Here is a 144,179-nt window from a genome sequence, read left to right as displayed (position 1 = left end):
GCAGACAAGGAAACCTCAAAGTCTCGAATTGTCCAAAAACGGAGCTCTTCGTTATTCTCTGACGAATCCCAATACAATCTGAAGGAATCGACCAACGAAAAAGAATTTTATTGCCTTTGTTTGTTTGATCTGCGGTTGATTGTTGTAGCAGCACAAACATTCGCCATGCATGCACGACGAATGCTGCTGAAGTGACAGTCCCCGACCGGATATAAATCCCGGTAGTTCCTGCTCTTATTTAGCCTACTCTTAATCTTATTGAGAAGAGAAATATTATATATATATATTTTTTTTGTTTTAAATATTTTTTGGTGACAAGGATTTCAAAAATTATTCACATATTCAATTTTTTGTTTGTTTTGTTTTTGATAATTTTTTGAGCTACAAGTATTTCCAAAGTTATTATCTCATAAAGTAGCAGAAATTTCTGTTTTTATTAAATTTTTTGGTTTTAGAATTGTCATCCCTAAAGTAGCGAAGAAAAAAAGATCAGTTTGGTGTTAAATGTTATTTTAAGCGACAGGAAATTCTGCTTTTGAAATTTTGTGTAAATCTCTTTTCTTTTGCTATATTTTTCAGCAGCAAAGACTTCAAGAACTCTCGTACTGCTAAAGTGGCAAAGAAAAAAGCTTTTTTTTGTTTTGAATATTGTTTTAAGAATTTCAAAAGTTGTTACCTCCTAAAGCGGCAGAGAAACTCTGCTTTTAAATTTGTTTCTTTGAATTGTTAAATTTTTCAACGACAAAGATTTCAAGAATTGTATATCTCTAAAGTGGCAAAGAAAAACACAATTTTTTCTTTTCGCTTTGACAGGAATCTGAAAAGTTGTTACCTTCTAAAGCAGAGGAGAAATTCTATTTTCAATTTTTTTTATTTTATTTTTTTTATATTTTTTTAGAGAAAAGGATTTGAAAGAAACAAACCTTTTTTTCTTTTATTTTAAACACATTTTTGAGCGACAAAAATTTTAAAAATTGGTTACTTTCTCAAGTAGCAAATAAAATAATGCTTTTTTTAATTTTTTTTTTTTTTTTTTTTTTTGCAAAGGCAAAGATGTCGAGAATTGTGTGCCCCTAAAGTGGTGAAGAGTTTTTTTGTGTTTTGAATATTTTTTTAAACGACCGGAATTCCTAAAGTTGTTACTACAGAAATTCTATTTTTATTTATTTTTTATTTCTTTTTTTATTATATTTTTCAGCGACAAAGACTTTAAAAATTATCTATACCTGAAAGCAAAGAATGACATTTTTTTACTTTCGAATATTTTTTTAAAGCGAAGAAGACCTACCGGGTCTCTCTGGTTTTTATATTAGTTTTTTTTTATTATTATAATTTTCAGCGACAAAGATCTGAAAAATTTGATACTCCTCCTCAAGAAACAAACACATTTTTTTTAAATACAATATATTTGAGCGACCAAAATGTAAAAAATTGGTTGCTTTCGAAAGTAGCAAAGAGAATTTTTTTTTATTCATTTTTTTTTATTTTTTTTGTTGTTTTTTTCATATTTTTCAGCAACAAAGATTTCTAGAATTGTCTGCCCCTTAAGTGGCAAAGATTTTTTTTTTTAGAAATTTTTTTGTGCAACAGAATTTTTACAAATGCTCTACCTCATGAAGAAGCAGAGAAATAATTCTCTTTTAAACGGCACTAATTCGAAAAATAATTTACCCTAGAGTAGCAAACAAATTTGTGTTTTAATTTTTACATTTATTTTTGAGTTGAGAGAAAAGTGGTTTATCTTCTAAAGTAGCAGAGATTTTTTTTATTTATTTTGTTGCAAGGCGAATCTATTAAAGGTGGAGTTGGTAAATCAGCTGAGTTGTTTTTTTTTTTCTTTCGCCGTGTCCATGTGGCTGTCAGCTCAGAATGAAACAAGGCGAATTCATTACTTGTTTTCTAGTTTCTCAATACGTTGCTTTGACAATCAAACGTACAGAACAGTGTTGTTGGTCTAGTGCCACCCCCTTTAATGAATGGGTCTTAAATGGCACTAATTCCAGAATAGTAAAGAAATTTGTATTCTCATTTTTATATTTATTTTTGCTTTGAGAGAAAAGTTGTCTATCTTCTAAAGCAGCAGAGAAATTTTTTTTTATTTTTATTTTGTGTTGTAAAATATTTTTCAGTAATATATATTTTAAGAATTGTCTACACCTAAAGTGCCTAAGAAAATATTTTATTTTTATTTTTTTCCCCCCAGATTTTTTTCAAAGATTTCAGTACTGCTCGAACCCCGATATGGCAAAAGATTTTGTGATTGCTTTGAATTATTATACTTAATATTTTAGAATATAAAAAAAAAAACGAAATAGAAATTTAAAAAATGCAATGAAAATTACCTCCCTGTATTTTGCATGGCACACATTTTAAACTTTTGCTTCTGTATATGATATATACAGTTTGAAAAATATACTACAGTCGCGCGAAACATATGAAAATTTTTTTTTTTTTTTTTTTTTTTTTTTTTTTTTTTTTTTTTTTTTTTTTTTTTTTTTTTTTTTTTTATTCCTACATTAATCATACACATCTAGTAAATTTTTTAACAATTAGTTAGGAAAATTATTAAATATATTTCATCATGCCCAGTGCCAAGATGAATACAGCGATTACATTTTAGGAAAACAATTACATTTTATATAGAACAGTTATTTTAGCGTACGAGAATTAATATTTAATTTAATAGGTCAATTGGTCGGTTTCTCTTTAGACGTCGTAAAGTTCTTCTTTCAAGTTGTGAGAGTGTATTGACTTCTCTATTTTTGTGCTGGATTGTTGTCGCTGTACTTTGTTCCCCACACTTGAAGTCCGTAGGTCCAGATTGGTTTAATGACCGCCTTGTATACTAAAAGTTTGTTGGAAATATTGAGCTTAGAATTTCTGCCTATTAGCCAATGCAATTGGCGAAATTTTTCCTTTACTTGTTTTATTTTCTTTTTGATATGATCTTTCCAAGTTAGTTTTGTGTCCAAATGGATTGTTTCAATTTGTATATTTTTATTGTTGAGCTTAATCGGCATAGCAGCAATCTCTGTTCTTGTCGTAAATATTACTTGTACAGATTTGTCCTCGTTTACTTTTAAACTCCATTTGTCAAACCACTTCTTTACATTGTTGGTGTACATCTGTAATTTTGTTATTGCGGTTGAGAGGTTTTTGTCAGGCGACAATAAAATTGTGTCGTATGCGAATGTTGCTATAGTAGATTTAGTTTCGCCTGGGAGTGGTATGTCAGAGGTAAATAAGACATATAGCAGTGGTCCTAGAACGCTGCCTTGAGGAACTCCTGCTGTTATTGGATGTATATGTGAGTATTTGTCCTTGTATTTAATGTAGAAGCATCGGTCAGTAAGGTAGCTCTTGATAATTAAATAATAGTCCAGTGGTAATATTGTCCTAATTTTATGCAAGAGGCCTTTGTGCCAAACTTTGTCAAAAGCTTTTGCGACGTCCGTCCAAAAATACAGCAACGCAGTATCGTTTATTTTTTCGAAAACCGAATTGATGATTTGGAATGATGTTTTTCGTGTCAAGTATTGGGGTAATTCTGTCATGTAAAAGTTTTTCTGCAATTTTAGATATAGTCGGAAGTAGGCTTATAGGTCGATATGAAGTTAAGGCTGTTGGGTTTTTACCCGGCTTTGGTAGCGCAATGATTTCTGCGACTTTCCATACTTTTGGGAAGTATTGTAAGCGAAACATTGCATTAAATACGTTTCTAAGAAATAGGTAAGCCTCAATTGGTAGTTCCGTAAGTGCTTTGCCTGTCAGCATATCATATGCGGGTGCTTTTTTATGTTTAATTCGAGTTTTGATGCATACTATCACTTCTTGTGTGCTTGTTTTTCTTATTTTTGTGATGGTATCAGGATTAACATTACTAATCGTGTCAATTTGTTTATATTCATCGTTCGATAGGACATTTTCAAAATAATTTCCCAATGTCGCTGCTTTTTCATCATTTGTAAAAGCCCATGTGTTGTCATCTTTTCTTAGTGGGGGTTGATGCTTTATCTGGTTTTTAAGTTTTTTTGTACATTTCCACAAGGAATAATTTGTATCATGTGTAGGAGTTAAATTTTTTAGATATTTTTCAATTTCCTTATTTTTTATGTCACATAAACAAGCCTTCAAATTTTTTGTAGCTAAGTTTAACCTCTGTTTGACTGCAGGAGATCTGGTTGTTTGCCGTCTTTTTCTCAATTTTCTTTTTTCCTTGATTTGCTTCTTAATAGAAATGTCATTTGAAGTGTTTTGTGCGCTATATTTTTGCTGCGGTGTGAATCTGAATCCTGCGTCAATAACTATGTCATTAAAATGTATGATGCTACGCTCTATGTCAAGTTGTGTTTTCAAAGGTGTACTTAGAATGAGTTGTTGAGAGATGTGTTTTCGATACTCATCCCAGTCAGTCCTCTTTGTAAATATTTGGGGTGTTATCTCTATAATCAATTTTTGATGTATAGTTAAGTATTATCGGCGAGTGCTCAGAAGATAGTTCATAGCTTGGTTTAAGCTTCAGTTGGTTATGGTTAATATTTTTTGTTATACAGAAGTCGATTAAATCTGGAATTTTTTTAACATGAAAATGTTTGGCACAAACTTGAAGCTTTGCAGCAGAAAAATTTATTTTTTTTATTTGTCGAAACCATTTCAAAACCCAAATTACAACTTAGAAGAAAAATCGTATTAGGTGGGTGCTTAACTTTAGATCAATACTGTACATAGCTATTCCCATACATATATTAGTATACTCATCTTTGTGATATGCCATATGTCCTTAAGTTCTTCCACGTTTCGTGTTTGTCTTGTTTTGCTGCGCTTTACTTTTTTCCCTTCGATTCACATTTCGTATTTCATTTTCCTACTCAATTAATAAGTAATTTCCCGTCCATATTCATTTCCTTCCTGTTTTTGCTGGCTAGCGATTTTTCAATATTTAAATCCTGATTCCAATAATGAAAGCAGATGGAAAAAAAGAAGAAAAACAACGATAATGTCGAGACTGTCCCAGCTGAATGCAGGAAACGTGGTCGTTAACACATGCAACATAACACAACATAAGTGTACATACATACATACAAACATATATATACACGGCTGTGCCCATACGTAAATACATATGAAGAATCAGAAATACATTCATATGGCGAGGGAAATTATTTCGCTGCTGTGACAGTTTTTCCATTTGTACTGTAAAACACACATTCACAATTTCCATGTGCTTCGGTGTATGTATGCGCGTGTGTGCTGGCTTTTCTTTTGCATACTTTCAGGTTCATTTTTACAACGATAATGGTTTTTCCATGTCACAAGCGCCGCTGAAATGAAACGTATTGCCTTGCCATGCCATGCCATGCCTGCTGCTGAATATTCTCAGCGTACGTATACGCAATAATCCTGCATACATTTTACATATATGTACATACAAACGCACATTCATACATACACACGAGCATGTCTCTTACACTTAACTTGCCCGCATACAAAGGCTTTAAATATGGTTTTTGTGCGCTTGCCGGTATATTCGCAATGTATTTAAGTACGTGCACACATACATACACACACATACATGCGTGTGAAAGTATTTGCATGTCAGTAGCGCTCCCGACATCGGTTAATGCGCTTGCGATAATGATAGTTAACTCACGCATTGTCGTTGACTTTGGCGTAGGCAATGCGCCTCAAAGAAAATGTCAAATGGGAAATTTACGTATGGCAAGATTCATTGATTATGAGGGCTGCCGCCGGCATCCCAAGCGGTTGTGGCAGCAAAGTCAGCTGCCCCAAAATCGTTTTCTTTTCTCAATCCGTGTTTTGTTCTTTTCATACATGAAAGTAGACATACATACGAGTACATTTGTACGCATAAGTACATACATTTGTACATCAATAAGTGGATTTCCGTTCATTATATGAGAATAAAAATGCGAACTTCATATGGAAAAAATATTTTTAGAACACAGCTGTAAGTTTGTATATGGACTTTTGAAATAACAGGCAGATTTTAAACAGGTTTTACCTATACATAACCCAATAAATTATGATCCTTCACAAAAATATTTAATGCTTCTTTGAAGATTTAGTAGGTTGTTCAATAAGTTTAGCATTTCGATAAAAAAAAACACAATTTTATGGTTTCAAATAAACTTTAGTATTCAGTACAGTGTCGCTGAATATCAATCCACTTCCAATTTATGAATTCCATCCCTGAACTGAGAATGTGAAGGGCTGCAAAATCGCTTCCACAGCTGTTATAAAATCTTCATTTGCGGAAAATCGCTTTCCACGCATGCATTTTTTAACCTCTTGTTCTGATTTAAGATCATGGCGATGGACGCAAGTCGCGTCCATAGTGATGAATCGGCGCACAAAATCCATTTTATCCTTTCGAAAACGCTCTAAATGTGCACTCGTCTGCGGCACCCATTGTGCACACAGCTTTCTGAAACCCAATATTTCAGTCAGAATATTGCTTACCATGCCCAATGAGATGCCTAGGCCGGCCTTATATTAAGTCTCTTTCAGTCACTCGACGATTTTACAATACGATATCCTGTAGTTTTTTTTTCGATTTCTGGTGTTGCTGCTGTTTTTGGATGTACTTGACGTGGTTCGTCTTACGTTCATTAACGTTTAAAATCAGCAAAAAGACCACTTTCACATAAATCAACATTATGCGAGGTAAAAGAGCTCGTCGATAATTTAAACTTGAAGATATCTCCAATGAGAATACCTCAAACCAAGCTACCACCCTGGGCTCTAAACTCTGAAAGCTTTATCGAAGACTTATGCTATTTACGCAAACAGTGCACGAACAACACAACATATCAGCAAATTTTCTGGAGCATGGTGCACCCTCTGAAACGAAGTGGTTGGAATCTCCTTTTCACTGATGGCACCAAGCAAGTCAATGGCATCGCATTTGCTGTTACAAATGAAGCTGGGCAAACCCTTTCTCACGGACTACTACCGCAGGACGCCAATATCTTTGAAGCTGAATTACAGGGCATAATTTCAGCATTAAATCTTGTAAAGATTAGACAAAAGGTTTTAATATGCACTGATAGCCAATCAGTGTTCAATGCTGCAAGAAACATTCGAATGGATGTAGGCCCAATATATCACATGCAACAATTGTTAATTAAGAAAGCGTCAAACACAAAACTAATGTGGATACCTGGACATTCGGGCATACTCGGCAATCATAATTCTGACTATGCCGCAAATCTTGCCTTAAAATCATGTTTGCACTTTTATAACCCATTTAGTACAACATCAATTAAAACCATATACTCCAGAGCTTTAAAGTCTCAGCTGGGTGCCAATTAGTATATCTACCAGCATGAATACAAAGAAGTAAATCCACACGGTTCCGCTACCATACTGCCAACTTCGACTACTACTTGGATGAACCGACGCTTTGTACGTTTAAGGCTAGGACATACTCTTTTAACACACCAATACCATTTAACAAAGAGTCCACCGCCAATGTGTAACTGTTGCAACGCGAACCGCTTAACCGTACGCCACATTCTCCTACATTGTCCATCTATCTCCGCCTTACGCACCACAACACTGGATAACGCAGATCCAATCAACATTCTCTCCATCTCTTCTGAAGCAAATATAATAAAAATGTCAAATTTTCTTAAAGCTATAAACATATTTCAACTTATTTAGTCTTATAATCTTTATTTAACAGTAGAAATTTAGAAATAAAACTAAAAATTCATAAGATAATCAAATTTTAAAGCAAAAGAAACATATTTTATTCATTTATTGTATATAGTTCCATTAGCAATTTCAGTTTGCTGACCTTCACTCTCATCGGAATAGGACGGAAATCTTACACTTTTTCTTTTACATACCTTGAGTATGTTCTCCTCTTCACTATCACTGGATACATAGACTTTCTCTTTATCAAACTGGACCGCTGAAATATTTGTTGATTTGCAGACAACTTCGGGTATATCTTCGCATATATTTGTTATATCTTCAAGAAATTTTGTTTTTTTCGAATGTGACGCCATTTTCAGGGTAATAACTTCTAACTGAAAACTATAATTTTATTTCCCTTTCTAATAATGAAAAAAATATTCAATCAGAAACCACTTACAATGTATGCAAGAATAATGTGAGATTATAAAGAAATATAAAAAATATTCAATTTATTGTCATTTGCAACTATACACGGTAAGTAAGAATACTAAATTGAAATGTTTATATGCTACGATTTATGATAACTTATCAGTATAGGGGTTACAGACTGACTGTAGAAATTGTATTCATATTACAGATTTAGTATAACTGTATATACCATATTACAGTTATACAAATTTTCGCATAATATATGGAAAACGCAAAATCTTTGAATTCCGGGAATTTTCCATATGCAAAAAGAATATTTCAAGAATATACAAAAAGTATTCATGATATTTTTATGACCGATCAAAATGACCGGTTCGTATATTTAGGTATAACACATAGTTAACTCTGAAAATTGGAAGCGTAAGAACAAAATAATCTATAATATTATTCTAAACACAAATTTAATAAAAATCATGACATTATCGAAAAAAATGTAATTGGAATATTTAAGAGGAAATGGGAAATAAATGTTCCAACCGGTCATTTTGACCGGTTCGTAGTTCTAGTGTTAATTACATTTACTATCACTTGACTATCCGATAGCCCTGGTAGCTAGAGCTTTTATCTTAGATTAATCTATAATTTTAATTATATTTTAATAAATAATAATAATAATATTAATAAATTCAGCAACCCATCTTTTTACTGTACTCATTGATGGCGAATGTCCTTATTGACTGTAAACATTCGTTCATAAATCTCCTTTGCTTTCAAACCTTCTAAACATAAAAATTTTATCACTGCTCGTTGCTTGAATTTTTCCATTGTAGAAAATACTTTCTCACGTCGATACTAAATGGTTTGTAAACAAAGAACGAATTGATAGCTTAAAATGTAACTTCAACAACAGCAACGTCCTCTCTTATCGAACCGCAAAACTTATTGAACAACCTAGTATTCAGACGAATTATCAAACCAAGGCTATGATTAATTAATTGTTAAAGTATTACAGATGCAGAGAATAATCCTCCTGTTTTCTTACCATGCCTTTCCCTAAATTTACCTACAGACCAAAGTCAACCTGGTGGAAGCTTCGTCTGCGAAACATTCCATTCAAGCATCTTGATTACGTCAAGTGGTTTACTTAGAGTAAAGCGGTTTATATCCCTCCACTCATGCCCGCTATCTACTCCACTCCACATTATCCTAGAAGATTGCTACAGGATTAAAACACTGCAAGGGTTCTCGGGGTCATGCAAGCTAAAAGTTTAAGTGGTGATTCTTCCAGAATCCAACCAGCGCTTCCGCACCATTTTGTTGCCACATCCTCGTTACCAACTTGTTTATCAGTTATTTACAGCATGATTGTATTCAGTCTGTGCGGTTCAGGAACTTTATCAGGTTGTTGACATCTAAGCCAGACAGCTGTTCCAGAATCTCGAACAGAGTTTTACCCAGGGTTAACATTCTGTCCTTCCATAGGGCAGGGTATTTGCAGAGGAAATGGAAGATTGTTTCCTTTTTCTCCGGTTGTTTACAACTGTGACAGTATGTGTTGTGAGGGATACCCATTTGGGCTGCTTGTTCTCCCACAGACCAAACGCCAGTTATGACTGCCGTTAGTCTCCAGGCGTCCCATCGTTTCATGTTTAACAATATTGAGGATTGTTTGGGGTTGTAGGTGGGCCACAACGTTCTGCTAATTTTGCATTTCGTCTGGTCTCTCCATCTACAATCCGCGAATCGAAGGTATTTTAGGGAAATTGCACTCTTGACTGTACCTAGTGGTGTGAATACCGATTCTGCAAGAGCGTTATTCATGGCAGATCCCCTCCTTGCCAGTTCATCCGCTTTTTCATTACCTTCGATGCTCCGATGTCCCGAGACCCAGATTAAGGTAACTTTATGGTTTTCGCTCAAGGTGGTGAGGCTATTCCTGCTTTCCTCCACCACTTTAGAGGTTGTTGTAGCTGAACCCAGTGCCTGGATTGCAGCTTGGCTATCCGAAAGAATAGAGATATTACCCTTAAAAGGGAAATCTGCGATTAGTAGCCTACAAGCTTCTCCAATTGCCAGTACTTCCGCTTGAAAGACACTGCAAGCATTAGGGAGACGCACAGATCTTTCAATTTTAAGTATATGAGAATATATACCAGCTCCAACACCACAATCCATTTTACTGCCATCTGTATAGACTGTAGTGTCGATGGAAAGAGATTGACAAAATTTCTGCTGAATGTCACCGTCGGCACGATGTAGTCAGTCCTCTTCGAGGTATACTGGGTTTGTCGCAGTAATAGACTAGCATGGCCATGAGCTTTTTCCTTCCAGCGACCCGCTTCATTTAACCTAAATGCACTCATTGTGGCCATCTTCTTGATATGTAGATCTACCGGAATAACGTGTGTCAGAGCGTTCAGGGCCTGCCTAGGACATGGTCTGATCGCACCGACTGTTATTGCACAGGCTGATCTTTGTTTTCTGCTAAGTAATTTTATGTTGTATTCTCTCTCTAGAGCTTTCCACCAAACTACAGAGCCATACGTTAAAATTGGTCGTATAACCGCCTTATACAACCATAATGTATACTTGGGTTGAAGACCCCATCTTCTTCCCAGCATACGTCTACAGGCATATAAAGCGATTTCTGCTTTCTTTACCCGTTCTTCGACGTTTAATTTCCATCTAAGTTTGGAGTCCAATATTAGCCCTAAGTACTTTGCACTGGGTGAAAGTGAGAGGGTTTGCCCGTTAATGCTTGGTAGAGTAAAAATTGGTACCTTATATCTGCTCGTAAATAGCATGAGTTCTATTTTACGCGCTTTTAAACTTGGGCCACAGCCTGTAGCCCAAGAGTTAAGCTCGCTTGGCGTCCTTTGAATTATCCCACTGATCGTATTGGGACACAGTCCTCATGCCATTAACACCAGATCATCAGCGTACGCGACCACTATTACCCCTCCTCTATTAAGTTTTGTTAAGATTTTACTAATAACACATAACCAGAGGAGTGGAGATAATACTCCCCCCTGTGGAGTGCCCCTGTGGACTCTTTTTGTTATGTTGATATTGCCCATGTTAGCTCTAATTATTCTGGTTTCTAGCATAGAGATGATCCAATTGCTGATACAATTTTCCACCCCTAAGTCTATTAACGCCCTATTAAATGCGCCTTCTATGTCAAGAAAAGCTGCCATAGTGTACTGTTTGCTCGCTAGAGACCCCTCTATTGTTCGGATTACCTCGTGAAGCGCTGTCTCCGTCGATTTGCCTTTGAGGTAAGCATGTTGTGCAATTAATATACTGGAGCTCTCCAGCGAGCTTTTAATGTGTATGTCTAAAAGCCGTTCAAATGTTTTTAGAACGAAGGACGGCAGACTAATTGGTCTAAAGTTCTTCGCTGTTTCATGTCCCCTTCTGCCCAACTTTTTTATGAAGATGACTCTAACAGGTTTCCAGCTATTTGGAATATAACCTTGGTTTAGACACGCTTTGAAAATTTCCATTAGCCATGGCAGAATATTATCAAGAGTTTCCTGTAACATCTTGGGAAAAATCCCGTCAGGACCTGGAGATTTAAAAGGTGAAAACGATTTGATTGGCCATGGAACCTTCTCTTTTGTGACTATTACATCCGCAAGTTGATGTGGGCCATAGCGGCTCCGCCGGATATAGGATGAGTCAAGCTCGTTTTTTTGCTATTCAATAAACAAATTAAGTAGTCTCATTTTTTGTCAGAATTTCTCAGAAGCACGTGCTTCCTTACTTAGCCTACTTTAAAATAAATTAGCTGATGTTATCTGCCAAGACATCTTTTCCATATCCGTAAGCCGAATACCAGAGAAGGGGGAGGCGGGCAAACAAAACAATTCCGCCGTTTCATCCCCAAACTAGACAAAGGAAGTGGCCTTTCAGTAATTGTATAATGCTCTGGGTTGTCGTTGTCAATGACTTGCTGGAAGAGTTAGTGAGAAAGAGCTGCATGGTGATTGCTTGCGTAGACTATGTCACACTTATTGTTAGAGGAAGTTTTTATATATTCTATGTAAGTTAATGAAGGGTTACTTAAACGCACTTGTCAATTAAGAACGGCCTATCGGAGAAACTCTGTCAAAACTGAACTCGTCCTATTCACGAGAAAACATAAAGTACTCAGAGTTACACTCCCCTCAATGGGTGGCGCTTTGTTGATTCTTTCTGACAAGGGGATCTTAATGGACGGCTCACATAGAAGGTCAATATTTTGTGGAAGATAAGATAAGAAATGTCTTCTATGGGTGGACGGCTAACATAGAAGGTCAATATTGTGTGGAAGATAAGATAAGAAATGTCTTCTATGTATGTAGAGGAGCTATAGTCAAAAGATGGGACTCTCGCGTAGTATTGTATTATGTCGCATGAAGTCATTGCCTAATAGGATTCGCTGGAGGGAAGGACTTCGATGAAAAGGCTAGAGTGAGCCCAATAATCAACTCTTATTGGAATCAGTGAGACACCTCGAGCCACTTCTATTCAAATCTAAATATGGCACCTATGCGCATCGCGTACAAAATTGACGCTGCATGTGCCGCAATCAGACTGAGAAGCTCCAGTTATAGGCTTGGCCTCACTTACAGATATTCAGGCATTCTCCGAAACTTTGAATTCATCTCCCTGGTGACTGATCAATGTGCAACCCCGCTGGGTCCGAGCAGCACATTCTCCACTCAAATTGCATCGAGGGAAGAGTGGGCGGAGTGCAGCATATGTGACAGGGTCCAGTAAACCTCTTCAGTAATGGCGCGAAGTTGGAGGCAAAGGTTGGATAAGAAATATTCTGCCAGGAGGGCCACTCCAGCAAAATTCATGTTTAAGCTAACGGACCACTGCAGTGTGTTCCAAGCCGAGATAGCCGCAATCAAAGAAGCACCTAATTGGCTGCTTACTTCTGTAATAACTGTGAAGGAAGATAATATCTACTCCGACAGTCAAACAGCAATTAGAGCCCTGGACTCGATGATAGTGCGCTCGAAACTGGTCGGGGAAAGCTTGGTTTCTCTTTTGATCGCTTCCGAATTCCTTAGGTACATTACAAAAAACTTCTGGGCGGATGAGCTAGCTACAGAGAGAACCACTGAGAGAAATGGCATCCCCTTGACTACCTGTGATCTGCTACTCGAAAGGTGGGTCTCGCTTCAACTCAATGAACCCTGAGCAAATACACAAATTAGTCTAGTCACGTGTGGATTGCGAGCGGTCGAGGGAGCTTTTATGGTTAATAAAGCCGCAACTCTCTTATCGGACATTGTACGCCAGGTATGCATGGTGTGAGACTCCGCATTTTACTTCGAGCCTTTTCTCCAATTGTCTGAAGGATAAGGTTAAATCATCGCAACACCTTCTTCCTAACTGTTCTCTTCTCGCAGGGCTAAGATTTAGGCAGCCAGGCCAATGCCATTCAAAGCATCAGCGTCAGCAGTCTATAGCAAATTGAGTAACAGTACTGAAAGTAACAGTACCAAAAGCAAATTCATACTTACAGCAGGAGTTTTCAGCTTCCGACCAAATTAAATCAGTTCTGTCAACTGACGAGTTCAAGATAATTAAAAGTTTATTACATCCGTCACTGACTAGCAGTGGAAACTAGAAACGGCCCTACAAAAATCTTTAAATGATATTTTATAATTGAGTTACCTAAATCCTGCCTAACTCAAAGAAATTTCTGTCATCTACCAACGCGAGCTTCTTCCCATCCTCTGGAGATGCGAAGAAGAAAACACCACTTTCTAGATTAGATTTACACCTTTAGCTCAGATGATAAATAGCGTAGACGTAGATTTGTTACCCGAAATCTCAAGGTTTTCTGTTCTCGCCGTCGCCGGTTTAAATGAAGTGTTCCCTCTTCGTCCTTCAAACAAATCTGTGGATTTTTGACAAAACAACTCATGTGACTTTAAGGCATTTTGCTTGAGACTAATATATTCTGATTTGTGATAGAAAAATGTATTATTTTATTGAACTTTTATTATGATGGTCACTTAAGCTACGGGTTTGAATTACTAAATATTTAAAGAAAAGCAAGTGCCTGACAGAAAAAAATGGTAACTCGTAAGCATAAGCAAATATATGTTTGCTAAAAGCTAATACTTATTAGTGATTTATTTGACATTAATCAATACGTACAATAACTATTATATTTATAATTTGTGTTTGCATACTTTAACGTAGTATTGTGAGCAGTTTCTATGAAAACTATCCCAATTGTTTTCATAAAAAACACGTTTACAAAAGTATAATAGGTTTTAAACTACCCTAATACGTAGGTATGTAAATCTTAATATAAATGCATTTTTGTGCCTATTGTAGAGCTGCAGCTCTGAACCGCTTTTTTTTTGTTTTTTTTTTTTTTTGTTTTTTGCTAATACATTTCTTATTTCAGTCTTTCGTTACTAATTATATTCAATCATATCAAAATATCATTTGTTGTATTTATAGCAATAGGCGGCAAGTAGATGGCTCTTATTTGGCTACGTAGTCTTGCAATTTCCACATCCTCGCGTTCCATCTCCCGCACCAGCTGAGAGAATTGTACGAGCCCTTCACGGTTTCCTGGGAATCCATAGGTTTTAATTACATCCGTTTGCAATTGCATAACAAGCGGAAAGACATGCTGCATCATTAACAGCATTTCCTTGCCAGCAGAAGCCTTTGCTTCCGATAGCTTCTTAGAGTTCTCTGGCTGATTCACTGTTCGTATGATTTCAATAAGGATTTGCTTGGCAGTGTCGTTAGTGAAATTGACCAAGTACGACATTTTAATCCTGCTGATGTTTAACAATGATTAATACTGTTTGACTTTGAAATTATTTAAAGCAAGGCAGTGTGAAATTATTGTGTATTTTGACAAATTTATGGAAAGCAACTTTTGTTTACAACACTTAAATATGATGAATAGAAATGTCATGGAATGCAAGGCGAATCTATGAATTCGCCTTTATTAAATGTAAACAAACTGCTGTCGCGTTGCCAATCGTATAAAAAGAATGTGGCAAAGTGGACAGCAATAAGACACTGCCAATCCAGCACGAACCGTCAAACAAAAAATAGTTTTAATAAGCTATGTTAAATTGCTTTCATTTACGTATTATTATTTTTTGTGAGTAATAAATCAAATGAATCAATAAAAACATTATAAAAGTTTAAAATATAATAAACATAGTTTTTAATGTAGCAGCAAGAGCCACCTACAAAATACTCACGACTCCTCATAGTAAATAAATTGTGTATATGTTGGAAATGTCATGTTAGAATAACCAAATCTATAAACAAAGGCTACATATTTAAAATAAAAATAAAATCAGCTGCGCTACTCCGACTACCGCTTAAATTTGCTTTGATATATGATAAAAAAACACTGTGTTTGTTGTTGTAGCAGCATGAAATTCCCCAAAAATATACGGGGAATGCTGCTGAAGAGACCGAATCAGGGTTGTTCCGGTTACGTAGAATCGACTGTCGTGGGAACGCAACCACCGTATGCGAATGGCATTGCGTGAATGCAAATCGGAAGTACACAGATTCCAAACCCCGGCAGGAAACAAGACGAATTGAGTACCTTAGGTGGCGCCTAAGCAAAACAGTTACTTTATTTTCGCGATTTTGACAAGTCTGACGACAGCTACCTTCGCAATACAAAACAATCAAGAGTAGGAGAAATTACATATTTGTGAAAATTCGGTGAATGGCTTGATAATTTTGTGATTTGTGACATTTAAACTAATCAAACGATTGAAAACGAAGTGCCGTGTGTAAAATTTTGAAAGCACAAATTAATATAAAACCTCCAAATGCAGTTTGCTTGCGATTTTATGCGGAAAACGCCGTGAAAAGAAAGTATGTGTGTTTGTGCATAATTTCTTATGTTTGGTTGTTTCCATTACTTTCGTCTGTTCTTTTTTATTCTTCACAAACAAGTAATTTCACTTCCTGTTGCTTGTTTATTTATCAGGTAATACGACACGGCGAATTCGGAAGATGCCATACTCGCTTGCGACGAATCTTACTCGTTAACTTTGCTGTTGCTTTCCCATACAATTTTTTCGTCAAGTTAATCGAGCATAGAATTAGCGAGCGGGGAAATGCCGAATAGAAACCTTATTTTAAAAATTGTAAGCCTATGTAAATGCAACTCTGCGTGGCATGTCTTATAAAATTGTATAAAATACCGTGGCAACTTCCCTCAGCTGTCATTCAAGAAAAGTCAGATAAAAAGGAGAATTCATCGTGAGACAGGTCTGCCTTCAGCATTTTTGTTTTATTTTTCTAAAGTTACACAGGCTTTTTTGAAAAACGGATCACGGCGTCAACGTGTGATTTTCCGAAAACCTTTGCCCGAATCCAAACAACGGGTGAAAAGAAGGCGGGTGGGTGTATAATATTGGGAATGCAAATACTGCAACGCTTCATATCGGCGAGGGAACACGACTTTTTCACGGCAACTAAAACGACAACGACGGCAAGGTCTACGTTCTTTGAACCGTCCATTCGATTACACCAACAACAACTTACGAATAATCTCCTTTGATTTGTTGTCTTTCTGTGCTACAAAAGAAACTTACACAGTCATGGAGGACGGACTTACAAATGAGCAAACCGAAAAGATTCTACAATTCCAAGAAATCACAGGGATTGAAGATATGAACGTATGTCGAGACGTCTTAATAAGACATCAGTGGGACCTTGAGGTATGTAATCAAAACAAGTATTCAATATTAGGAATCACACTCAAAATTGTTCATCTTTGCAGGTGGCGTTCCAAGAACAATTAAATATACGCGAAGGCATTCCAACCACCTATGCTGCCTCGAGAGATGTACGCGCACCCGCTGTAATCGATGATCGTTTTTTGCAGCAAGTGTTCTCTGCAAATATGCCCGGTGGGCGCTTGGCGCGTGTTGGTTCAGGTCCAATCCCGCGCAGCTTTTCCGGCATCATCGGCTATGTGATCAACATTGTATTTCAGTACTGCTACTCAACATTCGCGGGTGTTCTAAATGCTTTACTAAGTCTTGGACGGAATGACGAAAGAAGTATGTGTTTGAGTTTGCAAAATTAATATTTGAATCGGCTTAATTGATATACATATATTTATTTATTTATTATAGTTGTCACTGATCCACTCGGGGATGTTATGAGCTTTATACGCTCCTACAATGAGCGTTATCCATCGCACCCGGTCTTCTATCAAGGCACATATGCGCAAGCGCTAAATGATGCTAAACAGGAGCTGCGTTTCCTGCTCATATACCTGCACAAAGATGCCACAAAAAATCCAGATGTGGATTCATTGTGCCGCACCACACTATCAAATCAATCGGTGATTGATTATATTAATCGTAATATGCTTTTCTGGGGCTGTGACGTATGTTCTCCGGAAGGTTATAGAGTAGCACACACTTTAAATGTGCACATCTATCCGACGATGGTGTTAATTACACTACGAAACAACCGCATGGTTGTTGTGGGTCGCTTCGAAGGCGATTGCACTCCTGAAGAATTGATACGGCGTATGCATACTGTGATCTCAGCAAATGAAATATGGTTAAGTCAAGCGCGTGCTGATCGCTTGGAGCGCAATCTCACACAGACTCTGCGTCAGCAACAAGACGAAGCATATCAACTTAGTTTGCGTGCAGACGAAGAGAAGGAACGGCTGCGTCAGTTGGAACGAGATGCAGAGCGCAAAGCACAAGAGGCTATCGAACGGGAGCGCGCGGAAGAAGCACGTAGAATAGAAGTGAGTAACTTAAAGCAGATATAAAGTATTTCATTAATTCATTTTCAAAATTTCAGGAAATTGCTCGACTCAAAATAGAGTTAGCTGAAAGGGTACCAAACGAGCCACCGGCCGGTACAATGGATGCCATCAGTGTCGTATTTAAACTGCCGAACGGCGCACGACTTGAACGACGCTTTCTGAATTCCAATTCATTAATTGTAAGTCAAAATAGTTAGTGTAATTTGTAAATTAAACTGTTATATATTCTAATGTTCCTTGCTTTACCATTATCAACAGGATGTTTACAATTATCTTTTTTGTCACCCGTCGTCTCCTGATGAATTCGAGATAACAACGAATTTTCCTAAACGTGTCCTTTATGCTAGTTCAAACTCTCATAACGCCAACGTCAATGGCAATGGAAATGACACCACATTGGCTGAAGCCGGCTTGAAGCACCGAGAAGTGCTTTTTGTGAATGACTTGGAGGCGTAATGTCCATAGCAATATTTTATACAACATACAACAGCAACAAACAAAACAATCATTGGTCAACGTTTGATCAGATTTCATAGAGTAGTACAATGAATGCAAGTTTGTTTTGCCATTGAGCACGAAAAAACTACGCTACTACGACTAAATCAACACTACCGAACGGGATGTTTTCAGAAGCTGAAAACAAAACAAAACAAAACGTATATAAGATTTGTGACAAGAGCAAATGAAGCGCTTGTTACTGGACATATGAATCGTGTGTCGTCGTGTTGAAGCTCATATATACATTTATAACAACATGCATTGTTATTTAATTTATGTGTTTCAAATTTTTTTATTAATTTAAGTAATTGTACTGTTTCCCTTGCTTTTTAACGTACTTATCATTTGTATAGTATGTATGTAGCAAAAATACTTGGACTAATCTAACTTATCTCTTCAAACCGAACACACTGCATTATTTCTCTCTCTTCCCTTCTCTCTTTACTTATGACAGTCGTAAATAACATTTTATCACAAAAAAAAAATCAGAAAGATTTGTAGAATTATTTACATTTCTATATAAAATTTAAATAAAACAGTATGCTGAAGCATAATTATCCAGCGTATTAAATTTTATTTGCGTTTTGGGCCGAGGTCAAGATTAGGCATAGTGGGAAAAAGGTATAGATTTTCTAATGCCTGACTTTCCGTCAAAGGATATAGATAATATACCTGTATATGTCAATGCAACGACCTTCAACAAATAATTAGATGGCTTTGTGATGCAGGTACCTACTGTAAGACACCCTAGTAATCCACTACGAAGAAACCAGTTCGAAATTTATTGAAGAATATCCCAAGTTTAAGTTAATGGCAAAGAAGTATATATTTTTCCTGGCTTTCCGTCAAAGGGTATATGTATGTAAATATATACCTAAATATGTCATGGCAATGACCTCCAACGTATAATTACATGGCTTTGCGATTCAGGTACCTGCTGTAAGAACAGCTGCAAAAGCCCTCGTAATCTACTACGAAGAAAGCAGTTCTTCGAAAGTTATTGAATAGTCTCTCGCAACAATTCACTCGCCACCATCCTAATTTATCAGCGCGCACTGTACAACCGAAACTACTACTTCTCCCATGCATTCACATCGTCTGGTGCAGTGTGTATGTATGCACAAACCAACGCACCGCCATTGGCTAGGCTGAAATTCCCAGCAATTCCAAACGAAACAATCGAACAAAGAAATGTTATGCGCCGCGTGTTGGAAATGCTGGGCGCTTGTTACCATGTGGAACAATAGACGTGCTCGACGGTTGAAATGCGGCTTGGCTTCGCCGAGTGTTGCCGCCGTCGTCAGACAAGCGTCGTCGGTCATCTCGCCACTATGCGCCCGACATGAAAGCATTTTGAATGGCAAAAACAGAAGAGGATATGCGATACTTATAATTCACCGCAAGCCATAAATAACAAAGCCAAACCAAATTCGAACGACTTAATAAAATAGCGTGCGCCGGCAGGTGACGGAAATAAAACGCTGCATTGGAACGCGGCGGCGGCGAAACCGATAAAACGTGTCGGTTGCTGCCAAGCACGTGCTAGTCAACAGCAAGCGGCAGGTAAGCCACCAACCAACCACAAGCAACCAGAGAAGCTATCCGCCGCCGCGCATCGCTATGGAAAATAAATGAAATGAAAATCAGGCAAGCAGGCAAGAAAGATACTTTTCGCTCGAAGCGAGCGCATGTAGCCGCTTGGAACGCCACGGCGTTCGATGTAAAAGCGAATGCATCGCATCTTGTCTTTTTGAAGAGCGCACCCAACACGCCATAGCGGACGCAACAAGCCGGGTGCGATGAGCGCATACGCGGACCGCCGGCGCAACCAAAAAGTCCGAATTCTGTGCGAAATATGACACTGTACACCAGGCGCGCAAAGCATACAGCAACTGTCGACGAAATGCCGGGCGACACAATCGAACATTTTACTACGTAGCTGGGTAAACATGGGAGGCGCGCGCATATGCGTGTGGTTGTGAGCATTCGTGTAAACAACGACTAGTGGGCGTTGCCCAATGGTAGCCCACACATCAGCATATACGTAAGCAGTAGTTGTCCCTGTTTGGCCAGCGATAGAATTTTTGTCCGCCAGGCCATAGTTGCCAACTTCCCCTTTAAAGTATTACATGTAGTGCTTTTTGAGAATTGAAACGCCAAAAAAAATTCGGTAGTGCCTAGTGCCAATGGACTTAATTTATTCTAAATGCATGGATCTAAGACAGCATTAACAAATTCAAATATTTATTGCGGCCAAATGAGGCTTGACAAGAATTTACATATTAAATGCACTAAAATGGATACAAATTAAGACGTACAATGACTCAGCTGGCCTGTATACATTTGAAAATGTGGACAAGTTGGCAATTCAACTTTTGACATTACCATACTCAAGTGCAGGAGAATCATAATCATGTTTTATTTTAAGTATATGAATATACAGAAAATAGCAGGAAAAAGAACAGAAGAAGTGCGCGTTTGTGATCCACTTGCACATTTTAAAGTTTTTCTACAGAAACGTTATGAGCGAATAAATTTAGCATTTTTTGAATTATATGCTGCATTATATGTTTTTTGTTTCTATGTATTACTATTTCACGTTTTACATTCATTACATTGCAAAAAAATGTATACCTCGATTTAAAAAATTGTTTTTTTTTAGTGTGGTATAATGCCTTTTTGCAAGTTTTGGTTCCTTTTAAAATTCAATAGTTGGCAACACTGCGGTCCTGTATCGGTAACTTGCTTCCTGCGCATTTCTGCTCTTCTGTTCATTTGTTCAGCAGTTGCGGACTTGTTTTATCCGCGTGTCGTCGACATCCGCCGCATGCAATTGAAAACGTGAAACAACAAACACCGCGTGACGGAAACAATGCTATTGTAGTCGTCGCATACACGCCAACGCCACGGTATGGCACATGGCACTGCGGCCACGTTGCAGTGTGTGCGCGGTGTCGTGTCGTTCGTGTGTACTCGAGACAAATCAACCTGTTTCTTTCAAACACTATCTCGGCAACAGGCGCACAGCAATAGGGGAAAGAGTCGCGAGTGCAGCTAGCCATCTCAGTTGTTCGCAGGGCAATAGCCCGCATTTTCGTACACAGTAGGTTCGAAATGGCAAAAAATGTCTTGTGACCTTGGCGAAAAAGGCGTTTCTCGATATTATAAATACACGAATTCACACAACAGCAGAATACTATTTGGAGTGACATACAAAATTGATTAACATTATCTTTTGTTCCACAGCCGTAAAGTATACAGCATCTATGGGTTTTTTTATTTAGTTTATATTTAAGTAAATAGGTGTTACAAAATAAAATAACTTAAAAAACAACAAATCAGTATTCACTTATACTCGTAGTTTTGAAATCAATCCAATTTTTTATATTTTCCAAATGCAATCCTGTGTTAAACCGAACTGATTTCTACATTGAAACAAAGAATTAATACCCAAATAATTAATTAAAATTAAAACAACATTTGTGAATTTTTTTAATTGTAAATTTTATTTTGTATGGTGCAAAACAAAGAACTTAAAAAAATAGTTTGATTTATAATCTATATGTATATAATTATAGTATATTCATAATTTTTTAAATTCCCCAAATAAAGTTCAGTGCTAAATCAAACCGATTTGCATATATAGTGGGATCAGTAGTTATTTTTGAATTAAAATACAGTAGATTTTGTTTTTATGCGGTATATACGTTCCGCAAGAAACAGTATAAAAAAAAACAGCATAAGAAAAGCTACCAGTTCTATAGTAAAACTATAGATACGTTTCAAAAGTGCTAAGAACCGCATAAATCTGAAATAATGTAATAAAATCGCATAAAAAAGGGTACTAGTCCCATATTATAACTATAGATATGTTCCATAGACCGCATGAATCTGAAATAATTAAATAAAGTCGCATAAACAAAAAATTGTATTTTTGAAAATTGTATCTTAATTTAAGAAACGTCAGAATCGAAAAATAAATTTACATCGTCAGAAATAGAATCAGACAATACCCGCATGTTGCGCATTCGTTTAAGATTTGGCGTAAAATCACTTTCGTCACTTGAGGAAATGTACACGTCTGATCTAGATGGTGATGCAGGCGGTTCCATACTTGTAGGGTTAGCATTTCTGATGTAATCTGTGATGAGTTTTTGCTTAGCTGGTTTAGAATCTTGTTTATACAATTCCCGATAGGTCGACATGCATTTTTTAATTAAAACAAAAAAAACCGCACTATTTCAAAACCGCATAAAAACAGAATCTACTGTATTAGTTTGGGGAAAAAGAAATTCATTGTTTTCTCGGTAAATGGCTGTGGTCATCGATATCTCGTAAAGTATTCATCAAACAATTTAAAGCTTATGCTCGTTGTCAAGGTTACATCTCACATTAAAAAATTCTTTTTTCGTTATTTGTTTGTTCCATTCTGTTGTAAGTTACAGGGTGGTAACAATGGAAGTCAACAAAGAGAAAAAATTGTACATTTTGCAATTTTTCCTTGATAAAGGCGAGAATGCAAGCCAGACTTTAGGAAAAAGTGCTTTCTCGGAAGCAATGAATACGAAAAAAAAGTTAAGCTTATTTTACTCTTATTAATCTACCATTTCCAATTATAGTAAAAGCTCAATATAACAAAGTTAAAGAGGTTGGAAAAATACTTCGCTGTGTCTTTAGTTTCCTTATATTTATAAAATATCACAGCGAAAAATTTAAAGTTTTTGAAAACATTCGTAATAAATATAGGTTAAATTGATCCAGATCAAACAATAAAGAAAAACCTACACTGCTTTTGACCAATCCGGCCAATTCGTTGAGAAATCATGAATTTTTTATGAAGCTACTGCACGGTGCATGTTTCATACCATTTGTTTATGATAAATATTATTGAAATAAAAAATTTTGAAAAAATCTCTACGGATATGTTTAGTTAATGCTTATTTTCTGTTGGCGTTATATAGTCGAAATAAGCGCCGGACGCGAACGACTCATCGACGTTTCCACGACAGTCGGTTCTACGTTACCGAAACGACCCGGATTTATATCCGGCCAAGGACTGTCACTCCAACAACATGCTGATGCTACAACAACAACAACGACTCATCGACATGGGATTAGGGTTAATGAATACAGCAACTAATCTTTCTACAGACGTCAAATCCTCAAATACATATAACACGGTGTAGAATGTTTCCCTTCGAAAAATGGCTACAGCTTTTTGATTGCAGTTTTGTTGCGAAAGTCAATTGCGCTCCATTGGGTAACTCATTTTGGCAACAATTACTCAAAACTGGCTATCTGCACTCGACAAACTACACAATTCGTTATGTAGAAAAATAATAAAAATGCAGAGATACATTGAAAAGTTTCCATGCTCAAGATTTTTTCGTTTATCTATGGAGCATTTTTGTATGGAACATTTCGCACCAACGAGCGAGGGGACTGAGCAAAAATTTCGTTATACTGAGTTTTTCGTTTTATCACGGTTTGTTATATCGAGGTTTCACTGTACCATGATGAGTTTGATGTTAAACCATATAATTAATAAATTGACACCCTTAGAAATGAAACCGAACTTTTTTTATTATCAAATGAAAATTGAAATTAATTACATCTGAGAAGATCGGATCAAGAAATAAAATTGGGTTAAAAATTAAAATTGTTTCAAAACTAACATAACAACACGTTCCCGCAAATTTCATTTCTTCTCCAGTATACATATTCTAAAACGAATTTATTATTGTATTCGGCCGAGCTTTCCTATTTATGGGGTGCGTTTTGATGTTTTGGATAAATGGAGGGACCTGCAGCCAGCTCCGGACGGCAGATGCTTTTTATTCAGGACTTTTTCATGGCAAAAATACATTCGGAGGTTTGCCATTATCTGTCGAGACGCGGCTGCCATTAGAAAAAGCTGTGGCCGAGGTTTTGAACCCGCGCACATCTGAATAGTAGTTACACACCAGCCCTTATTCGGTTACGACGACCGCTCTCGCATGTAATCACTATATACTACAATATTTGTATAAATATATGTATCTGGGCGCTTATATTAAATTTTCCGACCTTCCGGAATCTCATTATATTCTCGCATGAACGCTAGAAGATATTAAACGTTTCCCGAGGCTCTTGAAGAATTAGAAAAGAGAAACAAGCATAGAAGGGACCAAATTTTATATCAATTGCGCTTTTTAAAAATATTAGTTTTTTCTGTTTTATTCCATTGTATTTCTGCCATTCTTATTATTTATGCAAGCTATATTTCTGTATATGGAATATACTTTACTTGAACTTTGTACTTTACTTGAGAATTTTTGGCGCCAAAGCAATTTTTTATTTAATATATATATTTTTTTTTTCTTTCGTTAGATTATTAATTTGTGTCCCAAATTCGAACGAACAAAGTAACTAAAATATTATATTTCTTTTCTCTTTGAGGGGTATTTATTTGGCGATTTTGTCCATATTAAATACATATTAACCTACTATCTCTCCACAAAATATAATACTATACAGAATACTCAAATGCTTTAGCAACTTTTCACTAATTTTTTAGCGAAAAATGCGCATCAAAATTAAATTTTATATCAATAAAACATAAAGCTATATCGAACACCTTCTCAATAGGTGCATAATTGGAAATTTCTCAATTTCTCAATTCATATATAGAAATTGCTCATTGTTTAACTGCCTACTTATACGCAAAATTCGATTTGATATTTCTTTATAAATTTCCGAAAAAACAGTTACGTCCCTGACACTGCACCACGATGTAGAGAATGCGGAAGGTGGCGCCTAACGAAAGGCACTACTTTATTTTTCTTCAATTTGACGATTGAGTGACGCCATTACAGAAAATAGAGAAGCCTTTGAGTACAAATGTATGCACGTGCACTTGTATGTATATACATATATACGTTTTCTTCTAAATTCTTGGCTTTCGGTTTTACTTATTCTTCCTCTTTTTCAGTTTGTTTATTTTTTCTACTCCCATCACGACCCTTGGAAAGGCGCAAACTTGTGTTATACTATTCTTGACACTGCATTTGTAATTGGCAAACATTTTATATTTTTAGTTTTGTTGTGATACTCGAAGTGCGTTGTTCGCAACCATTTATTGAAAATTTATAAAAGATCAAGAGATCAAAGAGATCAAGAGATCTAATATCGAGTTCTTCCTCTTACCTTTTCTTTTTAAATTTGTTTTTCACTTTGCAACCTTGAATATCACCAAACACGTCGTAACTTCTTATATTTCAATAAGAAATGCATACGAATTTTATCAAAAAATTATAATTTAAAAACTCAGTTTTTTATTATATGATTTTTTAAAGACATTTTCTCCCAATAAACAAAATAAAGTATTTTATAAGGTCAAACACGGTTTTGAGCGCTTTCTGAAAAGTGACAAATTTTAAGTTGTCCAATTTTTGAAGAGGGTGCGATAAGTTGCTGAAATGCTTGAGAATAGATTTAAAAAACCACTGTGAAATTGCGTGGCAATTATAATGAAAAACACTCGGAAATGAACTATGTACATAGCCTGCCCGAATATATTATTAACGCTTTGATATAAACTAGAGTTTCATTGAGCTTTTGTGTGTGGTATATTGAAGATATTTCTCTGCCGCACACCACAGTACATCAACGCCTTAAGGTTTGTGCTTAAGCATTTTCAACTAGTCAACAACAATGTCCATGGCACAACAAAACCATTAATTTTTTCACCATCCACAACTTTGTTTCGCGGAGGCATTTCGACAGCAACCTTTTACGTGCTGTGGCCGCTGTTTGCCGGGTTAGTTCGGCGCTGTCATTTCACAATGACCCACCTTTACGACACAAAAACGACGACAGATACGACGACGACACAACGACAGCGTTGATGGTGTGCAGTGATGGTGGTCACGGCTTTGTGCGTTTTATATTTTCCTCAATGCCGCTGACAGAAAGCGTCAGCAACAAAGCAGCTAAAAAGTTCTTGTTACATACTGAAGAAGCGACAAAGTTGCTGACGAAAACCTACAAACTATTCTGCGCAACACAAGAGTCCCTCTTTTCTTTATGGTAGGTAGCATACATGGCCTGAAAAAATCGGTAGTAGTTAGTACCCACATCACACGTAGCAGAAGATTGTTAAAATGTCGTTCGTTGAATTTCCTCTTAAACAAAATGGTGGCTTTGAAATCAAGTTTGGTCTGCGTCACCAACGATGATTTCCGCCTTCACGGCAACACAACGCGCACGCTAGCAGCCAGCTATCATCCATATGGCAGTGCAAGGCAAAGAAGCTTGCTTGTAAGCAAGCGTCATTTTGCCAGCAATGTCTGTTGTCTGTCAACAACAAAAAACCAAACAACAGCAACATTTCGATTAGGCCAGCAGAATGGCACAAGAAGAGACTAGCGACAAAGCGCCAATCGCTTAAATAAATAAGCTGAAATTGAATACACAATAAAGAAAGACAGAAAGAAATATTCATATATGTATATATGCATACATACATATGTGTGCACAATTGAACTCACATCCCCATACAAACATAAATAAAGTTCCAACAGCATAAACAAATAGAAAAATGAGACAACTTGCCAAACAGCACCTCCTCCCCAATTTCGTTTTGTTTGTTCAGATAAAGACGAAAGGTTTATGAGTACATACATATGGATGTGTGAAGGGAGCAGAAGCCACAAACAAAGCACACATTTGCGCCAGGCGAGTAATGCGCATATTCATAAGTGTAGTTGTTTTTTTTTTATTTCTGTGTGCCCCTTTAAACAAGAGTAAAAAGTTGTCATTGAGCACAAAATAGATTAAATAGAGGTATGTTGTTCAGAAAATGGGGGTGTGGGGAGCCAAAAAGTCTCAGTATTGCCAATAGTACACGATTGATGCTTAATAACTACAGTTTGGGGAGAAGAAAAATTATCGCATTTAAATCTATTTTGACAATTAGTTATAGCAATTTTTTTTAATGAGTTTATGAAACTAATTAAACGTTTTATGTTGCATATTTCATTAAAAAAATCGTTTCTACTCTCATTGTTACATTGCATACGGTATTAAAAAAAAGCTAACAGGAAGTAATGATATGACACTACCCAGTAAATGGCAACTCTACAGAAATTATTAACGTTATTGCTGTTTGAAGATCACTTTTATCTTTAGATGTGTTGGTATTATGACTATATATGTACGTATGTATGTATGCATATAGTATATTGTAGGTATGTATAAGCTCATTCCGGTACACGTGCGCCTAATAGCAGTGTTGATAAGTGTAATACTTATTGTATACACGTTTGAATATTATTTTTGAAAAGTTGGCCCTCTTAAAACATCTACTACCTACATTTACCTAGAGCGACGTGAGACCAAAAGAAGGTCGGACGAAAATTATACCAAATCACACGCTTTTCACTTTCTGAATCTTTTTATTTGTACTTGTTTTGGGTGCTCTTGGGGTAAAATTCCTGTGCTATTTAAACTTTTTTTAGAAAATATTTATATTTATTTAGATTTTTTTTAGATAAACAAAAATATATATTACATTATATTGCTTTCTAAAATAAATCTGCAGGCATAAAATTACCATATTTACACTATTTAAATAATTTTCTAAAAACGTTTCAAAGATATTTGGTTTTTGCATCTGCACTTCCCAACACTGTAAAAGCTAATCGCCACACGAAACGCGGGGATATGAAGTCAATTACCGAACATGAGAAGCGCTGTTCTCAACTGCGACGATGTCAACGACTCACAAATAAGTGAAATCGAGGTTGTTGCTAGCGTCTGGGTTTGCCTTGACCGCGAAACGAGAAGCTAAACGACCGCGTTCATTGCCAAACTGCAAATTGAAGGACGCTACCTTGAGTTTCAAGGATTTTTGGTTTGCGAAAATATATCGGCCTAGCTTTTGGAGGTCACTAAAAATTTGCGAATGCTAAAATATTGCTTTCAAGGGCAATCAGACACGCTTACGACGCGGGATAGTCAGGGTGTGAGTAAACGCTCGTGTGGGGAAACGGGTGTGTTGGGGTATGAAGTGTTGCTGAGCAAGGCAAGTCTGTACGAGTATTTTATATGATACGTACATATGTATGTAGATGTGATCAGATCATTACAACAGTTGAAAATGAGCATTGAATGGGCGAATACAAAAGCAAAATTTATTTATTGATAGAGGAAAAAGATAAGTACATGACTGGTGATGGTTATACGAGTTCAAGAATTTAATCACTTTTGTTAATTATTAATTTTTTACATAATTTGTTTTTAATCATTTTTATACACTGCTGGTCTTAGGTTAGACGCACGTTTAGTTGCATACAACTTTGCTTCATATTTATTTATTAAAGGACGATAGAAAAGAAGTTGATATGCAAAAACATTTCTTATTTAATGATACTTTAAATATAATATTCATATTTAACAAAATTGTGTTTTTCAAACATTTTCTTAAAGCTACTCAAAATAAGGAGAATTTTTCTTGGTCATTAGAATAGACGCACTTTGGCTTTTTAATTTTTATAAGAAAAGTATTTGGATCTTAACTTAAATTACTATTTGATTTATTTGAAATAAAAAAATAAATAATTTCAGTAACGAGTACTGCCTCCTTTGTTAGCAATAACTTCATAAATCCGGTCCTTCATAGAATGATACAAGGAATTTATGTAGTTCAAGGAAATCTCGCTCCAAGCACGTTTAATATCTGCAGCTAATGTTTCCTTATCTTAGTATTGCTTTCCTCCTTCGTATACCTTCCGTGTTCGCCAGCCCCAAACATTTTCAATTACGTTAAGATCTGGAGAATATGGTGGCCAGGTCATGATATTAACGTTTTTACTCGAAATAAAAGATTTTACTAGTCGAGAGTTATGAATAGGAGCATTGTCTCGTTGAAAAATCCAAGGAATTGGTCCAAAGAGATCTTTTAATTTTGGAAATACGGACTCCAACAATGTTTTGAAGCGATCGCCGTTCATCTTTTGATCGATAAAAATCAAGTCAATTGTTCCATAAAACGTGATAGCACCCCACACCATTATTCCCCCTTCTCGGCTATGGTGGCGACCTAAATATAGCTCATCTTTCCGCAAATCGTGATAATAATATTGAATTCCATCAGGGCCATCTAAATTAAAACGTTTTTCATCAGTAAATACACCTGAACGCCAATCATTTAGTTGAGTGTAAGACAGTGGACAGTCCACGTCAAGTATTCTTTCGCGAATTGAAGCCGGTTTTCTTTGCGTATTGCAATCAAAGGGGTTTTTTTCTTGATTTTTAGACGCTTCAGGTGTTCTGCATTTCTGATCGTACGCTGAACAGTTGATAGGCTTCCTTTTACTCCGGCCAATTCCTTGATCTTAGCAGCAGATTTAGTCGAATTCGAAGCAATTCTAACAATTTGGCGTACTGCTTGTTTTGATAGTGCCTTTTTCCCCCTTTGAAGTTATTTCCATGTGCCTCTGGATCCTTCAAATATCTGTCAACAGTTCTGGAGCTGCGATTTATTTGTTTGGCAATGTTCCGATTGGACAGTCCCTGCGAGTGAAGAAAGTCTACTTTTTGACGTTCCAATAAGCTCATAACAGCAGCTTTTCCCATTTTTTTCTTCAAATGTAGCTCGAAAACACTTTATTTGTTTATTTTTGATATTTTTTCAATACGAAAGTTTACACTTGTCCACGCAATGCGAAGAAATTTAAGCTGCATCTAATTCAATGACCAATTTCTATAATCTCCGAATGTACAGTTATTTTTTCGCAAATCAACCAGCTGTCAGCATTTTTTTCGAACAAGATTCGCACTTTGATAAGAAAAGCATTTTGGACAATTAGAACAAGCATGATAATAGATAATTGATTTTGTTTAAAAAAAAAAACGATGGTGCGTCTAACCTAAGACCAGCAGTGTACAGCTTATGTATATTACTTAATTATAACAAATATTTGAGAAAAATTAAATTAAATTAAATTAACTAAAAAATCGAATGATTGAAATAAATTGAAATTGAAATTGAAAAATTGAAATGATAAATAGTGTTGAATATCAAATTAATTAAGATTTTCTCAAAGGTTTGGGAATTTATTTTTAAAACAAATAAGTAAATCGGGACACTTTTCCATTGATGTAAAAACAAATTATTTTTATCCTCTATTTTTGGCGCCTTATTTCTGGCAATCCATCATTTCGTCTATCAGCTGTTCATCTGCCCAGGGATTGACAGCGTTGCTAAGTATTTAAAGGAGTTCCTGGGCGCGCTCTCACATTAACTGAGGGAGTTTAGCATCTTGACAACGAAGTAATATGAATAGTGGCTGCGTTAATTGTTTTTCTTATACCACATGTCACAAACCAACAGCTGTAACATCCCTTGCTACGTCAGCAAATCAACTGATTCCTTCAAAATCGCTAAGAGCCGGTTAACGGTCTGATGCTGGCCACACCTTCTGAATTATTTTCATAGTGAATTGATTGCAAAGTTTAATCACACATTTTAAAGTTTGCTGAACTGATGTAAAAAATAGCCCCTAAATATGTAACTATATAAAGTATGGAAATCTTTTCTCTACCTAAAATATCGATAATTTATATTATTATCCAAAAAAAAAATTACGCTGATTATATCGTTAATATCGATGCATTGATGCAATATCAACAAACCTACTTAACACGAGTCGGCGGCAGCAAACGGGCCACAACATTGAACATCAAGTGAGCGAGCAATGACAACCCACCAGTCAGTTAGTAAGCCAACTAAACCATCAACCGCACCAACGTAGGTCATTGATCCCTCTGATGCGCACAAGTTTTTGGGGATTGTTTTCATTTCCATGAATATTTCTTCCTCTTCTTTTTGCCTTTTGTGAAATTCCACTTTATTGTTGTGCTCCGCGTTGAACATTGTTTGCTGATGTTTCCTCATCAACTGCTGGTGCTGTCGACTGGCTTGTTTTTATTGCTGCTCGATGACGGAAATTTTGACTGCTGAATCTGAGGTGGTTGATTGTGAATTTTGCCGCTCTAGTCATACACCAACTGTTTTTCTTGGGCGCCTTATAGCACAGGTTGAAGTTTAAGCTTTTTTGGAAGCTAAGGTTAAGGTTACTCAATTTACGTCTATCCGCTCGAGTTAAAAAACCAACGACCCACCACCGCTTGGCAGTATTGCCAGGCCGCGCGACCTTTAACGCGTACAATGCACTCTAGCTTTAACTTTGTTGCGTCAAGAAAACGCGCCGCAACTGACCTACGACAACATGTTGGCATCGGCGAATTGTGGGGCCGCACCAAGCATATGTATGTACATACATACATATATACATACATATACAAGCGCGTGCAAGAAGGTGTGAATGTTCCACTGTGGTGTGATTTGCAGTGCTTTGCATTTCGTTGGGTTCGAGTGTACTCCCCACAAACGAGCGCCAATGTCGAACGCAACAACAGAAAATTCACTACTGTTATGTTGTACGATAGACAACATTGGCAGTGCCAGTGCTAGCCTGGTCATTAAGTGGTCAAGCTTATTCATGCTAACTCTTGCGCTTTTTATTGTTGTTTAGTTGCTAAACACACAAATGCAAGTATTGAAGCTATTTATTTCTTCCTCTTTGATTTGCATTTGATCCGATTTCTGTTATTTGTTGGTGTACAAGTAACGTGTTCGTGCGGTCAGTCGGGCCCACAATCCAGTTTTACTAACAGGCGAACAAAACTCTCGGCAAGTGTTCTATGCTCGAGGGGCATACAATTAATCGTTGGAATTTACAACAAAATTAGCAACAACAAGAACAATAATAAAAATGAAGAAAGCAAAGCAACAAACAGCACTGGCCCCAACTTAAAACAACAAAAACAACAAACAGCACGAAGCCCTTTAATAATTGGGGAGCTGCCAAATACATACTCGTTGCTCTTATTTGTTATTTTGCATTGGTCACTCCCCATGATTTTCGATTTCGCTGAGAACAGCACCACATCAGCAGCGGCACCAGCAACAACTATCCCAGTTTCATTGCTCCGGGGCGCACAGTTAAAGCAGAAACGAGTTGCTTAAGCAAAAGTTGGGCGCATGCCAACCACAAATAACTCAACAGAATGTGGGCACAGTGGCGGCCACTGCGTATGGCAAATGACCAGCATACACACAAGGCGGCTAGCATTTATGATAGGATGATTAAACCAGTTTGTTGGGCAGCGTCTACCCTTTGGTGGAAATCCAATAAATTTTGGTGTTGCTACTTCGTAAGAGATTAACCGGTTATGTTGCTTTTTTATATATTTCATGGAAATGAATGACATACCTGACAGTCACAACTGACAGTGACTGAGTGACTGTGTGTACTAGTTAGTTATGTAAGTAAAGACCATTAAAACTCTTAAAATTGAAAGCTATGTAATATTTAATAAGTCTTGAAGATTATTGAAGAAAAAGTACTATTTTCGAAATAACTTCACCACGCAAAATTTGACCGATTTGAACTCAAATGGCTTCAAATGATTTTTGTTCACAATTAGACCATCTTCAATCACGCCATCCAGGGTACGTATACATGAAATTATTTATAAACACTAAAGGCAGCCGCCGTAGCCGAATGGTTTGGTGCGTAGGTTCGAAACACCACTCGGTGAAACACAAAACACAAAAAAAATTTTCCTCGGCAGGCAATAGCAAACCACCGTGTGTATTTCTGCCATAAAAAAGCTCCTCATAAAAAAAAAATATCTGACGTTCGGAGCCGGCTTAAAACTGTAGGTTCCTCCATTTGTGGAACAACATCGAGACGCACATCACAAATAGTAGGAGGAGCACCCAAAAGGCGCCAATTATATATAGGCACATAAACCTAACAAAGTATTTATTTATAAGTTCAATGATTTTTCTGATGTTTTATTTGAAGAAGCAGCTCTGTAACTCATTACTTTTTGTACAGCAAATACTGGATAACCGCTTAACATGAATGCGATTAACCGGTTATTGAGAATCGGAAACAGCGCGCTACTGGCACTGTTTTTCACATTATCAACATACATCAATGCATATGTGTGCATGTGTATATGTGCGTTCATGTGATTTTGAGTAAAGAGCGCTGACCAAGGGACAAAGCACGCGGTCAACGCCACTTTCGCCGTAATACACAAACTTTCGTATGCTTACGAGTGTATACATAGGCGTGTAGTTGTGTGAAGATGTGTGTGCCTCTCGTATATACCTGTAGAGCATTGCACTTGTCCCCTTGACTGTACAGTTATTCTCCTTAACCACTTGTTCTTTGACGATTTTTTCTTAATTGTTTTTTTTTCTTTTTCGTTTTTATAATTTGTTCACAATATTTCTTTACCACGGCTGTTGGGCCGATTAATCATACACTTTTTGCTGTGTGCCTGTTAATTTGATTGTGAAAAAGTGTTAAACGCCCACAATATAATTCGTGCTGGTTCATTATATTAACCGCCTCGCTCACGTTGGTTGGTTGGTAAATAATAATTATAGGTTATTTCATTGTTATGCCGCACACTCCACCCATTTTGGCACACACACACACTAATCGTTTGGCTGTTAACCCTCAAACAAGCTTCACAAATCTGTATCTATTTCTACAGTGCACCATCGTGTGCTTACTGGGAAGAGTTTAGGTTATAGGTACTCAGTCAGCAGTTAAGCAGTATGGCAGACAATCGAAGCAAGTAAATGAATAATAAAAGCGACCAGGAAATTTTTTAAGCATCGCACAATCCGCACACGGCGCGCTTAATTTTGTTGCCATAAAATCTGAATTTCGCTATGCAATACCTATACTTTTTGCGCGCATGTATCTCAGTCAGCCATCGCCTAGTAGGTCCATTTGCTTTGGCGCTTGCTGATTTGGCGCTTGCTGCTTTGGCGCTTGCTACTTCGCGCTGTGTGCCTAGTCGTATTTTATGTTATAAGCAAAATGACGGGCACGAAACAAAATGTCGAATCGAATAGTTCCGCTATGGGGCCAAATTGTGTGGTAGCGGAGCAATGATTTTTGCAACTGGCCATGCCGTCATGCAGACGCCATTTGCCTAGTGCCACTTTTTCACTAATGGAGGCGATTTCCGTCAATGGCGGATTTAAATTGAATTAAACCAGAAATTTCGGGTGCTTTGTTGCTTAAAACTGTTCCAAGTGTTTATTGTGGCATACTAATCTTGTTTGTCACCACTTGAAGATAACACTTACCTATCAGTTAATTATTTAATTTAATCTCTCTTTCTCAACTAAACAGCTGTTTTTGCCGTTTGTTCGCATTAATAAAGCCCACAACCTCTACGCATACCAACTGATTTGCCATGCATTGCGTTGGCGGGAATTAGAGCTGCGCCAATATACTCGTACGCGCACACTATGCTTACCTACTACCCTACACATTTGGAATTCGAGCTTTATTCTAAACTTTTCGTACATATGCGAGCAAGTGTGCAGGTAATTCATTCTGCTCGCCTGTGAAACGGACAAACAAAATGACTACTCGTCGTTGCAATAAACCGTCGAATTTGCTGCTCTGGTACCACACATATGAAGCGAATGTGTCGCCTCAGCCAACAGCGGACAAACATGCTGCCAGGAAATCGGTGTTCCAGCCTCCAACAAATATTTGTTTAACGAGATTTGTTTGCCTGCAACAAATACGCAGAGGAAGGGGCGGGCGCACTCATGCGTGAGTATAGAAGAGGAGAAAAAGTTTCGGTTCATTTGGTTTTCAATACTGAATATGTAAAACGTACATATCATTGCGCAAAATGTGTATATCATAGGTGTATGTAATATATGTACATGCGTTATGGATGCTAAGCCCAACGATGAAATGGTGCAATCGGAAGTAGAAATAAAAAAATAAAAAAAATTATGCTACTTAGAAAAAGTTACGAATAAAATAAATGAATGGCATGGAATTGGCATCTATTAATTAATTAAATATTTATATACATACATATATTTATTAATCTAACTTATTATTATCAGCATTTATAGGGGATATATACAATATAACCCTAACTTAATTATCACAAAATAAAAATAAATATAAAAATAAATATAAAAATAAATATTTTATTGCGACAAAAAATTTTTAAAATTAAAAAATAAATGAAATTAACAAATATAATTGTTTTCGCTGTTATCTACAAAATAATAAAATAAATTAAATTGGATTGAAACATTAAAAATGAGTTTACGATAAAAATGGCATATATGTATATACACCTAATTTATAGTATTTTTTTTCAATAATTTATTATTTATTTTTATATGAAATAATTTAATTCAATCGCCGTGTTTATATGTAGGCAAGTGGGTTTAATGTAAAGTTCCCGGTTAAGAAACATTTTTGAACGTTCCTCCTATTTCTGAAATATTCAGATAATGGGGTTAGTAATCAAATTCATACCTAATCAGCTGGTCGAGTGATGGGAACTAAGCATACACAGCTACGACTTTATATATATAATTGGCGCGTACACCCTTTTTGAGTGTTTGGCCGAGCTCCTCCTCCTATTTGTGGTGTGCGTCTTGATGTTGTTCCACAAATGGAGGGACATACAGTTTCAAGCCGACTCAGAACAGCAGATATTTTTTTATGAGGAGCTTTTTCATGGCACAAATACACTCGGAGGTTGGTCATTGCCTGCCGAGGGGCGACCGCTATTATATTCTTAAAGGAATGCGTAAGTTTTTCAGTTAACGAATTTCTTATAGAATTTGCCGAAACCGCGTGAAGAGCTGTATTTTTTTCAAAATTTCGATTACTACCCGAGACTACGAAATCCAAAATCTCACTTACAAACTAAAGAAATTCAAAACAATAGTAAATAGATAAGGAGACACCATAGTACTCGCCGTTGTTAAGGTATGAGCATAAACATAAGCTTCAGAAATAAAAAAAAAAACCTATCCAAAAACTTAAAATAACTACTATATTTACTAAAACTAAATAAATAATAACGAATATCTGAATTTTTAATATAAAAAACTGGTTCACTCCACATTAACATCAAATTCTATCACGACCGTCTGTCTATATATTTTCTCATCCACCACTCGGCAAAATAATACATCGTCTCAGCAACAGTTGGTTTTCATATGGCCCATTCATTCTCCTTCACACATTTCAAACATCAATTTTGAGGGCTATACAACAAAGCTAGAAAGCGCACATTTTCCCCGCTTCAAAATCTAATACTCGCACACTCTTCTCCAACACGTCTTATGTAGCTACTTTCGGCGACCCCAGCCGTTAGAGACATATAAAACCAAACCCCTTACACTACGTATACTGCTCTGTGCCGCTCCTTACGTCTCCTCTTTGACAATAACAACTCAGCTGATGCGCTTCGGTATCATAGTACTGCCCCACATGTCATCTCATTCACTCTGTGCTTTTGCCAACGCCTTTTCCGCCTCTGCAACACTCTCACTCTTGCACATGGCGTGAAAGACCAAGCCAAAAAGTTAGCTCGTAATGCCAGATATATTTGATTAAAATATATTACAATTACTAAATTACCAATAATTACCCCATCACACTATTTTTGTATATATTTAGTTAGATAAGCAAAAATATGTAATAAGTAAGCAAATATGTAATAAGGAAATTAGAGTTTAGAATATTTGTTTTCAATTATGCAGTAGAATGCCGTGCTTATACTCAATTCTCATTTTTGGAATTTTAACCACCATTTCTTTCGCATAGTCTGGCCACTCGTGCATATGCACACGAACAACTTGCAGTCATTTTCTCCGTTTATTGCCGACCAAGCCATGTGTTCATTTTCTGTTCGCCTAGTAGAAAAGAGGGAAGCGAAACTCTTTTGGCGGGGTCTCGTTCGCTGTTCGCTATTGGGTTCGGCCGCTAGAAGGCACGGCAAACGTAGCCCAAAATCCAACCGGCGTCCGTTGGTGGTGTGTCTTCCATGCGCACAATGTTTTTTGTTGTTGCATAACAAGCGGTAATTTGTTCTTTTGTGCTGTGCCAAACCCCAATTGAGACATGGCAATGAATATGATGTTCGTTCGGACGGTCGTCATACCTACGTGAATGCGAATGAACGTGCTATGGATGTTTCCCACCCGCTTTAGAGAATCAAAGACGTTATTGAATGGCTACTGCTCTACCCACCCCTCTGCTTATGGGCATGGAAAATTTACGCAAATGGTTGTTAGTGTTGACGAGAACAATTCTATTATATGTATGTATGTATATTCTCAGCACAAATTGGCTTGTTGTTTGGCCAAGTGTTGATATTCGCTTTCATTTGTACCCCTCTAAACGTTTCTCACAACCTCTCTAATCCACGAGTATCACTTAAAGGGGAGTAATTATGGCTGACAAGTTTGTGTGGAAGCAACTGAGCAGAAAATTTATGTGGTTCGTTGGGGGCGTGGTTCTTGATGCATGAAATGGCAAATAATAGTGAAATTTGATATGATTATGAAATATGATATACACATTTATGTATGCGTATGTATGTATGAAGTTGAGAACTTTGAGAATTAATTTTTCTAATTAAATATAAAAAATTTAATTAAGTGTATTATTTTATAAAAATATGTGTGTAGGTATAAAATGTCAATATGTATGTCAAATAAAAAATCAAACTGCGGATTTTATTAGCATCATCATTGAAAACGTTGCCCTTTTTATGAAAGTACTGATGTTTAAGAAGATTTTAACACAATTTTAAAATTGCTTGTTTATTAATGGATGCGAGAGGAGAGATAATTTGTTATTTTATTATTGTCACGTAAGTGAAACTGAAGGAATGCTAAGAAACACAGCAATTAATTAAATTTCGAAATCAATAAAATATCAATGGACAAAAGTTTAATCGCTTTGGTGATGTTAATTTTTCTTTTAAATTGCTTTTAACGTTTCCCTTAGGGAAGTGGTAGTTATAGCTAATTTAATGCCACATCTACACCGTCCAGTTACATGCGTTTGCGTGGTTCTGTAAATTCACACGCGTTGTCGAGCATAATTCTAAAAGTGGCGTAAATCACATTATACAATTTATTTTTTCACTCATTATCAAAAATAATTCAAAGTGTTTGATTACTTGTATCAGAAGAGTGTTAGACATGTTTTCTTCTTGACATTTCCTAAAGGAAATATAACTAAATTTTTAACCTATTCTGAGATATTTTCCTTAAAGAAAAAAAATTATAAGTTACTTATGCCACTTTTAGAATATATGAACGGAATTTTAGTGGCTTCTGCAATTTTAGATTTTCGTATTTTTGGAATTTTGGCTGGTGGACATAATTATGCAGACGAAAGAGATCAAATTTATGTTCTGGCACTTATGCACTAAAAAAATAAAATCAGAATGTAAACAAGCAAATGATAAAAAAAGCACAGCTCATTTTCACGGGAGAATGTTAATGAAAATGAGCGTTTCTTGTTTCCAAAGGCATTTGCTAATTGATAAAAATTACTTTCAATTGTAGCTTTTTGACAGCTGTGAGCTGAACAAAAATTGCCAAGCTAGCCTAGTGAAAAAACATAATCAAGAAGAAGACCGAAAAACGTTTGAATACCCATAAATTAAAAGACAACTAAAGCGAGTGGACATGACGAGAAAAATTAAAAAATGATTTTGACATGTTTTTTGTTCTAATATTATTGCTAAAATGTCTAATAAATGCATGAATTTTAGTGTCAGAATAATCGATATCAGCAAAGGCAAATAAGGCTCACGTAGATTCACCACGCTAGCAAAGCATTCGCTACCGTAGACAAGAGCTGAATACAGTAGAATAGAGGATTCACTTTATTTGTTGAAAAATTAATGTAAGAGAATTTCTTTGTTTTTCGATATTGTAAAAGCGTCAAAATCAAACAAATTGTGAAACAGTAAAGACTTTTCTGTTTGTATGAATTCGTCCAAGGTGAATGAGGTGTTACCGATTCTACAAATACAAAAATTCAGAGGTTTATTGTCAAATTTCACTGATGAAAGAAGAGGAATCAATCAGGATCCATTTAACTGACGAAAACGCCACCTTGCATATAAGCGGCTTGCTTGCAGAGTTGCTCGTTTTCTTTTCATTTGTCAATGCAGCAGCGCCCTCTTGCTGTGAGTTAACGCAAAACAGCGAGTTTTATTCACAATGCAGTATAAATGATATATGTAAATTATAATAAAACTCATACTTGTAAAGAATTATAAATTTGTCTATATTTATTTGAGAAGTTTTACATATTCTATAATGAAATTCTGTACAAAACAAGCGTTTTTACTCAATATAACGTTATTTATTTTCATTCCTCAGCAAAGACTCAAACCAATACGAAACAATTCACACTCTTCTTCTTCGATTTGACACTTGCGTTCTCTGTCTATGTCAGGTAGTATAGAAATTACATTTTGACAAACCAAAACGCTTAATTTGTGGTAAATGATTGGGAAAAATTACGCTAATTTTTTTATATTATACGGGAAAAGTGTAGAAAAACGTGTAGCGTACATTAACGCTGTGATCTAAATAAAAGTTTCGCGATATCTGTAGCAATTACTGTATGAGGCGACTGCGGACCTCTACGAAGGCGCAGACGGCTGGGACAGCGACAACCACAACGAAAACTGGAAACGGTGGTGTTGGTGGCAGTATCAGTATATCAACAGCATCGTTACTAGTAGCACCGCATGCGGGCAGTAAAAATACATATAACAGCAGTTTTAGTGGAAGTGGTGTTGGTGTCTTGACAACCAGCAGTAGTACGGGTGATCCAGGAGCCGTCTCAACCATTGCAACAATAGCAGGCACTTCAACAGCTGCGGGACGCCAAAAGCACAGCATGGACGTAAAGTTGAATGCGGATGTATTTAAGAACTTTGAAAAGTCGGGGAAGAGTGAATTGTATGTGACCGGAAATAATGAACGGAGTGAAATGCGTTTACTATAACATTGCTTAAACGAAAAAATTTTCATTTTAGTTTGAAGTTCTTAAAACAACAAGTGAAGGAGAATGATAATCCCATTTTTGGCAAAAATGATGAATTTAAATTCGGAATCTCCAGGGCCATCTACGATCTACTATGGCAAGGACTACGCTGCACGTTGAAAAAAGACTCAGTGCTGAATACTTTGGCGGATATTGTGGTAAGTAAACGAATACTCGCTTATGTACGTATGCATGCATTTCTGTATATGTTGCGGTACAAAGCATGGAATAATCAACTGGAAGGCAGGTACTAATGTTCAATGCAATTATTCCTTTTCATTTACTACCGCAGACAATGCATACTGATTTCCCCTCAGTCATACTAGACATTGTGAATATACTGGATGCGGAGACTTCTTTAATGACCGATGGCATACAGGAGGAGCGTCTTATGTTCACTCAGATTGTAAAAGATCTGGACAAAGTGATTTCGGATAAGCTGATAAAGGAGCGTTTAGAAATAGATACTTTACAGGATGTAGGGGTTGTAAAGAATAAGGTCTTTTACACCAAATTTATCAAGATAAAAACTAAGCTTTAGTGAGTAGTGAGCAATTACATAGAAGTTTCATTTGGAAAACATAACCTTTGTAATATATTTAGTTACAAGCAGCGCCGCTTCAATCTCTTTCGCGAGGAGAGCGAAGGTTACGCCAAGCTAATCACTGAATTGAATCAGGATTTCGAGGAAGGTGTGACGGCGACAAGTATAATGGATATCATTAAATCGCTTATAGGTGCGAGAATAAATATATTTCCATGGTTTTTTGTAAATTTCTGTATACATTTCTTGCCACACCTACAGGCTGCTTCAATTTGGATCCAAATCGTGTGCTTGATATAATAATTGAATCATTCGAAACACGTCCAGAGCGACGCCACCTGTTCATACCACTGCTGCGTGCGTACATGCCAAATGGTTCGATTATATGTGAAGTACTCGGCTACAAGTTTCGCTACTTCGCCGATACAAGAACGCCACGTTCACTCTTTCACGTTTGCTCACTGCTTTTGAAATATGGTGTCATTGAGCTACAAGATATTTACCAATGGGTGAGTACAGTGCTGCTTTGTTGGAGCAAATAATAAAATTACATGGATTTTTTTTTAAAGCTCACACCCATCGATAAAACCATAATAAACGAATGGGAGAACGATCTAACGGAGGCGAAAGAATTTGTGCGCAAATTAAATATTATTGTAACGAATAAAGATAAGGAACATGTTGAACCAGAAATGGAGAAGCCATACAATGAGGTGACTTCTTTTTTTTAATATAATGTGAATTAATTTTTCTAACGCGAAATTATATGTAGGAGAAGTACTACGCCAACCAGAAGTTCGGTTTGTGTGAAGGTCTCTTAAAAGTGGGAGATTGGGAAAACGCGCTTAATATTATCAAAAAATTACCCGAACAATCGGTTATAGTGCATGAACCAATCGCTCGCGCGCTCGCTGAGCTCATACACATCTCCATTGATTATGTGTACACGGAAAAGTGCTTTAATGCTAATACGCGTCGTTCCAAATTGGCTGAGGATAAAAAATTGCTGCAAAAATTGCAAGTTCGTGAGTTTTCCCAGTTGCGCAACTACACCATACCAATGGTGATTGCACTTGGTCCTGCCTTGCATTTCGACACGGTGCTCATGTATAAACTAATACGAATTTTGCGCACAATAATGACCGACATGGGTGTGGATAGCCTGAACGCACCCACCCCCAATACTGAATCGGAAACGCTTTACTTCGAGGTGATGACTATTATGGACGCAGCTATATTGCCAGCACTTTCCTACCTAGACTGCAACTGCCCAATGGCCGAAGAGATTTGGACTGTACTGAAGTTCTTCCCATACCATTTTCGGTAAATAAAATTTAAATTTTTTTGATTTGCAATATAGTTTAATATATACCCTTTGAATTCTGCAAAACAGCTACAGTTTGTATGCACGTTGGAAGAACGACACATATCAGGTGCATCCGGTGCTAATACGCCGCCGTGGCTTAGCGCATAAAAATATAAAAGCGTTAATGAAGCGTGTCAGCAAGGAGAATGTGAAGCCAGTTGGCCGCCTTATTGGCAAGTTGAGTCATTGTGCGCCCGGCTTTCTCTTTGATTATGTAGGTTTTCAATAAATATAACTGAAGTCATGCGATAACAATTAAACTACTTCTTCTTATAGATTCTGCTACAAATTCAAATCTATGACAATTTAATAGGCCCAGTAGTGGATTCGTTGAAATATCTCACATCTCTATCGTTTGACTGTTTGGGCTATTGCCTCATTGAGGCACTAGCCATGGCTGATAGAGATCGTTTCAAGCATGATGGCACCTCAATTTCCTTGTGGCTGCAAAGTTTAGCCTCCTTCTGTGGGGCGATTTTTAAAAAGTACAACATCGAACTGAGTGGTCTGTTGCAATATGTAGCTAATCAATTGAAGTCACAAAAGAGGTTTGTTATATTAACAGCTGATGACTGCATAAGCAAATGTTGAACTAATTTTTCTTGCTCTTAAAAAAGCTTGGATCTGTTAATCCTAAAGGAGATTGTGCAAAAAATGGCCGGCGTGGAATCGGCTGAAGAAATGACTAACGAGCAGTTAAATGCTATGTGCGGTGGGGAATTACTACGTGGCGAGGTGAGTCTGCTAATGTTTGTGCACGGCCGCAAACTATTTATAAATAACGAAATTTTTGCACTTCTAGGCCGGTTACTTTAGCCAAGTGCGTAATACGAAGAAATCGTCGCAGCGTCTGAAAGATGCGCTAGCCAATAACGATTTGGCTGTTGCTATTTGCTTGCTTATGGCCCAACAAAAGCACTGCGTGATCTATCGCGAGACTGCCCAAAGCCATCTAAAGCTGGTTGGCAAGCTTTACGATCAATGTCAGGATACTCTGGTACAATTCGGCACATTCCTTGGCTCCACCTACTCGGTAGATGAATATGTCGAACGTTTGCCATCGATCATTGCCATGTTGCAGGAGTATCACATCAATGCAGATGTGGCCTTCTTCTTGGCGCGTCCAATGTTCACACATCAAATCAATGTAAATGTCATAAAACCCACTTTTTTCAACTTAAATTGATTTACTTTTTCATTAAAAGCAAAAGTACGATCAGCTGCGCAAGGCCGATCCTAATGCCAAAAAATTGACTACTAATCAAAAATTACAAAAATATCTGGAAGCCACCAATTTAATTATGAATCCTATTGTGGAATCAGTGCGTCCACTGCACGGACCGAAGGTTTGGGAGGATATTAGTCCGCAGTTTTTGGTGACCTTCTGGTCGCTTAGTATGTATGACTTGCAAGTACCCGCCGACAGTTATCAGAAGGAAATTTCCAAATTAAAGCAACTTTCGCTGCAAGCAGCCGAATCAAAGGATTCGGTAATAATGAAAAAAAAAAATTATAATTTTATGCATTGAAATTGAATAAAATTGTCTTTCAGAATGCCTCTAAGAATAAGAAGGAACAGGAACGTTACATTGCGCTGATGGATAAGCTGCAGGATGAGCGTAAGAAACAGCAGGAGCATGTCGATAAGATTTTGCAACGTTTACAACAGCAAAAGGACAATTGGTTCCTTTCGCGCTCTGCCAAGTCCGCGAAAAATGAAACCATTACACAATTCCTGCAGTTGTGCCTATTTCCAAGGTAAATTTGTTTGGCATAAAAATGTGTGCGCGGTTGATAAATAGCCAATGACAATGTGTTTCTCTCCATAGGTGCACCTTTACTGCCCTCGATGCGCTCTATTGCGCGAAATTCGTACACACCATACACAATTTAAAGGCTGCCAATTTTTCCACACTGCTTTGCTATGATCGGGTGAGTCAGCGATTTTCGAACACTTATTCCCAATATTTGTGTTATTTATATTTCCGTTTTTCTTAGATATTTTGCGACATCACTTACTCGGTCACATCCTGCACTGAAAACGAGGCCACACGTTATGGCCGCTTCCTGTGTGCCATGCTGGAAACGGTAATGCGTTGGCATGCCGACCAGGCTGTCTTCAATAAGGAATGCGCAAATTATCCTGGCTTTGTTACAAAGTTCCGTGTTAGCAATCAATTTTCCGAGGCAAACGATCACGTCGGCTATGAAAACTATCGGCATGTCTGCCATAAATGGCATTATAAAATCACTAAAGCTATTGTCTTCTGTTTGGACTCTAAAGACTATATGCAAATACGTAACGCACTTATTATTCTCATGCGCATATTACCGCACTATCCGGTACTCGCCAAACTTGCGCAGATCATTGAAAGAAAAGTGGAGAAAGTGCGAGAAGAGGAGAAGAATAAGCGCCCAGATTTATTTGTTATCGCCTCCAGTTACATTGGGCAACTCAAAACAAGGGCTGCGCAGATGATAAAGGAAAGTGATTTTCATCAGGTTACCGAGAGGCAGTTGCGCGTAGAATCCGCTACGGCAGCAGCAACTGCTGCTGCAGGTGCCGCAGCTATTGCCCCATTAGCTGGCGCAGGCACGCAGACTAGTGTGATTCCTGCAGCGACAACTAACAATGCAACCGGCAGTGCGAATATAATTAATTTGGGCGATGCTACTGCCAAACCTGCGCCAGTGGTGCAACAAATACCAACCGTACAACATGAAGCTGCGCCCATTTTGGCAAAGCAAGTGAACAACGGCGATGTGAGGAGTGGTGAGTTTGTGCTGCTTTAGAAAATGTTTCAAATAAATATTAAATTTTGCAATACAGCAGAAAAACGCGAGAAGGAAAAGGTGGTGAAACAGATCATTAAAATGGACCGCGAGCCTATATCAAGCATCACATCAAACAATCCGATTAATGAGCTGGAAACGAGATCCACTTCAATTGTGATCAATGATCGCAGCGAACACAGTGATCGACGTAGCAGCAGTCGTTCGTTGAAGGATGTCAAGAAGGAGGAACGCACACGTGAGCGGGAGCGCGAACGTGAACGTGAGCGAGAACGTGAAAAGGAACGCGAACAACGCGAAAGGGAACGAGAAAAAGAACGTGAACGTGAGCGTGAGCGGGAACGTGAGCTGCGCGAACTGCGTGAACGAGAGCGAGAGCGTGAACATCGTAGCCATAATGATGAATTGGATTTGTCTGGTGGCAGCGCCGGTGGCGGGATTGGCAGCAGTGTGATCAGTGGCAGTAATACTATAATCTCCACACGTTCCAAGCGCGAAAAACGACGGGGCGAAGAACGTTACCGACTGGAGTCGCCAACACTGGAGTCCATCGAATTATTGGAAAACAAGCATGAACACCATGAATATGAACGCGAACGTGAGAGGGAGCGAGAGCGTGAACGGGAACGTGCACGAGATTTGAGTTCCGTGTCGAATGAGAGCAACGGTTCATCGATGCATCGACGCAGTCAGGATGTTATTGAATACGACAAAGGTAAGCGATGGCAAATTAGTTGAGTAAATATCGTACATACATATATGTCTTCTGGATTAGAGATTTATAGAACTTATTTAGTAAAAACGTTGTAATCTGGCGAACAGATAACAGACAATCAGAAAGCTGGATAGAAGATGCAAATTGCGTTTGGCAAACCACAACCAAGCGAGGGTGAATGTGCAGATACAAAATGGCTTAAGTATTAGCAGGATATATAAAGATACGACTGGTAAGGTGCGGTGCATTGGACAGTGCTAGTTTACTGGGGCGGTAGCGCTTGCTCGGGAAATACCCTAGTCATTACAGGAACGCAGAACCGGCTGCCATGTGAATGCAGTTGTTGTGGTAGCAGCTTACTAAACTCGGTCAGTGCAATGTAGTTATCGGTGGTCTTCGTCCTGCGTATCTAACGGTAGGCCCAGGAAACTTGATGTTTCGACAGGTTGGGTCCAAAGGGAAAGGGCTATTAGGTGAGTGAAGGGCATGTGAAAAGGTAGTTAGTATCGTGCGGGGTACCTTCACATGCTGGACATTTGTTTGGTATGTCGGGGTCAATTCTTAATAGGTAGGAATTTAGTCTACTACAGTAGCCAGAACGTAAAAGTTGCGCGGGTCTCTTGGGGTAGCTGAGGCTCTTCATCTGCTGTGGGTGGTCGTTGGTGTGGTCTTGGTAAGTATCTCCCGATGAATGTCGTTAAGTGTCTGCCTAAACACTGTCCGGACCAGTAGTTGTCGGCTCGTTTTGACCTGGACGTCGTCGGAATAGTTGAAGAGACGCCTCCTGACGTGAATGGCAGGTGACTCAGGTTCTAGCAGGTGTCTACAGGGGTGAAACCTACGGTAGCACCCTAGTAGAAACTGTTTACTGAGCGGTTTATTGTACTCCGTGACAGGTAGCATCTGCGCCTCATTATGTAGGTGTTGTAGGGGGGACATCATGCGGCATCCTGTGGCGGTCCTGATTGAACGGTTTTGGCATGTTTGTAGCTTTGTTCACTGCGAATCATTAGTTCCAGGCGACCAGACAGGCGCAATTGCTTTAAATGTCGCCAGCAACATTTCTTTGTTGTTGTTGTTGTTGTAGCAGCATAATCATTCCCCATACATATACGAGGAACGCTGCTGAAGAGACACTCCTTGGCCGGATATAAATCCGGATCGTTCCAGTAACGTAGAACCGACTGTCGTGAGAACGAACATTTCTTTGTCTTTGCCCCAAGTACTGCCAGCTAGCGATTTGAGGACCTTGTTGCGGTTTTAGACTTCAGTAGCAATTGCCGTTGTGTGCGCAGAGAAGAAGATCAAAATATCGAAGTAATTCCCAACATTTTGGGATTGTTTATTGTTGTCGACTTGGTGGGGTGTCGTCGACTTTAACCTTGAGTTGTAGTTTGACCTCCTTTGTTCAGGTGGTAAAGAGGGTTGGCGTGGACTTAGTCTTTTAGATTTTTCGGAAAAATTACATTAAATGATTCACAACTGATTGCGATTCTCAATGGGGAAAATGATCATTGAGATAAACTTTTGCGTTTCATTAAATCTGCCTTCAGATGCAGAGATAACTTAATAAAAGAGCTTAACTGGTTTTAAAAACCGGGTTTTTTTTTTCTTAACACTAGAATAAGTAATTATCAAAATTTTTTATATTTTACTTTTATTTGCAATAAATACTACTACTACTATCAGTGGATTTATCTAATCGCCTTAAACTATTACAGATGCGAAACGCCGCAAAGTGGAATCTTCGACGACCTCTTCGTCAAACTCAAAGGTTAGTATTTTGGTGCAAACGTAGTTGCTAAGACAGAGAGACGACCTTTGCGTGGAGGTGCAGCCGAAGGGTCACAGCCAAACAATTTGACACTACAGTGGTGTAAATAACAAATGCAATACACAACAGCAACAAAGAGCCACCACTACAACTAAGTGATACTCGCACAACTACAACAGCGACAGCAACAGTAATTTGTAGTGACGTCAGTGAACGAATAAAAGTAGCATACAAAACCAACAAAATGTTAAAAAAAAAAAACAAAAACAAAAAAACGAATCGGCAATTTAAACAAAACAGAAAAAAAGTGTAATCAAATTACGTCAATAAATCGAGCAGCGGATCTATAAGACAGCACAGCCAATGAAACCAATACATACATACATCTTTATACGAGATTGCGCGAAGAAATGAACATTTGCATGTGATAATCTTGCATATTTTCAAATGCTATGGATAATTTGTACAAGTACCACCGCGAGCACACATGCACACGAACACACGCGACGTGCTATCCACTGATTTATTTTTATGAAAGAAAAAAAATGATATTTATTATGTATGTAAACTTAAAAAAAGGAATGTTGATTTTTTGAATGAATATAGACATTTTGAGGTTAAAAAAGTAGGAAGAATTTAGTGAACATTTAAAAATTTGTAAAAAAAAGTATTGTATAATTTTAATGAAGAAAAGAATTAAGTTTAATGTAGGTTTGAATATTAAAAAAAAAATTTAAAAGAAAAAAAATCAGTGTAATTTCTACAAGTGCAGAAAAGTATTATGTATAATAATTTTTTTTTTTTTTTTTTTTATAAAAAATGCCAATCATACACATCCGAATGTGATATATTAACAAACATTTATTGTTCAAATTAAGTGAAGGGAGAAGCGTAGGATTTTCTTAACTGTAACAAAACTCTTGTACTTAAGCTTACATACTAGATAATAAGTATTAATTAAATTTTAATCAAAAATGTCTGTTTGTGATATAAATGCCGGCCAACTCTGCAATTGGTATTAAGTATGATACACCTGCCATAGCAGCAACAGTGGACTAACTGCCTGAGCAACGGACGATTGAAACAGCCGGCCATCGAGGAGCTGCTGCTACTAACAGAAAGAAACAAAAAACAAGCGAAATGATCGATTTACTTCTACGCTTAACCAGTTATTACATAAATATAATTGTTTACTAGTACGATTTGGCGTCTACCTCGCGCATGTAGTAGCGGCGCGCAACTTAAATCTTCAAAGGAAACAGCAGCATTAGCTGACATAACCTAAAAATCTTACTCCGGCAAAGATTTTTTGTTAAATACGCCAGGCTATGAATTCCGGGGCAAAATCAACTAGCACTACAAGAACTTCAGTGTTAAATACAATACAACATTAATTTCTACCATAAACAACGAACGAGGAAGGGTCTTCTATTATAGCAGCGCATAGAAATAAGTGGTTTAACAACAAAGTTTCCGATAGATGAACAATAGATGGTAATTGGACAATAGAACTTCAATCAGCAGGAGACATCAGGATAGCGAACAAATAAAGGACAATAAAGCAACTTGAAATAGTCACAAACCACGACAGTCGGTTCTACGTAACCGGAACGACCCGGATTTATATACGACCAAGGGCTGTCACTTCAGCAGCATTCCCCGTATAATTATGGGGAATATTTATACTGCTACAACAACATCGAGAGAAATATGGATCAGCATACGTCTATCTATCAACAGAGCTCTGCTTTCCAACACTTCCCAAATCAATTCCTCTTTTTTAACGCGACTAGATTTTCAACACATCGCTCATTGCAAGAGACGGAGGACAGGCAATACTTTGGAGACACTGGGGAAACTTTGACGACTTGTATGAGAACGGGATCAGGAAGTAAAATCCAAAGACGGCCTAATTTCCATTCAAAATAAAACTGGTAGTAAACCTTCTGGAACCCTCTCCACTAGCTTGGAATCTATCAAAACTGCGCTGTTCCTAGATCTTTCTTCAGATAATATGCAGATGATAACAGCGAATAGTCTGGTTTATTCCCACCATATTTGCATAAGAGAAGAGAACAGAAGAGAAGCGCGTATACTTTTATTAACCCAATTTCTATGAAACGTCTTTTGGAGCACTTATGGAGCAATGCTTGATCATATCAACTGGAAAATATCAACTTCACAGAGCCAATTAACACGCATAACATGCACGAGGAGCAGCACAGCTAATCGCTTCAGGATTGGGCAGCATTTCCGCACAACTGTAGGCTTAAGAGATCTGGAAAATCATGAGAGATGACACACGCAATGGGAATGGGTACGACAATAAGTGAAGAAGCACAGCGATGACTTGGATTTAACGTAAGAGGACCCATGCGATGTTAACGGGGATATGGTCACACCACTTTCGCAAGTCACATTCTACGAGGAACTTTACGCAAGGCTGGGGAGCTGTTCATGTACATACAATACATACCCACAATCTATACACCGCAGATATGAACTTGCTCATGGGTTATCTCGTTACTGTTTTGGTTTGGGAAATTTTAAAATGCCGCAATTCTTTTGATCAATGAAAAATTCTTGCGACAATATTTTTGACGAAATTACGCATGAACACTCGCAGTTGGAACAATCAAACTTTTGGAAGATGTGAACTGTTGGCCATCTTACGTGTGGTTCATCCTTAAAAAATATGCAGTAATCGAATTTTTGGGGCAACTGAAGCAGACAATCTTAAACAACACTAAATTTTATGCAGCTCCTGGGCAATATTTTTTGTAAACAACACCCAAAAAGTGACATACGTGGAATCTCCAATTTAAATCATAACAAATACTTAATTTTGCGATTGTAAGAGCCTAAACTAGAAGCTGAAATCCAATAAGCAACTTGCACCTTTAACTAGTATGGACCTGTAAGCAGAAGACGGAATCTTACAATTCAGTCGCTCTGCCTATCGCGCGTTAACCTATCATCAGCATTTCTTTTCTAAGCATTTTGAGGTGTCTTTCTTTTCGCTGCCTGCATTCTTAATTCTTCTATCGCTGTTTTGTTGTTTGTCGTTGGTCGTAAGCGAGCTGAGGTGAACGAGCGGTCGGTAAGTGGGTAGCGGGTGGGTGGAAGTTAAAACTAAACGAAACACCATTTGAATTTATAACAAAAGGGAAATAGCCAAATGCAATAGTTGTTGTATTCATTACAAAAAGTAAAGCAAAAATCGATTAACAAATAAATTAACTTAGCTACGCTTAGGTTTTTATTACTAACAAATCAGCCTAAAAGCAAAAATCATAAAGCAGAAAAACAACACCCCGAACAACAACGTGATTTGCGGAATTTTATAAAAATATGATATAATTTAATTTTGTCTAATTGCAGAAACAGGTTATAGATGATTTGGTGGAGAGTACAAAGAAAGAACGCGGCATCAAGAATAAGGAGCGCAAGGAAAAGCTAACCGAAGAGGAAAAGGATGCACGCAAAGAACGCAAATTGGGACGTAAACGCGAACGACTCGAGGAGAGTTCCAGCTCGGAGCACAAGCGGCGAAGAGACGGTAGGTCATTACTTGTGAAGCATACCTATAATTTCGGCGTGTTTCTTATTGCTTGTTTTCTCGTACTTTCTTTAGTGCAAAATGGCGATGATGATTTGCGCGAGCGCGACAAATACCATACAAGGGTAACTAAAGTTTTTATGTGGTCAAAGAACATACCCGCATGTGAAAAGTTTTTGATTTTACTAAATTTAACTGATTTTACAGGAAAAATCGCCACACATGCGCAGCGAGACGCGCGAACGGTCGCATGAGAAATTCGAACGTGACCGCAGCACACGCGAGGAGCGTTTATATGGCACCTCGAAGTCCACACGTTCGCGCATAGGCTACTAAATGACCGAGGAAGCCTGTGTTCCACAAGTTTTTGTTTTTAAACTTAAATTGACCGTTTGAATAACTAAACAATCAGCTACCATAGATCATTCAACACAACCACTTCAAATAAAATACTTATCCATACATTTTAAGTATATAAGAAAACCAAAAGAAACAGAGAAAAACAAAAACAAAAAAACAAAAAGAACTACAACTACAAATTAACTACAGCCAACATTTCATAAAATTATAAATTAATTATTTTACTACATTTGTTTTTAATTTTTAAGTAAACTTTATATGTATGTATGCAGTTTGAAATTCAAGCTCACAGCAGTTTCAACGAAAAATAATAAATGCCACCAATTCAGTTACTCAATAAATAGTCCACTGTTGTAAGATTTTTGTTTTTAAAGTCGATAAAAACAAAACAAAAAAATGATTGTACAAAAAATATATAGTAAAAATAACTAGAGACGAGTGTTTACACTCAAAAATAAAGTTAAATTTTCGCAAGAAAATAATTTACATATAAAATTAAAATGACGTGTTTTTATGTGAATTCCTATTTTAAAATGCAATTGCGCTAAAAGAAATGCAGACGTAGGTGAAATGGTTGAAGTAGCAGACTGGCACTCGCCAAGTAGCAATAAAGCGCAGACGATAATGCAGACGTAGAAATGGAGAATCCACAGGAGGCTGTAAAAATAGTATGCCGGCATAGTGGGAGCTACTACGCCTTTTCTATTCGCCATTTCCCCGCTCGCTGTCTCTATACTCGATTAACTTGACGAAAAATTTGCATGCGAAAGCAACAACAAAGTTATCGAGTAAGATTCACCGCTAGCGGCTGATTAGGCCGCACTGCCTTACCAACACCATGTAATTTAAGGGGGGAGCCTGCATTAGAGGCTTCAAAAAATCGATTTTTTCGTGGATTTTTTTGGGAAGGAAAGAAATATTCGATTGAAACGAAACTTTCTGATTTTATTGTTATATATTTCAACAGTCTTCTCAAACTTTTTCATTGAAATATTATGTCATATTATGCCTGGTACAAGCATTTTGCCGAGGCGCCTCGGGTGTGCATGTGTCGTGCGGCGGGAAAGATGCAGGTCGCAATTTTCATCTGAAACTATTTTAGTATAGTATAGCTTCTAGTTAAACCAAGAAAATTAAACAAAAAGTTAGAAATTCAACAATTTTTCGCTAATTAAAAAAAACATATTTTTTTGGAAAAACAAATTCACTTTTGATTGTTTAAAAAGTGGGTTAATCATAACTTTCTTAAGGTTTTTTAGGTTCAACTATACCTTTTCAACTTCAAATTGGGACTAAACAATTTCAAATTGGGAATAAACAATTTCAACTTTAGTAATAAGAATTTTAAGTTGGAATTTAGCATTTTAAGTAGAAATTAAGCATTTTTAAATTGATGCAAATTTGAAGTTATTTATTGTAACATACTAAACATTATAAATCATCATAACAAATAACACAACTAATAATTGAAAAGGTATATATATATAATAACACAACAAATTAAATTGATTAATACAAATAATTATTACATATGATTAAAAAGACATGTCATTCATATTTAACGCATCTGGTATAAATCTTTGGACATGGGCGACATATTTGGCACAAGTAGCTACATTTAATTTGGCGATGTTCGGTTGTATTACATTTTCTAGCCGTTGCAGGCGATACTCAGTTTGAGTCATATCTACTCTATTTTCGCCAGCCAAAATATGTGGCAGTTCAATTGCCAGCTCACGTTTTACACCAGCTTTCAGGGTTGACCAGGCAAGCTCAATTGGGTTGAGCATTGGGCTGTATGGACTTAATCTCAGCAGGCGGTGATCAACAAATTCGTTTTCTGCAAAGACATCCTCAATGGAAGTATGGCAAGGTGCATTATCTATTACCAATATTACTGGTGATTGGTAAATATTTCGAGCATTACGAAGACAACGACGAATTAGCTTCTGCTTTTTTAAATGCACCTCTTCTTACTTCATGATGAATTAAACCCAGATTTCCTATACATCCAATTAGGTGAATATTAGCTCCACGACTTCCAGCTGAAATAAACGTACAACGGCTTCCTTTTTTGGACCGGCCTCGTTTTCTGGATATAAATAAGTTAAAATTGGTTTCATCCATATAAATAATAGGTTTATTCTCCGATTGATATTCTAAAAGTTTCTGAAGTTTTTCTTTTATTTTCTTCATTATTTGCTCTTTCAGGTTCGTTTCGAATCTCTTTCAATGTATAGATTAAATTATCTAAATGTTTGCGGAAACATTCTGTAGAGGCATTAACGTGATGATGGTGCTGGAATTTTTCTTTAAGTTGTTTTAGTGTTATTTTTGGATTTTCTTCAATATATTATATATATATCCATTAAAAAATGATGTTCATTTGTTATTTTATTTTTCCTTTTTCCTCCACGTTGTTTTTCACTTTGTGGGTTTTCCTTAACCCACCTATATGCAGTAGACTTTTTTACTCCTAATGTGTTTGATAGTGCTCTCCAATCTTCATTCTTGTTGTACATTGCTTGAATTTGTTTTTTAATATTATCAGCTTCAATTTTTTTAATGTAAGCCATTTCACGGTGTTATATTAATTAATAAAATATGAATAAAATAAGAAAAACAAAATTCAATAAAAATATCGGTTTTATGCACAGCATTCTTTATTTATTTAATTACAATCCTTATGACTAAAGTTTAAAAGACATTCAAATTGTTTATTCCCAATTTGAATGTGTTTATTCCCAATTTGAAATTGTTTAGTCCCAATTTGAATGTGTTTAGTCCCAATTTGAAGTTGAAAAGGTATAGAAGAGAATTTAATTTCCCTATCATTTTGGCGGGAATGATAGAAAGAAAGAAGGCAAAATCGCAAAAATAAAAAAACCGAGACATCGCACTTCGAGCGATCCGGCCGCACGTATACCTGCTCGACGCTTGCTCACAATTTCTTCTGTAACTCCGAAAATATTTTGAATTTGCTTCTGAAATTTTGAGGACACATTCTTGAATAGTTTGGGAAGACATTAATGCAAAAAAAACTCGATTTTTTGAAGCTTCTCTTTCTCTTCCCGCGTTGCCGACATATGTTCATTTGTATCAGTTGCTTCATCTATTCGCCACTTGCTAAGTCTTGGCGAAAAAAGAGACCTACTACTATTCATGAATTTGTGCCGTTTCTGTTTATGACTAGAACCCGGATTTCTATGCATTTACATGCAGTTATAGGAACATAGCTTTATTTTGAGCTTTACGTATACTGGAGCTGCCTAATTCTCAAGTGTCAAACATAATATTATTGACGTACGGCACAAGTTGCACAAGTTAGAAATCTTCTGATGGAGTGTTTAATTTTGCGCTACCTTGTACAGGGTGAGCTAAATAAGACATACTAATGTTAAGCACAAATAACTTTATTTTTCTCTTTTTGTAGGTTATAATTGAATTGATGGAAATTTATTATGGAACCACCACCTCGCCCAGATAAATCGCGGGCTTAACCAAAACCGCCCCTGCGAGAGGACTGTCCTAGTAGCGTTGGACCTGAAGAAGGCTTTCGACACAGTCAGCCATTCCACGCTACTAGATGATATTTATCAGTCGGCACTCCCGCTAGGGCTGAAGAGGTGGTCCGCAAACTATCTGAGCGGTCGTCACTCGTCAGTGACTTTTCGAGATCAAACATCAAAGCAGAGGAAGATAAAGCAAGGTGTACCGCAGGGTGGTGTCCTTTCTCCCTTGCTGTTCAACTTCTATATCTCGAAGCTCCCCCAACCACCAGCGGGAGTTTCCCTGGTCTCATACGCTGACGACTGTACGATAATGACGTCGGGCAATGACATCGATGGCCTGTGTTCCAAAGTGAACAACTACCTCACCGACCTTTCTCGCTTTTTCACTGCGAGGAATCTCCAACTTTCCCCCACTAAATCCACGGCGACCCTCTTCACCACCTGGACAAAGGAGGTCAAACTGTCCCTTAAGGTAAAAGTCGATGACACCCCAAAATTTTGGGTGTAACCTTTGACAGTTTGCTCTCCTTCTCAGCGCACACAACCGCAATTGCCACTAAAGTCCAAAACCGCAACAAGGTCCACAAATCGCTTGCCGCCAGCACTTGTGGCAAAGGCAAAGAATTGTTGCTATCGACATTTAAGGCAATTGGTCGGCCGGTTCTAAACTATGCAGCGCCTGTCTGGTCGCCTGGAACTAGTGACACGCAGTGGACAAAGCTTCAGACATGTCAAAATACTGCCATTCGGACAGCGACCGGTTGCCTCCTGATGTCCCCGATTCAACACCTACACAACGAGGCACAAATGCTCCCAGTCATGGAGCATAACAAACTGCTCAGCAAGCAGTTCCTGCTGGGATGCTACCGCAGGTTTCACCCCTGCAGACATCTGATTGAGCCTGAGCCGTCTCCCAGGCACGTCAGGAGACATCTCTTAGACTACGCTGACGAAATCGAGGACAAAACGGACCGCAATCTACAGGACCTGACAGTATTTAGACAGTCAATAAACGACATTCACCGGGAGACCGTCACCACCTTCTTAAGGCTCCTGTCCTGTAAATGCCGTAATCGGAGTCCAACCACCACCTACAGCAGATGAAGAGCTCCAGCTTTGTCGTGAGACACGTGTAACACTGGCACAAATACGTTCTGGATATTACAGCAGGTTAAACTCCTACCTATCCAGAATCGACCCCGACATACCAAACATATGTCCGGCATGTGAAGGCAGCCCCACCTTTTCACATGCCCCTTAAACCGACTCATCGAACACCCCTCTCCCTCTGGACCCATCCCGTCGAAACAGCATGTTTCCTGGGCCTACCCCTAGATAAGCTAGACGAAGATGGCAGGTGATATACCCGATACTGGCGGGGCTACTATTACCGTTAACAAACAAACAAACCACCAACAGCTACTACAATACGCTATTCGTTTTACACAATTAGCCACACAAATTGATTTTTTAAATAATGTTTTGATGTCGGATGAAGCGCATTTCTATTTAAATGGTTACGTCAACAAACAACACTGTAGATTGTGGGGCTCTGAAAATCCAAGGCCAACATACCAACATCAGTTGCACCCATCTAAATGTACTGTTTGGTGCGGTGTTATGGCCACTAGAGTTATCGGTCCATATTTCTTCGAAAATGAGGATGAAACGCCGGAATCGATTTCAGAAGCTTCTTACAGAACATTGATTGAAAACTTTTTGCGGCCAATGGCGGAGTAGTATCTTAATTTGTGGTTTTAACAAGATGGAGCGACTGCTAGGTCTTATTTGGCCCACCCTGTATTAATGCTCACTTGGAAGTATTGCTTGAAAATATTCTAAATAATTAGAACGACAAAAATCCTTGTCTGTAATAAGTGTTACAACTATTCTAGGAGTGCAGGGTGAACTTGGGAAAAATATCAAGAAAAAAATTGTTAAAACTCTGCAAAGAGGTTTAAGGAACTTATGGAAATATTTGGTATGTATTGCATACAAGTGCTGGAGTGACAGTATAGATAATTATAAGTAATTATGTAATACTGAAAAATAGCATCATTGAAATGTCCACCATGGCACAGGTGATCTACAGGTAAGATCCGCCAAAGAGTCGATTAATGCCCAATTCTTGTGAACGTCGATACATCCATGTTAAAGGTTGTTCAGCAACACTTTGCGCAACAGCAGCAATATTATCAATAGAACGCCCAGTTTTTGTTCTGCCAGTGCTTTTTCTATCCTTGACTGAACCAGTTTCCTGAAATTTTTTCACCAAGCTTGGAATTGTCCACTCATTCGGACGATTATTTCCACCAAAAAAATCACGAATTTGGCGACATGTTGTTCTTAAAGATCGCCCATTTTCATAATAAGTTTCAATATTTTTAACGCGTGTTCAATTGTGTAAAATTGTGCATCTGTTTATTTGAGAAATGTCAAAGGTGACATAAAAAGAAGGCACCGTCAAGGAATTGTTCACTACTGACATCTAGGCGTCACTTTTGAAAGATTCTTTATTTTTGCATCTGTAAGAGGTAAGATATTTTAGCTACAGGGTCCGGCACTCGAAGTGTAACCAAATAAAAAGGCCATACATTTAGTTTGGGAAATAACTTTTATTCAATTCAAAGTAAAAAATGTGTGAAAATAATACAAAAATAAGAATTAATTTACTTTTGCTCGATATGACCACCTTTTGCCTTGACTATGATCTTGAGACGGACCAGAAATGAATCGCAAGCTAACCGAGTGTGACTTACAAGTATTTTGGCCCACTCGCGGAAAATGACTTTTTTTAGCGCATCGAGACTGGTGAACCTTTTAGTTCGGACCTTGCTGAATTTGAGAGCCATTGTATGGACGTTATGAAGTTTGGAACGTGGTTTTTTAGCCATTCTTAGCTCACTCGAGCTTTGTGAGTTGGTGCCGAGTCCTGTTGAAACGTCCATGGTCTGCCACCAAAATGTTTGCCTGTACACGACTTCAAAGCAACCTCCAGAATATATATATATATATAATTGGCGCGAACACCGTTTTTGGGTGTTTGGCCGAGCTCCTCCTCCTATTTGTGGTGCGCCTTGATGTTGTTCCACAAATCGGCGGACCTACAGTTTCAAGCCGACTCCGAACGGCAGATATTTTTATGAGGCGCTTTTTCATGGCAGAAATACCCTCGGAGGTTTGCCATTGCCTGCCGAGGGGCGACCGTTAATAGAAAAATGTTTTTCTAAATTTTGGTGTTTCACCGAGATTCGAACCTGCATTCTCTCTGTGAATTCCTAATGGTAGTCACGCACCAACCCATTCGGCTACGGCGCACAAACTCATTCGGTGGCTCCTAAAACACTCAGGCTAAAAAGCCCATTTTATTTAGAACTCTGGAAAGAGGGTAGATAGTCAAGGAGGAAAGGAGAAAAATATCAGAGAAAGAGATAGGAAAGTATAGAGACAGAGATAGTTAGTACTGTGAGAATTTTCCAGATTCTTTGGTACATCTGTAAATATCCTCCAGTTTTAGAGAACGAATATTACTCATTCTCACGACATCGGAACCCAAAACTCGTAGCTGTGCTCTAGCAAAGGCAGGACACTCACAGAGAAAGTGTTCAGTGCTATCCGCCGCCTCCAAGCAATACAGGCACTGACCCCATGGGTTGTGTCCTGTAATAATACCGACCATCAACCGAATGTCTTTCCTTCCAAGTTTTAGTAGACAGTTGTGACAGTTTTCTGTTCGGACTTGTCACAAAACTCTTTGCAGTTCTACAGCGTTCTACACCGGACCATCGCTCTTTATGCAAATTGTATACATAATCGCTGATCCAATTTATGATTCCTGCGGAACTGATTCCGATTATTGGCTCTGGCCCTTGTGGGGGAACCGCTGATCCCCGGCTCCTTGAACACCGGAGTGGCCTGGAATCCATATAAGTACAAGCCGGTTCAGTCTTGCGACAGAATTAAGCTTCTTCTTACATTCTTGAACAATCTTCGAGGTTTGCTTCGCGCTCTCCAGGGCCTTCAGCGCAGCCAAAACTTTAAGTTTACTTACCGCTCTTTTAGCATTTTCTGCTTACATTTTTTATTTTATCAATCAATTTTTAATGCTTAACACTTTTAATATTAATTTTTAGTTAGTTTTTGTGCCAATCGGCTTGAATTAACTAAACAAAATATTTTCAAAGAAAACGCATGTCAATGAACTCATTTTGATTATTGAAGTTTCGGCTTTTGATTTCTATTTTATTTATTTGTATTGTGTGCAAATAACAATTTTTGTCATACAGTTATTATTATTATTATTTTTTATATTCATTTCTAATTTACCATTTGTGCTTTTTCGGCTTGCTACATTAGTAATATACGAACATTAGTATAGTTTTTTGTTTGTGGGCTATTTCCTATGGCGTTCTCGTTTCTACGAAAAAATGTTGCCCTTTCACGGTGTGGAAATTGCGCAATGTTGCACTCAACCTTGTAAAAAATCATATTTTCGCCTACTCAGAAAGGGGCACAAAACACTGCGAATATGTTTCTAACTTTGTCTGCACACGCATTTCTTAAAATTAACGTTTTAAATAGTCATCTGATTTTCAGGGCGACCTACTCTCTTGACAAAGCTTCTGAAGGCATACAATTTGCCTCCTTTACCTTCGTAGAGGGTACCATTTTTAGAATCGAACACAAATTTTTCTCGCCGTATTACAGTTATTTTAAAATCGAACCCGAAAAAAGCAGCAATGAAAAGGCAACATCTTTTTGGCAGAAACGAAATCGCTATTAGTGTCATTGTTTGTGTCATTTTTTAGCTACAATTGTTAGGTATTTTGTTCTTGGCTTCGTCCAAATCAACGTTTCCTACGATTTTTAAAATAAAGACAAATTCATACGAGTAGGAATGAAGGGCAAAAAATATGGCACGAGCATTCGAGTTGTGATTTCGATGAACGATAATTACGTAGTACATTTATAATGGAGTTAAAAGTGGACTTGATAGCTGGTGAGTACGAGTGAAAAGTTTTGCTTTTATCATGCACAGTTTACATAATACGGATTTAACTATGTACAAAACCCTTACCGGCGAATTTTAGCGACTCCGAAGGTTGCTGACTGCGCACAAATTTCAAACATGGAGTGACAAATTTATAGAAACATTGTTGGTCCAATAAGAAAAGATGACGGTACCTATAGAGTCCGGTAGAACTCGGAACTAAACGATCTTACTCAGAACGAGGCTGTGCGTTTTGTTAAGGCACAGCGCATAATATGGCTAGGTCAAGTTACTCGTATGCCTGCTGACTGTACCGTAAAGAAAGCCATGACAGGGAGGCTAATATGCGTGAAGGCCAAAGGCAGTCTGAGGAACCGATGGATAGACCCAGACGCAGTGAAAAACGATCTCAAAGATTTAGGAATTCGTAACTACAAAGCAAAAGCTCAAGATCGGCGGTTTTGGAGGAGCCTTCTGAAGGAAGCTTTAACGCACTCCGCGTTGTAAAGCTATGAAAGATGATGATGATGATGATATAATAAATTGCCATTTCCTCCTACAAGAATGCTTTTTCGAATTGATATACGCGCGAAGTTGAAATTGGAAAGCCACCTTTCAAGTTGATCGCAGTACCACACAGAAAAGAAAAATGGTTAATGAATGCGGTTAGGGAAAATATAGAGACTTCGTATGAATATTGGGCATTCTTATACAAATATAAACCACTGTATTCATACTGTAACTCACCTCTGTTTGCTTTTTTGTCAGTAAACTAAGTTTTTATAAAGTATTTACATACAGGCGGCTGCGGTAGCCGAATGGATTGGTGCATGACTATCATTCGGATATGCATAGGCTCGAATCTCCAGCAAAGTTCTTTCGAATGGCGGTCGCTTCCCGGCAGACAATGGCAAACCTCCGAGTGTATTTCTGCCATAAAAAATCTCCTTATAAAAAATATCTGCGGTCGGAGTCGGCTTAAAGTTGTAGATCCGACCATTTGCGGAAAACATTAGAACGCCCACCATAAATAGGAGAAGGAGCTCGGCCAAACACCTAAAAAGGGTGTACGCACCAATTATTTATACATATTAAATTCTTCTGTTCGAACCTTTGTCACTTTACTTCTCGTAAAAGACTGGACAAATTGCTGAGTTCTGCATGTGTGTTTGGGTTAATCCGTAAATGATTTAGATTCATAATTGGGCCTGGTAGCTGACACTTAAATTTTAATTCTAGGTAGCGCTGGAGTCGATTTGTTGCTATAACCAGTATCTATAGTCCGATTTTATTCATATTCGGAATATGTTTTGGTAATAGAAATAGAAATACTCCGGAAAATATTTTACCGCTAGGTGGTGTTGGACTTATTGTATTTTATTGTTGACGGTATCAATGCTGATTCTTGGATGCCAATGCGCGAGTGCGCATTTGTGGGGGGCGTCTTGATGTTGTTCCACAAATGGAGGGCCTACAATTTCAAGCCGACTCCGAACGGCAGATTTTTTTTATGAGGAGCTTTTTCATGGCAGAAATACACTCGGTGGTTTGCCATTGCTTGCCGAGTGGCGACCGTTTTTAGAAATAAACTTTTTCTTAATTTTGGTGTTTCACCGAGATTTGAACCTACGTTCTCTCTGTGAGTTCCGAATGGTAGTCACGCACCAACCCATTCGGCTACGGCGGCCGCGGCATATCGGCATCGCGGTATATAGGCAACTCCTTTTCAGCTTTAAAATCGACAAAAAGATTATGTGTATCGATTCTTATTTCAAGGGTATTTTCCAAGACTTTCACAAAATACACTCGCTAGAACCTTATGGACGATATTTAAAAGACTAATCCTGCGTAATTGGCCCACATTTCAGGATCACCCTTCTTTCATCCGACCATATTTTGCATAGGAGCTGATGTGTGCACTTTACCAGCTCCTCGCCGCCATGTTTGAAGAGCTCAGCCGGCAGTCCGTCGGCTCCCGCGTTATCGCTATTCTCACCTCGCCATAGTCGGATAGCGGAATGACAGTCCCGTCGTCAACGATTGGGGTATTGGGATTTTCATATTCTCTATGACATGCGCAGTTGTCACTATTTAGCAAGTTCGAGAAGTGTTCCCTCCATAATTTGAGTATGCTCTGGATGTCGGTCTCCAGAACATCATATGACTTTAAATAAGTGAAAAACTTGCTTTTTGCGAGATTTAATTAATTTACAGTTCCGAAATTCTGCTGCGAAATAAAATTGAACGCTGAGTCTGTACGATTAAGCGTTGCAGCCACTGTACGGATGCGTTATTTTATTATTGTTTTAGCTCTACCGATATTTTTTGCCCCGTAAACCTTTTTGCCATAGTATTTATTGCTGTCTTAATTGGTTTTAATATTAACAAATGCCTACCACTTATTTTTATTTAATTATTTTGTTTGTAATTTTTATAGGCGTTTGTTTGCTTATTTGCTTTGCCGCTATTGTTGCTGTTTTTGCATTTTTTTAAATATATAGTAGTATTTTTATTATTAAATTAACTGTTTTCATAAATATTCATCCAAAACTTTATTATGTTTTATGTACGATTTGTATTTTTTAATTTTTTTATTTATAATTATTTCGACTGCTTTTTTTGTTTTTATATAAAAAAATTTCGTTCTAAGGCAACTTTTAACATTGATATGAGTAGTTGTTTAATTTATGATTATGTAATTCGCTGGTGGTAATGTTTGTGTGTTCGGTGCAAGCGATTAACACTAACAACGATAATGTTTTAAATGCGTGGCGTGAGATTGGGCGGTGGATGCAATGATTTAAATGCAATTTGACGTGGAATAGATATCGACGAATGAATAATGTAAATGTAAACGTGCATAAATGCAACAACATATCTGGAAACACACACACAACAATAAAACATAATACCAACAATTAAGGGCCAACACATTTTTTGAACTTATTTTTCATTGAAAAGTTTTAAAATGATCAAAAAATTGCTGTGAACTCCTTCCACTACGCGCTGTAGAGATTTTCTTTTTGTAAATAGAATTTAGCGTGTGCTGGGGCCAATCGCCACCGCTACATTACTTTTTAGATAGAAAAATATATACGTGCTGGGGGTCTCTCACCCGCCCTGCATTATATTATATTTCGTCTACTTTGTACGAGTAGCAGTCCATTTTTGTTTCTTTCTGTAGGAAAAGTAGGAGGCTAATGGAAAGAAAACAAAAGAAGAAATAGTTCACAATCAGTGAAAAGAAGACTTAAATTAGAGGCGAACTTCTTCGCTTTCTAAACCGACAGACTGATTCTAATTTCATAAAAAATGGATCTCAATTTGGATGACAAAGAACTTCTTTAATAAAAAAAGGCACAAAATCTAATCTAACCGAGGCTGAACGATTTTTATAGGAATCCATCTTCAAAGTCAGGCATCTCTGAAGGGATTGTATGATAATTAAGGTAAGAATTTGGATTGAATTTAGGATTTAAACATTCAATGCAGTTTATCCTGGGTACGCGCGCCTGTTTCTGCTCATTGAAGTGTACACCTTTTTAAGTGCAATTTTCTAAGATTTCCATATGGAGTTGTTATATAAATATGTATGTGTATAGCTATTTGATTGTATTCGTGAAATTCTTATGGTGCTGTTTACTTGGATTTTACTTGTAAATGTGATATGTGGGGGCGCAAAATTAATCATCGAATTTGGTTTGTGAATAACTTTTTTGACTAAATAAAAAATAATTGTGAGCGATGGTTGTTGTTGTTTTTATTGTAGCAGCATAAAAATTCCCCATATATGTACGGGGAATGACAGTCCTGAGTCGGATATAAATCCTAGTTGTTCTAGTAACATAAAACCGCCGGTCATGGGAACGCTCCAGTGCTTACCAGTTTGTAAAATGCAGTCGTCTACGTCACAAGCGTCAAATGTGTATGACGTACGACGCCATTTGCAAAAATTATAAATCTTCCGATAGGGTGATTAATTTTGCGCCACCTTGTATAACGAGTTGTATGCTCGTACTTATATAAGTGCCAGGTAAGTATGCATGCAATTGTGCTTAATGATAATATATGTCTGTATGTATGTAAATGCATGAATATGTAGTTGTAAATTTCTTTCTTTTACATATTTTCCCATCTGTTCGAGATCAACTTTTACACTGTTTTCTTTAAGTTTCTTTAGTTTTTCCTTTTATGAGTGCATTTTGCTTATAAAATGTTTCAAGTCAATTGTATGTAGGTATGCATATGAATCGCCCATGTTTGTGCACTAAATAACCTACTTCTTTTATATTTTGACTTCGAGGCTTAACCCATTATGCTGGTCGATGCATAACTGCCACTTATTAGTGGTTCACGTGAATTGACGGATGTATTGGATGGATCCAAGTGGTGTGTCTCACTGGAGAGTGTAAATTCCGTCGACGTTTCGACAGAGTCGTGTTGACTTTGTGTCTGTTCATGGCGACGTGGTTTGGCGATGATTGTGGCATCTTTGCCACATGGCGTGACGCCATCGGTATGTGATGCTGGATAGCTGGAGACGCGCTTAAGCGACTGAGATGTGGAAAAGTATGAGAAGAAAAGTAAAATATTAGAAAATGTCACTAAATTTGCATGCACATTTGAAAAGGATTATGATAAGATAAGAGTTAGGCAAAGCCAATTGAATGCAAAATTTAGCTGTCGAAAAGTAATTCAAAGAGCCTTATTTACATTCCAAAAAAATAATAATTGAAGGTAAGCGTTGGTCACTTGAAAATTTGTTAATATAAAACATCAGCGCCACTTATTATTTCAAAAGCTTAAGGACATAGCAGCCAATAGCTCTTGCCTAGCCTATAATTTTAATATTTAGATTTAATTTCTAAAATATAATTGTAATTATTTAAATTAAAAATAAAATGAAATTTATTATATAGCACTTCTTTGCAATTTTTATAACTGATAATTTACGCACGCATTCAGTCTAGTCGCTATTGGTGACTTATTTAATCACTAAAGCAACTGGAGATTTTTTTCTGCAATCCCTCAGTTAATATTTTTTTATCTATTATTTGGTTGGTTGGTTTAAGGGTGACCACGCATCGGAGTGCCACATAGACCGCAAGTTGGGTCCGTTGTGTTGCCCTAGAGCTCATTATGTTATATGATTTCCCCACCTAACCGAGATTTTTACTATAGATTTTGGTCCAAGATATTAATTCGTTTCGAGAATTTAATGAGAGATTCGATTTTCAGGTCCGAGAGTACTGAGAGATTGTCAATTGTTGGAGAGCCTAGAAGAGCGAGTCGACTTCTGGCTAGGCCGGGACAACTGCACAGCAAATGCCTGCTCGATACTTCCTCATCTTCGTCCTCGCAGTATCTGCACAGGTCGTTTTGAGGAACTCCGAGCCGACGTGCGTGAGTGCCCAAAAGGCAGTGGCCGGTGATAAGAGATATTATATGCCTTAGTTCGTGTTTCGAAAGACTTATAAGGCTTTTTGTCTGTTTCAGATTGTAGGATGGCCAGATTTGTCTGGTCGTAACGAAGTAGTTTCCTCTCGCCACCTCAGATCAGCATTATTTAATTAAATTACATATAATAATACACACAAATATTTGTGTAAAGGTTAGCTAATAATTTTCGAGTTAAAAAAATCTAAATAAATATACCAAAAATTAAAAACAAAAACACCCGATAGAACTTGTGGCTAAAAATGTATTTATCTCTGTCCATTTTTCTAACGAAAGGCTCTTTCATTTAGCGTAGTCTAGGAATTTTTTAAATTTTCGATTTGTATATGTACGTACAAGGTGGCGCAAAATGAAACACTCTATCGGTCGTTGTAGGTCAATCATATATGACACTTGGGAATTAAACAGCTGCTGTATATAAAGAGACAAACAATGGGGTGCGTAAAGGTTCAAATAAATATTTCCCTCACTCAACATCATTTTTTTAATTTATTGTAGTAAAAAATATATTCACAAACAAAATTAGATGATTTATTTTGCACCACCTTGTATATGCATGCCATTAAAAAAAAACCGCCTGTGATATAGATTTAACGGGCACCAAATTTCATTTTAGCATGGGAAAAAATGGAAAACGAAAAAAATATAAATTTTTCAAATTTTAAATATAAAGAGTTGCGTGGCTATTTCGCTGATGAGAGATATTTAAAATAAATTAAATTTTATTAAAAATACCAAATTATTATTTTTGAGCAAACATTGATGGCTTAGTGGTCACTAATAGTTAATTTGGTTAGTTTGCAAAATTTAACTGAAGAAAGTCTACTGTTTTCTACTAGAGACGGTAATCATTTCGAGTTTTTATGAATTCCGTTGAAATCTACAAAAAACATTGCGCTCGTGTATTTCATGAATAAAAATCTATAGCAATTAAAAATAAAGATTTTTTGTAATTCATTTACTCTCTTACAAATACTACGCAAATGCCACAACACAAAATACACAAATAAATTTTGATCAGGTGAAGAAGAAGCAAAACAACCACAACATTGCAAATAAATATGAATAGAAAAGGATTGTAGGAAGCTTTGTGAGCCAACACGACGTGTAGTATTAGTATGACGGCGCTGATGGCGGTTCAAGGGCGGCTGGATAATAATATCCTACAAAAGAGAACCTGAGAAATTTCGAACCAGCTTTTTCAGCTTCAAAATCAAATGATCTTCGTTAATAATTATAGCACAGGAACTTATTGACAAGTTTTTCACGTTATTTGTTTTTATTTGTTTTTATTTAATTTTATTAATTTTTTTAATGAAAATATAGTGCACTGTCCTACAACAACTATATATATATATATATATATATATATATATATATATATAATTGGCGCGTACACCCTTTTTGGGTGTTTGGCCAAGCTCCTCCTCCTATTTGTGGTGTGCGTCTTGATGTTTTTCCACAAATGGAGTGACCTACAGATTCAAGCCGACTCCGAACGGCAGATATTTTTATGAGGCGCTTTTTTCATGGCAGAAATACATTCGGAGGGTTGCCATTGCCTGCCGAGGGGCGACCGCTATTAGAAAAAAATTTTTCTTAATTGTGAGTTTCACCGAGATTCGAACCGAAGTTCTCACTCTGAATTCCGAATGGTAGTCACGCACCAACCCATTCGGCCACGGCGGTCAAAAACTATATACAGCGTTTTTCAATAGGTGCGCTTCAACTTTTTTCCGATAGGGAGGGCGAACGACGCAATATTTTTTATTTTTCGCTTGTCATTTGTAAACTTCATTAGTATACATTTCATCATGGAACGCTACACACTTGAGCAACGATTGCAAATCGTGCAAATTTTTTATGAAAATAATCGTTCTGTTGCTGCTACTTTAATCCAGATTTTTTCCAAAAAATCATCTTCAGTGATGAAGCTCACTTTTGGCTCAATGGCTTTGTTAACAATCAAAATATGCGTTACTGGGCAGAAAGCAATCCACACGTGATTCATGAGGCACCGTTGCATCCCGAAAAAATCACTGTTTGGTGCGGTTTACATGCCGGCGGCGTAATTGGCCCATATTTTTTCGTTGACGAGAACGATCGCCACGTTACTGTGAATGGAAATCGATACCGCGACATGATAAACGATTATTTTTGGCCGCAATTGAATGGTATGGACTTAGACGACATGTGGTTTCAACAGGACGGGGCCACAAGCCACACAGCACACGCTACAATAGATTTGTTGAAGAGTAAGTTCGATGAGCGCATTATTTCCACTAATGGACCGGTCGAATGGCCGCCGCGCTCGTGTGATTTGACGCCTCTAGACTATTTTCTTTGGGGTTATGTGAAGTCATTGGTCTACAGTAACAAGCCGATTTATGCAAAAGAGTGGTCGAAAATTGGGTTCAACGATTGGACTTCGTAAAACGTGCACGCGGTGGTCATGCAAAAGAAATCGAATTTCATACTTAAATGTATATGTTCAAACTCGATAATAAAAAAAAAATTAGTTAAAAAAGTCAAACCGTTTGTGTTATATTCAAAAAAGTTCAAAAGTTGAAGCGCTCTTACTGAAAAACGCTTTATGTATGTAAATTTAAGTTTCAAACTTTGTGAAAATTTAAAAACAATTCAACTAAATTTCTGCAGAATTTCGACGAATTTTTAGAAAAATTTCTTGTATGCAGTTTTGTAGCCCATAGAAATTTGGGATAATAAAGTGACCTAAAAATCGCGCTGATTTCTGACAATTCTCCAAACAAAATTCTTGAGCCCGTGCAAAGTCGGAGACATGGAAAGGATAATCACTCAACTTCCTCGGCTCAAACGCATGCCAAACACGAAGAAATATACTGGCTGAAACTTAGTGTTTTTTCTTCCAAGAGATGCTACTAACTAAACATAACCTCCGTAGCGCTATCTCGCTGAGTTTGCGCGGACTTTTCAAACGACCCTCGTACAAACGGACAATCAATGGAGCACGCAAAGGTCCAAATAAAGATTTGCATCATTTAAAATAATTTTTTGTATTTAGAAAAGTTATTGAAAAACAAAATTGGGTGATTAATTTCGCGCCACCTTGTATATTATAGCACAAAACGCTTGTTTTAAACCTTTGCACAGACTTTTAGAAAATATTTAAATAAAAATGTTACGAACATTTACTATCCCCTTTGCATATATGTATGTACATTAAAAAATGTTACCTCATAAGTTAAAGTTAAAATATACCTTCCAGTAGGATCAAAAATTTAAATTTTATCACCCCTAAGCTAAGGAAATTCCTCTCAAAAAAATTACAATTTTTTAATATATGTCCCAAGCGGACTAAAAATGTAATTTTTATCACATAGGAGGAATTTTTCAAAAATTAAAAATTTTCAATGGACAACAATTATGGGTGTAATGCCTAGTGAAGTCCTGTCAGTTTTATATATCAATTATAGACATTTTTAAGATTTACTGAACTAGTAGAATATAATAGAATGATTGAAGGCTTGCACTGCGATCTAAAGGCGTTTTTGTTCTCTACTCATCATAATTCACATAAAACCCAGTTCCCTAAGTAAATCCAAGATCGAGTTGGGTTGAGCTGAGTGTGTTTTTCTTCGAGAAGCAGGCATAATGAAGTTTTTGCGGATTGATCGCTGAAGGAATAGTTCGATTCAAAAAAAATTCTTTAGTTTTTACTCACCAAATTGCAATGTTTTTAAGTGAATAAAAGCTTTTAGTTATGATATATTCATTAATATAAAAGGTGAAGTCCGAAATTAACAAGACTGGCTTTATTAAAATATTTTTAATGCGTCATCTTTTTAATGAGTAGGTGCGTTGGAAGTTAAATCTCTAGCTGACTTCTAGTGAAAACTTGGTGACATTCGGTTTAGTGGAAGCAAAGTTATTGCATCTAAAGTGTCCGTATGTTTGTGTCATTGGTACAAAAATTAGTTTCGAGCCGCCCAAAAATGCGTAATCACCGAAAAATCCATCGAAATTGTTTGTAAATTTATCAAAAATTAACCGAAATCATCGTTGAAATTAACAAAATCGGAGCTGAATATCTCGATATCGATTTATTGCATTTTAACTGATCATTTGGGCTTACAAAAGGTCTGTGCATGTTTCATTCCGCACAAGTTATAACTGGGGACCAAAAATTGCTCAGAATTCAACATTCGAATGACTTCATTAAAGAGGCGCGAAAAGGAGAGAACTTCCTTTACAATATTGTAACTGGTGATGAAAAGTGGTATTTCCAACATGAACCTGAAACTAGTGCCGAATGGAAAGCCCCAGACGAGCCACCACCCAGAAAATCGCGTTTGGAGAAGTGAAAAATCAATCCGATTCTCATTTGATTTTACGATTCCATGGGAATTGTCCACAAGGAGTTGGTGCCAACGGGCCGGCTAACTCAGTGCAATTTTCTATCTCGGCGTTTTAAAGCGCTTGTTGCATTGCATTCGTCGAATTCGCCCTGAATACCGCGAAGGAGGAAGCTGGCGCTTATTGCACGAAAAGCAATCTTGTCACTGATTTTTTGACTAGAACTCGCATTTAAACCATTAATCACTCATCGTATTCGCCTGATATGGCTCCCTGTGATTTGCATATGTTCGGAAAATTACATTTGACCATGAAGGAAAAACGTTTTGCCTGAAACACGCTTTTGAAAAGCGTTTAGATCGCGGAAAACAGTATATCGGAGCCAGAGGGGACTATTTTGAATAAATAAACTTGAAATTATCAGAATAAAGCTCCGGCCGGTTCTATTTTAGCTCAGTCTTGTTTATTTTAGACTTCACCTTGTAATATCACTGTAATTGCAAAAAAATGCTACTAAAATTAACTTTCTTATCTGATCAGTACTTCAGTAAATGTAAGAACCGTGTTAGAGATATTTGAAAAAAAAAAATGGATTATAATTAAAAAATATATAAATTTACTAAAAATATATATGTTAGTAAATATACAATACAAATTTTAAAAATATAAATTTTCATTGCATCCATATCATATTTAAGGCTACCAACATTTTTACCCATTATTGCATTTGTTTTTTGTTCTTTTGCCAAAACTCAGAGTATAATATTTTTTGTAGATTTCAATGGTACTCATAGGAAACTGATTTCAAAGATTCTTTCCACATTTCCTATTACATGCAAAATTTTAACACAGGGTGGCTGATGAAAGCCGCTACCAAAAAAAAATTGAATAACTTTTTTTCTTTTTAAGTTATCTGTTCCATTTTTGTTTTAATTTGCAGATTGATCTTTAAAATTTATTAAAATGGATAACTGGGACACGCAAACAAGAATTTGGATAGTCCGCCGCTATCACGCACTGGAGTCCGTAGTTTTGGTACAGAGAGAGTACAGGCGGATGTTTGGCGGCGATCCCCCGAGCAGATGGACCATAATGAGACTGGTGAATAATTTTGCTGAGCAAGGAACAATCGCAAGAAGGCCTTATCATCGAAACCCACCAGTTCGGACGGAGGAAACGATCGCTGCTGTAGCTGCAGCTATACAAAGCAATCCAAGGGTTTCAACAAGAAGCTTATCTGCTCAACTTGGTGTCAGCCGACAGTCTTTGCAAACAATAATGCACAAAGATTTAGACTTATTTCCCTACAAAATTCAAATGGTTAACAAACTGAATGCAGCAGACTTGCCGATTCGCTTGGAATTTTGCCAGTAGATCCTGCAAATGGTGGAAGAAGACCAAAACATGTTAAACTGCCTTTTCATGTCTGATGAGGCCCATTTCGATTTAAACGGCAATGTGAACAAACAAAATTGTCGAATATGGAGTACTTCTAACCCACAGATACTCCACGAGACGGAATTGCATCCTCTTCGCGTGACAGTGTGGTGTGCGGTTTCTTCACGCTGTATTGTCGGGCCTTATTTTTTTGAAGAAAATGGTCACACCGTTACGGTTACTGGAGACCGTTATTTGAAAATGCTGAAAGAATTTTTCTATCCAGAACTACGCAGAAAGAGAATTCCTTTCAACTCTGTGTGGTTTCAACAAGATGGGGCAACGTCTCACATAGCCCAGACTGTTATGACAGAGTTGCGACGAAAATTTCCCAATAAACTGATTTCAAGAAACTCCGAATTTCGTTGGCCCCCCAGGTCGCCTGACCTTACTGCACCTGACTTTTTCTTGTGGGGTTTATGTAAACAAGAAGTTTATAAAACAAAGCCAACAAATTTGGATGAACTAAAACAATCCATTCGGGCAACAATTGCGGCTATTCCTGTCGCAACTCTCAAAGCAGCAATGAACAACTTTTTACTAAGATGCCGCACTTGTGTCAATGAGCATGGGGGCATTTAAATTCAATTATTTTTAAAACTAGTTAAGCTACATTAATAAAATTTAATGACCTTCAACTTGAAAAAAAATAAATGAATTCCATATACTAAAAAAAAAGTTATTTGAGTTTCTTAATGTAGCAAAATTCATCAGCCACCCTGTATTAATTTTTTAATAGTGATCATTTTCCGCCTCTTTTTTCTACAAATAAAGTCAACTACTTAAAAACAATACTGTGTGCACATACGACTTTATGTGCTGCTTTCGTCCTGTTCGTTCGTTCGGTTATACGAGTACAGTTGCTCCAATACTATCTAGTAGAAATATACAAAACCTTGTCGTTCAATGCTGCCTCCGATCCATTGGCAGTGGACATAGATTCGTTAACGGGGCAGATATTTTTACTCGATGAAAACTTCTTGCGTTTCTTTTTCAAAGCGGCTATGGCAGTGAGACCTAATGGAATGTGATAATAACAATAATAACAACAAAACCAACTAAGTATATAAATACTAGTAAAATTATTGAAATTTTTAACTGAAAATAATGCGCCTCGAAAAATGTTAATTTACCGGTTGTTGTGTGAAAGAAATGCGAAGCTCCACTACCATTGCTGCTGACACTGTTACCGCTACCGCTATTTAAGCTGTTGGTGTGATCCTTCATAAATGTGCTCGCGTGCACTGCGCTGTGTGCTGGAGTGTGGGCGTTTGCATGCTGATTGCCAGTAGTTGGGTCACCGTTGGTTATGTAATGCTGTGCAGAATTCTGTGCATAAGTCACGCGCACCTGGCCATGAACTGGCGATGAGTTTGCGGAGGAATTGCACACTGAGTCCTCTGACTTCGAACGGCCTAACATTTTCGAAACATTACCCACCTTAGCAGCCTCGATGAGCGTACCTGCAACAGAAAATGGGGTTGATGTTTATAAAAAAAAAATAAAAGGAGCGACATGCTCTCGAAAACATTTAAAATTTTAAGTTGTTATATTCGATTTTGAAACCCAGAAATAGTTTGCTTTTTTTTTTCCTAATAGAAGATATAAAACTAATTACATTCGAAACCGGTTTATGTGCGAGTTTGCCGTTCTAAAAAGCATGAAATCAGCTGCTATGGTGTCAGGCGTGAGTTAGGATCGGTAAAAGTTGTTGGTAAATACGGAGGAAAATACGTAAATATTGCAAACAAATGGCACAAAATTAATCACCCTATCGGAAGATTTTTAATTTTTGCATATGGCGTCGATTGACAATCATATTTGGCACTTGTGAACTATGAGGATCGTTTGGAAAGTGCGTGCAAAGTCGGAGATATGGCGCTACTTGCGCGTACCGAGGTTATGTTTAGTTAGTAGCATCTCTTGGAAGAAAACACACCAAGTTTCAGCCAGAACGGTCTATTTCTTTGTGTTTGGCATTCGTTTGAATCGAAGAAGTCGAGTGATTTTCCTTTTCCCTCACCACAACGCACCAGCTCACGTCTCGGCAGTTGTGGTCGCAAAATTAAAGGATATGGGGTTTCAACTCGTTTGACAGATCCAATTTGGAGGATCGCTCGAATCCTTCGAACTAATATTTGTTCCCCAATATGATGAAATGGCTGGCGGAAAAAAGATTTTATTCATACGAGGAGGTGATTGCAGAAACGAATGGTTATTTTTCAGACTTGGAAAATCCTATTTTTCGGAAGGCATCAACAAACTGAAACATCGTTGGACGAACTCTTTGAGTAGTTTCTATTTTTGGGTGGACTTTTCAAACGACCCTCATAGACAGCTGCAGTATAGAAACAGACAAGCAATGAAGGACGTAAAGGTCAATTTTTTTTATTTAGTAAAAAAGTTATTCAGAAACAAAATTGGTTGACTAATTTTGCGCTAACTTATACAAGATGATGGGCCACCTAGACGACGTAGAGGACGAAGTTACATAGCTGCCAGAACAACGCACACAGCGTTAGACTAGACTCAGCATACAGAAACGGATACAACACCGATGCACCTCGCAGTCTAAATCTACAGTATCAATATGAACCCAACCGAATGGGACTCGGTACTCGTGTATTCTTGGACTCAATCTGTATAAGTTAGTTGGGATGATAAACTAATAACCAATATCTCAAGTATATTACATTCCTGGTCAAGAGCACTTCTTTTTGCAAAGCCAAATGCTAAATGACATGACCGTCAATGAGCCACAATTAATACCGCCATAGATTTGCGTCCGTGAATGTCACTATGTGTGACCAATCTTTTACAGCTGAAGAATTCGAATTGCTCGTGAGACGCACAAGACACATTTACATTGCGAACATCAAAGCAAACTAGCTACTTCACAGAATAGATCTTGACACATGACCTCCCTTCAACCAACTAACTCAACAACACCCATTTTCCTTGAATCGTACCACCACATCCCCTGATGGGACTTACCCCAACGTTTCTTGTGTCCCGCAATGCGTTTGTTGTGAGGCTTCAACGCGGATTTATTGTATTTTGTCGTTGTTTGTATTGTAGTTGTTGTTGTAGTAGTTCCATTTGTAGGCGATTCTTTGCCATTAGTATTGCCATTCTGCGGATTCTTGTGTATAAAATTTGAATTGAAAAGATTCGATAGTGTGGAGCTGAGTATTTCGTGTTGCGAATCGAAATTGTCTAAAGAGGTGGAGAATTCCGCAACTGGCGCCAGTGAACCCGTAGAACCGGGTGGCGCAATATTAAAACCTTTCATAAGTCGACGTTCCTTCTGGCGATTCTTCTTACCGCCACCTCCTAAAGTGAATGGAGAAAAGTACTTATAAAAACATTCCACTCATAAGTTAAAAATGTCGCATGACACCACTCACCACCTTGTCCAGCTGTAACATTAGTATCCATACCGCTATTCTTCAAAATCTCCACCAATTCACAACGGAAAGCCGATATGTCCTGCTTGATTTCGTTCACATCGTCTTCGGTGACGCCCTGCGACTCGGCCTTACGTTGCTCCACCGTCACATAGCGACGCACCAAATTGCGCATTATTTGCTGGAAGAAGTAAAATGTGTATGTATGTGTTAATGTTAACTTTAAACAGCTTAATAATGCAAATTACCTGATACTTGAAATCGCGATCACTCGCCTGCTGTGCTTTGCGCTGACATTTTTCGAGGGAGAAGAGAGTATTAATGAACGTTGTTTTTCTTTGTATTTTAGTGCATTTCTCACTCACCCGTATTGTCTTTAGATGCTCTCTTCTGGCTGCCGACGACCCACTGCAGAACACTCTGCGCGCCCATTTGAACGCATACCAGATAGATTTCGGTGTTGGTATGATATTAAATGGTGGTGGGCAGGTGCCACCCTCCTCAAAGTAACTTATCCATAGTTTGGAACGCGCGAATTTCCATTCAACATCGGCACGCTCCTGAAATTTAGATAAACATATTTATACTCAAATCAGCATAAGTATATTTTCACACATTTGGTTTCGTAAATGCAGAATTTTTGGAATAAAACACTAAAAATTTGTAGCGAATGCAAGCTGAGTTTCATATCAAAGGGAACCTAAAGATTTTGTAGTCTTGCTGGTATAAAAGATCTGTATTATGCTTCTAAATTTCGTATACCATTTTATAACTTTTTTCGTCAAAACGGGGAGCATTCGGAGAAAATTTCCTTTGAAATTCTAAATGGGCTCTGCTCAGAGCATTGTGGCATATGAATTGACTCTGATAAAGTGGAATTACTTCTGAATCCAATCCAGACGTGAATTATGAAATTTATATTAAAGAGCATCTTTTACCGCTGTAATCAGCATTTTGGGACCTCGTGGAGTCTTCATCGGGAAATAAAAATAGTAAAGTATGGATGTACACATTCACAAATATTTTGTTATGGTTACTACTCCTAGCGGATAGCCCAACGGAACGACGACAGGCATTGAGCTGATGGAAAAGGATAACAAGCTGCCCTTACAAAGGGTCCACTTGGACAGAGATTCAATCCAGACAGGTGTGAAAAGGAAGAATGGGCTTTGGATTAGAGGATGATGACCAGCAGAGGCTAATTACGTTCGTATTAACCTCTTCAAGCTACTGATTTTAGCAGACAGATTTTAAAGGGTGTGTGATATTTAAACCCTTAGGTGTAGCGAAAAAGTGAGCGCCCAGACGTTTAAATCTTTGCCCGACTTTGCCGCCAGCTTCTTCAGAAAGGACTTGAAGCAATCCCAAGTCACACTGCTTGGACATCTAACGGACAATGTCCGGTGCGGTTTGTTAACCTTAGAAGTTCCCTCGAGCGCCCTGATCTAACTGTGTCCAGAAAGGCCTCGCGACTTTGCACAATTGCGCATTAGCCCAACGCTCGCTGATGCTTGGCCTATCATTCCAAGAGTAGGCCACACGTTCACAAAGAAACCCCAATCCTCTCATTTTGCGAACGAACCGCCCCGGGGTCTCCTGTTTAGCCAGCTCATCAGCCCTACTGTTTATCTCTATGCCGCAATGGTGAAAGAAGTCTGGGATTCTCCGACAAATTTCGAACCCACAAACAACGAGCCCAAAGCCCGCTCGGCTGTCGGAGTAGATATTCAGATCTTTCACAGTAATTAGAAAAGCTTGAGCTGATAGTCGCACTGAAAATATTTTCTGAGCTCATGCACGTTTGCCTGAACCCAGTACTTATGCATCGACTTTAAAATGGTGCGTGGGCAGTGGTGAAAATATTCAGAAGGTGTGGCCAACATCGGACCGTTAACGGGCTCTCAGCGATTTTGAAGGAATCAGCTTTTTCTTGACGTAGCCTGGGTTATATAACAGCGATTTGTTTATGAAAGAGGTCGGCAAAAACTGAGATTACGTCGGTGATATTCGAAAAAATCAACGAAACCTTCAACCATTCGTTGCCATCTGAACAACGACTGATGGGACGAGCATAGGAATACGTGAGAAATAAGCGGGCAGAATTCTACTGTCGAGCCCCCAATGACGCACAAGTGTTTGCTGTTGCCAAACACAGTTGCCTCTTGGAGAACGGTAAGTCACGACACCTTTAAAACATTTGAATGGCGCCTACAACCAGACCTCGGTATACATAATTTGATAATCGTGGTAAACGAAACATCATCGGAAACAAGGTCGCCGTTGAGTTAGCCTGATATGGTTCCTTAGCTAACTTAAATTCTTTTAACTTTACGAGAGCCCTCACTGTGCATACTGCGCAATGATCAATTGGTACCCACGTCAGATGACAATGATCACCGCAAAAGCTACAGGAATGAAGAAACGTACCATCGCTCTGGGGGCGTTTCAATATAGCTCTTTGCAGGATTTGTATCACAATATCTCGCATAACCTTCCCAACTTTATCCACTGTTTTGAGGTCCACTATCTTTTGAGATCCATGTATTTATTTAAAGCGATCTAAACTCTAACCTCTATATGAGCAACTTATAGAGCAAGAATTTTATACGACGCGTAAATTTCGCTACTCAATTGTCGATTCAGTCCAAAAGAGAAATAATATTGTAAGGTAGACTTCTTCACTGTTTTTATGATGAGTATTTTTCGGGCTTAACTTGCATCGCCACTTTCATCGCTGAAGCTTCGGCTATTTTTCTTCCAGACAACAGAGCTCTAATACAACGTAATGTAATGAGGAAAGTGCATAAGTATACAGGGTTGCCCATATTCGACGGACCCATGTGCCATTCGATGACTCTTTGGGCCCATTCCAATCGACGAGGCTTGTCCGCAGGCAACAATCTTTGCGTCAATTGAACGGGAATAAATGCAAATCAATGCGAATAATTCGTTGTAAAGTGTCCGAGCAATGCCCAACTGCTGAGAACTGCGATTTTGGGATATCCTTGGCGACGCTTTGGTCGGTTTTGATTTGGCCTCTTTGGATTAGAAAGAGCATCACGAGTTGAAAACTTTTCGTACAAACGTTTAATGGTGTTCTTATAGGGCGCACTTTTCACATTATTAAATTTTTTATACGCACGTTGAGTTTTCACAATTGACTTCTTTTGTTGAATGTAAATTTCAACAATTTGGGAGCACTCGCGTGGCATGTTCCATGCTGTTCCATGGTAAGAATCTGCTTGGACTGACGCTTCCAACGCGGTATGTCATTAAGCGATCTGACGTCTCTGTCAAAAGATACAGGGTTGCCAGATGGGTCCGTCGAATATGGGCAAACCTGTACTGGTCGGGTCTTGAAATAAGTTACTCTCACAATTTTGCTTCCGATGGCCAAACTTTGTAATCTATCATCCTTGGAGTGTATCATACACAGCAACACCATTGCTTGCATTGCCAAATCATTTACTAGTTCAAATCCGTAAAACTTACCGAAATTAATTGATATGAATGATTCATCATAGCAATAAGCAGATTCAGTAGCACCACAATATTGATAACCGAATATGTGCCAAACATCAGCATACCCCAGAAACGCGTAAATATCTTGATGCCATCCAACTCAAAACTGTCCAAATCGATTAGACCAAAAACGGCCCAGAATAGTGTCTGTGTGGTCTCGAAGAGGCTGAAAAAGTGTGAAAGAGTATGCAAAATTTCCAACTAAAGCGACTGCATCTCAAGGATTTACTTCGAAAATCGACGCCACACAATGCAAGCATTCGGATCGGTAGTGCCATTCATGTTCATGAGCACATTCGTGGGCGAAACTTCAGGACAACGCTTCTTCTCCAAATCCGCATAGTACCTGTAATGTTTTGTTATATTTTTTCCAATAAAAATCGCTGAACATCACATAAGCTATTGCTTCAATTATTACTCACCACAGCAATTGATTCAAGCCACTGCCAAAGGCGAATAGCACGAGCACGTACAAAAAGAAAAACTTCATGATATCCATAACCATACGCGACAGAGACACTTGCAGTGGTCCCAAATGTGGATTCACCGAAAAGATGTATACCAATTTGAGGCTACTGAAAATGTTTGCCGCACTAAAGAGGCCCTCCGAGATGAGCATTGGATCCCAAGTGTCCCAACGCTCTCGCGGCAAATCGGTGGCATTCGGATTAATGATCATTTCTTTTTGCACCTATGGGAGAAATGGTGTAAGAAATATTTCAATTAAAAGAGTGACTATTGTTTGATCTCAAAAATTTTTTAAAATTAATTAAGTAAGCAAATAATGAATAACCTGAAAGAAAGACACCACGCGCAATGCCACCGTAGCCACATAAAGTGAATTTGTTACAAAATCGATGACATTCCACATATCGTTGAGATACTCCTGCAGGCCGACATCCCACAGCTGCTTGACTTCGCTCCAAATTAAACCTGAAAATTTTTAAAGTTTAATAGCAAAATCGCAAATCGTTGAAATCAAGTTGAAAAGTACAGAAATTTCGATTTAAATTTTACTTACCACTAACCCAAGCCAGTATTAACCATTCGATGAAAGTTGGTTTTGCGCCACGCTTTGTTGGCACCTCTTCCACTTGTGTGATGATGTTTTTCGTATCGCTCCAAAACCAGCCACCAATGAATGTTTCGATGCGTTGTGAAGCGAGCATCAGTAGAACTGTGCGGAAGCAGAAGCGATACTTAAATATGTCTAGGGCATTTAGTTTGTCTTAGTTGCTCTTTGTACTCACATAGAAAAGTAAAGTAGGAGGCACTGTGGCATATAAATTTGATAAATGGTTTACGCATCGTGTGTCCAATACTGGAGTATGGCGCCAAAATGTAGGCGAATGAGAATATGGGAAACATTATACCTGTGTTGATGTAAAGCAGAAAAAAATCAGAATATGTTAACATCAAATAATTTTAAAATTTTCAAAAATTGTATAATTTTTTTTTTATTTATATATAGTAAAAGATGATCAGATTGGATGTGCTTTTTGCAGGGGTTTTTTTTTTTTTGACAGCCCACGCGTGACTACTGTCGAACTAAATACGTAATTTCTTTTGAGTATTCTACGGCGGCCGCCGTAGCCGAATGGGTTGGTGCGCGACTACCATTCGGAATGCATAGAAAGAACGTCGGTTCGAATCTCGGTGAAAACACCAAAATTAAGAAAAACACTTTTCTAATAGCGGTCGCCCCTCGGTAGGTAATGGCAAACCTCCGAGTGTATTTCTGCCATTAAAAAAAAGCTCCTCATAAAATATCTGCCGTTCGGAGTCGACTTGAAACTGTAGGTCCCTCCATTTGTGGAACAACATCAAGGCGTACACCACAAATACGAGGAGGAGCTCGGCCAAACACCCAAAAAGGGTGTACGCGCCAATTATATATGTATATATATATATATATATATATAGTCCTGTGCAAAAAAAACCGGACAGCTAATTTACCCTATTTAAATTTCTATAGCTTGAGTATAAAGCTTCTTGGCGGTAAGTAGCTTTTTTTGTGTATAAATAGAACTGTTTTGAATTAATTCGTATCATAATTTAACCAATAAGTGAAATAGTTGATACGTGGCAAGTGTTAATATCAAAAATATGCCAAGATCGAAGCAAATGCGAGCTGTCGTTAAGGGGCAAATTATTACACTATCACAGCAAAAATTGTCCGTACGTCAAATTGCTGCTAAAGTAGGCTTCAGCAAATCATCTGTTGCCGATTTTTTAAAGAAATTTGCAAAAACGGCTTCAACGGAGCGAAAGAAAGGATCTGGACGACGAAAAAAGACGTCGCCTGCTGAAGACCGGATGATTAAGCGGATGTGTATCCAGGACCGTTTCAAATCTTCGGCAGACATCAGGAAGGAGTTCTTGGATGCAACTGGCGTCGAAATAGGTCCATCTACTGTGCGTAAGAGATTGATAAATGCCGGTTTTGTAGGAAGACATCCCGCAAAAAAGCCGTTTTTGAACGAAAAAATGCGGCAAAAACGATACCGATGGGCCAAAACTTATGAAAACTGGACTGTCGAGCACTGGAAGAATGTGATTTTTTCGGATGAATTCAAGTTTAACCTCTTTGGATCGGATGGTATCCACTATGTGAGGCGCAGATCTGGCGAAAGATATAAAACTGGATGCATACTGCCTACTGTAAGACAGTCAGTTGGTAGAATGGTATGGGGCTGCTTCAGCTATGACGGAACGAAAGCACTGGCTCTTATTGATGGTCGGGTGAACGGAGATGCTTACACTTCAATTTTAAATAAGCCTTTAATACCTGCCATTGAGGAGCAGTATTCTATAAGAACGGACGTTATATTTCAGGATGATTCTGCGCCATGCCACCGATCTCACAAAGTAAGTTATGATGTTTGTTAAATCTCCCGAGTGTTTTGTTTAAATGTCGAATCAAAAAACCAATGATTTATTCCTTATTTGTTGCAGGTAAAAGAATTTATGGAAAAAAACGGAATTGTCCAATTGTCCAATGGCCGGGTAACAGTCCCGACCTAAACCCAATTGAGAACCTCTGGGCCATTGTAAAGAAGCAGGCAGCTGAAAAAAAGCCGAAGAACAAAACTGACCTGGATAACATTATAATGGACACTTGGCACAACGATATTTCGGAGGAATTGTTGCAAACCCTGGTTACATCAATGCCGAGACGTATTAAAGCGGTAATTAAGGCGAAAGACGGTGCGACCAAGTATTAAAACTTCAAATTATAACATTTTAATGAAATAATCAATTTTGTTTTGAATTAATTAGCTGTAAGATTATATAATAAGGATAAACTAATAATCGTTATTGACTATGCTAAAACAAATACAGTATGCAAATATTAAAAACACGTATGAAATTTATTGATTTTATTTCATACTTTTGTATTAAAAACACAATGGAATATAACCACATTCAAACATATTTGATAAAATCCATAACTTCAAAAAATGGAATGTTCAGACTGTCCGGTTTTTTTTGCACAGGACTGTATATATTCATTGACATTTCATCAGGGAAAGGCTTAACAACAACGTTTACAAATCGTAAAATTGTATTACGAAAATCGACGCTCTGTGAAAAGTGTTAATCGTGCGCTCAGACTAACTTCTGGTGTACGGCGCTGAGTTCAATAAGCAAAATGGCCGTACTTAGGCTGAAAAGGACCCGAGGTCATTCAAGATTAGCCATTACAGCCATTGAAAGCAACCGTTTGGTGCGGCCTATGGGCTGAAGGAAGCATCGTCCCATATTTCTTCAAAGACGTGGCTGGCGCCAATGTAACAGTGAATGGCGAACGCTATCGCGCCATGATAAACTACTTTTAGATTCCGGAAATTGAAACCTGTTATCTCCATAACATTTGGTTCCAACAAGACGTTGGCCAGCGCTACTTGCCATACAGCGCGTGAAATATTTGAAAGGGATTCTCTTTTCAAAATAAATGTCATGAATGGTTCTACACAAAAATAATAAAGATTGCCCAATCAATTTGAGTTTTTGTTATTTTACTTCAATTTAAAATCCGATACCCGAAGATATAAAATGAATGATAAAGGAATGATAATCCTGTCATAGCCTTTAGTGCTTTCTCAGTGCAAAAACCATCTAACAAGAAACCCCCGAAAGAACGGTGACAGTCATTTGATCATATGGTAGCCACTGTCGCTGGAAAATGCTTAAAATGCTCAAGAAAAAGTTTCTATCACATTCTTAATGCCAGTGTGAAAAAGTTGATGAAAACATTCTTCTAACTTATTTATTTATTTCATCCCAAATTAAACATACAACTATGCTACTCACATCAAAGCTTTAGGAGCTTTCAAGAGAAAAATTGTCCATATGATCTTTGGTTCCCTCCACGTTGGAGAGGATTATCGTGTACGGTGGAACAGCGAGCAGTATGAGCTATATATTCTGTATATTTATTTTTGTATCACATATATACATACATACCAATTCGTATAATATCCAGTGCCTGCAATGCCATATTTTTGCGTCGAAATCCCGGCAAACCCTCATACCAAATGCTGGCCAAAAGTTGTTGAACATTTGAGTGGGCCACAAACTATAGAGAAAGAGAGAGAAAGGTAAAGTGGGAGAGCAGCAAAATTGTGTGACGCATACAAAACATGTTAGCCTGCTATGACGCACCTTTTTCTGTCGCAACTTGATTGCCAATTTCAATCGATTTAAATGCATACGTTCGCCATGTTCATAGATTGGACCGGTGGGATCATGATTCAATAGGATTTCCAATTCGTGTGAGGTGCGTGTGTGATCGAGCAAAGCGGTGGCAAAGTCTTGACATTGTTTGCGCAATTCCTGATATTCATTCTGAAAGCGAAACGGGTTAGAGTTCTGGTTTAAATTCTTCTTTTTATAGATATCAAGCATCTTTTAGCTTTGACCTCGATTTTTCATGACCATTTTTATATTTTTCCATAATAGCTCACCTTAAATTCGTGTTCGAGAAAACTTAAACGTCTCAATTCCCATGACAATTCAAATGCAGTTAAAATAGGATCCTTTGACGACAAGGCAATGAGGCTGGGACTGGCCAGCGCACGATAGGCGTTGATGCGAGAACGTGAGTGTCGCAGTGAATCTTCTTGGCGTGATTGAACACATTCGTCACAGCCGCATCTGAAAGGCAATAAATAGTAATAGTCATAGTGTTCAAAATAATAGGAACGTGCCGAATTGCCAACCACATTCAATTATTTTTTTTTTACATAATATTTTTTTTTTGTTTTTATAAGAGTATAGTGCATTCGACAGCGGCCGCCGTAGCCGAATGGGTTGGTGCGTGATTACCATTCGGAATTCACAGAACGTTGGTTCGAATCTCGGTGAAACCAAAATTAATAAAAACATTTTTCTAATAGCGGTCGCCCCTCGGCAGGCAATGGCAAACCTCCGAGTGTATTTCTTCCATGAAAAAAAGCTCCTCATAAAATATCTGCCGTTCGGAGTCGACTTGAATCTGTAGGTCCCTCCATTTGTTGAACAACATCAAGACGCACACCACAAATAGGAGGAGGAGCTCGGTCAAACACCCAAAAAGGGTGTACGTGCCAATTATATATATATATATATAGTCTACAACAAAAAAACACCAAACTTTTGCGAAATTTACTCTTCACTAAAAAAAGGTACATGAAAATTTGCAAAGAATTTTTAGAAAAATTCTGAGTATGCAGTTTATACCCCATTCAGTATTAGTATAATAAAGTGCAAGCTTCAAGTGGATCAAAATAGTTGTAAATTTTTGAAAATTTTTTTTTGGTGAGGTGTTCAAAGTTTTCATCCATATAAAAAACTTCCGAGCATACAACCATGGTCATATAAATACCACATTTAGACTTTGAAAGCAAAGAGTTGAATACGTTTTTAAATAATTACTTTTTAATGGAAAAAAGCAACATAAAGAATTAAAAAAACTTATTTACTTACACTTTAAAACAAAAAAATTGTCAAAAAGAATTTCAGTTCTGATTTAATTTACGAGAACGTTGATAACTCCCAAAACCTCCTGGACACATAAAAAGCACATCCTAATAAATTCCCAATAAAAGCAAAAATGTTCAACAAATCAGATAGTTAAGTAATAATATTTTTTACCAGATTAGTATTTTGTTCTATATCACCGTTTTTGATTACTTCTTCAAGCCGTCGCTCCATGCTTGCTACAACCTTGTGGCATCTTTCCTTTGGAATCGAGTACCAAGCCTCCTCAACTTCTTCTTCTTAATTGGCGCGATAACCGCTTACGCGATTTTGGCCGAGTTTAACAAAGCGCGCCAGTCGTTTCATTCTCGTGCTAACCGGCGCCAATTGGGCACACCAAATGAAGCCAAGTCCTTCTCCACCTGATCTTTCCAACGTAAAGGAGGCCTTCCTCTTTCTCTGCTACCACCAGCTGGTACCGCATCGAATACTTTCAAAGCCGGAGCGTTTGTATCCATTCAGACGACATGACCCAGCCAACGTAGCCGCTGGATTTTTATTCGCTGCTCTATGTCTATGCCGTCGTAAAGCTCATACAGTTCATCGTTCTATCGCCTGCGAAATTCGCAGTTGCCAACGTGCAAAGGTCCAAAAATCTTCCTCAGAATCTTTCTCTCAAACATTCCAAGCGTCGCTTCATCGGATGTTGTCATCGTCCAAGCTTCTGTGCCATACGTTAGGACGGGCATGATGAGAGCCTTGTAGAGTGTTAGTTTTGTTCGTCGAGAGAGGAATCTCTTCAACTGCGGCCCACAAATCATCAAAATTTTTGTTAGCTACTTTGACATTAACGTCAATCCATAAATTTTCTATTGGATTGAGATCAGGGCTCTGGGCCGGCCAATCCAGTACATTAATTTTTTCTCTTCTGAGCCAATGCTTCACTGTCTTTGCAGTATGCTTTGGATCATTGTCCTGCATAAATGCCCAATTTAATGGCATAAACTCAAACACAAATGCCTCCATTTTATTCTGGAGTATATACAGATATTGAAATCTATCCATTTTACCTCCAGGCGAATAATCGGCCCAACACCATGCCAGGAAAAAGCTCCCCAAACAATGATGCTTCCGCCGCCGTGTTTAATCGTCTTTTTTGTGAACCTAGGATTTAGCGCTTGATTTTTTGAACGACGTACAATAGTTTTCCCATCTGGTCCCATCCAATTTATTTTGATTTCGTCGGTCCAAGTACCTTTTGAATAGGTTTGTCTTTGTGGGCTTTTGCGAAGGCAAGTCGGTGTTTGATATGTCTTTTTGAGAGGAGTGTTTTTTTCCTGGTTTATTTCAAGCATAATTTGCCGTGCCGACTTAAAAGGATCTGCTTTGCTCTTGCGTATTATAGCTCTATCCACATTAACATCAGTTTTCGCGGCTTTGGTTTTCTCTCCGTTTTTTTGCTTAGATAGGATGAGTCTTTCTTAACTAAATTAAGAGCATTATAAATCATTTTCAGCTTTTTCTGCATAGCTTTTTCCGTTTTGACTCATACGGTATATAAGAGCTCTTTTCTCCGGCGTGCAATGTATTCCCCTTCCCATTTTTAGTAATTACTTTAAATTTTTATTTAAGAAACAAAAAATTATACTAAAAATCGCTGAAACAATATTAAGGTTTTACTCTCCGCTGCACAAGTTAAAATGTGCTATTTTTTGTGTCCACTTCAAAACAACAATAAGCATAAATAAAATAGAACGCAAAAAATTCCATCGAAAAAAAAGGTAAATTCCTCGCATAAATGTAAGCTTAATAAGGGTAATAAATGTAAACAAACAAATTTATTTGATCAAAGCAGAGTTCGTACTAGAAACTTAACTTAACATATAAGGTTCACATTTGTGCTATTTATCTGTCCATGGCTGTATACAGGGTGCGCGATCTTTTATGTCGGTATGAAAACATTAAATAACTTTGAAAAAGAAAATGATTTGTATATGTGAGGTATTTTTTATTTGGTTTGGTTATTTACAATTTATTAAAATTATATTTTGAATACAATATCAATCAAGTGGCCACCCTGCAATCACAAACTGCGATATTTTTTCTGCGTTTGCCATCACCTTGTCAAGCATTTCGGGTTTTATAGCACCGATTTCGGTTGTTTCGGTGTAAAGCGATCCATTATTGAAATTGTACTGAATTGACGTATCGAAAACATGTATGTTGAAGTCGATCGGTTGGTAAGTGACAAAGACAAAATGACCGAAATAAAAGATGGTGCAAAAAAAAAAATATTGTAAAAATCAGTGCGATTTTTCAGTGATTTCAAGCTTAAACTGCATACCTTAAAGTTTTCTAATTAAAAAGTTGAAAATTTTGATGGCAATTTTTTAAATCTGTTTGAATTGTGTTAAATTATAGTGAATTTTGTACAAAGTTTGGAGTTAGGAGTTATATGGTTTTTTTTTTAAAACCATAAAGAGAATTTAATACAAAAACAAAATCTTAGTTAAAACTTGATAATTCGTCGCGATCCTATTATGTTGAGCACAGATGTACATTTAACTATTCTGTTGCCATAGTAATTTTCAATACAAATGTCATTATGACAAAAAAAATCGGTCGAACCAATAGCCTGCAGCTTTCAACAAAATTAATAAAAAGAAAACAATTTGCCATGTAAAGAATGAAAAGTTCAGGGATGATTTGTTAAGGGCCTGAAATGGTCGATTAATTGAAAGAGAGCTTCGGTGTATTTTGGCAGCTCAACTCCGAGCTCATGGATAATAATGAGGCTAGTACCGACTCTTGCCGACTACGAGATAGTTGTTGAAGGCCTTATCACCGAAATCGCATAGACAGCGAAAATAACTTTATTTTTAAATCAGGCAAAGTCCACTTGCCTCCTCCCGAGAGAACTTAAGTTCGAATCTCGTTGAAAAACCAAAATGAAGAAAAAAGTTTTTTCCAATAGCGGTCGCCCCTCGGCAGGCAATGGCAAACCAAAGAGTATTTGTGCCATGAAAAAGCTCCTCTTAAAAAATATCTGCCGTTCGGAGTCGGTTTTGAAATTGTAGGTCCCTCCATTTGTTGAACAACATCAAGACGCACACCACAAATAGGAGGAGGAGCTCGGTCAAACACCCAAAAAGGGTGTACGCGCCAATTATATATATATATATGTATATTAAACTTGAAAATTGTCGAATATCCAATAAGCTAATCATGACATTCTCTAGGAGGCAGAATTGAGCCCAAATCAAGACGCAGTATTAGCGTGCGCTTCATCAAGCTAGACCGTACTTTTTTCAAGAAAATGGTCGCCCAATAAAGGTCACTGGAAATAGTTCTCCAAAAATGTAAAAAGATTTTTTCTTGCCAGAACTACGCCGAGTGTAGATTTATTTTCGACTCTGTGTGGTTTCAACAAGACAGGTCATGTTATAGGTATGACAGAGTTGTAGCGTAAATTTTAAGAATTTTTTCATGCAAAATGGAGGTCAACATCGCCAAGACCAAGGCCATGAGAGTTAACCACAACAACGTAAAGCAGATATTGGTTGACTGTTGCCCGGTGGAATTCGATGAAAGCTCATGCTATCTCGGCTGCATCATCACGGTAGATCGTGGAGCAGGTGAAGATGTCAACTGCAGGCAAAACAAAGCAAGGGCGGCATTCGGAGGAGTTCGCAAATCTCCAGGCGCACTGAACTACGAATATTCGGCTCATGCGTAAAGTCAGTATTGTTGTACGGAAGCGAAGCATGGCTACACAGAGGTTACAATCCTTCATCAACAAATGCCTCCGCATCATCTGCAGAATATTCTGGCCAAACACAATCAGTAACGACGCACTGTGGAGATTAACGAACGCGAAACCCATCCTTAGGCAAATCAAACGCCGAAAGTGGCGATGTATAGGTCACACATTGAGAAACCCAGATAGCATCACGAGAATGGCACTGAACTGGAACCCGCAAGGGAGCAGATATGGCGGTCGACCAAAAAACTCTTAGAGAAAGTTGATGCTGCGCGAACTAGTAGATACCGACATCTCATGGGACGGTTCGAAACTAACATCACAAAACCATGTACGATGGAAGAGTCTTGCCGAGGCCCTATGCTCCCGAGAGGAGTGAACAAGGAGAAAAAAAATTATTATAAACAAGAAGTTAACAGAACGAAAGCGAAACTCGTTTATCAAGAAAAAGAGTTTCCGACACACTTGGATGAATAAAAAACAAAAATACACTACAAATAATATTCAAATGCATTTTCATACACACCTTACATCATGCGGCATTGGCAGTACTGCTCCGCGATCCAGCAATATTTTGATTATCTCATAGTTATCACGATGTGCAGCTAAAATAAGTGGTGTTATATCGGGCGTGAACGTTGAAGTGTCCTCCGATTGGGACTCCCAACTCTATGTGGCGCAAAAAAAAAAAAGAAAGAAAATTCATACATACATACATACATCCACATCTAATTGTATGGTTTAATACATATTTAATTCACAGAAACACCTACATGATTTCCCTCTGTATGAAAGGTGACATTCTCATGATCCAACAGCACTTCCACAGCTTCCACGAACTCCTCCGATATGGAGTGTAAAAGCGCATCTTTGGTATCAACATTATAACTGATGAGTAGTTCGACCATTTCCAAATTCTCATTGTCAATAGCCATAAGTAGGGCAGTGCGTCCCAAAGGATCAACACAATTGACATTGATATAATCAGTATCTTGTGCCTTTTGCAGCATTCTGTAAAAACAAAAAAAAAAAAGACAAAAAAAAAAAAAAAAAATCATACAAATAACAGTAGTTGTTGACATGAAATTTAATCTTCCAAGCAGTTACGAACAAATGTTACAGCCGGAAAATTGTAATTCAAATGTGAAGGTTGCTGGTTGATAGAAGCAACGCATGAGAGCGTTCAAATATAGGTTAAATATAAGTAGGTGTAAATGTCAAGAGTATAACTATGTATGTTTGTATGAATGCATGTGTGCCGACTAACCTTCGTGTCCCTGCCATATCACCACGCTCTACCGCCAATAGAAATTTCTTCTCCTCCAAGGTTAACTGTCGAATCTCTTGATGCGGCCGCACTATATTCTCCTCCTCCATCATGCCGTGTATGCTGTGACGCTGTGAAGAGAGTAGCGGTTTATCGTTATCCAATTTTTTCAAGGCCAAACACAGTTGTATTGAGCACAAACAATATAATGAAAATAAAAACAAATCTGCATGCATACACTAATATTCGTATGCGTTGTGGTTTATTTGTATTTAACCGTTTACAGTTGTGGTTTGCAGTTGTGCAAAACTATGTATTCCATTGAATTGCATATTGAATTCATCTCAATTGTTTAATGCAAACGCGTAATACATACCACATAATTAAATACACTCACCTTGACCTTTTTAGCCGGTTCAATTTGCACGGTCACATGGCTATTGCCATCGTTAATGCCGTTCCCCAAAATGCCGCCAACTCCGCTAATGCCACCACTACCACCACCACTGAGTCCACCAATAACACTGTTGCCTTTTTTCTCACCATCCAAAGCATCTGTACCATTCTTGATTTTGCTCAGAATTGGTGCCAGCACTGATTTCCTACGCGCCGGACTGACAAAATGCAACTTTTTTCCGTCGTCTGTGAAAATTAGATGCGAGAGACAAAGAAAGATAAAATCATGATTTTGTATATTTTTTTGTTAGAGACTATTTAGTTTTGTTAGAAAACAGTTAGTTGAAACCATGGATTAATCAAAATGGGTTCAGTAAAAAAGCACCGCATTTATTATTTACATCTTGTTAACCATAGGTATAGCTATACCTAATTCGAAAACCCTTATGTTCAAAAAGTAGTCGGAATTAGTGAATAAAATGAAACTGTTCAATGCGGATATTCCTAAGTTTCCCCCGATTTTGTAATAACCTCCCACTCTTTCCGCTAAGAAGTAACTTTGTTAGTGGGGGCAGGAAATAAGGTCTTTCCTTATGAAAATGTAATACGTTTTATTAATTAGATGGATTGACCACATCCCAAGAGTGCCCAATGGAAGAATCCAAAGAAGGGTGTTTACTTTGCGTCCTACTGGGGGAAGAAAGAGAGGCCGACAAAGAAAGAGATGGCTTGATGACATAGAAGCAGACTTAAAAGCAATGAACGTTCGTAATTGGAGAAATGAGGCAAGAGAGAGACTGAATTGTTGATGAAGCTAAGCACAAAAATTAATTTATATCGACAGAAATATTATGCTATTTTTACAAAAAAATCATCCAGCGGATGGGCGATCGAAGCCAGGCAAATTATCAACCTCAGTACCACCCACTTTAAACTCTTTTTACTCGTATCACTCATGTAGTATCCTCGTGTTTTCGATATTCTCGACCCCTCATAGGTTAGAAACACAAAAATTGAGACTGGTTCTTTGTTTCAACCTAGAAACAAAAGTTATTCTGAATGGGAAATTCCGGATACTTTTTGAAAGAAGCGAGTGGTCTGCTTGGTTGCAACAGATGAACTACCAGCGTTCTCACAGGTGTTATAATGGGTCACTGCGCTATTGGCACCTTAGCTAATACAATGGGTGTACTTCGCAGAAGTCATTGCAGGAGCTGTGTAGATGAAGAAGAAATTGAGTCAGTACAACACCTCCTCTGTGCATGCCCTTCACTTCAAAGAAGCCGTGCCAAACATCAAATATAAATCTCCGCGATTATTTCTTTGAAGACCAAGGAAATTTGCAAATTTCCCACTGGAAGGACTGGAGGCTTAAGCAACTTAGGGAATGGAAGTCAAATGCAAGTATCACAATGGGCCTAAGAGCCACCAATTGTCTTGTCTTAGACAACCAACCTGGCTAACCTAATCTAATATATGAAAGAATATAGGTTATAAGATCGTTTCTCCTCGCAAGTAATAATTTGGGAGATAGGACCGGACTAGATGGAACTAGAAAAGTGGGCTGCTTGCACTCTGGCGAATAGAAATACGTACAATAAAAAATGTCAAAACTATTCTTAGCCAGACTACAGTCTCAGATTATTATTGAAAAAAATCTCAGATCAGGATTAATTAAATAAGCCAATAAAAAATAAAAATAAAAAAATTTAGTTCGTAGTAAATGAATGTCCCATTAATGGAGCAATAGAAAGTCTTGTGAGAATATTGAGACCAGTGAACTCATTGAGGTCTACACTCAGCATAGTAATGATTTTTTACGGTGGGAAATATTAAAAAAGTGATTAAAAAACGTGAGTGTGAGAAAGTAAGTAATTAGTAAGGCTGATATTCTTTTCAGAAAGAGATCTTTGCCATTTGTTTGTATAATCTACTTTTCGAAGATATGCAGAAAGTGGTGAAAATAAAAATTCCCGTCACTCAAAATCAATTCTTCTATTTAGTAGAAATGTTATTCAAAAATAAAATTGATGATGATTAATTTTGCGCCACCTTGTATATTATAGCACAAAGACCTTATTTTAAACCTTTGCACGGACTTTTCAAAGGACCCTCATACAAACGGACAAGCAGTGGAGCACGCAAAGGTCCAAATAAAGATTTCTCTCACTTAAAATAATTTTTTGTATTTAGTAAAGTTATTCAAAAACAAAGTTGGATGATTAATTTTGTGCCACCTTGTACATTTAAATACGTCTAATTACATACTTGAGTTTGTGTGTGTTAGTATATTCACAAAATAATGGTTAAAAATTATGGTTATTGAGATATTCACTTGTTTTCATACTTTACCAGAAAAAAAATATAAATCTCCGTGTTGAATGCAATGCAGAATGTCTTACAAAATCATTGACAATTCACTCCTATACATACGAGTGCAAGTGCATACTACACAAATGGGTATCTGTTGAAATGAATTATAAAAAAATAAAATGTAATTAGAAAAAAATAAAATAATTTAGCCATCAACTAAAAATATGCAAATAAAATGTTTATGACATCTACTCGTAAATAAACAGTCTAAAAAATCAGAAAAAAACATAAACATTTTTCAGTTGGAAATTGTGCAAAATAAACTACTTATCCTTGTTGGGAGCAAAACATCAAGTATCACTGTCAAATGCATAACAAATCCGAAGATCTTTATGTATTAGACAACAAGGTCACCCACATGTCAATTAAATAAGCTGTGCATGTATGTATGTATGTGAACGTATGCGCATTTCACCTAGATGATTTCTTGTTCAAAACAAATTTATTTTAATTCCTTAAAAATAATCACTCGCTTAATATGAATTTTTCGTGTAACTAAGTAGCTATGCGTAGTCTGAAGGATATTTGCGAAAAAAATTTCATTAAAATGCATACCAAATCTTCTCTTATTATAGGTGCATATATGTCACATATGTATGTATGTATGAGTGTCTATGTATGCACGCCTGCACGCCTGCTTTTGGGGAGCCCACACTCACACGTTTGTCAAGAAACAAATGAACACATAACATATACTAGGAATAATGGGTTATAAGTCACACATGCACATTAACTTATCACATCAATATTCACCAACAGCTGCATACAAACAAATTACATTTAACTATACCCCATAGAAAGAGAAATGAGAGCTTCCCAAGTGAGAAACAAAAGAGTGCGTGAGTATGATGTAGTAGTGATGAGTAGACATGATTTTGGATGAATAGCAGAGATTTTGGTGGAGTAGAGGAGGAAATAAGTGATAGAAAACGCCTTACATATACAGCCCCATTTCTTAAATAAATAATTAAACAAGTAAATAAAATAAAAATATTATTCAGAAAATAATACAGAGTCGTCCATCTAGCGTTTGAAATTTGAACTATTTGTTTTTACTTTAGGAACTAATGCTCAAGGCGAATTGAATACCGAAGGTGGCATTGTCACAAAACTGTTACTTTATTTTTCGAGATTTTGACAAGTCTGACGTCAGACTCCTTTCCAATACAAAACAAACAAAAGGAGGACAAATTACATGCTCGTGAAAATTCATTGAATAACTTGCTAATATTGTCATTTGTGAGATTTAAACTAAATTAATTAATTAAAACGGAGTGCCGCAAGTTAAATTGTAGAAGCGCAAATTAATACTTGAGGCTTTGTACGCAGTTTTTTTGCAGATGACACCTTGGCAAGAGAGTGTACTTACATAATCTTCCTCTTCACATACAAGTCATTCCCCTTCCTGTTGTTTGTTTAGTTATGGAGCCTGACGACACAGTGAATTCGGTTGGCGCAACCTTGTATTCTATCATCCTTGGCTACTGCTATGTCTCCAAGGCACGTAATTCGCTCTCTTTGTAATTCGAATTTTCCCTGTTTCCACAACGCATTTTTAATTCACTTTGGTAACTCTCCCTCTTGTTCTTATTCTTTGCTATTATTATTTGTTGTGAATATCAGCGATAGAGAAAAAATTAATTTAAAGCTTACTTAATTTACTCCTTTCATTTCCCACCAATAATAAAAAGTGCCAGAAAATAGCAACAGGCCGGTGAGAGGGTCCCAACAGAAATATGGGAAGAAGGTAAATGAGTTGCGAGGCTGCCGGAGAAACAACCACTTATTATTAGAAATAGTAGGCGAGTTGAAGACACAAGGGAACGATTTCATCTCCGGCACATTTCTTGAGTTGTTTAGCAACCTCCTCAACATAATTTTTTTAGCAATATCTTTTTTCTTTCATTATTAAAATTTTTTTCTATTTCTGGTTATTGCTCAATGTTTGTTAATTTTGTTTTGGTTTACTCTTTCGTTTTGGTATGACAGCTAATTTCGATAAATTTCAGATAAAAAATAGTGAAGACAATGATTTGATCGTACTTCGCAAGGTAGTTGAGACTTAATTAGTTATAAATTAGGTAATTCCTTCTCAAAATTTTGATTACGTATTGGGAGAGCGAGTTACGTGCCGTGGGAACACAGCATAAAATACAAAATGGGAAGATTTTTGCTTGGACAAAGATGGAAAATACCATAAAATTATTCGAAAATCTTCGAAAATCAATTAATCAGCCGAAATGGTGATGTCAATTTGATGCCAGCGATGTGACTCCATTTGAATGTTTTTTATAGTTTAATGTTACGCCAACAAGCAAGCGATGTGATTCCATCACAATGTTTTTAAAGGCGCTTAGGATAAATATTACACCAAGCAGGTCCTTTTTATGTAATAAATATTATTCAGAATTTTTCATCAGTTTTTTGATTAATAAAAATACGCTCTTTTGCTGATGCCTTGAAAAACTGTAACACTTATAATTAAATTATAGAAAATGCTTTAACCAGCTTTGCTTAAGAGAAAAATCTCATTTTATACAAAAATTGGAAACATAAAATAATTAACAGAAAACGTGGTTCTTTAAGGAGATTTATACGAGTAGACTCTTCTTACTTTTATGAGAGTTTCACGGTATGATTCTTCTAGGAGACAACTGAGACTTCTTGGCTCACTTAGTAGATAAAATGAAGTTTTGTCATTACTCGCTATCATAGAGCATGCAAAGCAGAGTATACAAGATATCATACTTATACACAAAAATATAGAGAGCAGTGGGAAAAAATCACACACTCCCAGTGGAGTACTCTGGGAGTACTCGAACGTTGATCGAAATTCTATTGGGTTTGCGCATTCCCACACACATGCAAAAAACTTATACTCGTCTGCATACATTATAAAGGTGTATGCATGTGTGTACGTAGATGAACTGTTGATGTTTTGCCATGGTATTATCGTCAATGCACCCCAACATGGCAAAGTTTGAAAATCTGGGTCAATTGTTGCATTCTTGTGCTGCTACGTTACGTGAAAAGTGTGTCAGTTTTTGGCATTTAATTTGAAATGGCATTGAGTCGGTTACTCGATAAATGCGGCACAATGCAAAAATGACCTTTGACTTTAATTTCGTTTTTCTTTAATGTAATCGAAACGATAGGGGAAAGGAAAATAACAAAACACTTAAACCAAGTATCATTTTGTGTTATAGAAGGTGAAGACGACCAATGAACCTCAGACTTTTGAGATGAAAATAAGTACTTTGTGGGAAAAGGAAGGAAAGGACAGAAGAGAAAAGGAAGAAATAGAAATGGTAGAGAAGGGAAGGGATGGGAATAGAAACTAATTGAAGGGAATGGAAAGGACAAGAAATGAAAGAAAAGGAAAAGTTAGTAACTGGCAGTGACAGGAGAGGAAAGGAAATAAAAAGAAAGCAAAGAAAAAATAGGAAAGGAGAGATGAGGAGAAAAGAGAAGGGAAAAGGTAAGATGAGGAATGAAAAGGAGAGGAAAGGTAAGGGGAGAAGGAAGAAGGAAAGGAAGGGAATAGAACGGAAAAAAGAGGAAAGGACAGGCAATGAGAAAATTAGAAGGAAAGGAAAATAAGGGAAGAGAAATCAGAGAAAAGGAAGTGTCTGTAAACGACAGGAAAGGGAAAGGAAAGGTAGGAAGAAGAAGAGGTTAGGTGAATAAATCGCTGTCCAAGCGAGTGTCCACTTGGACAAAGAATAGAGATTCGCCATTGTGATGCCATATAGAGGAAAACCAGAGGGGGAAAAAGAAAACAAAAATCGAACTAGGGGAAGAAGGGGCTTAGATTAGGATATGATGACCAAACGGTGACTAATTACATTGCGTTAGTCGCTTCAAGCTGCTGATGAATTTCAACAGATGCGTAATGTATAGATCTGCTTTATTCTCAGTGGGAGCCCAGTTATCTGAATTTTATCCTGACAAGAGCAGTTGCTGAGATGATTCTATTTCATCTTCCAACTGGCTTCTGCAGAAAGAACTCGAGGCAATCCCAAGTCTCATGGCATGGATACCTAGCGGAGAATGCCGAGTAAGGACACTCATCCAGTTTGAGAGCTGCGGCTTTGTTAGCCTCATAAATTCCCTCAAGCGCTCCCGATCTATCCGAGCCCAATAGGACGCCGTGACTTTGCACATATGCGCACTAACCCAGTGCACACTAAGTGGATGCGAGGTCTATCTTTCCTGGAGCAGGTTCTCAAGGGAGCCCCAATTCTATCATTTTACGGTGAAATCGTCTCGAGGGTCCCCTGTTTGCCCAGCTCATCAGTCTAGCACAAAGAACGAGTCTAGAGCTTTAATTACAATCTGACTATCGGAGTAGTTGTTCACCTCCTTCAAAGTAATGGCAGAGGTAAGCAACTAATCCACTGCTTCTTAAATTGCGGCTCCCTTCGCTTGAAAAAAACTACAGTGGTCCGATACCCTAATTTTGAGCTTGATGGGGAACTCCACCAACCCTTCCGTCCAACTTTGAGCCATCCGTAAACATGTTTGCTATGCTCTGTCTCCAAATGTTGCACCCCGTTCACTCCTACCTTGATAGAGTATGAATGGAAAAAGTACCTCTCGGGGCTAGCCAAGGTATATATTGATCATCACCATGGTGATGAACTCTGAGTTTCTAAGAATACTTCAGCGTCCGTAGCTTACGTCTAGACTGAGGCCCAAACACCTCAATCTGATTGCAGCACTAGGGTAGGAGTGCTCCGAAGTGCCCCACAGATTCCAATAAGAGCAGACCTTTAGATTCTCTCCAGCTCTTTAACTGATGTCGTTATTTCCAGCGAGTTCAACCAGACAAGGATTTATATCGTATAAAGGAGAGGAAAGAGCAAAGGAGAGGAGAGAAGAGGGCAAAGGAGAGGAGAGAAGAGATATGAGAAATGAAATTGAATTACTTCTAAATTAAACCAAATTCAATTCAATTCAATTTAATTTAAATCAATTCAGTTCCACTTTTCAATTCGAATTAAATTAAATTAAATGAAAATAAAATAAAATGAAATGAAAAAATTTAATTAGATTAAGCTAAATTAAACTAAGTTAGACCAAATTATATTAATTGAATTGAAAATATACAAAAATTTTTCGAAAGCTATAATTTAAAAATTGTGGGAAAAATATTAATACATTATTAAAAATATTTTTGTTTTAAATTGTCTCATTGTTCTAAAAAAAATAGTCATAAGACTAAAAATTTTTTTTTATTATTAAAAATATTTTTGTTTTAAATTGTCTCATTGTTCTAAAAAAAAAAATAGTCATAACACTAAACATTTTTTTTTTGAAACATGAAAACGAATTTTATCTACATCATCGCGGAACAAAAAAATATATTATATTTAGTCGGAATGAAAAAAAAATTAAACTTGATTTCAACTCCCTCGTTGGAGTTTGAGTCTCTAAGATTCAACTGTTCTTCTGATGTCGCACTTCTTAAATGCATTCCCCATTTAGAGGGGGCGCTCGATTGAAATTGATAAGCTAACCTGCCCCAATAATTAGTGACTGTTTCGCATACACTTTCCATTCCTTCTATTCGCCGTAGCATAAAAATACTATTAACTTTGTTGCTGTTAAGCGTCGCAAATTATATTAAATAAATAAATTTTCTATAAATAGTGAAAACATTTCAGGTTTAAATAACTTAATATGCCTGCTATTGCCTGCAGTCAAAATACTATTTATTTATTTATGTGAGTATATTTCAAACTCTTAGCTGCACACAGACAATTTCTTTCCTCCGTTCGCGTCATTTAGTTCCTTCTGAAACTATCCGTGCATGCACGCAACCATCTCGTGCAACATTTATAAGCAATTCAACATTCCTTCGTCCTTTGTTGGGTGCATTGAACTCTACGTACCGACCACCTTTCAGCGAGGTATCGGTCGAGTCGTGTCGAGACGAGTTCAAACGCTCCTCAACCGTTCACGCCATTACCTCAGTCACATGCCAATCGCTTGCGGTAGGTCGCGCACTAGTCAGTTTGGGCTTTTAGCTGGTTGGCTGGCAGGTGAATGAAACAATTTTTGTTTTTTACAAAAGTTCATGTCTCTGTAGTTCTGTGCAGTAGCACCTGCTTGTACATTTCTACGATTACTACACTTGGATCAATAGCTGAATGGTATGCGCAAAACCAAACAGGGAGTCAGGGAGCAATGCAGCAGCAGTGCAAGTGGTAGTTGGTACAAATAGGAACACCAACAATTTTGTGTATGCATGCAGTCTTTACGTTGTATTCGAGTTATCGATTGACCTGAAAACATGTACAGCGTGCCAATGAAGTAATTTTTACACACCCATGCACACACACACACATACAATCTTAGCATATTTCTTAGGTCCTCACGTGCTCGATAGTTGGCATACTTTGCAATACGCTTGTGGCTTTGCATTAGCACTCACATTTCGACCACGTGCAAAAACAAATGGCTTTTGTAAGAGTTGAAATAATAAACTCACACACACACACACACACAGAACATATGCACTCGCATTGCATGCACAACAAGCTCAAATGCAGTGTGGTTAGCACAATTGACAGGCGAAAATTCATATCATCTCAAATAGTGATTTTTCAATTGATGTTGACCTCCGCTGCTCTTGTAAACATAGCGAACGAAAGCTAGAGAATTTTGTTTTTACCAATCGCAGCATCCACAAAATATGATTCATTGGAAAATTTTAAATTATTACACATTTACTTTCTTGCCGTACAAATTTGTAGCAAATAATTTAGTGTGACTCCGCAGCGGAAGATGAATTCAGAAGCTTTGCGTTATTTATTGAAATACTGTCAATTTTTTTTAAACGATGGCATTCGATACGTGATTTTCGCAATATTTAAAACTATTTAAAGTTTTTGTTATTGTTTTATTGCTAATTGCGACTTTCGTGCAAATGAAGAATTCATTCAACTTATCGGTTTGTGGTGCTGATGTGAATTTATAATAATAAAATTAAAGTGGGTATAGAAGAATTGAATTGATGCAGGTGGTGGGGCGTATGAGTAACAAATTTACAAGTCTAAAGCTGCCAAGCCAGTGCACAAACGATAGCGACCGGTATTTTTACGTATCCTAAATATAAACTCTCAATAATTTTTGACCGTGTAGGCAAATGTTCAAAATAACCAGTTTAAGAAATTAATTTAATGCGCCTGATAAGTGAAGAGTTAAAATTTAATTTAATTTTTTGCGCCGTAATATTTCATACCGCTCTAATAAATAACAATAATAATAAATATAAAATGGATATTTTTTTACGCAAGCCAAGCATGAGAAATTTTACCAATTTAATTTAGGCTCAAAGCAAGGCAATTTAGGCTTAAGCAAGAGAAATTTCAATTACCATAGGTTCAATGGACACTCACTGCATCATCACTAGAGCTGTGATAGTCATGCAAACGCATGTTGCATGCATATTTTGCATGTTTTGTCCATAAAAGCATATATCGGTTTAAAATGCATGTTTGCATATTTTTTGAGTTATTTTAAGAAATTTAAATCATTCCTCTATCCAAAACATTTCATTTCATTTATTGCCCAAAACCATTTTAACATAGGAGTTTACAAAACATAAAGAAAAACAATTCGCAGCTAAACTTTCGTTTAAAGAACAGATCTATAACATTTTATGCACCCATCTGTTTTAAAATTTTTTTATTTGCTTTCTCCAATGAGGTGACAAATTTGTTTATAAAAGTGAGACTCGAAAGTGAATGAATGACCACGAAATGAGTTTGGCGCAATTATTGGTTACTATGATTTGTGAAGAGAGCCGAACGACAAGTGCTTTGCGTCACTTGTGTTAGTATGAAATGCATAGTAAACGCAGTAAGTTACATCATATTCTTCTCAGTTATTGCATGGTATTTGAAGTAATCGGTTGATTGAAAATTGGGTTAAGATGCCAAAAGATAGAAAAGAAACGAAGGGTGAATTTATTGTGCGCTTGAAAAACCAATTTCCCAATGTTTTTCGGTCGGACAAATTAGTTTTATTTTGTTCACATTGCAATTGTGTGGTTTCTGCGAAAAAAAATATTTCAAGTCAAACAGCACATTGATTTAGTGAAACACAAGGATGCTCAAGAACGAAAAAAAACAGAATTCTGAACGTGAAATGAACCAATTGTTCGGTATTCCATATGGATTTATGTAAAACGTTAATTGAAGCCTACATTCCATTAAATAAAGTGAATCATCCGAGTGTAGTACAATTCATAGAAAAATACACTTCACAATCAGTTCCAAATCAAAGCACACTTCGTCGTAATTATGTGCCACATTTGTATGAAACGATTGAAAAATTGCGTTTAAAAGCTGATGGAAAACATATTTGGGTTACTCAGGATGAAACATCGGATATAGAAAAAAAATCAGTTGCGAATTTTGTTTTTCGCATATTGGATGATGAAAATAAGCGCGGAAAATCTTATTTGTTGAACGTTAAAGAATTAGACAAATGCAACGCTAACACGATCGCAACATTTTCTACTGATTCATTGTTACTTTTATGGCCTAAAGGTAGGCCTTTACCTAAACACTCGAAAAACGACTCAATTTTGAATTTTTTCTTAGCGTTTCTTTTGTATTGAAGGAACTGAATATGATTTCGCATATATGCATATATGATTTCGGCAATGAAGTCTCTTCAAGTTTTATTCCCAAAAATGCTACACGTTACATGTTTTGTTCATGGATTGCGTCGGTTGGTAGAATCGTAAGTAAATTTGTTGATATCAAAAGTAAGGGATACCTTCGTCAGAGTACGTATTGCTATTTTTATCTATAGTTCAAATTATTATATTGAAAAAACCATTAAATTCCTTCACAGTCAGCAGCTCGACGACAGCTGTTTAAGCAAGCAAATCCGAACATTCCACTGCCCCCCGAACCAATTGTCACTAGATGGGGAACTTGGCTACAAGCATGTGATTACTATGCTGACAAATTTGACGCTGTAAAATCGGTTGTTGATTATTTGAATTATGCAGATTCGGAATGTATTGGAGATGCAATAGATGCAATTGGAGCGTTCAATATTCGACAAGATTTGGCATTCATAAAAGCTAACTTCATGTTCATCGCAGATAAATATCAAAATATTAGAATCGAAATGAGTGGATTGAAAAAGTGTATAGAGCTGTATGAAGAAGTTCATTCTATCTTAGGCATATATATAGTTCTTTGCTTGAAATTAGTGATATTTTGAATATAGATTCATGAGCTAGCGCTTCAAATGAATATATAATAGGTCTATTTATAAGTTCGTGCGGTTTTACAACAGATGGCGTAACTTGATTATTATTCCATCGATCCACATTTCCAAACATTCATTGGAGAGCTTCTGTCGTAAGGCACAAACGTCAGTATAAGTTTTTTATTTGAAGCGTAAACAACAATATTTTTACCACACTTGAAAATGTCGAATTTCGTGCCAAATAATGTGTTTTTGCGGGGAATTCTTCTTCATTATTTTAATATGAAGAAAAAAGCAGCCGAAAGTCATCGTATCTTGGTGGAAGTTTATGGTGAGCATGCTCTATCTGAGCGAACGTGCCAGAAGTGGTTTGCACGCTTTAAAAGTGGTGATTTTGGCTTGGAAGACGAAGAACGCGAGGGTGCGCCGCCAAAGTTCATGGATACCGAATTGGAGGAATTGCTCGATCAAGATCCGGCTCAAACGCAAGAAGAGGTTGCAAAAACTTTGGGAGTTGATCAATCAACCATTTCCAAACGTTTAAAAGCCATGGGAATGATCCGAAAGGTAGGCCATTGGGTGCCGTATGAATTGAAGCCAAGAGACGTTGAACGCCGTTTTATGGCATGCGAACAACTGCTTCAACGGGACAAAAGAAAGGGTTTTTTGCATCGAATTGTGACTGGCGATGAAAAGTGGGTCCATTACGACAATCCAAAACGTCGGGCAAAGTATGGATACCCTGGCCATGCTTCAACATCGACGTCGGCGCAGAATATTCATGGCCTGAAGGTTATGCTGTGTATCTGGTGGGACCAGCTGGGTGTTGTGTATTATGAGCTACTGAAACCGAATGAAACGATTACGGGGGATGTCTACCGACGACAATTGATGCGTTTGAGCCGAGCACTGCGAGAAAAACGGCCGCAATACGCCGATAGACACGACAAAGTTATTTTGCAACATGACAATGCTCGGCCACATGTTGCACAAGTGGTCAAAACATACTTAGAAACGCTCAAATGGGATGTCCTACCCCACCCGCCGTATAGTCCAGACCTTGCGCCATCCGATTACTATCTCTTCCGATCGATGCAACATGACCTGGCTGACCAGCACTTCCGTAATTACGATGAAGTCAAAAAATGGATCGATTCGTGGATTGCGGCAAAACCGACCGAATTTTTCACAAAGGGAATCCGTGAATTGCCAGAAAGATGGGAAAAAGTAGTAGTAAGCGATGGACAATATTTTGAATATTAAATTTGTAACCATTTTACGTCAATAAAGTTTCAAATTTCGAAAAAAAACCGCACGAACTTATTCATAGTCCTATTAACAGCATTGAGACCATGTGAAATAACATTTTTTAAATTTGCTGTTGCTACATCGGTGGATGCAGAACGTTCCTTCTCAACCTACAAGCCAATTTTAACTGAAAAACGGCGATGTGGCTCGTTCTATAGCCTGAAATAACATCTTGTTTTGACTTGCAATAATGAATTACTATAAGTATCTGGCTAACTGAAATAAAAATGTTTACTAGCCCAGGAGAAAAAACTACCTTTTTGCATTTTCGGTATTTTTTGAGAGATTTTCGAATATTATTTTGGGCTTTTTTTGCATGTTTTCATACATATTTCCGTGCATATTTGGTCTTTTTTGCATTTTTTCGTGCATATTCCAGAGTTTTTCATGCATTTTTGCATGCATATTTAGGCCTTTTATTTTGCATGACTATCACAGCTCTACTCATCACGGATCACAACTTGGGCAAATTTCATGATTCCAAATTTACACATAGCTATAGAAGGTGTTGTAAAATTTTACACTATAACGTGACAAATATGGATATATGCATTTGAGCTGGAAACAGAACAGCAATTGACAGTACCGGTGCTCCAAGCCAAGCTGAATTTAACAAAAGTTGTTCGAGGAAGAAGCAATGCTCGCCTGTTTTTTCGGAAAATCTGATCATGTCGCAATTGTACCACTAAAGGAACTTAAAACAACTACGAATATGAGTCGCGTACAGCTATTTGTTTGCCAGAATTTTTCGGAGTTTTAAGGAAAACCAACCACCAAACCGCTGAAGACGAATCATCCTTCACCAAGCCAATACGAGCTCTCACACACAGGACATACAAGAGAGTTTTTGAAGATCGAGTTAATGGATCACCCGCCTTATAGTTCTGATATGGCCTCTAATGATTTCGTTTTGTTCCCGAGGCTAAAAAAAAATGCAATGTCAACGTTTTTCAACGCTTGAAGAAGCTGTTCCAGTTTTTAAACAGCTCGTTTCGAAGATATGGAGAAGTGTACTGACTTCCAAGGGGAATATTTTGAAAACCAATAAAGCTATTTTCATTATTATTTTATTGTGATTTCATAATTATATAGTAATTGGCGCGTACACCCTTTTTGGGTGTTTGGCCGAGCTCCTCCTCCTATTTGTGGTGTGCGTCTTGATGATGTTCCACAAATGGAGTGACCTACAGTTTCAAGCCGATTCCGAACGGCAGATATTTTGACGTGATAACGTCTTATAATTCGATTTAGCCGGCTGCACGCACGAAAAAATGTGTCGTTACCTTGCTCATTAGTGTTACCTTGCTCATTTGTCGTTACCTTGCTCATTTGTCGACCTTGCTCATTGTCGTTACCTTGAATGAACTGCAAGCGAAAGCGCGGAACGAACAAAGCAAACGAACGGCAACGTTCGACATCTGGCTCTGTCCTACTTGAGTGAGCATATATGTGTACCTATATGTATGTATATGCGCATTTGTATATAAATTCACATATGTACTTGTATTTGCATATGCCTTCTTCCTGTGTGCATGGTAATGAACCATTTCTCTGTTGAGAATAGGACGATGATAGAAAAAGTAGGAAATGAAAGGGAGTGTTTCGAGTGTAAAGTGTCTTGAAAAAGGCAAATCGATGATGGTGCCTCTTAGTGTTGTTGACTTATTAACGTCTGATACACAATCGAAATTGAAGATATCTTTCATGAATTTGATAAATGTTTCGTCATTTTTCACGTTTGTGTAAATGTAACTTGACCTATTCCATTGCAATTCCATTTACCTCCTCCTCTATATCCATACAAAATATCTATCAAACAAATAAAATTAAAATTTTGTTTTGAAAATTGCAACCATTCCATCAATATTTTCTTATGACAATCGAAGATCTTTTCGCTTCGAAGAGAAATGAAGCTCTGCTTGCGAATTTCTGTTGGTCGACTGTAACCAAAAAATAAAAAAGAAAAGAGAGTAGAATAAAGCAGAAAATCCTAAATATTTTATTAATGTGAAAAAAGAAATATTTACAAAATAAAAAAATCTCAATACAAAAATTATGTGGAAATATCACGTCAAAAAGTGGCCAAAATTGTAAAAAATGTTTGGTAATCCATTGAAAATCGGCAAACTTCTACATTAATATTGAGTTTTGTAAAAATCATATTTTCAAAACAGATTGAGACTTTTTTTATTACAAAATAATAGAAAAATCGCTTGAGAGATAAGCAAACTTAAAATTTAAATATTTAGAGAAAATCGTCTGTTCCAGAAAAAAAATTTGTTATATGGAATTTTAGCGCCCCGGCAGTGTTACAAAAAAGTCTTCCTTTATACACCTGTGGGCTTAAACAGAGACTACCAATTTTACTTGAAGTTTAAAGGTAAATACGCCACTAATATAGAGTTTAAAAACTCGTGTTATAATCTTACCTCCTTCTTCGTTGGTTTTGACATCGTTCCATTTAGACAACTGCAATAAAACAAAAACATTTATAATAATTTAATATTTAAGCAAAGGACTGAATATGCAATAAAATATTAGTAAATATTTTTCAAAGGAAATAAAATAATATTTCATATACATATCAATAATAGTATATATACAGGGTGCGCCATCTTTTATGTCGGTATGAAAACATTGAATAACTTTGAAAAAAAGAAACAACTGATTTGTATCAGTGAGGTATTTTTATTTGGTTTGGTTATTTACACTTTATTAAAACTATTTTTTGAACACAATATCAATCAAGTGGCCACCCTTATTAGCAATCACAAACTGCGACCTTTTTTCTGCGTTTGACAGCACCTTGTCAAGTACAGGGTGGGCCATGTAAAATTTGCTTTTTGAATCGGCTATAAAAAAAAAACTAATCAATATTTTTTCAAACTTTTTTTTTATTTGAAGATTGAACATTGTCATTTATGAATGAAAAATAATATCGTTCGAATGACTGCCGCGACTGGCTTTACAGTAGGCCATTCGATTAACCCAATTTTTAAGCAAATTTTCGATTGTTTGGGCTCCAATTTCATGAATGGCAACTTCGATTTCGTGTTTTAAAGCATCAATCGTCTCTGGATGGTTCGCATAGCATTTGTCTTTAACGGCTCCCCACAAAAAATAGTCCAACGGGCTTAAATCACAGCTCCGCGGCGGCCAATTGATATCGGAATTTCGGCTGATTATTCGGTTTTCAAAAACGGTAGCCAAAAGTTCGAGTGCAACTTTGGCAGTGTGACAAGTTGCACCGTCCTGTTGAAACCAAATGCCGTCCATGTCATCCTCTTCAATTTTTGGAAACAACTCGTTGAGCATGTCACGGTAACGCTCGCCATTTACTGTAACCGCGGAAGAAGAAGAAGACTCACCACTTTGGAAATAGGTTTTAAATATTTCCCAGTTTTGTTCAAGCGTATAGCGTCCCATTTCGTAAATGTCAAACCTTTAAGTAAATTATGAACACATTTGACATGTCATTTGTGTTATCATTCTCAAAAAAATAGGTGGTTCACAAAGCAAACGCTATATGGCCCACCCTGTATTTCGGGTTTTATAGCGTCGATTTCGGTTGTTTCGGGGTAATGCGATCCATGATTGAAATTGTGCTGAATTGACGTATCGAAAATATGTATGTTGAAGTCGATCGGTTGGCAAATGACAAAGTTATTCAGCGTTTACCGGAAGATATCTATGAAATGAGACTTTCAGCTATTAGTCCATACATGCCACCAGGAGTATTTTTAAACCTTCCCAACTATCTGGTTTTTTTCGTCTGTCATTTGTCAACAATGTTCAGTTCATTGTTTGTTACATTTCATACAACAATGCATTTTTGTCGCTCTTAAAAATGTCGAATTTCGTGTCTTCAAACTCCGATTTGCGGACATTGTTTATTTTCTGTTATCAATTGAAGAAAAACGCTTCTCAAGCTCATCAAATGCTTATAGAAGCTTATGGTGGACATGCTCTAAGTAGAGCACAGTGCTTCAGGTGGTTTGAAAAATTCCGAAGCGGTGATTTTAGCATAGAGAACGAGGACCGTGGCCGGCCACCGAAAAAGTTTGAGGACGCCGAATTACAAGCATTGTTGGATGAAGATGATGGTGAAACGCAAGAAATGATGGCAGATCAGTTGGGAGTGACCCAAAAAACCATTTTCAAACGTTTGAAAGACATGGGCATGATTTTAAAGGTCGGAAGATGGGTGCCGCATGAACTGACTGAAAGGCAGCAAGAGAACCGAAAAACCACTTGTGAAATGCTACTCTCCCGGTTCAAAAGGAATTCTTGTTTGCATTGAAACGTTACGGGTGATGAAAAATGGGTGTATTTCTCCAATGCCAAACGTAAACGATCGTATGGTCCGCCCGGCCACAAGCCAAAAACAACGGCCAAACCAAATCGCTTCGTCGCAACGCAATGCTGTGTGTTTTCTGGGATCAGCGTGGTATGATTTGGTACGAGCTATTAAAACCCAGTGAAACAGTTGACGGTGCACGCTACCAACGACAATTGGCCGATTCGAACAGCGCTATACACCGGAAACGTCCAGAATATGCCGATCGGCGTCACAAAGTAATTTTTCTTGATGAGAATACACCGCCACATCGAACAAGAGCGACCCGGGAATTCGTGCAGACGTACGATTGGGAACCGCTGGTGCATGCGGCTTACTCACCAGACTTGGCGCCTTCCGATTATCATTTGTTTGCATCGATGGGCCACGCACTTTCCGAGCAGCGCTTCAATTCTCATGAATAAGCCAAAAAATGGCTCGATGATTGGTTTGCGGCCAAAGACGGCCAATTTTTTGGCACGGCATCCACAAGTTTCCTGGGAGATGGGAAAAATGTGTCGCTAGCGATGGCTATTATTTTGAAGATTAAATTTGTAATCATTTTTTGTTAATAAACGTTTGAAATTGACAAAGTCTCACTTCATAGGTATCTACCGTATACATACCGACATAAAAGATGACCTGTACCAGGTGCCACGAAATTAATCACCCTATCGAAGGATTTTTAATTTTTGCAAATGTCAATCATATTTGAACTAGACAGCTGCAGTATACAAATAGACAAGAAATGGAGCGCATGAAAGTAAAAACAAAGATATTCATCAATTAAAATCATTTTTTCTATTTAGGAGAAAGTTATTCAAAAACAAAATTGGATGATTAATTGTGCGCCATCTTGTATCTCTAAGTTTTACTGCTGATACTGGCTTACGGGCGGAATGTATGGAAATAAAAAAAAAAGGTTGTCTGTAAAGTCGGTTTACTGACGATAGCTTAACGTGACAACGTCATAAGAAAATATTGATGGAATGGTTGCAATTTTCAAAACAAAATTTTAATTTTATTTGTTTGATAGATATTTTGTATGGATATAGAGGAGGAGGTAAATGGAATTGCAATGGAATAGGTCAAGTTACATTTACACAAGCGAGAAAAATTACGAAACATTTATCAAATTCATGAAAGATATCTTCAATTTCGATTGTGCATCAGACGTTAATAAGTCAACAACACTAAGGGGCACCATCATCGATTTGCCTTTTTCAAGACACTTTACACTCGAAACACTCCCTTTCATTTCCTACTTCTTCTATCATCGTCCTATTCTCAACAGAGAAATGGTTCATTACCATGCACACAGGAAGAAGGCATATGCAAATACAAGTATGTGAATTTATATACCTACATATGCGCATATACATACATATATACGCTCACTTAAGTAGGAGAGAGCAAGATGTTGAACGTTGCCGTTCGTTTGCTTTGTTTGCTTTGTCGTTCGTTCCGCGCTTTCGCTTGCAGTTCATTCAAGGTAACGGCAATGAACAAGGTAACGACAAATGAGCAAGGTAATACTAATGAGCAAGGTAACGACACATTTTTTCGTGCGTGCAGCCGGCTAAATCGAATTATAAGACGTTATCACGTCAAAAAGCTCTATGACGTCCTGATTTAAGCGGTACGGCAGCATGTATTCCATACTGCACTGGTTCTGGACATACCGATACAAACACCCAACCTTTTACTATAGAATCATGGCATACTTCTCCATACTCTGTTACAAATTATGAGTAAGAATTAAGATCCTCAAAACACTTGTACTTAACGCGTAGATAAGAAAACTTTGCGTGCCCGATAAAAGCCGCTCGGCCGTTGGCTTGTAATTCATTGAAACAACATCAGTCTGGTGACAACATCAAGGCAGATATGCCAAAATCTTTAAGTCTATTGACATCTATCACCTGGACGAAATCCAGCTGATATCGGCGAAACTGCACTACGTCTGGGTATTCAAGTAGCTCCTCTTACGATGTCAATGTGTTAAGCAACCTGTAGTTGTAGGCAAAATAATTTCACCTCTTTCATCATATTTTTTTTATTTTTTTATTATTACATCTATTTAAATACATATAGGTATGTATAGAATGTTTGTTGACACTACAACTAGTTTAAAGGAAACTAACAAGCGTTATAACAATTTTGTGGGGTTTTCATGAAGAGAGTTTTAAACTATCTTCTTTACATTAACTACCAATAAGATCAGATGGTTTTTTTGCTGGAGTCGTCGGCTTGGGCCTGCAGTGTTGAGAAGTTTGCTGGCTTCCTCGTTTACGTGCCTCTGGAGCCGCTTAGAGTGGGATTCTGCTTGTAGTTTAATAACTTCAGCGTCCGTAGGAATGTTAAGGTGACGATGAATATCTGCATTGCGAATGTACCAAAGTGCGTTCTCAATGTTTTTGAGAATTTTATTTTGAAATCGTTGGATTATGTTAATATTATTTTGACTATCACAGCCCCAAATTTGTGCGCCATAAGACCACACTGGTTTGATATTTTGACTGTATATCATTATTTTTTTATATATGGAGAGTTTTGAGTTCCATCCCATTAGTTAGTTTATTTTTAGTATTTTCAAATTAAGCTCGCTTCGTTTTATTTTTATATGCACCTTCCAACGTAGCTTAGCATCGAGGGTTATTCCAAGATATTTGGCAGTATTTGCGTATGGAATTGAAGCACCTAATAGCATTATTAGGTGATGGTTTGCTTTTTCATTGGTGAAGGTCACATGAATTGATTTGTTACTGTTTAATTTTATTCGCCAAATTTTCGTCCATCTTTTAACTGCGTCTATAGCGGTTTGCAGTTAAGCTGCCGCTACTTCGGCGGTTTGTCCTGTTGGAAGAACTGCTGTGTCGCCAGTAAAGGTGGTGATCATAGTGCTTGGAGGTAATGGATATCTTTCGTATACAGAAGGTAAAAAAGAGGTCCAAGGATGCTCCCTTGCGACACGCCAGCGTTTATTTCCTGCAATTTCGAATACTCATTCCCTTGTTTTACGCGAAAATGGCGTACGATTTCATAACTGTATTGAAGTGGAAGACATGAGTTCAATTTGTTGATAAGGCCTTCATGCCAAACCTTGTCGAATGCTTGCACGACGTTCAGGAAGACTACTGAGCATATGTTTTTCTCTTCGAACGATTTTTCTATTGCAGCTGTAATTCTGTGTACCTGGTCTATGGGGGAGTGTTTACAACGAAATTCAAACTCGTGTGAAGTTATCAGATTGCGAAACTCAATGATTTGCTTTAAGCGATTTAAAATGAGCTTTTCCAGTAGTTTTGAAATTTGTGGCATCAAGGAGACTGGAAGGCATGAGGAAACAATATTGTGGATCCTTTCCTGGTTTGGCAATCACAATCATCTCCGCAACTTTCCGCAGGCTTAGAACATAATGGAGTCGGATCGATGAATTGAATAGATTGGCTAATCTTACTAGGCTTTTGATGGGTCTTTGCTTTAATACTTCCGCTGTGATTAAATTAAATCCAGGTGCCTTTTTGTCTTTTAGTTGCTTGGTTTTTCTTTTCAGTGCGCTTATATAGGGTGATTTTTTAAGAGCTATAGGAAAGTTTTTCAGAAAAACACACGTAAAGTTCTGAAAAATGCATGAAATTTTTATTTAAATCGATAGTACAGTCCATATAATTTAATGTTTGAAGATTATTTTACCCAAATGTTGACCGCGACTGCGCTTCAAATGGTCCATCCGCTTAGTCCAATTTTGGCGTACTCTTTCCAATGTTTCGGCCGGTATCTAACATATAAATGCTTTAATGTTGTCTTCCAATGCGTTAATTGAAGCAGGCTTGTCTGAATAGACATGAGCATTAACATAGCCTCACAAAAAATAATCTAAAGGCGTTATATCGCACGATCTGGGTGGTCCATCGACAGGTCCCGAACGTGAAATAGAATGTTCATCCAACTCGCCTCTCAACAAGTCCATTGTTACGCGTGCTGTGTGGCATGTGGCACCGTCTTGCTGAAACCACATGTCATGCAAGTCAAGCTCTTGCATTTTGGGCAAAAAAAGTTGGATATCATGTCAAGGTAACGCTCACCATTCCCAGTTACGTTACGATTCGCAGCATCTTTGAAGAATTCCGGTCCAATGATACCTCCAGCCCATAAACCGCACCAAATTGTGACCTTTTCCGGATTCATTGGTAGCTCTTGCAATTCTTCTGGCTGATCTTCACTCCAAAATCGACAATTCTGCTTATTTACGTACCCATTGATCCAAAAATGAGCTTCGTCGTTGAACACAGTTTTTCGATAAAAAAGTGGATCTTCGGCCAACTTTCAAAGAGCCCATTTACTAAAAATGCCTTGCGGTCATTCGGCTTCAATTCTTGCACCAGCTGTATTTTGAAAGGCTTCACACCTAAATCCTTTCGCAAAGTTTTGCACGTTGTTGAGTAACAGAGGTCCACGAATCGATAATTATCGATTATAATTGATGGTCATCATTAACACTGGCCGATACAGCTGCGATATTTTCTTTAGTTCGCACTCTACGTAAGCGTGTTGGTGGTTTGATGTCCAATAATGTAAATTTGGTTCTAAATTTAGTCACAAGTCGATTAAACTGACCATAAAATGGAAGAAGCGCGCGATAAACTTTCTTAACAGAACACGCATTTTTATAATAAAATTCAATGATTTGCAAGCGTTGTTCGTTTGTAAGACGATTCATGGTTAAGTTATAGACCAAACTGAAGATGTTTGACAGTGAAAAAAAACACGAAACGTGCTGAAACGTCAGCTGTTTAAACCAACTGTTTAAAAAGATAATAGCTAAAAAATCACCCGTTAGTTATATGTGGAATTAGAGTGGTTTCTTCATCTAAGGAGGAATATAAGTCATCGCATTGTTTTCTCGTACGGTTGAAAGGTGTTGGATAGATGATTTGCAAATGTTATAGCTTTATCCTTATCACTTCTCGCCCAGGTGTCATTTGCATTTTTCACTGGCGTATTTTCATCATATAATAAATACTTTGAACCCATGGCGAAAGATCTTTTCAGGTCACTGTGCAGGTATTCATTAATATTTTTTTAATTTTTTTTTTATAAAAGCTTACATGAAAATGAAATTATTATAAAAACTAAAAAACAAACGCATCGCTAACTTCTGAAGCTTTCGATAGTAATCAGACATGCATAAATTGGCGCTGACAGTGTTTCAGTAATGATTAAGTAATGAAAAAATTATTACATGTAATTCAATTTAGCCAACAGGCTGCCTAACGAATTTAGGCAACGAAAGCCGCCGAAAATTGCATTTACTGCCTAAATGACCTTCAATAAAAGTTGTTATTTCGCTTGCATTCTATCTATGCTGACAAGTCCTTCAATGCAGCGGTGCATCTCTGCATATGGTCTGTATTTATCTGCAGCGCAAAATTAAATTTTACCCAGCGAAGCTCATCGACATTGCCGTGTCACCGTTAGGAAATCGTACATACGTTAGTGTGTGTGTGTGCATGTATGTACGTCCATAAGTATATGGCTCATGGATAAGTAAACTAGGCCAGGCATTGACTGAGCTACAGGTGCCACAGCACGCACTCTATGTCGGCGGTGCTTACCCTCGCATATGTCACCTTGTTCAAAGGTCAACAACAGCCAGCAGCCAGCAGCCAGTGTCTGCTAGCATCCGCTGCTTTTAGCTGGCGATTTCTCATGAAACACTTAGCAAGTGGTAATGCCTCTGATACGCAACCAAGCAGTTGAGTGTTGTTCCAAACGAATTTGCAGAATGATGTAGAGATGGAGATAATTTGCTTGCAGGTAGATAGCTGAGTTTAGAAAAACCGAAAAAATATATTTTTTAAATTTTGTATGCCAGTGCCCATTAAAGCACTAGGGTATTATAATTTTGTTCACCCAGTTCAAAAAAAAACTAATCAGGGATAACTGATAAGCAAAAAGTGCGAAATCTGTCTAAAAGTAATTTTCTAAAAAGTAAACACAGCAATGTTTCAGTAGCTAAAAGATAACATTTTGGATTTTTAAAAATAGGTTTGAGGTCAAAGAAAAAAAAGTTTTTCAAAAACTTTTGGAAAATTCCTGCAATCGGACAATATTAAGCTCACTTTCAGTATGACGGTAGTTTTCTAAAATGCGAGAAAATACGATATTTAAGTAGCTTATAGAGAAATTTTCACATTTTAGTAAACAAATGAGGTCGAATAAAGAAAAAATGAACAACTAAAAAAATTTGAAAACGGACATGACACCACCCACTTCCTTGTGAATCTTAAAATCCATTTACCGAACTCTACCAAACTGAGCATACGCATTGCATTTGATCTCCTCAGGACGGATTATACAAATTATTCAAGCTGGATAAAAGAAACTTTGCAACGGGGGTCGTTTGAAAAGTCTGGTAAAAAAACTACTTGAGGTAAAACTTTTTTTATTTTTCGCCATATACTCCCTTTAGTCTTATAAACTTCCTCCAACGCTGTTCTAATTTGATGATCCCTTCCGAAAAATCGGATTTGTTCAATTCTGAAAAATAGCCATTCGTTTCTGCAATCACCTCCACATTTGAGTAAAATTTTTTTCCCGCCAGCCATATCTTCAAATTGGGGAGCAAATATTAATCCGAAAGAACCGAGAGAGCCAAGTCGGGAGAATAGCTGGGATGTTAAACGACTTGGAACCCTTTTACCATTAATTTTGCGACCACAACTGCTGTGGTATGAGTTGGTGGGTTGTGTTGATGGAAAAGGAAAATCACTGCACTTCCTTGATTCAAACGAATGCCAAGCACAAAGAAATATACCGATCTGGCTGAAACTTTGTGTTCTTTCAAGATATGCTGTAGTGCCATCTCTCTGACTTTATATATATAATTGACGCGTACACCCTTTTTGGGGGTTTGGCCGAGCTCCTCCTCCTATTTGTGGTGTGCGTCTTGATGTTATTTCACAAATGGAGGGACCTACAGTTTGAAGCCGACTCCAAACGGCAGATACAATATTTTTATGAGGAGCTTTTTCATGGCAAAAATACACTCGGAGGTTTGCCATTGACTGCCGAGGGACGACCGCTATTAGAAAAATGTTTTTTTTTTAATTTTGGAGTTTCACCGAGATTCGAACCAACGTTCTCTCTGAGAATTCCGAATGGTAGTCGCGCACCAATCCATTCGGCTACGGCGGCCGCCACTTTGCACTCTCGAATAGATTGAGTTAAATATTAGATATCGTGGCAAACATGTTTTATTTCATTTGTAGTATGTTGTTGCTTTCAGAAATTGTTAATAAGTATGCCCATATCCAATATAACGGTAATTTTTAAAAGTAAATACGTATAAAAATACGTTTCTATAAGATTTTTGGAAAACAGGTATGACACCACCCACTTTCAGTTGCAGTGGCAGTCAAAATAATAGGAGAGCGACATTTTGCAAATTTTTGACTACTTATTTACTTCTTATTTAATTAAAAAAATTTATTTAATGTTTTTGGAAATATTTGGCTATTTATTTGCTTTTTATTTAATTTTTTAGTTTTCTTTGTTATATTATTTTTTATAAATTTTGGACTTTTTCTTTAATTTTTAATTTTAAATTTTGTATAATATTTTTTTTGGTTTTGTAAATATTTTACTATGTATTTACTTTTTTATTTTTTTGCTCTTAAAATTTTTTTTTTGGAAATTTTAGACTATTTTTTAATTTTTTTGTAAATATTTGTCTCTTTGTATGCTTTTTATTTAATTTCTTATTTTTCTTTGTTGTAATATTATTGTTTTGTTTGTAAATGTTCGACTACCTTTTTTTTAATTTTTGGTTTTTTGTAAATATTTGACTATTCGTATACTTTTTATTTAATTTTTATATACACTTTTGTTTTTTTGTAAATATTTGGTTATTTATTTACCTGTTTTTATTATTTTATTATTTTTTTCCTAATTTTGTTTGTAAATATTTGACCATTTATTTGCTTTTTGTAAATTTTTATTTTTCTCTTAAATTTTTTTTTGTAAATTTTTGACTATTTTTTTAATTTTTTTAAATATTTATTTGACTATTTGTATACTTTTTATTATCTTTTTATAGATTTTTTTTTTTTGTAAATATTTAATTATTTATTTACTTTTTTTTAATAGTTTAGTTGTTTTTGTGATAATTTGTTTGTAAATATTTGACTATTTGTAGGCTTTTTATTTAATTTTTTTAGTTTTCTTTGTTGTATTATTATTGGTTTTTGTAAATGTTCGAAATATTTTTGGAAATATTTGACTATTTACTTACCTGGCTATTTATTTATTTTTTTGCTCTTAAATAGTTTTTGTAAATTTTTGACTATTTTTTAAATTTTTTTTTTTTGTAAATATTTGACTATTTATATACTCTTTATTATATTAAATATTTTATTTTTTGTATTAATTTTGTTTTTGTAAATATTTACTATTTACTTTTCGTTTTATTTTTGTAAATATTTGACTATTTATTTAAATTTTTTTGTGTTTTTGGTTTTAAATTTTTGACTATTTATTTAATTTTGTGTTTGTAAATATTTTATTTATTTCCTTTTTTTAATATTTGACTATTTATATACTTTTTATTTTTCTCTTTTGTATTTTTTGTTTTGTAAATATTTTATTTATTTGCTTTTTATGTATTATGTTTTTTAATATACAATAGTGCACAGTACAAAATTGAAAGATCTGTGCGTCTCCCTGATGCTTGCAGTGTCTTTGAGGCGGAAGTACTGGCAATTGGGGAAGCTTGTAGGCTACTAATCGCAAATCCCTCTTTTAAGGGCAATATCGCTATCCTTTCGGATAGCCAAGCTGCACTGGGTTCGGCTACAACAACCTCTGGTGGAACAAAGCAGGACTAGCCTTACCACCTTGAGCGAAAACCATAAACCTTAATCTGGGTCCCGGGACATCGGAGCATTGAAGGTAATGAAAAAGTGGATGAACTGGTAAGAAGGGAATCTGCCATGAATAACGCTCTTGCAGAATCGGTATTCACACCATTAGATGCAGTCAAGAGTGGAATTTCCCTAAAATATTTCCAAATAGCAGATTGTAGATGGAGAGACCAGATGAAATGCAAAATTAGCAGAACGTTGTGGCCCACCTACAATCACAAACAAACGTTAATACTGACAAATATGAAACGGAGGAATGCCTACAGACTCACGGAGGGACTAACTGGTCTATCCGCCAACAGCGGATAAGGTTCCTGAACCGCACAGACTGGATATAGTCATGCTGTAAATAACTGGTAAACAAGTTGGTAACGAGGATGTGGCAACAAAATGGTACGAAAGCTCTAGTTGGATTCTGGAAGAATCACCACTTAAACCAACTAATCAACAGTACAACAAAACCACACAACTCAAAGCTTCAAACTTTGTACAAAATTTAATACAATTCAATAAATTTTCACTAGATTATTTATTAATTTTGTATATATTTTTATAATTTTTTTATTTGTTTCTTTTTGTACATTATTTTTATTTTTAATTTTTCAAAAATTTTTATTTATTATATTTATAAAATATAGCCCATAATACAAAGAAAATTATACATATAACTCAGAGTGGGAATAAAATTTAATAAATTCAGTTGTTGTTGTTGCATCAGCATAAACATTACCCATAATTGCATGGGAGCCACTGCTGGAGGGACAGTCCTTGGCCAGATATAAATCTGAGTCGTTCTGGTAGTGTAGAACCGACGTTTTGTGGGAACGGTTAGAGAAACTTGTTAGGATGCTTTCCATTTCAATTCAACCGGGCTATTCGGGTCATGTTCTTCGATTTCGATGTAACTTAAATATGTTGCTCTCTGGTCAAAATAATGAGACACGTATTTTTTTGTTCGCCCGAAAAAATTTTTTTTCAAGAGTTATCGGCAATTTTGTTTTTCGCCTCAAACTCGATTTTTTTTTAATTATATAAGAAAAAAATTTTTTTAAATGCCCATAACTTAGTCAAAAATGAACTGATTTTAATAATTCTGGGTTCAAAATGATCGTAATTACTTACACAAGCGACTTCATGTAGAAACAATTGCAAAAAAGTAGTTGAAAATTTTTTATTTAGCAAAAAAGAAAAAAAATTGAAATTTTTTCAAAATTCAATATTTCAAACAGTGTATTTTTTTTTTTTTTTATAACTTTTTCCAAATCAAAAAAACATCTCAAACTTTAATTGAGTTGCATGCCTAGTAGCTAAAATGAGTTGTTTTTGAGTAATGAATTTTTGAGTAAACACCCTGTTTCGCACTTTTTGTTTTTTGCAAAATAAAAAATTTTCAACTACTTTTTTGCAATTGTTTCTACATGAAGTCGCTCGCGTAAGTAATGACGATCATTTGAACCCAAAATTATTAAAATCGGTTCATTTTTGACTAAGTTATGAGCATTTAAAAAAAAAAAAAAATCTTATATAATTAAAAAAAAATCGATTTTGAGCCAAAAAACAAAATTGCCGATAAATCATGAAAAAAAATTTTTTCGGGCGAACAAAAAAATACGTGTCTCATTATTTTGACCAGAGAGCAACATATTTGAGTTACATCGAAATCGAAGAACATGTCCCGAATAGCCCTTTTGAATTGAAATGGAAAGAATCTACATAAGAAAATTTTTTTTAATTGCTCATAACTTAGTCAAAAATAAGCCGATTTTAATGATTCTGGGTTCAAAATAATTGTAATTACTTACACGAGCGACTTCATGTAGAAATAGTTGCAAAAAAGTAGTTGAAAATTTTTTATTTTGCAAAAAACAAAAAGTGCGAAACAGGGTGTTTACTCAAAAATTCATTACTCAAAAACAACTCATTTTAGCTACTAGGCATGCAACTCAATTAAAGTTTGAGATGTTTTTTTGATTTGGAAAAAGTTATAAAAAAAAAAATACACTGTTTGAAATATTGAATTTTGAAAAAATTTCAATTTTTTTTTCTTTTTTGCTAAATAAAAAATTTTCAACTACTTTTTTGCAATTGTTTCTATATGAAGTCGCTTGTGTAAGTAATTACAATCATTTTGAACCCAGAATTATTAAAATCAGTTCATTTTTGACTAAGTTATGGGCATTTAAAAAAATTTTTTTCTTATATAATTAAAAAAAATCGAGTTTGAGGCGAAAAACAAAATTGCCGATAACTCTTGAAAAAAATTTTTTTCGGGCGAACAAAAAAATACGTGCCTCATTATTTTGACCAGAGAGCAACATATTTAAGTTACATCGAAATCGAAGAACATGACCCGAATAGCCCGGTTGAATCGAAATGGAAAGCATCTTAGTCAAAATTTTAAGAAAAACTCTGGGTATGCAATTTCGTAGCCCAGTCTATATTATTTTGGTATAATATCGTGGCCGTTAAAAGTGGCTTAAAACTCGTGTTCATTTTTGTTAATTTTTTTTCCATACAAATCAAATTTCAATTTCCGTCCATCCATTTCCGATTTCCTTCTATATAAGTACATACCGTCTGTTGTTGCTAAATGTTATAATTAAAATCCTTATAAGTCTATGAAATTTCGCAACAAAACATACATCGGCTATATAAAATTCACTACTTTGCTTGTTCAAATTACTTTTTATGTTTGTGGTTAATTCCAATATGCAACATAAATAAGCTGTCCTTGTCAGTCGTGCATGCATACATACATAGATACATGCATACACAGACAAGTATTCCGAGAATGCACACGTTGACGTGTGTCAGTTGGCTACCACAGACAAGTACCGTAAACAACCTAAGGCAGCTCCGCCAGTGAGTACACTCCTGCGCTGGTTAAGTCCCATTCACACTTCATGAATTGCAACAGTCGCTTGCCGCTTGACTGAATGACTGACTGGCTTGGTGACCCCGACTACCTTGACTTATGGCTCTGACAGATTCTAAGTAAATATGTAGATGAGAGAGTATATGTATGTATGTATGTATGAATATGCATATATCGTCCTAAATGTCCTTCGGCTGCACTTGCATTTAGCAAAAACTCACTCACTGCAAAACGAGTGAAGGAACAAAAAAAAGAGGATGCTTTTTCTCTATCAATGCAAAGGATATGCAGATACACACAAACACACTTGCATCTAATGTAAAACACTCAAAGCGTATTGCTTCATTACACGCGTGTGCATATGTGTTCAGTTCAAAGTTGGTCAAAGGCTCCAAGGGTAGACGCGAAAGTGTCAGCGAGGGTCACTGCAAGTTGAACCGAGTTGAGGATGCGCCCAACAAAAGAAGCTGCAAGGACACAGTAAAAAAGAAAACGGAAATTTGTGCACAACAAGATGCTAAAGTGTTTCAGTGGAATTGCAATGAAAGTCAAAGGTGAATGAGTTGATTGCTCTTCCCTTTGGTTTAGTAGACGGAATTGTTAAAATAAAAAACAAAAAAAAAATTTAAAATAAAAATTTGAAAAAGTATATTGAGTCTACGATTAGGTCAAAATTTATGTTATCAAAGGAAGAAATGTTAAATAGGAAGAGGAAATAGTGGGAATGCATTTTCAAACGTGAAAGGGCTTTGTCTTGTAAAAATATACTAAAGCTGATAGGTGCGTCTATGCCCAAAGTGAAGTCATTACTTTAATCTATTTTTGAATTGACGCAGCAGTCGTATCCCATACTCATTTCGTTTAGCTTGGGGAGAGCTGTGGGCATGTTGTAGCGAAAAAAAACAAGAATGTTATATGTAATAGGTTTTTTGCTTGTTTTATTTATTGGGTGCTTTGCTCCAAAAAGTATATATACTCCTGCTCAAATATGAACGAGACTGATTCAATAAAACACAAACGGTTAATTATTGTTCAATTTTTATTTTATCTCCTTCAAAGTAATCACCATTGGAGGCGATACACATATGCCAACGTTTTTTCCAATCATCATAGCATTTCTGGAAGGCCGATTTCGGTATGGATTTAAGTTCCGTCTTCGAATTCTCTTTTATGACTTCAATTGTCTCAAAATGTTTTCCACGGAGCGGCAACTTGAGCTTGGGAAACAGGAAAAAGTCTCATGGAGCCATATCAGGCGAATACGGTGCTTGCGGAACGATATTAACATTATTTTTGATCAAATAATCGCGAACAAGACGTGATGTGTGAGCTGGTGCATTATCGTGCTGCAAGAACCATGACTTGTTGTCCCACAATTCCTTCCTTTTAAGACGAATGTTCTCGCGCAAACGCTTTAAAACGTCTAAATAATATTCAGCGTTAACCGATCGGCCTTGCGGAAGGAACTCCGAGTGCACCACACCTTCGTAATCGAAAAAAACAGTCAGCATAACCTTAATTTGGTTAGAGGATGGTTCCATGTGTAGAAGTCCACGCAAGTGGGGAAAGTTACTGATCGCCATTCACTTGTGAATGGCCAGGACGATTCTTCTGCATATGGTTCAAGCAGCTCACAACGGCCGGGATTAGCCCACGTATCCTCTGGCTAGCTTCCGAACATCCGTTCGGGGGTGAGCTAAGGTGAGAAGGCGAAACATTCCAGGATAGCTGGTTGTGCATTGGGTTTGGGACCCGCCACTTAAAAATCGCCCCCAATGAAAAGTTTAAAAAAGCCTCGGATGAGACCTCCCTATACTGATGACGACCCCTGCAAACGAAATAAGGATTATGATTTGAGGGCATGCACCTGGAATGTCCGGTCCCTTAATGGGGAAGGTGCCTCTGCCCGGCTGGTTGATGTCCTCGTGAGAGTAAAGGCTGACATCACTGCCATCCAAGAGATGCGATGGACGGGGTAAGGAAAGAAAACCATAGGACCTTGCGACGTCTACTACAGCTGCCATGTAAAGGAGCGCAAATTCGGTGTCGGATTTCTTGTGGGAGAGAGACTTCGTCGCCAAGTACTGTCGTTCACTCCGGTGGACGAGCGCCTCGCAACAATCCGCATCAAAGCCCGTTTTTTCAACATATCGCTAATTTGCGCTCACGCCCCGACGGAAGAGAAGGACGATGCGACCAAATATTCCTTCTATGAGCGCCTGGAACGTTCCTTTGAGCGCTAACCCCCGCCACGACATAAAAATCGTGCTTGGCGACTTCAACGCCAGGGTGGGCAAGGAGGGAATTTTTGGTCCAACAGTCGGAAAATTCAGCCTGCACAACGAAACATCCGGTAACGGACAGAGGCTGATCGACTTCACCGGGGCCCGAAACATGGTAGTCTGCAGCACCAGATTCCAGCATAAGAAGATTCACCAAGCCACCCGGCTGTCTCCTGATCGAAAAACACGAAACCAGATCGATCATGTTGTAATAGATGGAATACACGCTTCTAGTGTATTAGATGTACGTACGATCCGAGGACCCAACATCGACTCGGATCACTACCTTGTTGCAGCAAAACTGCGCACACGCCTCTGTGCAGCAAAAAAACGTGCATCTCCCTACGCAAAGAATGTTCGACATTGAAAAGCTACAATCACAACAGACAGCCAGAAGATTCGCCACTCGACTCTCACTCCTGCTCTCAGAGAGCACTGCCCAACAAACCGGCATGCACGAACAATGGATCAACATTTCACGTTCCCTACGTACCGCCGCCGAAGAAGAAATCGGATTCCGGCGAGCCCGAAAAAACAATTGGTACGACGAGGAATGTCATGCTGCCGCAGAAAGAAAGGATGCCGCATATAGAGCCACGCTGCGATCGGGCGCAACGCGAGCCATGTGGGATCGCTACAGGAACAACGAAAATTCTACCAGAAAGTTCGGCGGCTTACAGAAGGTTTTAAGACCGGGGCGTTGTCCTGTAAGAACAAAGACGGCGAACTGGTGACTGACGTACAGAGCAATCTTAAATTATGGAGGGAACACTTCTCGAACCTGTTAAACGGTGACAGCTGCGGATGTCATAGAGAATGTGAAGATCCCGATACCCCAATCGTTGACGACGGAATTGTCGTTCCGCTACCCGATCATGACGAGGTGAGAATAGCGATAATGCGGCTAAAGAACAACAAAGCCGCGGGCGCCGACGGACTGTCGGCTGAGCTATTCAAACATGGCGGCGAGGAGCTGGTAAGGTGCATGCATCAGCTTGTATGCAAAATATGGTCGGATGAAAGGATACCTGCCGATTGTAATTTAAGTGTGCTCTGCCCAATCCATAAGAAGGGCGATCCTGCAATCTGTGCCAATTGCCGCGGGATTGGTTTTATAAATATCGCCCATAAGGTTCTAGCGAGCGTATTGTGTGAAAGGCTGAATCCCACCGTCAACCAACTGATTGGACCTTATCAGTGTGGCTTTAGACCTGGAAAGTCTACCATCGACCAAATATACACAATACGCCAAATCTTGGAAAATACCCATGAAAGGAGAATCGACACAGGATCTTGCCAACAAGTGCTACTTTGGACTAAATAGGCAACTGATCAGTAAAGTCCTCTCTCGACGAACAAAACTAACACTCTACAAGGCTCTCATCATGCCCGTCCTAACGTATGGCGCAGAAGCTTGGACGATGACAACATCCGATAAAGCGACGCTTGGAGTGTTCGAGAGAAGATTCTGGAACAAAGAGATAAAAATAAAGATACGGGAAGATAAAGTAAAAAATAAAGATAAAGATGGAGATAAAAATGAAGAGAATGATAAATATAAAGATAAAGATGAGTCATGAATGGTTCAGAAGAGATCGTGAGTCCATCGAGGATGCGGCAGGCCGTCGAAATCGAAAACTGAAAATCAATAGTCGCAAATTAGCCATCAGAGAGCTGGAAGAGAAACATTGAAGCTGAACATTATTTGTAGTTAATGATTTGGGTTCGGATCGTGTTGCTATAAGGTTGGTCCCAGAGGACTTGAATTTCATGCAAAAAGGGGCAGTGCTGATATCACGAAAGACTTGATTTGCAAGGCTAATACCGACTTAACAGTTTTTTTGTCGGGGCAGACTAGCAAGTACAGCACTCAAACACAATTCAATCTACTGCACTGCACTGGGATTCCCTTTTTTATTTTCTTTAAATCTGCTCGACCTCCGAAAAAATCTTAGTAGATCTTGTTACCACAAAGTGGTCGCTTCTTAGCACGTCAGTCCCAAAGACCTCGAGCCTGGTTCGAGCAAAAGCGGGGCAGATGCACAGGAAGTGGTCCGCCGTCTCATCCTCCTCTCCACATGCCGGGCAGAGTGCACTGTCTGAGATGCCCACCTTTTCCATGTGATTTGCCCATAGAAAGTGGCCCGTCATCTGTCCAACCAGCCTCCTGCAGTTCCCTCTGCTTAGTGACAGGAGGAACTGCGACAGTCGGTCGGGCATGACAGGTAACATCAGCTTTGTCTATCTGCATTCTCTCTTAGCCTGCCAAGCTCACTTCTGGGTTGAGGTAACCAGTTTGCTAATCGTGGCTTTGATGGCTGCAGAAGGGAGTGACAGAACGGGTTGCGGGCCAAGAAAGTTGGCCTCATAGCCCATTCTGGCTAAGGTGTCAGAGATCTCGTTACCCGCGATACCCACGTGCCCCGGGACCCATGTTGGCATTAGGCTATTATGTCTACCGGCATAGTTCAGCCTGGATTTGCAGCACTCGACTGCCCTTGAAGTGTTTGGGCGGCTGTCTTAGGCCATGAGCGCAGCTTGACTGTCGCTGCAGACACATATAGATCTACCTTTCCATCTGTTTTCCACAACAAAGTTCATCGCTTCTTGAACAGCATACATCTCCGCTTGAAACACAGACGCATGCATTCTAAGAGTAAAGTGCAGTTTTGTCAAGCCTGATTCCACGTAGACCTAACATTAATCCAACGCGTTATTACTGGAGACGAGACAGAGGCTTATACTCGTCTGATATCTGCTTACATACAATCCTTTATATATATGCATATATTTGAGTGCAGAGCTCCGAATGAGCGAGTGAACCAGAGCCAAAAAACCACATCGCTTTCATATGGAGTTGGAGTAGGCTTTACTTAAGTCTTCTAATTAGCGTCACATAGTTCAAAAGTGTAGAGACATCGATCTGAGTTTCTCTCATATAAAAAGCAATTACGTTAACGTCTCATGAGATTTGATTTTCTTTGTGCTAATAATAGTACATCAGTACAAGCTTATTTGGCAAGCCTGATAAAATGTATAAAAATTACAAGTTCACTTTGGAGCTAAATACCAGATGCAGTAAATTAGATGCAGTTGATAAATTGAGCTCAATCAGGAACTTTTTGCTAAAAATACAAAAACTCACAAATAGTAACTATCCTTCTGATTGCTCACATCCTTCGCGCCTACTGACCTCGCACGCCCACATGAATGAAAACTAAGTCACAGACAAAAAAAAAAACAACATACGCACAAATAAGCAGAGGAACATATAGCCAAATAAAAATGCAAGTTTTCCTTCCATACAATACAAGTGCAAAAAACAGTCCATCGTTGCAATGAAAGGCAAACGCAAATACAACAAGCAAAAGCTGAATGAGTGATTGAGTACAACTGTGAGTGTGTAGATAAAAGGTGGCGATTTGTTACAGCTGATGATGGCGTATATGTCAGTAGCAGGACATGATGCGCGAGTGTGTGCGTGTGTGCATGTGTTTGACACAAATGCACTTTGGCCGACGATGTCCTTGTGATTGTGCTGAGGGCAGTGCACTCGCATTCGAAGCGATTTGTATGTGGGAGCGCGCAAAGTAGACGATTGGGTGTATGTGTGTGGGTGTGTGAAACGTGTTTTTGTACTTTTATTGCTCGGAAATAAAAACGTTGGCGGGTGAGCCTTTGGACAACAAGTTATGTATAAGTATATGTGTATGTGTATGTACATGCATATGAATGTATGTATATGGACATATGCATGCGCCTAAGAAATCAAAGAAAAACTGCTATATTCTTACAGAAAATGCTTCGCCTTCATTTACAGACCTACATACACACACGCACAATTACAATGCAAAACTTATGTGCATGTCTGTATTCCATTTTACTCGTAGCAAAGCCAAAGCAGGCATAAAAACACTTCCAAAAGTAGGTTAACATTTCACGGTTTTGTATGCAGCAGAAGAAAGAGCCAAAGAAAATGGTTTTTACTAAAATGTATTACAATTTAGAATGCATTTCACATCCGTTTTCTCCTTTGCAAGACTTGATGTTTACAGAAGGAGGAGAAAAAAGGCATACGTGAATTTAATTCTTACAAAAAAATTGCTGATAAACGAAAAATTATCATTTAAATAAGTAAAATGTTCAGAAATTTATTTAAGTTTTTTATAACGTATGAAATTTTCTTTTGTCGGATTTCAAGTGACATAACAAGTGGCGCAAAATTGATCATACAATTTGACCTTTACGCGCTCCATTGCTTGCCTGTTTGCTTACTGCTATCTGAGGTTGAGTTCGAATCGAACGAACTACACTCAAACATAACATCTGCGTTTCACGAAAGTTGTCCAGTAAAAGTGAAAAAGCCACACAAAAAATGTTCCCTGGTGGCATAGTACACTTTCCGACCTGCGTAAAGAAACAAGAACCTTATGGAATAGAGCTAAACAACGGGGGGCTGGCCCTCCTACTCAACAGCCATAACCAACTACAACAAAGAATTGAGGAAATCTATAAGGGCTACTTGGAGGAATCATTGTGAAAAGAATTGTAGTCTTCCGAATATTATTCGTATCCAAAAAGCCCTACTAAAAGATCACTCAAACGGCATTAGTACCCTGAAAAAGCCAGATCGAAGCTACACAAGGAATCCAGAGAAAACCAGTCAGCTTCTGCTTGGCACTCACTTCCCTGGATCACTTGTGCTAGACGAGATCTCTGTGCCGGCAGAAACTACTACATATGTGAGTGCTGAGAACTTAAAACTAGCAAACAAGCTATTCCATGAAAAGCGGGTACAATGGGCGATATCAACATTCAGCCCATACAAATCTCCTGGACCTGACGGGATATTCCCCTGTCTTTTACAGCAAGGTGCACACCATATTATCCCTAATTTGGCCAGACTATACAAAACGAGCTTGCTGCTAGGATATTTACCTACAAAATGGGCTGAGGTTAAGGTTGTATTTATTCCAAAGGTAGGAGAAAAACCCGAACAATTGCCTAAATCATACAGACCAATTAGTCTCAGCTCATTTTTCCTTAAAACAATGGGAAAGATAGTTGATCAGTATATTAGGGAAAACAATTTAGCTAACTTCCCACCGCATCGACTTCAATTTGCCTATCAACAGGGAAAATCCACTGAGACTGCAATACACAGCCTATTAACAGTTATTGAAAAGGCTATTGAGTCATTGACATATCAGGGGCTTTTGATAACACTTCCTATGAGGCAATCTATAATGCCCTATATCTAAAGGAGGTACCTGAACCCATCACTAGATGGATAATATTCATGCTGAAATCTAGGACGATCAGCACCGAACTAGGAGGAACAATCAAATCTATCAAAGCCACAAGAGGTTGTCCTCAAGGAGGCGTACTCTCTCCTATTTTGTGGACTCTAGTCATAGATGAACTTCTCCACAAACTGAACAACCTAGGTTTTCACATTCAGGGCTACGCTTATGACTTAGTAGTTTATGTATTAGGCTGGCATGAGGAAACCATTTCGGATCGCATGCAGCTTGCCCTTACAATAAAAAACAAATGGTGCACGGAAAAAGGGCTTTCCATTAACCCATCCAAAACAGCACCTGTACCGTCTACTAGGAGAAGGAACATAAATCTCAAATGTCCGACCCTTAATGGAACAACACTTCAACTCTTAACAGAAGCGAACTATCTTGTCGTCAGTCTTGACAAAACGCTTACGTGGAATTCCCATATTGAGAGAGTTACTTCAAAAGCCACGAGGGCATTCTTTGCCTGCTCAAGGCTTTTTGGTAACACATGGGGACTAAGCCCTATAATGACCTTCTCGACATTCACCACAGTTGTGAAACCCATAGTCACTTATGCATCCTTAGCATGGTGGCCCAAGGTCAAGCAAAGAAAAGCAGTAAACGAATTAAACAAACTGCATCGCCTGATATGCGTTGGTATTACAGGGGCTATGAAAACATGTGTGCTCCTGAACATACCACCGCTTCCAATCTTGATTGAAAGGGAAGCTCGCTCGAGTGTCTTAAAATTAAAATGTAGGTATATCTGAACTTAAAAGTGGGGATATGAAAGGGCATTTAAAGATCTTAGAAGACTTCCTACATATTCCCAATCTTCATAGGGATGATATACTATCACCCAAACCAATACTCTTCAGAAACTTCCTAGTTATAATTAATGAACACACAGACTGGAGAACTAATTCTATCACTTTCAAACCTGGCTCTCAGCTATTGTTTACTGATGGGTCCAAATTGGAAAATGGTAGAACAGGGCAGGAATCAATGGGCCTAAATTCAAAAAATCGATTCCGATGGGACTCTACCCAACAATATTCCAGGCAGAAATACATGCCATTGAAATATGTGTGAGAGAAAGCCTTAGCAGGAAAATGAGAGGTACTCACATCTACATACTTTCAGATAGCCAAGCGGCTCTAAAAACCCTTCTATCAACAACTATCACCCCTAAATTGGTAAATGATTGCCTAAACCTTCTCAACACGTTAGGAAACCTCAACATAGTAGCACTAGGCTGAATTCCGGGAGGACATGAGGGAAATGAAATGGCTGATGACCTTGCAAAACAAGGAGCAAATATGCAACTTACTCGTCCTGAGCCTTTCTGTGGACTTACAAAAGGCCAAATTAATAAATTCCTTAGGAAATGGGAAGAAAGAAAACTTGCTGCACACTGGCTAAACTGTGCCGGTCAGCGACAAGCCAAACTATTCCTAAGTCCCAACAAAGGAATATCTGACAAGCTTCTCTCACTAAGCAGAGTAGATCTGCGTCTTTTAACAGGATATCTTACAGGTCACTGTAGCCTGAGGTATCATCTAAATAATATTGGTCTATCTGAGACCAATGTCTGCCGCTTTTGCGAAATGGACATAGAAAGCTCAGAACATGTGCTTTGTGAATGTCCTGCGTTGGGCAGACAAAGACTTCACCACCGTGGTGGTATCATAATATCTCCATGCAATCTTTGGAACAACAAACCCAAAACTGTGCTAAAATTTCTAAAAAGCCTAAAACTCTAGGGTTACAAAATAGGCCTTTCACAATAGATCAGCTCTGGTCGCAGTGCGTAATGGCCTTCTAATAATAATAATACTGCAACTGTCTGCAGTTCACAAGTATTAAATATGATTGACATACAACGCCATTTGCCAAAATTATAAGTCTTCCGATAAAGTGGTTAATTTTATAATATCGTAAATAAGGAAAAAGAAAGGGAGAACATGATTTCAAAAACATCGCAACGCTGAAAAAATTAGTGTTTACTTGAGAAACAGGATAAACAACTTTTTTGGTAACGTTCAACAAAATGTATATGATAAAAGTATTTATTTGATTATTTGGTGTTAATTAAGATTTTTTTCAATAATAGCATGGGAAAATCTATATCGAAATTAGAAAGGATTCGAAATTTTTTTATACACAATGAAGGACTACAGAGTTCAAAAGGCTTATGATTTTTATTTAGCTTTACTTCTTTAGTTGTGTTTATCTGTACATTTTTGCCTTTCAATGAGTTTTTGAATATTTTTCTTAGAATTTTTGACAATTTGAAAATCTTCGATAATGTTGATAAATATTTCTGTTTTCTATAAAAAAGGAAATATTTTATGGAGAACTAATATGATATACTTAAAAAAAAAAACAATTTTAAATGCAGAACTATGATTCTAAATATTTTACCTTTACGAAAGAAACTTGGCATTGCTCAAAAATGATAGAATACTTCATTAAGTAGATTGAGGCATGATGAAAAGAATAATGAGATGGCGCCTACCGTGGTCCCGTTACTTTGCTCTCAGCGAATTTGACAACGAGTTACATGAGTTTAGCTCCAGCATGGCCAGATTACCATTTTCGTAACTTGATTTAGCTTTTTTTTTGTTATTTAGTCTCGGAGTTTTAATTCTTTCTTCATGACATTCTACATGCCATTTTCTAGCCTGTTCTAATTAAAATGTAATGTTTATAATTTTGTAAAATATACATTTTTTATTAATTAGTTTAATAATTCATTCAGTTTTAGCTTTACTTTTTTTTAACATCTGGTGGCATTGCCCGCGATTGCAGGTGTTGTTGGTGTTCTGCTTTCGGCAGTCAAGTCTCTCTCTCGCTACTGCAGTGTTGCCTAGCTTTCGATATAAAAACGCACTAAAATTCCCATTTAAATAAAATAAAACACCAAATTTTTATTGAATCACTTAAAGAACTTTGTATGCGTGACAAATTGTCTTGAGAATGTGCGTTTTTTTTAATAAATGTGTTAAGCTTATGTACAATTTAATTTATGAGTTTTTTTTTGTTAAGCGAGACTCTTTTGTTATTTGCTATATTTGAGGTTATGTAACTAGATGAGGTACTCTTTTTGTAAAAATGTCATTATAGTTTCTTTAGTATTTTCTGGTATTTTGTGGCTTATTTTTACAATTAATTCACCTCTTGATGCCCTATGTCCCACTAAGGATTGATGGCCGGAAGAAACGATTATGGCTTTAATCCGCATTCAGTAAATTCAAACGCCCTTTAAAATGTGTAAAACGGTTTTCAATCTTAAGAAGAGTTGAGAGAGGGACATTTAATATTCTTGGATAACCTTCAAAGGAGCAAAAAATTAAATTCACACTTACAACATATCAAATTTTATAAGAACCAACTAATTTTCGTTAGCACTAAAATCTTCTCAGAGTGGCCTTTTTTAACCTTTTTTTGTATAATAATACAGTTTTTTTAACTTAAAGTTTCGGTAGCTTTGAATTAAAAAAAAAGAAACAAACACGAAACTTCAACATTTTCGCATTTTCTGTATACAAAAGCACTGAATTATTGCGAAGAGCAAATGGTTGGCAATACTGCACAACTCGGAAAAACGTAACGTCACGCACTCTATGATGGGCGCAATCTTCTTTCTATCATTCTTGGATTGAGGCAGAAAATCAGCATGAGCACCGTAATGTAGAGGTGTGGGAGAGAACTATTTTTAAAGAGTGTTAAAATAGTCAGTCAAATAAAAGAGGGTCGAAAAAAAAAAATGTGAACAAAGCGCTAAAATTTCATCAGCAACAGCTGGTTCTTTCAAATTCACCGAGAGTCAAGTAGTAGTAGTACCTTTCAAGGAGGGTAGAGGAATTTTATGAGAATAACCGCTAATTTTATATGTATTCTTACAATCGTTCATTATTTAGACGGCAAGGAAGTAACAGCAGTTTTTTCCCACCTCTGTTGTAACTCCTACTGCGTCAGCAAATCCACTGATTCCTTCAAATTTGCTGAGAGCTGAGTAACGGTTTAATGTGGGACACACCTTTGCATTCTGTACATCGTCGTATCCTCTGTAATAGTTTAACCTTGAATATTCCTCACACATATGTAAAAATGTACGCCAAGGACGTGTTCACGCTAGCTCATCGATAGGTGCTCAAATTATCCAAATAAATTCCACTTCCTGGATAGGCCAGCGTATGCCTGCAACCCTTACAGGTCACTGTAAGATTAAACTTAACCTTGAAAGTAAGAAAATCTTTTCCATTATGTATGCGAATGTCCAGGTTTAGCTAGAGCAAGACTTCGCTCTTTCGGTAAGCCTTTCTTACATCAAATAGATGAAGAAGAACAAAAAACAACAAGGCATCACTCGAGAACAACAACAACTATCGATAGTGCTGATAGTATTTCTTAAAACTGAAGAAATTGGTTCTTTTAATCAAAATATTTGTATATTTTATTCCTTTATTTACTATTAGGTAAATAGATTTATTCAAAAGGTCTGTGCGTTTCTTCGCTTTATTTATAGTTAAGCGGGGAAACCAGTTTAGACTTATCAAAAATCGACTTTTTTTTATTGCATAAATTGCTAGTATAACTACTCAGAAATATGTGGTAAAAATTTTAAAGCGAAATTCGCATTATTCCCTATTCTATGAGTACTTACGGTGCCGCACCGTAGCGCGCGTTAGTTAGAACGACGTTTTTCTCGAAACTACTTTTTTCAACTGGTGGGCACTCTAGCTCAAAAAGTTATCGACCAATAGTTATACATTTTTTTCGGAGTATTCTTCAAGTAGGTATATTCAGAGTATATTCAATCCTTAGTCATATAAACCTAATTATGGGATTATATTTTTTTTTTTAAGCAAAATAGATGAAAAAATATGGTATGATAAAATTACATTGTGTTCAAGCGCCTCAGAGATATGTTATTTTCAGTATTATTTTATCACAATTAGGTTCATATTCTTAGGCAACATGTTGTTAACGAAAAAAAAAAAAAATTGTTGTTAATTACGGAGAAAAATTGCAACTTCAGGAATGCCCACCGGCAAGACACTCGGATGGCGATCGTCCATGGACAACACGCTCTAACGCCACTATTTCCGGCGGCGATGGCTTGAAAGAATTTTAAGGTGTACTTAAAAATATGAGTAAAATACCCTCCAAGTTTAAACAATTTCTGATTATTCCTTCCTTGTTCAAAAAATTCACGAAGAACACAAAAATTTCGGCCTCCTAAGCCGGTTTCCCTCCTTAAGAGGAACAGATTTATACCGAATTTTTTTCTGGCTAATCTTCAATTTCTGGACAATAGAAAAAACGCAACTTCCGCGATTGGCTTACCAAAGCGTACCTTAACTTCGACAGTTCATACGTCCAGAAAATAATCATTTAAATCAATATTTTGCTGTGGTATTCAATACTTCAGGGTGAACGATATGAAGTGTTACCAACTTCACACTGCTTGTATCGTAAAACAGCTCATGACATCAACTTCAAAATTGTTCTAATGACAGTTCAATATATTGTTTATAAGCCTTCAAAAGCATTTGCGTCTCAGTTTTGTTGAATTTCTGTGATGGAATTCAAACGTAGTAGTGTGATTGCGTTATATTTGGCTGGAAAATCACAACCAGCCATTGTTCGTGAGCTCAGTCAGCTCAAAGTGAATAAAATGTTTTTGTATCGCACTATAAAATGTTACAATGATACTGGTAGCATTGCAAAACGCTATGAAGGTGGACCAAAAAATACCGCAACAACACCAGAAATGGTTCGGAAAGTGCAGACTCGACTTGAACGAAATCCTAGTCGAAGTGGAACAAAAATGGCCAAAGAACTGAAAATATCGCAAGACAGCATTCGACGCATATTGAAAAATGAGCTTAAGGTCAAGGCTTACAAGTTCCAAAAAGCACACGATCTTTCACCCCAACAAAAAAAGTTCGGTGCGAAAGAGCAAAGGAGTTGTTGCGCTTGCACGACCGTGGCGAATTTCCTAACATTGTGTTTTCTGATGAAAAAAATTTCCCAATTGAGCAGTTCATAAACACTCAAAACGATCGTGTTTACTTGACCGAACGCTCATACGAGAATTTGAGCCTACGTATGGCCACTCGAAGCAATTTCCCATCGCAAGTAATGGTTTGGCACCGTCTCATAAAGCTCGTGTGAACCAAGAGTGGTTAAAAATCATGTTCCACACAATGGCTTTCGAATTCATCAGACGCAAATCCGATGGACTATTCCATCTGGTCCATTTTGGAGAGCAAGGTGAGGACTAAAAAATATGCCAGTGTGGATGCGCTGAAAAAAGCAATTATACGAGAATAGGCTAAAATACCTCAAGACCACATTCGTGCAGCATACAACTCATTTTTTGACCGTTTGAAGGCTATAATCAAGGCAAAAGGTGGTCATATCGAGCTAAAGTGAATATATGTGAAAATTGTAGTCATTTTTGAACAATTTTGGCTTTGAAATCAATAACAACTAATTTTACACAAAAAAGTTATGGTGTTTTGAATAGGTAACACTTCATATCAATCACCCTGTATATTGGGTTCATAATCGACAGAAATTTCTATGATCGCTTGCTCCGACTTTTCACTTTCGTCGTAGTAGCACTGAAGAATGTATCGAATTTTTTACCTCTAACTTTTTTGAAATGTTGTAATGCACAACTGGCTTCACCTAACAAAAATATAATGCACAACTAAAATTTTGATTTATTTTATAATAGTATAGGAGCGCAAAATTAATCATCCTATCGGAAGATTTATAATTTTTTCACACGGCGTGAATGTGAATTTGAATTATGAAACTGCAGTATACAAACAGACAAGTAATGGAGCGCGTAAATGTCTAAATAAAAATATCAATTATTCAAAATAATTTTTTTTTAATTTCGTGAAAAAGTTATTAAGAACCAAAATTGGATGAATAATTTTGCGGCACCTTGTATATGTATATGTATTCCATGTCTTACAAATATTTACCTTGAGCTGAGATTTCCTTTTAAGTTCAGCAATTGAACGCGTTTGCTGTCTGAGGACCTCCAGAGCAGTTGGCAATGCGCTAGCAGAAAATTCCAAAAATTCGCCGAAAAGTAAGAAACTACTACACTTTTGTATCTGTACTTATGTATGTCTGTACACAAACTCGTAAATCTTATTCCGCAACTGTTCCCGTATGTTTTAATTTCTTTTCAATTTAAACTTTTTATTTTAATTTTATGACGCGATATGTAATGATATTTACGTTTGCACGCGCTTCATTTATTTGTCGGAATGATTGTTGTTGCACAGGGCGTATGAGGAACGCACAAGTGCCATTTGTTGAATTTCATGAAATTTGCTACAAATTGAAATGCGAAATTGCTGTAATTTAATTATGTATAAAAATACTTGCATGCGCCGGCGTGAATTTATACGAAAATATGTATATGTGTATGTACATATTTATGCACCCTCCAAAATGCGGAAAATAACCAAGCGAAAGCGAAATATGAATAAACTTTATTGAGTACGCATGGATGTGTGGATGTGCTGTAAAAACGATAAAATGTAGGTATGTCTGTGTTCTCCAGTTGGGTTTGAAGAATTTCTTTTTTATTGGGGATTTCGCAAATTTGTTGGTAATAAGCTCAGAAGAAGCAGTTGGTTGTTATTAGCTTATTTGCGGCCGGTATTAAGCCAAAAACATTTTGAAATATTATATTTAGAGATCTATTCAGCACATTTGTATTCGATTTTTGTGGCAGAAGTGCGCTGTAGGTTTTTCACTACCTGTCAAGGAAAGGCCACTATTAGAAAAACACCTTTTTTATCATTTGATATTTCATGTCTACAGCGTGCGTTACGCACAATCGACTATAGCTTATACTACATTTCTGATAGTCTTCCTGTAAAATGATTAGTAAGGTTTTCAGAATAGCTATCCATTCCTCACTTGACTCATTAAGCTTGTTTAACCCTCTTGAGCCTGGGGTTAATAGTTACCCCAGGCTCAAGAAAAGTGGAATAACAGGTCTAATAATTTAAAAATTGATACAAGTAACGACATCTGTCAATAGTTAACAAGTGTGAGACTTAACTCCATTGCATAAGAAGTGGAAAAAATGCGTAGCGGCATGGTGAGCATCGGTTTTATCGGCGTGGGGTAACTAGTTACTGGTTGCGGCCACAAACCGTTGCTCGACATAGATTTTTTTTTTTGAATTCGACTTGTTTGCAGTGCCAATAAACAACATAAAGGTAAGTTTTTGATATTTTGTGAATAAAAAATAGTTTCGGTTTTAATCATTGTAGAATCTTGATTGTTCATGTTAAATAATTTATTTTATTTTTATATGATATATTATATCGAAAAACGTACAGGTGGCCGATGCGCATTTTCTTTGGGATGCTCGATCAAGCAGCTGTCAATTCTCGCATTATGTTGAAACTCAAGGTCAGTGGCACACGGGTATCCACTTCTGCGATTATCGTTTTGAAAATGCTGAGAGCTGCAGATGATCATGAAAGGCATCTTAGAAATTGACACCAAACCAGAAACATGTGACCTGGAAAAAGTTACCTTCGATTCAGCGCGGAGATGCGTGGTGTTGGATGCTCAGCTTGCAAAAGCCCGGCATTCATCGGTTGCCTTTGTGCACTACGTGTATTGGTGAATAAAGTGGAATTCTGAGTAAATGTGTTTTCGTTAAAATATCATAAAAGTAAAATTTTTTAAACTTTTCTGCCCGTAAAAATGTATTTAAAAGCTAATATAATAACAGACAAAAAAAGTAAATTGTATGGTATGTAATGTTTTTCATTATTCCCTTCAGCAATTTTCTAAAATAAATATACTTGAGAAGATTGGCGGATACTAATGTTTCTTTAGATTTGTGGCATATGTTGTGCATACAATTCTAAAATGTTAGCCCTTTATATTGAAAAATGGCTAAATTTGCTAAATTTTCACATTCATGACTACTTTTTAAAAATCTATTTGTTAATTTAGTAATGAAAATCGTAAGAAATGTTAAAAGAATATTAAACAAATATAACACAACAGGTTATAAGTCTTAAAATATCGAAATATTCTGCAGAACCGAATTTTTCACCGTGGGGTAATGAGTTATCCCGGTATGGCCGCTATGTGTCCTGGCTGAGGTGTGGCCGGTGAGGATTAATGAAAAGAAATCCCTTCATTATGAAAGTTCAGACATTTCATGGTGTAAATACTTGAAAATGTGGAAAAGCATTTCCAACATCAGTATTCCTTAAAAAATGCTCTCAAAGCGCTTTGTAAAATTTACGCCGAATAAGGGTGAGGCTCAACTTCAGCTCAGGTGCGATTGCACGGGTGTAAAGAGCACCTATTCAGGCCTTTTTATGCGCTTTTTCAACGTTCCCACGATAGTCAATTTTACCGTACTGGAATTATGCGGATTTATATCCAGCTAGGGACTATCGCTCCAGCAACATTTCCCGTACATTTGGAAGGAATATTTATGCTATTACAATAACAATGAAAACAACAACACACTTCTCCAAAAACGAACTTCAAAAAGTCAAACTTTCACTGTAAATAGCGATTAGAAGTAAATCCCTGTTTACGAACTTTTTCACCCCCAAAACTTGGCTTTAAAAAAAAATTGGTTCATGTAACGGCGGTGCAGCTTTCATAATGCCCATAAAAGCATCGCTTTGTTGATAGTGAAAGTGATCGAAGATAATATTATCTCCGAAAATGGACCTTATCAAGTTCATGTGACTAGACGAATTTCACTTTTATTTGGCGTTATTTAAAGTGATTGGTGTCAAAATGGAAAATTGAAGTAGTCTAAAAGTTAAGTTTCAAGATAACAAAACCCACAATCATTTTCCACCATTAAAGGCACTAAAAAAGTCTATCAAAGAAAGAAAGTAAAATTTCTCTAACAAATGTATTTTTTATTGTTATGAGTGACAATTCAGGTAGAGTGAAGCCAGCGTTCGTCATCGTTTATCTCACAGAATGGTGGACTCAGCAAATAGGAAATTTCGACAGGGTGAAACCAAAGGGAAAATGGTGTGAAATGAGTAACGGCATGTGAAGAGGTGGTTAGTGTCGTGTGGAGTACTTTCACATGCCGGACATATGTTGAGTATGACTAGCTCATGATCCTTCAAGGGAAGAGTGGACGGGGTGCAGTATTTGGAGGCGCGGACTAATGAACCTGCTCACGGATGACTCGAAGTTGGACGAAAGGGTCGGCAAAGAAGTACATAAGCGTATAAGGTCGCGAAATATTCTTGGTCACGAGTGGATCAGAAGCGGTCGAAGGATATCCTGAGGCGAACTAAATCTCAGCTCTCAGACGCATTGGCCGCGAGGTATACATACTGTGAGATGCGCCATTACTTCGAGTCGATTTTGCGTCACTCGTATGGAGGATGAAGGGGAATCATCTCAGCATTTTCTCCTCAACTGCCCTGCTTTTGCGCTTAAATAAAGGCGTTTTTAATAAGAGGTGTTATTTTGATATTCAAAGAAAAATGCTATTTTTTATAATTTTTTTATATAAATGATCGGTTGTTTATTTCATTATAAAGAAGAAGGTATGCCATTAATAGTGGAAAATAACATCAGGCAAATGACCACCACGACCACGCTCACAGGACAATATGCTTTTCATGAAATTTTCCATAACCGAATTGCAAAGTGGCTGCCCTATGTCCTCGATAGCCTCACGAACTCCCTCTTTGAGGCCTTGAATCGACCCTGGGCTGTTGGCGTACACCTTCTCTTTTACGTGGCCCCGAAGAAAAAAGTCACAAGGTGTTAAATCACATGACCTCGGTGGCCAATTGTGATCACCTCTTCAAGAGATAACACGGTCCGCAAACTTTCCCCGTAAAAGATCAATTATTTCGTGGCTTGTGTGGCACGCCAAAAAAAAATCGTTAATCATCTATCGATAGCGCAATCCATTCATCTGTAACACCTGTTATTGGAAAAATCTTATCTTGGCTCTCATTTCTTTGCTACGCCTGCTGATATACCATCCTTGATATTAAAAACTCCATGAACTTCACCAACAGTCATTGTACGGTCGTAATCAACAAATAAACATACACCCACCTCCTCATTCTTTTCTTTCTAGTCTTCTTATCTCCTTTACTAAGATATCACAAAGGATGAGTTTTTAATTTTCGACCAAGTGTGCCCTCTCATTTCAATCTAGCCTAAGCTAACCCTTTGCAATTTTATTTTGAAATTATGAGCAACTGTCAAAACATTCGGTACTTCAATTTGTTAAAATTTAATAGATTTACAATGCAAAAGATTTTAGAACTTTTAATTCTAATTAATTTTAATGGTAGAAAGAAATATAGAAATTTCGAATATCTTCCATTTTTGGCAAAAAAAATTGGCTTTAACACTAGAAAGACTGAAAGTTAGTATATACCTATATTGCCCAAAAGCAGTCAAAATGACTGCATTATGAAAGAATAACTAATATGTAAAGAAATTTGTTTAAAGTTAATTTTTAATATTTTTTATATTATTTACAGTTATTAGTACATATTAACAATAAAAAAAATTTACTTCACTAGGAAAAAAAAAAATAATTTATTCATTTTTATTTGTACATTTTATGCAAATTAAGGTGGAACTTTTTTTATGTGTACATCTTCCGCAAACATATTTTTGATATTTTGCACATATATTATTTGTTTTGTTTTTGTGACAAAGTCATATTTGACAAATTTTGCGTTTGTTAGAATGGGTTGCATTTGATAATGTTGCAGTTGATCTTTTTGGGTCTTCACATTCTGATGAATTTTTCTGTCTTGCAGCTCTGTATTCAGTGGAAAACTGTTTTGCCAGTTGAAATAAGAACTCTTTTCGTTGTATTTGTATTCCTGTCATTTCTTCGTAAAGGATACAAGCATTTATTGCAGCCAAATCAAAAAAAATTTTTAAAAATATTTGGAGGGGTCATCTACGAGAACTAGATTTTACTGTGTATTTTCTGGCCATTTGATCCGTCATATCAACTCCACATTTTGTGCTGTTATAAAATTGTATAGATTCCGGTAACATTTTGACGTGATAACGTCTTATAATTCGATTTATTTACCATATACCTTATAAGATATGTTGTCTATACTAATATTATAAAGAGGAAAACTTTGTTTGTTTGTAATGAATAGGCTCAAAACTACTGGACCGATTTTAAAAATTCTTTCACCATTCGAAAGCTACATCATCCACGAGTAACATGGATTATATTTTATTTTGGAAATAGGGCTCGAGATATAGGTCAAAACGTGGACCCGGGTAACCTTCGGATGTGTATGTACAATATGGGTATCAAATGGAAGCTGTTGGTGAATGCTTTAGTCCAGAGTATTTTTTATGCCGCTCCGTGACTAGGGTCTCGAGATAGAGACCAAAACGTGGACCCTAGAATGTGTTTGTACAATATGGATATCAAATTGAAGCTGTTGGTGAATGCTTTAGTACAGAGTATTTTTCATGCCGCTCCGTGACTGGGGTCTCGAGATATAGAACAAAACGTGGACCTGGGTAACCTTTGGTTGAGTATGTACAATATGGGTATCAAATGAAAGCTGTTGATAAGTGCTTTAATACGGGGTAATTTTCATACCTATTGATGACTAGGGTCTGGAAATATATGCCAAAACGTGGACCCGCCGTGTCTTTGAACCGAATTAAACCAAACTTACACACATTGTTAAGGAGGTATTGAAGATGGTTTCCGTATAGTTTGGATACCTATTGGTAGATAGGGTCTCGAGATATAGGTCAAAACGTGGACCCGGGTAACCTTCGGATGTGTATGTACAATATGGGTATCAAATGGAAGCTGTTGGTGAATGCTTTAGTTCAGAGTATTTCCATCCGCTCCGTGACTAGGGTCTCGAGATAGAGACCAAAACGTGGACCCTAGAATGTGTTTGTACAATATGGATATCAAATGAAAGATAAGTGCTTTAATACGGGGTAATTTTCATACCTATTGATGACTAGGGTCTCGAAATATATGCCAAAACGTGGACCCGCCGTGTCTTTGAACCGAATTAAACCAAACTTACACACATTGTTAAGTAGGTATGGAAGATGATTTCCGTATAGTTTGAATACCTATTGGTAGATAGGGTCTCGAGATATAGGTCAAAACGTGGACCCGGGTAACCTTCGGACGTGTATGTACAATATGGGTATCAAATGAAAGCTGTTGGTGAGTGCTTTATGATATGTTATGTTATGTTATGTTATGTTATGTTATGTTATGTTATGTTATGTTATGTTATGTTATGTTATGTTATGTTATGTTATGTTATGTTATGTTATGTTATGTTATGTTATGTTATGTTATGTTATGTTATGTTATGTTATGTTATGTTATGTTATGTTATGTTATGTTATGTTATGTTTTGTTATGTTATGTTATGTTATGTTATGTTATGTTATGTTATGTTATGTTATGTTATGTTACGTTATGTTATGTTATGTTATGTTATGTTATGTTATGTTATGTTATGTTATGTTATGTTATGTTATGTTATGTTATGTTATGTTATGTTATGTTATGTTATGTTATGTTATGTTATGTTATATTATGTGATGTTAATGTTAACTCATTCTCTATATCCATACAAAATATCTATCAAACAAATAAAATTAAAATTTTCTTTTGAAAAATGCAACCATTCAATCAGTATTTTCTTATGACGTTATCACGTTAAACTATCGTCAGTAAACCGACTTTACAGACAACCTCTTTTTTTTATTACTTTTATCAATTTTCACAAATTTATGCTTAGTACTTAGAACAGCTACTCTTTTATTTAGTTTGCTTTTATATAGTGTAAGAACACAATTCTCTGATTTATATAGCAGAGTGGAAAAACGAGGCATCTTATCCTTCCTTTGTTTGGCTGCTTTGGGTAGTTCTCTTTTGTTTGCTCTAATAGTTCCAACTAGAGTGGTTTTTTTGGACAATAATTTTGTCGCGAGTGACGAGCCACAGTTTTTATATGGCCCGACAAGTTTCAGAACGACGTGTTCACTGAGAAGCATTGACGATGGTCGTTGTTCATCTTTCCCCAGATAAGGAAAAATATTTAAAATATATTTGCTACTAACATCTGATGCAAGCCAGAATTGTGATGCCAAATTTGTTGGGTTTATTAGGCATATACTGGGCAAACCTGCACCTGGCTTTTGACGGAAATAAATGCTCGTCAACTGGTTGATAGCAAGCTTGACTATTTTCAATGAACTTGTCCCATATTTCCGAAACCAAGGCAAATGTATTTGTTTGTAAGCGTCTACTTCTTTCGCTTCTTCTGTCAAACCGAATAAATCATAGGATTTGCTTGAACTTTTCTCTGGTCATAGTTTTGCTAAAAAATTCGGGACCCCACTTTGCTGACCATAAATAACTCAGTTTTAAATTTTTTGCTTTGTAAGCTCAACGAGCATATAAAATCCCAATAAATGCACGTATTTCCGGTAATGATGTTGTCCAATCGTTCCTCGAATTTCGGCGGCCTTCTTCTTCTGTGCACGTTTTTATATTATATGTTTGATAATATAGTTATCTATTATCAATGCACTGACAGGATTATCTGCCATAATGTTCCTTTTTGCGTAGCCTGTTGGGCCTTTCACACCCTTGAAAATACAAGTAGATGGTAACCTTCCAGGAATACCACCTTCGTCAAATTTTGGGCATACAGTACCATCGGCAGCTGTTTCGGTCTCCTGAAAGATGTTTTCAGTTTCTTCATCAGAGTCTGCACTATTTAGCACCCTACACCTTTCCCTGGGCATATTGATGACACTTTTATTTTCATCATTGGTGACCGACTCTTCATCACTATCTTCAGTGTCAGATGTTTCACTTTGAATATAATCCGCTTCATCTTCAGATGATAGTTCAGATTTGTTGAGTCATTTGATTATTTAAAATTTCCTAACTAGTCAAAATGGCTGCTTTTGGGCAATATAGGTATAACACATATGAATATAATGGAAATGAAGGAGGGGGAGGTAACTACAATTATTAATAAACGCATTTAAAAAACTGACTTCTTTGAATAATCAAATTCACTTCTAAACTTCAGTACGCACAAAATAGTATTGTTTAAACTCAATAGTTCCACTGTTTAAGGGTCTGGAGGACTTCTCAAAAGCGTAGCTCCCAGATTCTTTCTCTACTTAGATTCGCCAAAAGCGCTGACATCCTACATGATGTCTACTTTAGGTATTCATAGAGGTCGGACTCCATCTGGTATCGCTAGGGACCAAAAGGTCTATGCGTGGCTTAATGCCAACTCAGGTTAACCTAACCTAACTCAATAGTGTAGTTATAAAAATTGGCTTAAAATCATTGCTCTATACTTAAGACAGCAGGATAAATGTTTATGCAAAGCTATATCATCACAGCCATTTACGATACTTATAACCTTAGATAGATCTAACGTCCTTTCGCCAAAATGCTCCACACCAAATTTGGATGTTTTCAGGGACACCCAAGTTGCAAACTGTACAGGCGGCAGAAAGTACATTCGTAAAAGGGCTCACATAAAAGGTCGCTCACGTAAGAAGACTTCCTCTTGCACGAAAAATTAAGCTAATAGCGTAGGCAGAAAAGTTATGAATGAAAAGTCAGAAATGAAATTAAAAAAAAAAATATTTTTAAAATCATACAAAATTTTGCACAAATTGGCCTATTTTTTCCGGCTTATATTAGAAAATAGTGTGTAGGTGTTTTAGGTAATTTTATCCGCCAAATTTCGCATTTCAAGTTTCCACATTGTTTTCCTTTTCTTCATTGTATTCCTAATTATTATTGGATTATGTTAGCACTGCCGCTCCTTGAGTTCACATTTTACAAATTATAATTTCACAAATTCATCGCACGCTATCACAACACACACCCACACACTTATGCATATGTATGTATACATACATACATACACACATACGTGTGCAGTATTTTTATATTCGTGGGTATGCATGAAGACACTTAATGGCTTCCGCGACCGGAAACGCTGCGCCTCACCGCGTTACCATCCCCAAAACCACCGAAAATTCATGTGTGCACAAAACGTTCACACAACAACAATAATAAACCGCCAATTTAGCCAGCCGCCCGATACCTTTGCGGCCAACATGTGAAAACCAATAAACTGGGGTATACGCGAACGCGCGGTATTTGACCTATTATCGCCTAGCCTTGCCAATTGAAATGTGTACCAATTAAGCAAACCCCATTCAAAACAAAACAAAAAAGGACGAAGTGAAGGAGGTGCTCTGAGCACGTTATGCTCATGCACGCTATGCAAGATAACTCAGCCGAAAGCGGTCAACAGCTGCCGCACAGCAATGCTGCCCCAAAGTGGTGCATATGCCAGGCCACCCTATCCTGCTACGCATACAAATGTGTGAAGGTATGAATGCTGATTTTATGCTCAGAAATGAGCAGCGGAAGAAGGAAAGTGGTAGACATGTGCATAATTTAATTTTAATTTAGTTTTCATTCACTTTTCATTTAGACTTTAGAATTGCTGAGAAATTTATGCTCAACTTATTTGGCATGGCAAATCAATAAAAAAAATCACTGCATTTTACTTGCAATCTTTCTTTAATTATTTTTCTGTAAGTGCCACTGCATCTAGTAACTTCTTCACTCATTCCACTTATTATATAAAAAAAAAGGACAGCGGAGTGTGCCCTAATAGCACTTGACACTTCCTTTTATCATTTCCTTTGTTTTTTTTTAATTTCCATTCACTTATGCACTCTTGTATCTAAATGCATACACACCAATGACTTGTATACCAACAATTTTATATTCCCAAAAATATAACGGTTTTAATATTAATTATCTATTCCGTGTTTCCGAACCGTCCTCCAGCGTGATGCAACTGCAACTGAATTGGCCGTACTCGTTAAATGTTCGTGCTGGCCCAGTCTGATGGTTTGATTTGGCCTCCATCGTTGCGAGTAATCGGCTCGAGCACATATGCAACTTGCCCGAATTTGTATTCCACTGCGCAGCTCAGCATAGTTCTTATTGCAATTCACAAACGCCCTCAGCAGCTTTCACACACAAACATGCATTCACACACATGTACGAGTGCATGCTGTCATGCAGTATTTCCTGAATGGCTGAAAGGCACATTGCTGATTTTGCTTTTGCACTTCCCTCTCACTCGGTTCGAAAAGTTGTCGCTTGTTTCCTTCGCTTAGCGGCATCTCAATGAATTGATAAAGTTGCCAAGGTGGACATGGGTGGCGCACATTGCTGTTGTTTGGTATGGAAGTTCAATGTACTGCTAGTCGCCTATTGGCACAGTGGACGTGAAGGCTTAAAAAATGTGTTTGTTTTATTTTTCCCGCGTATAAACGCATTTTATATATTATTTGTTTGTTCGTTTGTATACTGTAATTTAACAACACTTCCGTTCAATTGGCTAGCGAGTGTACGCCTAAAAGTATGCTACATTTATTCCTTGCTGTTTTAACCCTTCTAAGGCATAGAAATACGTTTGGTTGCCTTATTATAATACGTTCACATATGCATTAATCACCTATAAATCCACCAAATTAATCTACCTGCAAAATTGCCAATCAGCTGTCAATACTGTTGTGAAAGGTTATTCTTCATAGAAATTTTTTTGGTGAAATATTTTGGTGTTTTTGGTTTGCTTAATTATCAATAACGATATGAAAAAAAGACAAGGAGAATGAATAGCTAATTTAATTGCACAATTGATTGCTAATAATAAACAGTTGAAAAAAATCTGTAAACTACGTTTACGAGGTTGAAAAAAATTATGGCAGCAATGCGCATGGGCGGCCGCCGTAGCCGAATGGGTTGGTGCGTGATTACCATTCGGAATTCACAGAGAGGTCGTTGGTTCGAATCTCAGTGAAAGGAAAATTAATAAAAAAAAAACATTTTTCTAATAGCGGTCGTCCCTCGGCAGGCAATGGCAAACCTCCATTTGTGGA

The 144,179-nt window shown here is 37.3% G+C and overlaps 4 protein-coding genes and 1 long non-coding RNA gene across 10 annotated transcripts; 2 read left to right on the top strand and 3 right to left on the bottom strand.

The window, feature by feature from the left end:
• Window positions 1-14,074: 14,074 nt before the first annotated feature.
• LOC128863650 (protein C10) lies at window positions 14,075-15,044 on the bottom strand. The gene has a single exon (XM_054102905.1). The coding sequence runs from the start codon at window positions 14,882-14,884 to the stop codon at window positions 14,534-14,536; it is 351 nt and encodes a 116-aa protein (XP_053958880.1). The 5' UTR covers window positions 14,885-15,044; the 3' UTR covers window positions 14,075-14,533.
• Window positions 15,045-16,316: 1,272 nt separating this feature from the next.
• On the top strand, window positions 16,317-18,939 carry LOC128863649 (FAS-associated factor 2). The gene is made up of 5 exons (XM_054102904.1): window positions 16,317-16,814; window positions 16,877-17,159; window positions 17,235-17,866; window positions 17,923-18,066; window positions 18,146-18,939. Exons 1-5 carry the CDS (start codon window positions 16,695-16,697, stop codon window positions 18,341-18,343), a joined length of 1,377 nt encoding a protein of 458 aa, XP_053958879.1. The 5' UTR covers window positions 16,317-16,694; the 3' UTR covers window positions 18,344-18,939.
• Window positions 18,940-30,220: 11,281 nt separating this feature from the next.
• LOC128864560 (uncharacterized) lies at window positions 30,221-32,211 on the bottom strand. 2 transcript variants are annotated; one of them, XR_008454709.1, is made up of 2 exons: window positions 31,061-32,211; window positions 30,221-30,969 (listed from the first exon to the last, which is right to left on the bottom strand). It is a non-coding gene; the product is annotated as an uncharacterized LOC128864560 (long non-coding RNA). The 2 variants fall into 2 exon arrangements; XR_008454710.1 differs by having other exon boundaries at window positions 31,065-32,211.
• Window positions 32,212-39,749: 7,538 nt separating this feature from the next.
• On the top strand, window positions 39,750-51,645 carry LOC128865453 (THO complex subunit 2). Of its 2 annotated transcripts, none has more exons than XM_054105852.1 (20): window positions 39,750-40,283; window positions 40,361-40,526; window positions 40,661-40,908; window positions 40,972-41,105; window positions 41,174-41,421; window positions 41,482-41,625; window positions 41,685-42,235; window positions 42,306-42,492; window positions 42,555-42,826; window positions 42,896-43,013; window positions 43,081-43,425; window positions 43,484-43,768; window positions 43,831-44,036; window positions 44,108-44,210; window positions 44,277-45,051; window positions 45,112-45,786; window positions 47,508-47,560; window positions 50,942-51,119; window positions 51,195-51,244; window positions 51,327-51,645. In XM_054105852.1, the coding sequence occupies exons 1-20, from the start codon at window positions 39,943-39,945 to the stop codon at window positions 51,453-51,455; spliced, it is 5,208 nt and encodes a 1,735-aa protein (XP_053961827.1). In that variant the 5' UTR covers window positions 39,750-39,942; the 3' UTR covers window positions 51,456-51,645. The 2 variants fall into 2 exon arrangements, with proteins under 2 accessions (XP_053961827.1, XP_053961826.1); XM_054105851.1 differs by having other exon boundaries at window positions 45,109-45,786.
• A 9,817-nt stretch (window positions 51,646-61,462) lies between these two features.
• On the bottom strand, window positions 61,463-133,266 carry LOC128863419 (transient receptor potential-gamma protein). 4 transcript variants are annotated; one of them, XM_054102559.1, is made up of 22 exons: window positions 133,151-133,266; window positions 104,868-104,907; window positions 89,525-89,769; window positions 89,128-89,258; window positions 88,634-88,871; window positions 88,387-88,529; window positions 83,107-83,296; window positions 82,805-82,987; window positions 82,607-82,718; window positions 79,390-79,512; window positions 79,161-79,316; window positions 78,933-79,072; window positions 78,562-78,830; window positions 78,369-78,485; window positions 78,110-78,305; window positions 74,983-75,177; window positions 74,866-74,907; window positions 74,618-74,798; window positions 74,205-74,543; window positions 72,344-72,673; window positions 72,106-72,227; window positions 61,464-64,535 (listed from the first exon to the last, which is right to left on the bottom strand). In XM_054102559.1, exons 4-22 carry the CDS (start codon window positions 89,238-89,240, stop codon window positions 64,287-64,289), a joined length of 3,438 nt encoding a protein of 1,145 aa, XP_053958534.1. In that variant the 5' UTR covers window positions 89,241-89,258; window positions 89,525-89,769; window positions 104,868-104,907; window positions 133,151-133,266; the 3' UTR covers window positions 61,464-64,286. The 4 variants fall into 4 exon arrangements, 3 of the variants coding, with proteins under 3 accessions (XP_053958532.1, XP_053958534.1, XP_053958533.1); XM_054102557.1 differs by lacking the exons at window positions 104,868-104,907; window positions 133,151-133,266 and having other exon boundaries at window positions 61,463-64,535; window positions 74,205-74,540; window positions 89,525-89,610; XR_008454602.1 differs by lacking the exons at window positions 104,868-104,907; window positions 133,151-133,266 and having other exon boundaries at window positions 64,444-64,535; window positions 72,019-72,227; window positions 89,525-89,610.
• Between the last annotated feature and the right edge of the window lie 10,913 nt (window positions 133,267-144,179).

Source organism: Anastrepha ludens, chromosome 5 (assembly GCF_028408465.1).
Source record: "Anastrepha ludens isolate Willacy chromosome 5, idAnaLude1.1, whole genome shotgun sequence".
In the NCBI taxonomy this organism is placed as follows: domain Eukaryota; kingdom Metazoa; phylum Arthropoda; class Insecta; order Diptera; family Tephritidae; genus Anastrepha; species Anastrepha ludens.
Note: the sequence above shows the minus strand (reverse complement) of the source record. Positions and strands in the feature narration are given on the sequence as shown.

Excerpts from the sequence above, each read along its gene's own strand:
- LOC128863650 (XM_054102905.1), bottom strand. The coding sequence starts at position 14,884 with ATGTCGTACTTGGTCAATTTCACTAACGACACTGCCAAGCAAATCCTT.
- LOC128863649 (XM_054102904.1), top strand. The coding sequence starts at position 16,695 with ATGGAGGACGGACTTACAAATGAGCAAACCGAAAAGATTCTACAATTC. Across the intron at positions 16,815-16,876 it reads GACATCAGTGGGACCTTGAG|GTGGCGTTCCAAGAACAATT; the intron begins GTATGTAATCAA and ends TCATCTTTGCAG. Across the intron at positions 18,067-18,145 it reads TGAATTCCAATTCATTAATT|GATGTTTACAATTATCTTTT; the intron begins GTAAGTCAAAAT and ends CATTATCAACAG.
- LOC128865453 (XM_054105851.1), top strand. The coding sequence starts at position 39,943 with ATGAGGCGACTGCGGACCTCTACGAAGGCGCAGACGGCTGGGACAGCG. Across the intron at positions 41,626-41,684 it reads TGGAGAAGCCATACAATGAG|GAGAAGTACTACGCCAACCA; the intron begins GTGACTTCTTTT and ends AATTATATGTAG. Across the intron at positions 51,245-51,326 it reads GCGACAAATACCATACAAGG|GAAAAATCGCCACACATGCG; the intron begins GTAACTAAAGTT and ends CTGATTTTACAG.
- LOC128863419 (XM_054102559.1), bottom strand. The coding sequence starts at position 89,240 with ATGATGGAGGAGGAGAATATAGTGCGGCCGCATCAAGAGATTCGACAG. Across the intron at positions 82,988-83,106 it reads TTCTCGAACACGAATTTAAG|AATGAATATCAGGAATTGCG; the intron begins GTGAGCTATTAT and ends TTTCGCTTTCAG. Across the intron at positions 74,908-74,982 it reads AGCATCTAAAGACAATACGG|CGCAAAGCACAGCAGGCGAG; the intron begins GTGAGTGAGAAA and ends GAAAAATGTCAG.